Source organism: Schistocerca gregaria, chromosome 4 (genome assembly GCF_023897955.1).
Source record: "Schistocerca gregaria isolate iqSchGreg1 chromosome 4, iqSchGreg1.2, whole genome shotgun sequence".
Classification (NCBI taxonomy): domain Eukaryota; kingdom Metazoa; phylum Arthropoda; class Insecta; order Orthoptera; family Acrididae; genus Schistocerca; species Schistocerca gregaria.
The window spans coordinates 573,886,747-574,030,925 of record NC_064923.1 but is presented as its reverse complement, the minus strand read 5'-3'; the positions used below and the strand labels follow the sequence as shown (position 1 = coordinate 574,030,925).

The following is a 144,179-nucleotide window of genomic DNA, read 5'->3' as shown; positions in this document are numbered from 1 at the left end:
ATCACAGATAAGCTTCTAGTTGCAGAGTTTGGGTAGGCATTTAGGGCAGTTTTTGGTAAGTTGGTGTGTCTAACAGGTAAAAGTTGCTAGTATAGTGTGCTGAGCAGCTATAAAAGTTGCAGAGCTTGTATGAACGGGCCTGACCTTCCCTCTCCCCGTCATTTGCTCTGGGCTGTCTTCACGGCCGACTCTGACTTACAGTATCCTCCAGTCGTATTAATTGGCATCAGTTTACATTTCTGTTGCATAATACCGGATTCTTACTCTAAAGGAAGCACACCATTACTTCTAAAGTTCGTCTGAAAGCATCTCTTTCTTGAGAAACACTTAGTTTACGATGCTTTTTCCATTCTGCAACCTTCGCGTCCGGTTGGGCCGCATATACAGCTATACCCTTCAGAGACGTTCTTCATAAGTGCTTAATCCATTCCATTCATTCTTTCATCAGTTTCCTTAGATAATATTTACCACTTGTAATGGCGAAATTCTGGCGGTCAAAGTTGCTTTTGTACGCCTATTATCTCAGTGGTTACACATTAAGTTATTCATTGACCTCTGTCGAGATACATTTCGGTAACGTACTATCTTTTGGAGTAAATACAACTGATTGTGTAATCCTTTTCATATTTGCAGATCTGTGAAAAGATTAACGCTGGTGGGTGGACAGTCGTTTGGGACGAAGAGCAGAAGGTGCCATATGCCGTGAACGGAAATCAATGGATTGGCTACGACAACGAAGAATCCATCAGGCTGAAGGTAACAGGCGACACTGCAATTATCTAGCTCTTCCCTGTTCATTTTGGTGGATTCTTCCCTCACACCCTGTGAAAAACTCTTGGTATTTACCAATTTAAAACACGAACTATAAATATTCCAAGGCAGGTATGTAATTCACTGTAAAGTATTCGTCTTACAAGGCGTTCACGAGACAGTAACAGTTAACTGAAGATGGCGTACTAGCGTTAATACGAAGTTGCGTGATAAATATTTAGGGAATGCTAAGTTCAATATTGGACTTCCTCTAGAACTACCTCTGTTGGCGTATCTTGGCAGTATGGATTGCATACAGCGAGTCGTCTCAATGACAGATTCATACAGGAGTGCCGCAAGGATTCGTGATAGGCCCTGTCTTGTGCATTGCCTACGGTACTTGCCTCCTAACTTCGCCCTTCGTCACCAAGTGCTTTTACTCAGGTGACACTGCCCTAATAAGCAGCAGCCGTTCGCCAGCTGCATTTAACCCAGACTACAGGACGCTTTCAGGGATAGTTAATCGGGGGCTTACATGAAGACAACACGCACACCAGGTATGGAAGAAGACATCCCAAATCCTGTGTGCATTTTATCCACTTATTAATGAAAGGTCATCATTATACCTTGCATGAAGCGACAGTCTGGCGTGCAATGTAACTTGTCTGTTCGATCTGGGACACAAAAGCAAATTCTCACACTGAGAAATTATAAAGGCTTCGCAATGCGGCGCTGCGTCGCATACTCCACTTTCTGAGTTACTTCCCGTCCTGTTATCTGCTGAGGAGGAACCAGCCACTAGGCGATACCAAGAATACTCCGGGAAACTTTGTAGTCAAGTCAGGATATTACTCAGTTCTTTAATACGTCACCTCAGACATTGATAAAGAAACAAACCGCTACAAGCGACTAGTTGCTCAACTGGGTAACCAGTAGTACCAAGAGACAGAGGCCGTTATATGTTTAAAAATTCAGTGCCCAACACTACAAAAATTGAAAAACAAGTTGCCCTTAGTAACAGCCATTGAATAATAGCAAGAAATACGTAAAGAGTAATAAACGGCACCGAAGCACTAAAAACAGGATTCATTCTATTAACAGGAGACACATTGGGATCTAGCAAGACAAACACTATTGTAGATCTGCAGTCTGAGTTTTCACTGATAAAAATTTTCCTTCCTTCCCCTTCGTATTCCCTGCTATGAACTTAGAATAATGTTCTGATGTCAACCACTGCATAGCATATACCGATATACATCAGCAACGACTATATTTTTTGGTGTTTACTTTCAGTCTCAATACGTTCTCGACATGGGCCTGGCTGGTGGAATGATCTGGAGCCTGGAGACAGACGATTTCAAAGGCCTATGTGGTTCGAAGACCTACCCTCTTCTCAGCACCATCAACGAGGTCCTTCGTGGAATCACCTCCACCAACAGCGGTTCCTCAGTAAGTTTGGTCACTGCAGTTAACAGCAGCTTACGACGTATACACATGTTACCTTCTTCTGGTTCTCTATTTTCTTTTCCTCTGAACGATATCCCCCGCATACCGACAACTTCATATCCATTTAAAACAACCAGTTTGTCATAAGCTTCCAATGTATTTTTCACGCAGTTAAGATTTTATTTTCTTATGTGGGACGTTAGAACGTGTCTTTGATGTTTCACCTGTTAAATGCAGAACATCCCGGACATCTTCGCTGCTACGATGGCAAGCTCAGTCTCAGAAAATATGGAACGCGAAGATGTAAGGAAGCAAGGAGTGGTTCCAGCTTAGAGATGTAGGGTCCTATAGGCTTCCAAGAGCTATGTGCTCGCAGCCCCTGCCTGCTGAAACTCTAACCCTGTTTGAAGCCATGTTACACACCTACCTTCTTACCTCATTTTTTATGCACAACTTGTGTTTATGAGCCCGCCCTCATAGCCGTGCGCGTTAAAGCACCGATTCAGGGGCGGAGAGGTGCGATGGCCACAGATAGAGTCCGTCCGGATGATTAACCACGAAGGTCGATGTGCCGGCCAGTCTGAATGTGGTTTTTAGATGGTTTGCCACATCCCACCAAGTGAATAGCAGGTTGGTACCCTAATCGCGTCACAGTTAACACGATTCTCAAACGTTTAGAAGACTGTCTCTCACTTTCACATGCGTAACCCGATACGCAAAAGTTGAGGTATATATTTTTCACTCCAGGAGGGTAACACGGTGGCGACATGAAGGCCATCCGGCCACCACTTAAATTAATCATGCCAAATCCGTTAATAACAATGCCGACCCTGCGCCTATGCTGATCAAAGGCATTAGCAAAAGAAAAAAAGAAGAATCTGCAGGTTTACCCTGAGGTGAGGGAAGTCACGGGATACCACCTAATATCGTGTCGGACCTCCTGTTTCGCTGCGTAGTGCAGCAGCACGAAGTGTCAGGGAGTCAATAAGTCGTTGGAAGTCGCCTGTAGAAATATTGATCCATGTGCCTCTACATCCGTCCATAACTGCGAAAGTGTTGACGGTCCAGGATTTTGTGACCTCTCGATTACGTCTCATAAACGTTCTATCGCATTCATATCTGGCGATCTGGGTGGTCAAATCATTCTCTCGAACTGTCCAGAATGTTCTTCAGACCAGTCGTGAACAATTGTGGCCTGCAAACATGGGACATTGACATCCATAAAAATTCCGTCATTGTTTGAGATTACGTCCATGAATGGCTGCAAATGGTCACTCCAAGCAGCTGAACATAACAATTTACAGTCAATGCTCAGTCCATTCCATGTAAAATCAGCCCTCATCGTTATCACCAGCTTGCACAGTGCTTTATTGACAGCCTGGGTCCATGGATTCATGGGATCTGCCCCACACTCAAACTCTACCATCAGCTCTTACCAACTGAAATCGGGACTCGTATGGGCAGGTCAAATTTTTTCAGTTGTCTAGGGTCCAACCAATACGGACAAGAGCCCAGAAGAGGCGATGTCGTGCTGTTAGCAAAGGCACTCACGTCGGTGATCTGCTGTCATAGCTCCTTAACGCCAAATTTCGCCGCACTGTTCTAAGGGATACGTTCGTCGTAAGTCCCAACATTGATTTCTGCGATTACTTCACGCAGTGTTGTTTCTACGTTAGCACTGACAAATCTACACAAACGCCGCTGCTCTCTGTCGTTAAGAGGAGGCCGTCGACCATTGCGTTGTCCGTGGTGAGAGACAATGTCTAAAATTTGGTGTTCTCGGCACACTCTTGACTCTTTGGATCTCGGAAAACTCAGTTCTTTCACGATTTCCGAAATGGAATGTCTCATGCGTCTAGCTCCAACTACCATTCCGCCTTCATAGTATATAGATTCCCGTCGTGCGGCCATATTCATGCCGGAAAACTTTTCACGTGAATCACCTGAGTATAAACGATAGCTTCTCCCATGTACTGCTCTTTATACCTTGATGAGCGATGTTACCGCCATCTGTGTATGCTCATATTACTATCCCATGCCTTTTATCACCTAAGTACATGAATGTAATGTAGTGCGCGTTAAACTATAAATAATGATTACGTTGTGATTAATTAAAGTATAAAACAATACACTGGTAGCCAAGATCACAGGAATTTTTTTTATTCCATGATTACCGCTTTCAGCGAAACTAAGCCGCCATCATCGGATCTTAGGACACATACAGGTTACAACATCAAGGCAGACAATGGTGATATTAATAGTTGCCTACAACACGCAGGCTTTACAAATTTGTCACACGTAGCACATAGGTGTCCAAGAGAGATGACATTGTAAATGTTTAGTGTCTCCATTACACACAAGCGCAAGCAAGCTGTGCAAAACTTACAATCTTATGCTGCGTATGATACAAAATAGAACGCAAGTCTTTTTCACAATTCTCAAATGTCACAAAATTCTCTGAATGTCGTAAGGCTTAGGGTACATGGTAAGGGGAACTCCGATGAAACAAGCTTTATTACACAAGTAATCAAATACATCAATGTACGCAAAATATAACACTGTTACAAACTTACGTAGGAATATGTACTCCAGTCTTCAATCATTTTACCCAGACATGTACTTACCTATACCCTAAGCACATGGCCGGCCCAATTCCGAAGAAATTCAGCAACTGCATAGCTTATGAAGCCACCCATCAACTCTCTAGCTTTCAAGACAGCTGCAGAATGACCGCATAAAACAAGGCGCCTAATAGAACGGCGTGGAACTGCAGGGAGCGCTGAACAACTTCCCACAGTCTCTCTGATGTACTATGAGATTGAACCATCTGCCTTTATTGAAGCCTGTGACGTACTTTACAGAGTTCCAGCTCGTCCAGCTCCAGCAGCAGTTCCAGCTCGAGCTCCAGCAGCAGTTCCAGTTCCTCCAGCAGCAGCAACACGGCAGCCAGTGCCAGCAGTTCCTCCGGCGTGTGCAGCTCCGCGGGCTACGTTCGGGACCCCAGCGACTGCGGCGTCTTCTACCTGTGTACTGCCTCTGGCAGCGGCTACACCGCCAGCAAGTTCACCTGCCCAGGGGACCTCGTCTTCGACGAGTCTTCCTCGGCCTGCAACTACAAGAGCCTCGTCGCCTGCTGAACGCTCTCCCGTAGTCTGCCGATACCTCGCCTTTGCACTCAAGTACCTGCTTCTTCAAATTGTACTTCCGCTAGCCGCCATGGCGTGCGTTGACTAAATAAAGCTTTACTGTGCACCGCAAAAGCATCTTATTTGTCGACCAAGCATTCCCGTCCCAATTCAGATGCTAACATTTGAAGGAACTGACTGTACTCCTTACACATGTAGTTTTGAACTCTGCGAATCACTGTGATGTACACGGCAGAGGGTACTTCTCAACGTATCGCCTATTAGAGCTTCTCCTCGTTCCAACCACAGAAGATAGGTGTGAAGAATGACTGCTTGTGTACCTCTGTGTGAGATGTTTTCTGCCTAATGCGTTGAGCGCGATCTCTACGTGACAGAGACGTAGCCGGCTGAAGAATCTTCGTAGTTTTTACTCTGAAAGTTTTATAAGCAGGTTCACGAGAGATACGCGCCAGCTTTTTTCAACTGCTTGCAGTTAACGTGCACGGTGTACATATCAAATGCTTCTCTCCACCCCTTGATTTCCAAATGCAATTAAAGAAAATTACAGTAGTGGAAATCAGTATGAAGGCATGGTTCGTACGACAATAATAGAACAATGTCTGTAGCGTCCTATATCTAATTTGTTACGGAAGTAGTAGGTACTTATAAGACATACATACATCAAAAAAAGTTTTGCATCACCCCGGTTCCCAGAACTCCTGAAGATTGTGGATGTATCACAGACCCAGTCCCTTTGACTGTTCAGAGATGTCACTAAACCCGCCCAAAGATGTAAATAACCATGCATGGGCAGCGCCTATTAGACGGAGGGAATCCAACAGCCAATCAGTTCCAATCATTCCACCCGGAAGGAGGTACATGGCTCGTGTTGTCTGTAGTTCACCCATGCCTAGACGATCAATACCGCGGTTCGATCGCGTCTGCATTGTTACTTTGCGCCAGGAAGGGCTCTCGACAAGGGAAGTTCAAAATGTTCAAATGTCTCTGAGCACTATGGGACTCAACTGCTGTGGTCATTAGTCCCCTAGAACTTAGAACTACTTAAACCTAACTAACCTAAGGACATCACAAACATCCATGCCCGAGGCAGGATTCGAACCTGCGACCGTAGCAGTCGCACGGTTCCGGACTGCGCGCCTAGAACCGCGAGACCACCGCGGCCGGCGACAAGGGAAGTGTCCAGATGTCTAGGAGTGAAACAAAGCGATGTTGTTCGGACATGGAGGAGATACAAAGAGACAGGAACTGTCGATGACATGCCTCGCTCAGGCCACCCAAGGGCTACCACTGTAGTGGATGACCGCCACCTACGGATTATGGCTCGGAGAAACCCTGACAGCAACGCCACCCTGTTGAATAATGCTTTTAGTGCAGCCACAGGAAGTCATGTTATGACTCAAACTGTGCGCAGTAGGTTGCTTGATGCGAAACTTCACTCCCGACGTCCATGGCGAGGTCCATCTTTGCAACCACGACACTATGCAGCGCGGTACAGATGGGCCCAACAACAGACGGATTGGACCGCTCAGAATTGGCGCCACGTTCTATTCACCGTCGAATTTCGCATATGCCTTCAACCAGACAATCGTCCGAATCTTGTCTGGAGACAAACCGATCAGGCTGAACGCCTTAGACACACCGTCGAGCGAGTGCAGCAAAGTCGAGGTTCCCTGATGTTTTGGGGTGGCACTATCTGGGGCCGACGTACGCCGCTGGTGGTCATGGAAGGCGCCGTAACGGCTGTACGATACCTAAATGCCATCCTCCGACCGATAGTGCAGCCATATCGGTAACATATTGGCGATGCATTCGTCTTCATGGACGACAGTTCACGCCCCTATCGCGCACATCTTGTCAATGACTTCATTCAGGATAATGACATCGCTCTACTAGAGTGGCCAGCATGTTCTCCGGACATTAAGGCTATCGAACATGCCTGGGATAGATTGAAAAGGGCTTTTTATGGACGACGTGACCCACCAACCAATCAGAGGGATCTACGCCGAATCGCCGTTGAGAAGTGGGACAATCTGGACCAACCGTACCTTGATGAACTTGTGGATAATATGCCACGACGAATACAGGCATGTATCAATGCATAAGGACGTGCTACTGGTTATTAGAGGTACCGGCGTGTACAGAAATCTGGACCACCATCTCTGAAGGTCTCGCTGTATGGTGGTACAACACGCAATGTGTGGTTTTCATGAGCAATAAAAAGGGTGGAAATGATGTTTATGTTGATCTCTATTCCAATTATCTGTACATGTTCAAGAACTCTCGGAACCGAGGTGATGCAAAACTTTTTTTTATGTGTGTATATAGTCATGACGGAATTACATAGTTTCTTGCATAGTACGAGTAACAAAATAAAGCGTTTGCATGTTCTGGGAGTAAATTGGTATAAAGGCACTCACTGTCCTGTTATGTCATTGCACGTTAGTACTTTGATTAACTTCCGTTGTTTCCAATTAGGTAGAAATTCTCTTCGGGCTGGCCGCTGTGACCGAGCGATTCTAGGCTCTTCAGTCTGGAACCACTCTCCTGCTACGGTCGCCGGTTCGAATCCTGCCTCGGTCATGGATGTGTGTAATGTCCTTAGGTTAGTTAGGTTTAAGTAGTGCTATGTCTAGGGGACTGATGACCTCAATGGGACTTAACTCCCATTGTGCTTAGAGCCATTTGAACCATTCACTTCGACATAGATTTTGTAATAGTTTGTAGTTCTCGCAGTGAAATTGTAGCCCATTCTTCTAGTCTGCACTGCTCAGCTTACATACGGCCTCAAGTTGCCTTCTATTACGATGAACACGCCTTGTAACTATTCCCCCAAGGGTTCATATCCAGGCTACGTGTAGGCCAGTGCAACACTTCGATGTCTTTATCTTCAAGCCAATTTTTGGTTGTAAGAGAAACAGTATAGATGCATTATCTTGTTGAAACATTTGAGTTTTGTTCTCTTGGTCCTCATACATTCTAATCAATATTCTCTAGCATCTCAGTGTACATGTTTCAGTTCACTGTAGTGTTAATCTGAACAATGCGCGATTTACCTTTAGCGCAGAAGGTTGTTCAAACCATAACACTTCCACCACCAAAATTTCTGCTCATTCTTAGCTGCTGCTCTGTTCTCAATTCATGCAAATCATATCGAAATCCGTCCATCTAAATTAAACCTCTTCTCATCACTCTAGACCATTTCATACCAATCTGAAATCGATAACATACGTTTTTCAACCAACTCCATCCATCGTGTTTGTGTTCGGGTGTTACAGCAGGTTCATGCATTCGTTTCTTGAATGATTTTGTCATTTGATAAAATTTGTCGTAAACGTCTGGCACATATCTTTTACCCGCATTTGACTGCTGTTCGATTTTGTACTCATATTTCACTTTCCCAAGAAACGTTTCTCAAAGAAAACCATGAAAAATTTTTAATAATTTATACCACTGGGATTCATAGTCACATATACTGCCCTTCCGTTTGGAGACGCTATAACAGCCTGACACAGAAAAGTTAAGCACCCAGAAGTCAGGGTCGGATCTCAATTGAACTTTGGTAACATTGTACACGTACACACCATCTTCAATGCGTATCTAAACGATTAGAGTTGCGATTTCGTGTGACAGGCACCAAAGGAGGAGGAGGAGATTAGTGTTTAACGTCCCGTCGACAACGAAGTCATTAGAGACGGAGCGCAAGCTCGGGTGAGGGAAGGATGGGGAAGGAAATCGGCCGTGCCCTGTCAAAGGAACCATCCCGGCATTTGTCTGAAGCGATTTAGGGAAATCACGGAAAACCTAAATCAGGATGGCCGGAAACGGGATTGAACCGTCGTCCTCTAGTCCAGTGTGCTAACCACTGCGCCACCTCCCTCATTGACAGGCACCAGAGTGCGTTATTGTTATTCGTGTTTAGTGTGGTCACCAGGCTGGTAGGATATACAAGGGGCATTAACGGCGTCAGATGCTGAATGATCGCACGAAGATGACGCACAGTCAAGTGAGACAGCGTTATCAGCACCTGACAGAGCTTGGAAGAGGCTTCCTTGTGGGACTCCAGGTAGCCGGCTGGACGAATCGTGCAACGTCCACGATTGTGGGGCATTCGGACGTGACAGTGGCCCAACGTGGGATTGCATGGGAACAGGGATTCTTGTCATCAGGCTTCTGCTCGAACACATCTGATCACGACGATGGAGGACTGCCATATGTGAACCTGACACATCATAACAACTTCACATCTGTTCCTATCATCTGAGAACAAGTAACGGACTCCCTGTAACATTCTCCGTTGCCCCACGCTATTGGTCACAGGTTAGCAGCAGCGGGTTGTGGAATTACTGTCCCATGCGGGAGCTGCCCTTAAACAGCTGCCTTTGGTATGTTGTCATCACCAGGAAGCGTGGACTGCCCATGAACTGTGTCACATTCTGTTCAACGATGAATCGCGGTTCTGCACTGCTCCAGATGAGTGTTTTCAGAGAGTATGGCGGTGACCTGAAGAGAACGCCCATTTTTCTAATGGTTTGGAGTTACTCCTGTCGTCTTGATGAGGGGAGCCGTGAGGTATGACTTGAGGTCACGGCTGCTAATGATTCAGGGAACTCTGACGACACAATGGTACACGGAAATTCCGTGTCCTCATCCGTTGCCATTCCTGTGACAGTATTGTGGAACCATTTTTCACACGACACTGTTCCTTCACACATAGAACATACCTGTCTGAACTGACTATATAGTCCCTCTAAGACTCCCTCCCCCCCCCCCCCCCCCCCACACACACACACACGAGTTCGGTAACACCCTCAGTGCCATCGATCCAAGTTTGTTGAGCGCTTTAAAATGTATCTGTTTAATAACTGCCTGCGTAGGGGGGCAGATGTGGACCAACGCATTACTGACTTGTTCAATTCGTGAAGTTCGTTCTCTTGAATAAAACATCTAATTGCAATCACTTGTTCGTCTGGGCATTTACATCACATTTACTACATTTTCCGCCCATTCCGATAATTCCTTCATCGTGCGCCGTTGTTTTCATGATAGAGTGTATGTACACTAACGACTAAGCTTCTGTATTTCTGGACTTATCTGTTACCTGTCGTCTTAGTATACATAGACGCAAACTGAAAGTGTTTCGCCATGAAAAGCTCGACCGAACGCTACTACCATCAATACTGCAATATTACCAAGCTTTTGGGCTAAAATGATTGTAATATCATCCTTATGCGAACTTATTTTTAGTACAGAAAAAAATATATATCTTCAGGACCTCTTTCAAAACACCAGGAACTTTCGGTCATATGGTCTGACATCAGAAGAGAATTGAAAACCCTCGCTATATAAGAAAAAATTGAAGAATACATCCAAAAATGGCTCACTCATGCCTCCGAACAATCGATGAGTGGCTAAGAAAAGCTACTGATTCCCGACCGACAGGTGAAAGTTGTTTGGGAGAGACCAGGGAAATCGAGGACTCACAAGGGAACCTCCCCATCGCACCCCCCTGAGATTTAATAACAAGTTGGCACAGTGGATAGGCCTTGAAAAACTGAACACAGATCAATCGAGAAAACAGGAAGAAGTTGTGTGGAACTATGAAAAAAATAAGCAAAATTTACAAACTGAGTAGTCCATGTGCAAGATAGGCAACATCAAGGACCATGTGATTTCAGGAGCGCCGTGGTCCTGTTGTTAGTGCGAGCAACTGCGGAACGAGAGATCCTGCGTTCAAGTCTTCCCTCGAGTTATGATCTGTCTGTTCGTTCATTGACGTCTCTGTTCACTGAAATAAGTTTAGTGTCTGTGTTTTTCGACCGCACCAACAAAACGGTGCGATTAGTAGACGAAAGGATGTGCCTCTCCAATGGCAACCGAAAACATTTGATCGCAAGGTCATAGATCAACCGATTCCTCCACAGGAAAACGCGTCTGATATATTCTATACGACACCGGTGACGGCATGTGCGTCACATGACAGGCATATGTTGTCGACCCACCTAACTTGTACACTTGGCGAATGGGTAAAAAGATTCTTCTACCTTGCCCGATTTAGATTTTCTTGTGGATATAATAATCACTCCCAAAAAAGTGATGAAAACATAAGAGTTTGTCACATAAACTGCAACAAATGAATGTAACAGTTTCACAGTCGCGCAGTTTTCCCTGTGCTCTGTCAAACATATGTTTTTAACGTTTTCAAATTTTTCCGTGTGTAGAGCGTCAAATCCTGGATATGACCAAGCAAATCTGAACATTTCCTGGAATTTTGGAGAGCGAATTTGATTATGTGTGAGTTCCTGAACTTTGATAATTGTCTGAAATTAAAAAATTAAAATTTTCATTCAAGTGAAGAGTTGAACCAAGGACCTCCCGTACCGCAGCTGCTCGCGCTAACCACGTGACCACGGCGCTCCTGTGTTCACACTTTCCTTGATGCTGCTTATCTTTCACATGGAATACTCAGTTTGTATATTTTGCTTATTTTTTTCATAGTTCCACACAACTTCTTCCTGTTTTCTCAATTGATCTGTGTTCAGTTTTTCAAGGCCTATCCACTGTGCCAACTTATAACTAAATCTGAGGGGGGTGCGACGAGGAGGTTCTCTTGTGAGTCCTCGATTTCCCTGGTCTCTCCGAAACATCTTTCACCTGTCGGTCGGGAATCAGTAGGTTGAATCGCCAAAAACCAATAAGGTGTCTCCGTCAAATTCCGTACAGAATTTGCTCTGCTCTTCGCATAATTTGCTGGAGATACTTTGGGCACAGAAATGATCCTCCTGACTGGGAAAGAATACACTTCACATAATTTAAAAATGAGGAACTCCAACTAATTACCGGAAGTAACGTCACACGTAACTCACATTCACTTGCAGCAGAATTCATCGTCGTATTCGGAGTTCAAACATTATGCCACGCCTGGAACGAGAATAACCTTCGCCTTGAACTCAACTCGGGCGCCGAAGACGAGGATCACGGGAAACTCGACTCGCCCTCTACACACGCAATATCCTTAGCGCCCGGACAGAGGAAAATAACTGATTCGGTTTTTCTAGATGTTAGAAAAACTTCCGATTCAGTACAACATTGACGTCTTCGAAATCAAATACTCCTGTATGGGTTTTCATAGCAGAGTTGCGAATGGATCGTAAACTTCCTGACTTCATTTTATCATGGAGGGTGGATACGGTGTCATCTACAGAAGGGTAAGGTGTCATCTACAGGATTACATGACAGAAGAAAATCGCAACCCCAAGAACAAAGAGTGTGACATAAACCAATGTTGGTAGGCGTGTTTCTACATTTGGAAAAGATGTCTATTAAAATTTTGCACAAGCCACACAAGAGTGGCGCCACTATGAGGATGCAAATCAGGTTTGCTGTAGAGGCACGCTGTGCGTTAGTTACCTTTAAGATCGGACGTGGTGAGTTGATGTTAGTCAAGAATGCCTTTAAGGTGACAAAGACACCATTATCAACGCCTCACTGAGTTTGAACAAATTCTTGTAATAGGGCTACGAGAAACTGGATGTTCCTTCTGCGATACTGCAAAAAACTTGGCAGGAATGTAGTCACCGTACACGATTGCTGGGAGCAGTGGTCAAGAGACTGAACAGTTGCAAAAACAGATGGACAGGGGAGACCATCGTGTTTGGTCTATGGCTCTGGCGCATCGTACTGCATGTGCAGCAGCAATTTGAGCAGCAGTTGGCACCGCAGTGGCACAACGAACTGTTACAAATAGGTTACTTAAAGGACAGCTCCGAGCCATACGTCTTGTAGCGTGCATTCCATTGATCCGAAACCAACGACATTTGCGACTTCAGCCGTGGCAAGCGAGACCTCATTGAGTTTTCTGATGAAAGCTGGTTCTGCCTCAGTGCCAGAAATAGCCGTGTGTTGTTTAGAAGAGGCCAGCTAAGGGTCTGCGACCGACCTGTCTGCCTACTACACACACTGGACCTAAGCTTGGAATTAAGGACTGAGGTGCGATTTGGTATGACAGCAGGAGCACTTTCGTGGTTATCCCTCGCACCCTGACTGCAAATCTGTACGCAGTCTGGTGATCCGACCTGTTTTTCTGCCATTCATGAATATCTTTCCAGGGGGTGTTAACCAATGAGACGACGGTCGCCCAAATCCCGCTGTTGTAACCCAACATGCTCTAGAGATTGTCGACATGTTGCCTTAGCCTGCTCCGTCACCAGATCTGACTCCAGTCAAGTGCATATGGGACATCATCGGACGACAACTCCAGTATCATCCAGAAAGATCATTAACAGCCCCTGTATTGACCGATCAAGTTCAACAGGCAACTCCAACCCACATACTGACATCCGGCAAATGTAAGAAACAATGTATGGACGTTTGTGTTCTTCCAGTCAACATTCCAGCGGTTTCACTCGTTATTAACCTACCAGCATTTCATATTTGCAATGGCTAATCTCGCGCTTACATTGCAGACACTGGTCACTTCATACCTTGCTGTTGGTCGCTGCAGTCCGTCGTAAATTACGCAGACTTCCACAAGGCGTGCAATGTGCTTTTTGAGCGGGAACAGCAACTATATCGCTCACAAGCCGTCTCCGTCGAAATGTTGCATCCTGCAAGCCTCATTGTCCATTTGACTTGCTGACACACCATAAATCCGGTTCGTGTTTGTTGTAAGCTCACTTTTAACTGTCTATAAGCAACGATACCGTACCGTGGTAAAACCGTCACTTTCGCGCCGCGTAATCTCTGTTCTGCATCTGAACAGTTCCAGAACACATCTCTCTCTACTGCCAAATTCACTCGCCAACCTGCATTGTGCGCGTTCTCGGGGATTTCCCTCACATTTAAACATTAATTTACACTATCCCAAGTTCTCTATTTACAAATGGACATACCATAACATTACCATAGTCAAGTCAATGATGAAACTGCCATTTCGTGCTGAATTATTCAGCTATATCTGTCTATCCTTTTTTCGGTCTTTGGAAACTGAAAAGAACAACGGCTGGATAAGTCAAATAACAGTGAAAGTCGAGTAAATGTTTAATTTATTCTTTGTTTTGTGTCATAGATAAAAATAAACAGGTTTATTTATTTTATTTACTAGGAAGATGAACAGGAATTGGTAAATGAAGAGGAATCTCAAACAGAAGTTGTTTTGCCACCTTCTCTCAAATCACGAGAGTGTGCTTTAAAAACTGTATCAAGCAACGACCAATCTTCGATAAAAAGGAAGAACAACCAGTTTTAAAGCAACGATATGCCACATAAGTACTTACACTAGCTAAGAAAAATTGAAACCTACTAGTTCTGATGATGAATTTGATGCTTATGGGAAATAAATAGCGCATAAATTACGAGATCTTAAAAAAAGTCACCCAAATAGTTCAATGAGTTATCGACAACTCATTCATCCAGTTCAGCCTATTACTATTTCAAATATCAATATGATAGATTAGAGAATTCCGCGAGCTTGTCAGGCACTGTCTAAAATTATGCAGCCCCTAATATATCTATAAAATATTTTCACTTAAAAAAAGCTGTTAATATGGCCGGCCGCGGTGGTCTCGCGGTTCTAGGCGCGCAGTCCGGAACCGTGCGACTGCTACGGTCGCAGGTTCGAATCCTGCCTCGGGCATGGATGTGTGTGATGTTCTTAGGTTAGTTAGGTTTAAGTAGTTCTAAGTTCTAGGGGACTAATGACCACAGCAGTTGAGTCCCATAGTGCTCAGAGCCATTTGAACCATTTTTTGTTAATATGATAATATTTTTGCCTAATGTCGATTTATTTTAATTGAACACTTTTCTTTTAAAACACCAAACATTCGTACATTTTATTTGCATACCTGCACCTAATAGGTTTTCAAAACGGTGTATATAGCTTCACAGATTCCTGGTGTGACGTGGCTCAAAGCTTGTTTCGAAATAACAGTAGCGAATTCAAGGTCCTTGTAGCTCCTGGCAGTCGCTAAAAACATTAACGCTGCTGTGAGTCACTCGAGGGAACTGATAGCTGCCATCATGACACCATATTCTTTTCCAGTTTCTGTGATTACAAGCGTTAATTATTTACAGTACGTTTCTATGTTCATACGTCAGCAGCTGCGATAGTCTTTTTGTTCCTGCTATAGTTTTCTCAGAATATTCAGACGGGAGAATATCCCTCTCTTCAATAAGCAATTCTGGGACGATCGTGAATGACGTGCAAACTTTGCTTTAAGAGAACATAGTGCAATAGTCGTCACTAAGAACGTTTCTTCCCCCATGGTGATTTCGGAACGACTAAGAGAAAAGACTGAACAAAATAGTGAGCGGAAGTTAGATTAGTGTAGCTGCGTGATTTGTGGCAGTCTTGTCGTCAGTCTTGCATGTCGTTACGTGTAGACCAGGCTGAAGAATATTAGTAGAGCGCACATTCGGATGCGCAGAATGGAGTTCTGTCGGCAATATTCATTGTCCCAAGGTAACATGACTATGCTATGGCGAAGAGGTTTTCATGTAAGCGGCCTGCAATGTTGACTACCGTTACATCCCTAATAGAGACAGATCTCGCACAAAAGTTCCGTGAATTTTGTACAAGCGTCTCGGAGGCGTCTTAATGATTTGCATTCAATACCTGCAGTACACTTATTTCCTATTTTAGCTTGTTGACGACAATTTCCACAACTCAAAAGTCGCTGTTTTTGTTGTTATAGGAAAAGAAGATTTGGCCACTGGCCACCGGGATTTGTTTGGTTATACACTTCACTTGATCGTACTGTTGAGTCTCTTTCAATAACGGAGGCGGCGACGGCATTGCGAAGCATCTGCTTGAACGTCAAAGTGGAAGTCTTCCGAAAAACTTGGAGCAAATTCGTGATTTATCATATTTTGAAATATTTTTAGGAAAGAAATTCTTCCGTTTTCATGTTCTCGTGCCATCTGTTTACTATTTGTTCATCCTTAGGGATACAAAAATATTCGTAGCACATGTTCATTTTCCACGTCATAGGCACCTGTAATACAGTAACCTGTAGAGAACACTTTAAAATAAGCATAATGGTTTGTATCTCTTTACAACACAGAGGAAGTAAATGTCAAATATAAATCGTCTTTGCAGGTGAACATTGTTGGAACTGCGTGTGGTGTCAGACTTTCCCCGAGATCCGTATTAGGTTCTATACTCTTTTCATTGTATGTAAATGATTTGTCATCAGTTTTGTTCTTCTGCAAATATCAAATGGTCGCTGATGACCTCAGTTGTATACAGGTGCCAAACCAAGAAACCTGAAGACAGCTAACACGACCTATGCGCACTATCAAAATGGGTGCAGGATATAGTATTAAAGCTGAAACTATCCAAAACCCAAGCGGTACTGGTTGGTCATTTTACACTAGTTACCTTGAAATATCGGTTATCCTTACCATCTTTAATCCGAAATGGGACTAATATCAACTTCTCTTCTTCAGTAAAAAGCCTAGGAGAAGTAACAGATGAAAATCTAAATTGAGCTGAGAACGTAAATGCAATGTTCAAGAAGGCATCAGCATCTCTCCATGCCCTACAAAAATATAAAAAGCTATTCACTCTTGACTGAAAAAGAAACTTGTACAAACACTTCTACTTCGGTTAGCGATTACAGCGAAGTTATCTCAGAAAAGCTCTCGGAGCCTAGAACTGGTTATGAATGGCTCTGTTTGTTATCTGTGTGATATTCCACTCTTTGATCATATTTCACCCTCATATACACAGCTCGGCTGCATGCAGATGATTGCAGTTTCCCATACCCTCTGTCTTCTATACTGTCTTATCAGCGAACACTGTGCCTCATATCTCTCCTCGACCTTAACGCTCTTATCTGAACAGTGTGGCAGAAACACTCCCTCCCATCAGAGAAAAATCATTTCTGTCCCACTCCCTCATTCAGCCACTTCCTCAAAATCCTTCTACGCTGTAGGAACCCGACTTTGGAATAACCTCCCGCATTACAGAAGTGAATAACATTCCAGCGTCAGAAGACAGTCAATGACATGTCTGCTAAAGCAACAATAACGATTACCATTGTTCCTGTACGCACTTGTTACCCTTGTTCATCCTTCTTTCCAACTAGATCTTCCACTCTGCCCAGTACTGTTAGCTAGTGCAGTCTCCTTAAAATTCCTTTTCCCAGAACTCGCTACACCAGAATTCTTCTATCTTGTACAGCTATAAATTATTTTTATATCTGCTACTGTCATATTTCAATTAGTGCCACTATTATTATTATTATTATTATTATTATTATTATTATTATTAGCGAATGTCCCCATAGGAGAACGATAAGCAGGTGATTTATCAATATTTCTTTAGGTTCTTCTTGTTTTGCCAATATTTCTTCATTTCCTCCCCAAAGGCCTTCTTTCTTTCTTCAGTCCACTTTGGTCGGTATGGTTTTGGTGCCGTCTCTGAAGTAAACTTCCACTTGTCAATTTTTCTTCTGAATGTATCCCTGTCTGATGCGTCTGTTATGTCAATTTTTGCTTTTGTCAAATCCTTCTTAACTTCAGTTACCCAGGGTATTGTTGCTTTAAGTGATGTCACATAGTCCAATAGACGTTTAGTTAACCTGTTTCCAGGTAATCTGTGTAGGTGTCCATAAAATTTCATTCGTCTCTTTCTGATGTCACTTTCGATATTTGATAGTTTTTCAGTTGTTTCGATGGTCTGCAGTCTATATCCATCTTGTGTGTATCGTGGTCCCAGAATTTTCCTAATAATTTTTCTATTTTCTTAATATCTTGTAAATCTAGTTTTCTATTCAGTGAGAGCGTTTCACCTGCATATGTGACTGTAGGTTTGATAACTGTGTTGTAGTGTCTGATTTTAGTTCCTTTTGGCAGGCATTTTTTGTTATATATTATTATTGCTATTTCTAACGCGTGTCCGGGAAGGAAGGACGAATTTGAATTTTGCGCCATTTTGTCATATGACGGTTGACAGTCGTGTTTTTTTTTTTTCTCGTTTGTTACCTGCGATCCTTCCCATTAATAGCCTAATAGCTTTTGTGTGGTGAGTATTGTTGTTTGATGTTTATTTTCACCATGCATCGGATGACACCTGAGCAGCGTATCCTAGTGATATAGCGTTGTTATAAAAACAGTGAAAGTCCCACGGCAACCGTCCGTGAACTGCGTGTGACACTGAAGTAATTCTGCCCAAGCCGGTCGGAGTGGCCGAGCGGCTCTAGGCGCTACAGTCTGGAACCGAGCGACCGCTACGGTCGCAGGTTCGAATCCTAGCTCGGGTATGGATGTCTGTGATGTCCTTAGGTTAGTTAGGTTTAAGTAGTTGTAAGTTCTAGGAGACTGATGACCTCAGAAGTTAAGTCCCATAGCGCTCAGATCCAATTGAACCTTTTTTTTTTTTTTTTTTTAATGCTGCCCAAACCGAATCATCGGTGCGGAAGTTGAACGGGAAGTAGGAGACCACGAGTTCTGTTTCAGATGTTAAGAAAACAGGACGACCGTGTTCTGTTCGAACACAAGAAAACATTGCTGTCGTGCGTGAGAATGTGACCGTGCGCCGACGAGATCAACAATTGTATTTATCGCCGCGTTCACTGTATGAAATCCTTTCGAAATATCTGAAAATGCATGCTTACAAGATTCAACTTACTCAAGCCTGCAGATCATGGAGAGAGAGATCGATTTAATCAATGGGTCTTGGCACGACAAGCGGAGAACAAAAACTTCACAAAAAGGAATAATTTTCTCAGATGAGGCGCACTGCCACCTGAACGGATACGCCAATAATCAGAACTCCAGAATATTAGGTAACCAAAATCCGCGAGTGACTGTGGAAGATGAGATGCATCCAAACGCACGACCATTACCGAAACATGGTTTCTGGTTAATTCTTCCCTCTTATTGAAGAAAATGACGGTTTTTGGTTTCAACAAGATGGTGCGACATGTCACAATCCCGTTAATCCATTGCTCTGCTGAATGAAAAGTTTCCTTAAAAAATTATCTTTTTGCGTGGCAACCAGGAATGTCCTACAAGAGCATGCGATCTTACGTCTTGTGACTTTCTTGAGTGGGGATTTGTGAAATCAAAAGTGTACGTGAACAAACCACAAACAATATACGAGTTGAAAAATGAAATTAGAAGCGATATCAACGGCAACCCACTAGATGTTTGTGAACGCATCATCGGGATCTTCAGTGAACGCATCAAATGGCTCTGAGCACTATGGGTCTTAACAGCTGAGGTCATCAGTCCCCTTGAACTTAGAACTACTTAAGCCTAACTAACCTAAGGACATCACACACATCCATGTACGAGGCAGGCTTCGAACCTGCGACCGTAGCGGTCGCGCGGTTCCAGGCTGAAGCACCTAGAACCACTCGGCCAAACCAGCCGGCTCAGTGAACGTATCGCTCGTTGCCACGGGGCCTTGAGTGGTCATATGGAGGACATAATGTTTTATACGAGAGAAATTACATAATGTGTTCGTAAAAAAATTACATTTTCAATAAATTTTGTATGTCCTATAGCATTTTAATATTCGTCATATTCCCTCTATTATCACTGTTAATGGCAGCATCTGCAATAGTACAATTACTGCAAGCATTAGCGTTATTAGTTCATAATCAGCATTATTTACTGACATTGCCACTTCAGATGCTAAAATCATTTTAATACTATTTGTCCTATAAAAAAATTGTTACTTGTTAGGAAATCGTGATGAAAAAAGTTTACTGTATGTGTGACACCTTGATCCGACGTGAGAAAGGTCCTGATTGCCCTAATCAGACCGGGTTAAATAAACAAATATACATATAACGGATTGATAATAATGTGTCTGAAATCTTATGGGACTTAACTGCTAAGGTCATCAGTCCCTAAGCTTACACACTACTTGACCTAAATTATCCTAAGGACAAACACACACACCCATGCTTGAGGGAGTATTCGAACCTCCGCCAGGACCAGCCGCACAGTCCATGACTACAGCGCCTCAGACAGCTCGGCTGATCCCGCGCGGGTTAACGGATTGACTCTTAGCCCATTCCGTCACTATCGAACATATATAGCACTTCTCTCATAATACACCAACCGTCTAAAAAGTTCCAAGACATTTTGTTCTCAGTGTATAAGCGACGTCAGCACAGTAAATACTGTGGCAGCTTGAACTAACTATTAACTGTAAACAACAGTTTTGCGTTCGCCCTGCCAGTTGTGAGCAGGTATTGTTGATGCAGTGGGCGTGTCGCTGTTGTGTGTCGATGTTGTGTCACAAATCGCAATGGAACAACGAACTGACATAAACAAATGAAGTGTTCAAAACATTCTCCAGAATGTATTGAAGAACAAAAAGGTGTGCGTGAAGTTTGCCCCGCTCACCTTGACTCGCAAGCAAAAACAACGACGCGTGGACGCCTGTAGCGACTTGGTTGAAATAAAAAGCATGGATAGTTATTTTATAGGGAAAAAAGTCACAGGTGATGAGACTTGGTGTTATCAGTACGAACCTACCACAAAACGGCGAAGTGTAGAATTAATCTCTGATAGTTCGCCATGAGCGAAGAAACTGCGGATATGACGCGCGAGATGAACCACATCGCAAAGAACGATTTCTCTGACAGTTTCACGTGGGTGTATGAACGTTCTGAGCACTGTACTCAAGTATGTGTGTGTGTGTGGGGGGGGGGGGGGGTAGGGGGGAGTAGGGAGGGGGGTAGGGGGGGTGCGGAATTGCATTGTTCAGCCAGAACATTATGACAACTGAACCACAGTACTATTGACATATACACGTCCAGGCGATAGCAGCATCACCTGGCGAGGAAAGACTGCTAGTCAGACACACGCACGGTGTATGTAGTATCTGTCAGCGTGCTGTCCGTGTGTAGAATGGGGAAGACGCGCGGTCTTTCTGAGTTTGACAGAGGGAGGATTGTGATGGCCCCATTTCGGAAACTGCACGACTTGTCGGGTGTTCGAGGAGTGCTGTGGTGATTAACACGTGGCGAGTCCAATGTGAAACAACGTCCAGGCTTCGTGGTGTTGGACCGCAACCCCTCATTACAGTTTTCGGACGTCGCTGGCTTGGCAGACTGGTAAAATAGGACAGGCGACGAACCGTGGCGGAACTTGTCACCCTTTAATGCAGGGCAGAGTACAAGTGTGTCTGAAAACACAGTGGACCGAACACTCCTAACGATGGGCCTCCACAGCCGACGATCCATGCATGTGCCAATGTTTACACAATGACATCGGCAGCTGCGACTGAAATGGGCACGTGACCATCGGCGCTGGACATAGACATAATGGCACAGCGCTGCATGCATGGTCTTATGAATCCCGACACCTTCTTCGTAATGCCCAAGGGAGGGCGCGAATCCGTCGTCTTCCAGGGGAACAGCGCCCCGTCTCCTGTACTGCAGAACGTAGCCGGCCGCTGTGGAAAAGCGGTTCTAGGCGCTTCAGTCCCGAACCGCGCTGCAGCTACGGTCGCAGGCTCGAATCCTGCCTCGGGCATGAATGTGTGTGACGTCCTTAGGTTAGTTAGGTATAAGTCTAGGGGACTGGTGACCTCAGATGTTAAGTCCCATAGTGCTCCGAGTCATTTGAACGATTTTGCAGAACGGAAACAAGTTGGCGTGGCTCCATCATGCTCTGGGGAACATTTGCGTGGGTATCCATGGGCCCAATGAAGCTGGTGCCAAGGAGTATCGTACACTGGTTGCAGGCCACGTGCACCCTTTCATGACGATTATGTTTCCCGCCGTTAGTGGCATTTTCCAACACGATAATGCACCATGTCACAAGGCAGGAGTGTGATGGAGAGATTCGAGGAACACAGTGGCGAGTTCTAATTAATGTGCTGGACCTCCGACTCGCCAGATCTGATCGCGACTGAACACATGACTGAACGTGGCACTAGAGCTTATCGCCGTTCTGCCCGGAATTTACGGGAATTGGGTGACTTGTGTGCGAAGAAGTGGTGTCAATCCCTCCAGAGTCCTACCAAGGCGTAATTGCTTCCATTTCAAGAGGCGTCGCCACTGCTATCTGTGCCAAAGGTGGACATACCGCTATTAGGCCGGTAGTCATAATGTTATGGCTAATCAGTGTATGTAGAACACCTGAAGCATTAAAACCGCCATCTTAGCTTTTCACTAAACTTTATTTTAACGCAGTGACAAAAATTTTCGGGCTGGCGAGATATATGGCCATGCAGTCACAGACCTCCGCGGTATTTACCCTTGAAAATGAACTTTCCCTCAATTGACGTATTTCGATTTGCATCTGTGTCAGCAAAAACTACGCACCATTGCTGCTCTCAATAAATAACTGTGTACAAAAGGACAAATACTACTACCTTTGTGCAAAAAGTAAACAAACGGTGTTATTCAAAGTCTCGTGGCTATTACGGTTTGATATTCGCGACATGAGTAGTTCACTAAGCTCATTCCACAGATATCCCCCTCTCTGGGACCAATAGGATACAATGAGCGTATACAAAGAATGGCATTGCGAATGCTCACAGGCTTGTCTCTCTGGTGTGAGAGTGTAACGGACATTTTTAAAAAATATTGACAGGGGTACATTTCGCGAGAGCCCGCTTAGAAAACTTGGAGAACAATCATTCTTCAGCTTCCTACGTACCTGGTCCGTAGAGATCGTGCCGATAAGATTAGGGAAGTAACGGCTCGCACAGAGATGTACAGGCAATCATTCTACCCACACCTCACGGGCTGAACTTTACCAACGTCATTTGTTCTGACGTTTACGTTCGTGAAGTCACAACAACTGCTCCGTTCAACGTTACCGCCTACTGTCATGGTACACATGGTCTGAAGATGGTCACATTCTGACCAGAACCAGCCACTATTGTAAAAAGAAAAAAATAGTGGCGGTCAGGACTGTTTTAAATCCATTTTTAAGAATAGGATACTACTTTTCTGAAGCATACAATTTTACATTTCTGAACATTTAAAGCAAGTTTCCAATATTTGCACCACTTCAAAATCTTATCAAGATCTGTCTGAATATTTACGCAGCTTCTTTCTTCATTATACATAACTGCAGCAACTTCAAAAAGTCTCCGGTTACTATCGACATTGTCCACAAATCCTTAATCCAGTCATAAATTTCACTTAATACCGCCTATGACCGTACTTTTGATAATAAGCGAGGATGTGGTACAGAGTCAAATGCTTTTTAGAAATCACGGAATACTGTATCTACCTGACTGACTTGATTCAAAGCTTCCAGTATCTCATGCGAGAAAGGAGCGAGTTGAATTTTCGGAGTCCATGCTAGTTGCCATGGAGGAGGTCGTTCTGTTCGAGGTACCACATTACGTTTGAGCTCAGAATATGCTCTAAGATTCTCCAACAAATGAGTGTCAAGGATATTTGACGGCAGTTTTGTGGATCACTCCGACTACCCGTCCTAGTCTGTGACCTATGCTTTCTTCCGACTATTGAGCACTTGTTTATGTTCGAGGAATCAACGGCAGACCATAGTTGACAGAGGGGCTAACTCAGCTGCAAATTCATTGTAGAATCAGCCCTGGAGCTTTCTTCAGGTTCGATGATTTCAGCTGTTTCTCAACGCCACTGACACTAACACCTGTTTCATTCTTCTTTTCAAAATTATGAGTATTAAACTGGGGCAATTTATATGGGTTTCACTTTGTAACGGAATATTTGAAAAGATAGCTAAGGACTTCTGCTTTCGATTTGCTACCATCAGTTGCAGTTCCTGTCTCATCACGAGTGTTTGGACGCTACGGTTGGTGCCGCCAACAGTTTTTGCAAACGACCAGAAGTACACTGGGTTTTGTGAAAGATTGTTTGACACTATTCTGCTAGGATAATCTCGGAAGGCTTCACGCACTGCGCTCTTGATAGCGTAAAGCGTTTCATTTAGCATCCTTCTAGCTGTAGCTCTATGCTTTGTCTTAAACCTACGCTGACGCGACAAAAGCCACGATGCAGCGTTACGCACACATACAGATGGCGGTAGTATCACGTACATGAGATATACACTCCTGGAAATTGAAATAAGAACACCGTGAATTCATTGTCCCAGGAAGGTGAAACTTTATTAATACATTCCTGGGGTCAGATACATCACATGATCACACTGACAGAACCACAGGCACATAGACACAGGCAACAGAGCATGCACAATGTCGGCACTAGTACAGTGTATATCCACCTGTCGCAGCAACGCAGGCTGCTACTCTCCCATGGAGACGATCGTAGAGATGCTGGATGTAGTCCTGTGGAACGGCTTGCCATGCCATTTCCACCTGGCGCCTCAGTTGGACCAGCGTTCGTGCTGGACATGCAGACCGCGTGAGACGACGCTTCATCCAGTCCCAAACATGCTCAATGGGGGACAGATCCGGAGATCTTGCTGGCCAGGGTAGTTGACTTACACCTTCTAGAGCACGTTGGGTGGCACAGGATACATGCGGACGTGCATTGTCCTGTTGGAACAGCAAGTTCCCTTGCCGGTCTAGGAATGGTAGAACGATGGGTTCGATGACGGTTTGGATGTACCGTACACTATTCAGTGTCCCCTCGACGATCACCAGAGGTGTACGGCCAGTGTAGGAGATCGCTCCCCACACCATGATGCCGGGTGTTGGCCCTGTGTGCCTCGGTCGTATGCAGACCTGATTGTGGCGCTCACCTGCACGGCGCCAAACACGCATACGACCATCATTGGCACCAAGGCAGAAGCGACTCTCATCGCTGAAGACGACACGTCTCCATTCGTCCCTCCATTCACGCCTGTCGCGACACCACTGGAGGCGGGCTGCACGATGTTGGGGCGTGAGCGGAAGACGGCCTAACGGTGTACGGGACCGTAGCCCAGCTTCATGGAGACGGTTGCGAATGGTCCTCGCCGATACCCCAGGAGCAACAGTGTCCCTAATTTGCTGGGAGGTGGCGGTGCGGTCCCCTACGACGCTGCGTAGGATCCTACGGTCTTGGCGTGCATCCGTGCGTCGCTGCGGTACGGTCCCAGGTCGACGGGCACGTGCGCCTTCCGCCGACCACTGGCGACAACATCGATGTACTGTGGAAACCTCACGCCCCACGTGTTGAGCAATTCGGCGGTACGTCCACCCGGCCTCCTGCATGCCCACTATACGCCCTGGCTCAAAGTCCGTCAACTGCACATACGGTTCATGTCCACGCTGTCGCGACATACTACCAGTGTTAAAGACTGCGATGGAGCTCCGTATGCCACGGCAAACTGGCTGACACTGACGGCGGCGGTGCACAAATGCTGCGCAGCTAGCGCCATTCGACGGCCAACACCGCGTTTCGTGATGTGTCCGCTGTGCCGTGCGTGTGATCATTGCTTGTACAGCCCTCTCGCAGTGTCCGGAGCAAGTATGGTGGGTCTGACACACCGGTGTCAATGTGTTCTTTTTTCCATTTCCAGGAGTGTAAAAGGAGAGTGCATTGGCGGAGCTCTCATTTGCACTCAGGAGATAAATGTAAAAAGGTTTCCGGCCAGCTAATGGCCGCAAGACGGGAATTTACAGACTTTGAACGCGGAATGATAGTTGGAAACCTGGAATATTCCATTTCGGAAATCAAGACTCCGAGATAGGATGTAGAAAAATAAAAGGTTATTTATTTGTCACACGACCGGTTTCGGGCTTGCGCCCATCATCAAGTGTTTACACATTCAGGTACATGTATGTTTATACTGCTGGAGATCAATAAAGATGAAGCATCATTATTATAGTTACGCTGTGGTGACAATTTTGCCACGTAGTTACACACTTATTATCATTTTCACGTCCATATTTCAGTTTTATAAAGTTTAGCTTCCCCCCCCCTCCCCCCTCCCTCCCCCCCCCCCCCCCATGAACCATGGACCTTGCCGTTGGTGGGGAGGTTTGAGTGCCTCAGCGATACAGATAGCCGTACCGTAGGTGAAACCACAACGGAAGGGTATCTGTTGAGAGGCCAGACAAACGTGTAGTTCCTGAAGAGGGGCAGCAGCCTTTTCAGTAGTTGCAAGGGCAACAGTCTGGATGATTGACTGATCTGGCCTTGTAACAATACCCAAAACAGCCTTGCTGTGCTGGTACTGCGAACGGCTGAAGGCAAGAGGAAACTACAGCCGTAAATGTATGAGACAGGCGAAATACCCTCAGACTTCAAGAAGAATATAATATTTCCAATATCAAAGAAAGCAGGTGTTGACAGATGTGAAAATTACCGAACTATCAGTTTAATAAGTCACAGCTGCATAATACTAACGCGAATTCTTTACAGACGAATGGAAAAACTAGTAGAAGCCCTTCTCGGGGAAGATCAGTTTGGATTCCGTAGAAATGTTGGAACACGTGAGGCAATACTGACCCTACGACTTATCTTAGAAGCTAGATTAAGGAAGGGCAAACCTACGTTTCTAGCATTTGTAGACTTAGAGAAAGCTTTTGACAATGTTGACTGGAATACTCTCTTTCAAATTCTGAAGGTGGCAGGGGTAAAATACAGGGAGCGAAAGGCTATTTACAATTTGTACAGAACCCAGATGGCAGTTATAAGAGTTGAGGGGCATGAAAGGGCAGCAGTGGTTGGGAAGGGAGTGATGTTATTCAATCTGTATATTGAGCAAGCAGTGAAGGAAACAAAAGAAAAATTCGGAGTAGGTATTAAAATCCTTGGAGAAGAAATCAAAACTTTGAGGTTCGCCGATTACATTGTAATTCTGTCAGAGACAGCAAAGGACTTGGAAGAGCAGTTGAACGGAATGGATAGTGTCCTGAAAGGAGTATGTAAGATGAACATCAACAAAAGCAAAACGAGGATAATGGAATGTAGTCGAATTAAGTCGGGTGATGCTGAGGGAATTCGATTAGGAAGTGAGACACTTAAAGTAGTAAAGGAGTTTTGCTATTTGGGGAGCAAAATAACTGACGATGGTCTAAGTAGAGACTATATAAAATGTAGACTGGCAATGGCAAGGAAAGCGTTTCTGAAGAAGAGAAATTTGTTAACATCGAGTACAGATTTAAGTGTCAGGAAGTCATTTCTGAAAGTATTTGTATGGAGTGTAGCCATGTATGGAAGTGAATCATGGACGATAAATAGTTTGGACAAGAAGAGAATAGAAGCTTTCGAAATGTGGTGCTACAGAAGAATGCTGAAGATTAGATGGGTAGATCAAATAACTAATGAGGAAGTATTGAATCGGGTTGGGGAGAAGAGAAGTTTGTGGCACAATTAGACCAGAAGAAGGGATCGGTTGGTAGGACATGTTCTGAGGCATCAAGGGATCACCAATTTAGTATTGGACGGCAGCGTGGAGGGTAAAAATCGTAGAGGGAGACCAAGAGATAACTACACTAAGCAGATTCAGAAGGATGTAAGTTGCAGTAGGTACTGGGAGATGAAGAAGCTTGCACAGGATAGAGTAGTATGGAGAGCTGCATCAAACCAGTCTCAGGACTGTAGATCACAACAACAACACAACAAAAACAAAGTTTACCTGCATATTTCAGTACTACGATGTGCACTCGTGAAACACACTATGTTCACATGTATGTAAAGTAAGTGTGTAACTAATGATGCTTCATTTTTATTGATCTCCAGCAGTATAAACATGTACATGAATGTATAAACACCTGAGGATGGGCGCAAGCCCGAAACCGTTCGTGTGACAAATAAATAACCTTTTATTGTGGGTGGTAGCTGATATTTTTCTACAACCTATTAAGGAACAGTCACGGAGTTCGACAGCATCAACTATGGATAAAATTCATTTAATATTCTGAGAACCACAGTTTCAAGAATGCGCCGAGGATACCAAATTTCAGGCATTGCTTCTCACTATGGACAACGCCGTGGCCAACAGTCTTCACTTAGCGACCGAGAGCAGCGGCGTTTGATATCAGTGCTAACAGACAAGCAACACTGGGTATAATAGCCGCAGAAATCAATGCGGGAAGCACGACGAACATATTCGTTAGGACATTGCTCAGAAATCTGGTGTTAATCGGCTGTGGCAGCAGACGACCAACTTGAGTGCCTTTGTTAACAGCACGACATCACTTGCACCACCTCTCCTGGGCTCGTGACCGAGTTGGTTGGACCCTAGACGAATGGAAACCCGTGGCCCGGTCAGATGAGTCCGATTTCAGTTGGTAACAGCTGATGGTAGGGTTCGAGTGTGGCACAGACCCCACGAAGCCATGGACCCAGGTTGTCAACACGACACTGTGGAAGCTGGTGGTGGCTCCATAATGGTGTGGACTGTGTTTGCATGGAATGGACTGGGTCCTCTGATCCAACTGAACCGATCGTTGACGGGAAATGGTTATGTTTGGCAGCTTGCAGACCATTTGCAGCCATTCATGGACTTCATGTTTCCAAACATCAACGGGATTTTAATGGATAATAATAATGTCGTGTTACGAGCGCCTGGTGCAAGTCTTTCGATTTGACGCCACTTCGGCGACATGCGCGTCGATGGGGATGAAATGATGATGATTAGGGCAACACAACACCCAGTCACAGAGCGGAGAAAATCTCCGACCCAGCCGGGAATCGAACCGGGGCCCTTTGGATTGACATTCTGTTGCCCTGACCACTTTTTTTTTCAATCTCATTTTGTTTGCTTTTGTTCGTTGCATCTGCTCTGGGCGGACGTCGTAAGGCATCCGTGTTACAGAGGGCTGCTAACCCTCTGACCGAACACGCTGAGCTACCGTGCCGGATGACCACTCAGCTACCGGGGCGGACATTTTCATGGATGATAATGCGCCATGTCACCCGGGCACAATAGTTCGCGATTGGTTTGAAGAACATTCTGGACAGTTCGAGACCCAGATCGCGCGACACGAATCCCATAGAACGTTTATGGGACATAATCCAGAGGTCAACTGGTGCACAAAATTCTGCACCGGCAATAATTTCGCAATTATGTACGACTATAGAGGAAGCATGGCTCAATATTTCTGCAGGAGACTTACAAAGATTTGTTGAGTCCTTGGTACGTCGAGTTGTTGCACTACTGCACGATATTAGGAAGTATCCCATGAGTTTTGTCACCGTATAATGTCCGTGTATAATGCAACAGAAAAATATGCATTAGACAAAGAAAACCGGTAATTGGTCTTCGTGACAAGAACAGCAGCACGAATTGTTTGCCGGCCGCGGTAGCCGAGCGGTTCTAGGCGCTTCAGTCCGGAACCACGCGGCTGCTACGGTCGCAGGCTCGAATCCTGCCTCGAGCATGGATGTGTGTGATGTCCTTAGGTTTAAGTACTTCTAAGTCTAGGGGACTGATGACCTCCGATGTTAAGTCCCATAGTGTCTAGAGCCATTTGAACCATTTTTGTACGAATTGTTTCAGCCATTGTCGAGCGTCCGGAAGATGTTGAAAAAACTGAACAGACTGACGTTTGGAGCAGACTCCAATTTTCTTGTGACTGCATATTTACTAAGTTTCCAGCAGCATCTTTGAGGCATATGGAACTGTACTCCAACCGTTTACATATCGCTCGCGCAGGGATTGCAGAGACAACGTTAGATAATTACAGCACTCTCAGGCTTGCTGTGCTCACTCATAACAGGTACGACAGGAAGTATCCTCCGCCATACTCTTCACTGTATTCCGCAGAGTTCAGACGCAGGATCGATGAATGAAAGCTCACCGAAGGAACAAAGCAGATGGCAGCGCGTGAGTCAGGTACGGGAGACAGCATCATAGCGCATGCGCAACAGCCACAAGTTGACACAGGCGTACCACCCGAAGCGCTTGCTATCTTACGCGGAAGTCGTGACTGCTTGCTTGCACGCGTGACAGTCTCGCCGCGTCATCCGACATGCATTGTGCGGAAGGCAGTAAGTGTAGCTCCAGTTTGTACATTAAATGGCTAAACCAGTCGCTGAAGGCTACTTTTGTAAAGTACACAAATTACCAATTACGTCTAGTGCAAACCTACTGATCCTGATAATTATGGCACTTACTTCTAGATTACTTTGTTACTAACATGAATTGGCAGAAAAGCAGGTGCTTTTAAAACAGCCACTTTTCCTTTTACGCTATTGGACTACTCTTATATCTACATCTATACTCAGTAAGCCGCCTTGCGTTGTTTGGCAGAGAGTAGTTTGCCGCTGCCACTTCTCCGCTTTCCTGTTCCAGTCGCGAATAATTCGCGGGGAGAACGATTGCTGGTAAGCCTCCGTGTGGGACTCGAATCTTTCTAATTTTATCTGCATAGTCTTTTTGCCAGATATACGTAGGAGGAAGCAAAATATTTGTTGACACGTCTAGGTACGTACGCTGTCGGAACTTTTAACAATCTACCACATCATGATGCAAAAGGCCTCTCTTGCAGTGTCTGCCACTGGAGCTGGTTGATCATCTCTGTAACTCTACCGCGCTTACTAGATTAACCTTCTTTGGATCCTCTGTTTTCACTATTAGTCGTATCTGGTGCGGTTTGCATACTGACAAGCAATATTCAAGTATTGGTCGAACGAGTATTTTGTAAGTTACTTCCTTTGTTGATGAACTATATTTTCTGAGGATTCTTCCAATGACTGACAGTCTGGCAGTTGCCTTACTTGCTGTTAAGTGGTCGATCCATTTCAAATCGCTCCGTTTATTTATTTTTTTATTTACTCGTCAAGCTCCGTAGAACCAAATTGCGGAGCGAATCTCCAAGGTCATGGAACGTGTCAATACATGAAATTACAACATAAACGTAATAACAGATAAAAATAAATGTTCATGAACCTTAACAAAGTAACTCCATAAGTTTAAGTAAACGCTATCAGCAATAAAATGAAAATCAGCTTAAGTTGTCAAGGAACTCCTCGACAGAATAGAAGGAATGACCCATGGGGAAACTCGTCAGTTTCGATTTGAAAGCGCGTGGATTACTGCTAAGATTTTTGAATTCGAGTGGCAGCTTATTGAAAATCGATGCAGCAGTATACTGCACACCTTTTTGCACAAGAGTTAAGGAAGTCCGATCCAAATGCAGGTTTGATTTCTGCCGAGTATTAATCGAGTGTAAGCTGCTTATTCTTGGGTATAAACTAATACTGGTAACAAGAAACGACAATAAGGAATATACGTATTGAGAGGCCAATGTCAAAATACCCAGACTCGTGAACAGAGGTCGACAAGAGGTTCGTGAACTCACACCACTTATTGCCCGAACCGCCCGTTTCTGAGCCAAAAATATCCTTTCAGAATGGGAAGAGTTACCCCAATATATAATACCATACGACAATAGCGAATGAAAATAAGCAAAGAAGACTAATTTTCGTGTCGAACGATCACTCACTTCTGATACCGTTCGAATAGTAAAAATGGCAGTATTAAGTCTTTGAACAAGATCCTGAACGTGGGCACACTCTTAAATGTTTTGTGGAAGTAACTGCTTCCGGTGATTTGGCTGCAATTTTGTAATCATGCAGTGAAGGGTCTTTTTTTTCTATGTATACACAATACGTTACATTTGTTTATTTTGAGGGTCAATTGCGACTCCCTGCACCAAGCGTCGACTCTCTGCAGGTATTCCTTCGCTTCGCTACAATTCTCCAGCTTCGCGACTTCTGTGTATTTACAACAGCCATCGTCCGCGAAAAGCCTCCCGGAACTTTTGATGTTACGTAGAAGGTCATATATATGTGTTCTGAAAAGTAATAGTCCTATAGCACTCCTCTGGGGCATGCGCGATGTTTCTCTTACGCCAGAATACTTCTTTCTATTCAGAGTGACATGATGTTTTCTGTTTGCTAGCAATACTGCAGTCCAATCACACGATTAATCGGATATTCTTTACGGTCGTATTTTGTCCACCAGGCGACAGTGCGGAACTGCATCGGATGCCTTCCTGAAGTCAAGGAACAAGGCGTGTACTTTGGCAGCTGTATCTGCTGCTTCCTGGGACTCGGGGAACAACAGAGCGAGCTAGGTTTCACACGATCATTGCTTTCGGAACCCATGTTGGTTCCTACAGAGGAGATTGTCGGCCTCCAAAAACTCTTTAATACCCGATGGTAAAACATGTTCTAATATTCTACAACTAACCGACGTCAGAGAAATATTCCTTTAGTTTCGTGCTTCTGTTCGACGACCCATTTCGAAAACGGGAATCATACTGGCGTTCCGCCAGGTCCAGTGGCCTTCCCTCTGTTGAGCGATTTCAGTTGTTTTTCTATCCCATGGTCACGTATTTAGATATCAGCCATTTCATCGTTCGTGCGACGATTTAAAGGAAGCTTCAGTCTGGAACCGTGTGACCTCTGCGGTCGCAGGTTCGAATCCATCCTCGGGCATGGATGTGTGTGATGTCCTTAGGTTAGTTAGGTTTAAGTAGTTCTACGTTCTAGGGGACTGATGACCTCAGAAGGTAAGTCGCATAGTGCTCAGAGCCATTTGAACCATTTTTCAAGTCTTTTCTGGAAGCATCGTCTGGAGTGTAGCCATGTATGGAAGTGAAACATGGATGATAGTTTAAATAAAATGAGGAGAGACCCTTTTGAAATATGGTGTTACTGGAGAATGTTGAAGATTGCATGGGTACATCACGTAACTAATGAAGTACTGAAAAGAATTGGGGAGACAAGAAATTTGTTTCACAGCTTGATCAAAAGAAGGGATCGGTTGATAGGACACATTATGAGACATCAAGAGATCACCAAATTAGTACTGGAGGGAAGTAAGGGGGTAAAAATCGTAGAGGCTGACCAAGAGATGAATACAGTAAGCAGATTGAGAAGGGTGTACGTTGCAGTAGGTACTGGGAGATGAAGAAGCTTGCACAGGATAGAGCAGCATGGACAGCTGCATCAAACCAGTCTTAGGACCGAAGACAACAGTAACAACAATTCAGGAATGCCAGGAGCAATACCTACCAAACTTGGTACACATACGGCTTCCTGTGCTAAAACGTATTCTGTTGGGGAAGACGTGTCTAAGCCCTTAGGCGTGACGCCAGAGTGCGGCTTGGATGACATGTAAAAATAATCAAAATCAAATATATTACTGACGAATCCTCAGGTTTCGTTGTTTGCTAGGCTGATGGTAGCAGACCCGATGATATTTTGCCACTGGGAATGTGAGAAAGTTTAAGGGAGTATTTACATTTGAGTACGTTTGCTCTACATTCTTGCTGCTTAATTTCAGGTTCATGGTAAGAGGGATGTAGAATGCATTTCTAGCAGGAAAATTTAGACTGTGAATAACTACCTTATCTCCTATTGTCAAATGGTTCAAGTGGCTCTGAGCACTGTGGTACTTGACATCTGAGTTCATCAGTCCCCTAGAACTTAGAGCCACTTAAACCGAACTAAACTAAGGACATCACACACATCCACGTCCGAGGCAGGATTCGAACCTGTGACCGAAGCTGTCGCGTGGTTCCAGACTGAAGCGCCTAGAACCGCTCGACCACAACGGCTGGCTCTTATTGCCAGCAAGGTTTTATCGGTGCTGTAGCAAACATTACAACTCTGTTATGTTCTATAAGAAATGAGCGTTCCAGAAATGTCTAAGTTCAATTAGTGGGAAACATATCAGAATTCTTAGCTCTAAGTGATCGGTCTCAAAGTTTCGTAATTATAAAAGCTACTCCTCAATAATACTGCAGGTTGTGTGATGCACATTGTAAATACACTTTTACGGAAGCCAGGGCGATGTGGAAAACAAGTGCTGACGGCAGCTTGAACGATAAAATGGCATAAGATATGCTTGAATTCCTGTGGGCGACTTCCTCCCACGTACTGCTAACAAAGTACCCTTTGTCTTCGTAGTAGGTGAAACTTCAAGCTCAAACACCTGATTACAGATTGTGACAGGACGAGTCTTTATCATTCGAAAAATAGGTTTAACCAAGCCTTTTAAGGACTTAGAAGAATGGCTGAATGTGCATTTGGAATTGCAGTAGCACACTACGGAATATTTAGAAAAACAGTTTGAAACGAAAGTTGGACAACAGAGCTTATTGTAAAAGCTCTTTGTGTTTTATATAATACCGTTGTTGGCAAAGAGAATACACTGAACAATGCAGATTTTGTAGAGGCTATCGACACAAGAAATCTCTTTCACTGTCCCTTACTGAAGAAAATATTGTCTGATGAAATAAACGATATTAAAATGTAACTTATGTGTTTCACATTATAAAGGAACATCTTTTCTTTGTTAGTCCAAATCACAGCGGTTGTGATGTTGTGCATGTGTCGTACCAAAGGGCTGTGCGTTCAAAAACGACTAAAGTAACTGCCTTTTTCACATCGTAACTGAAACTGCTTCCACAAGCTTGCAACAAAAACACTGCTCGAGAAACCGCGCAACGAGGAGAACTCAAAAACGGCGCGACTACAGTGGCCTTGAAGCAGCCAATCACGGCTCACGTTTCAGGACGGGGCCCCCGATGGTCGCTGCTTGAAAAACAAACCAGTCTGAGTTTACATCGTCGACTGGCGTGAATCTTAGCGGTCAGCGATGGAGCAGGTTAAACGCGCCGGTAAGTTTGAGAGGGATTTTGTTTCATCATCGCCAGGCAATGCTGCGAAGTGCGTGCAGCGAGGCTGAAGCTCCGCAGTCGGCTGATACTCGTTGCCGTGTTTCTATTTATCTTCTCTGTTACCCCACAGTTCTGCTGTGGAGATGCATTAGATGGCTTAGCAGACCATTCCTGGCAGGTAGCAAGTGGCTACTTACAGTAGATTACACTCAGTAGAAGGTGGAGGACGTGGCTGTGCCCTATGAAGTTTGCAGCTCTGACTTTTCTCACTTTCCAGTTTTCGATATTTCTCCTTAAAAAAAAGTACCAGGTGGCTATAATTAATGTGCAGCTGCTCACAGAGATCTAGTGTAGGCTGCAATTATAGTATGAGAACGAAATTTGGTAGATATTCTAAAGGATTAATGCAGAATCGCTTTACACTGGGAAAAAAATTAGTTCCAATTTTGACCACCAGGTGCAAATATGACGCTTTGAATGCAAGAAAGACGTATAGAAATGCTCCCATACATAACGGATTAGGAACAAGATGGGGGTAGAAAAGTTCAAACAGGTGAGAAAGGCATAATGCTTATTTCATTATTAACACCACTTACATAGTTTGTTCCGGATGTTCACTGGAGACATTGACCAGATGCTGTACAGCCCCAGATTCCCACCTGGTGGCCAAAACTGGAATTAATTTTTTCCCAGCATAAATCGGTTGCACGTTAAGCATTACCACGTTTCACTGCTGTACATTAACTACAACACACTTTGCACTTTGGACCTCTGTGGGTATTATGCATATCCATTATGGATATTTTAGAACTGTGACTGTATATTGAATGTAAATAAGTTATACACAACTGCAGCCAGTCACTTTTTTTTTAATAATAATGCTTTATTACATGAACCGGTTTTCGAACCTTTTCCCCAGGTTCATCTTCAGATGGTTTCGGGAGGATCCGGGAAGTTACGTCATTACTGTAGTAGCACAATGCTGGGTGCTGCTTCTATGGAAGAAAGATGGGTCACACTTTAATGTATCATGCAAACTCGGTGGATAGATCCTGAGAAATCAGTACCCAGAAGAACCACCTCTGGCCGTAATAACGGCCTTGATACGCCTGGGCATTGAGTCAAACAGAGCTTGGATTGCGTGTGCAGGAACAGCTGCCCATGCAGCTTCAACATGATACCACAGTTCATCAAGAGTAGTGACTGGCGTATTGTGATGAGCTAGTTGCTAGGCCACCAATGACCAGACTTTTCAGTTGGTGAGAGATCTAAAGAATGTGCTGGCCAGGGCAGTAGTCGAACATTTTCTGTATCCAGAAAAGCCTGTACAGGAGCTGCAACATGTGGTCATGCATTATCCTGCTGAAATGTAGGGTTTCGCAGGGACCGAATGAATGGTAGAGCCACGGGTCGTAACACATCCGAAATGTAACGCCCACTGTTCAAAGTGCGGTCAATGCAAACAAGAGGTGACCGTGACGTGTAACCAGTGGCACCCCATACCATCACGCCAAGTGATACGCCAGTATGGCGATGACTAATACACGCTTCCAATGTGCGTTCACCGTGATGTCGCCAAACACAGATGCGACCATCATGATGCTGTAATCAGGACCTGGATTCATCCGAAAAAATGACGTTTTGCCATTCGTGCACCGAGGTTCGTCGTTGGGTACGCCATCGCAGGCGCTCCTGTCTGTGACGCAGCGTCAAGGGTAACCGCAGCCATGGTCTCCGAGCTGATAGAGCATGCTGCTGCAAACTTCGTCGAAGTGTTCGTGCAGATGGTTGTTGTCTTGCAAACGTCCCCATCTGTTGACTCAGGGATCGAGACGTGGCTGCACGATTTGTCACAGCCATGCGGATAAGATGCCTGTCATCTCGACTGCTGGTGATACGAGGCCGTTGGGATCGAGCACGGCGTTCCGTATTACCCTCCTGAACCCACTGATTCCATATTCTGCTAACAGTCATTGAATCTCAACTAACGCGAGCAGCAATGTCGCGATACGATAAACCGCAATCGCGATAGGCTACAATCTGACCTTTACCAAAGTCGGAAACGTGATAGTACGCATTTCTCCTCCTTACACGAGGCATCACAACAACGTTTCACCAGGCAACGCCGGTCAACTGCTGTTTGCGTATGAGAAATCGGTTGGAAACTTCCCTCATGTCAACACGTTTTAGGTGTCGCCACCGGCGCCAACCTTGTGTGAATGTTCTGAAAAGCTAATCATTCGCATATCACAGTATCTTCTTACTGTCGGTAAATTTCGCGTCTGTAGCACGTCATCTTCGAAGTGTAGCAATTTTAATGGCCGGTACTGTACATCTAACATCCTTCCAGCATACGAGAGAAAGTTGCAAATGTCCTGAAAAACACAAGATTAAAAATTGGGTTCACTCCACCTAAAAACTACGACAGAATGTAATACATAATACAAAGTGTGATCAAACGGTGCTTATTCAGAATGTAGCATGTCAAGACTGCCCAGTGTCCTTCCTGAGTCAAACAGGCCGAGATTTCCACAGTAGGTATACAGAGCGCATTAGAGCCTAGATACACAGTAATCACACAACATCAGCAATAGCCACACAAATACGAATTTGGCAAAGTAGAGCAAAACGTGTAAGTACGTCACAGACTAAATAAAGGTCATCAAACGAATGTGTCACAAGAACTGGTGATACATTCACACTACAAAAAGTATGGAGATAAAATAGAGAATGAAGAACTCGAAAGCAACAGAGTGAATTTCTTCAGATGTTTCGATATTTTCCTCAAACAAGCAAAATATATATCATTCAGAGAAAGAAACACCGTTGTAGATAATATACAAGTAAATAGTGGTTTTAGATTATGGATGGACAACGCCCTCTGCAGTATATTAGAGCGTATGTATTCTGTGGACTATCTATAGCGTATGCACTACTGGCCTTTGAAATTGCTACACCAAGAAGAAATGCAGATGATAAACGGGTATTCTTTCGACAAAAATATTATACTAAAACTGACATGTGATTACATTTTCACGCAATTTGGGTGCGTAAATCCTGAGAAATCGGTACCCAGAACAACCATCTCTGACCGTAATAACAGCCTTGATACGCCTGGGCATTGAGCCAAACAGAGCTTGGATGGCTTGTACAGGTACAGCTGCCCATGCAGCTTCAACCTGATACCACAGTTCACCAAGAGTAGTGATGGCGTATTGTGACGAGCTAGTTGCTCGGCCACCATTGACCAGACGTTTTCAATTGGTAAGAAATCTGGAGAATGTGCTGGCCAGATGCAGTAGTCGAACATTTTCTGTATCCAGAAAGGCCCGTACAGGACCAGCAACATGCGGTCGTGCATTATCCTGCTGAAATGTAGGGTTTCCCAGAGATCGAACGAAGGGTAGAGCCACGGGTCTTAACACGTCTGAAATGTAATGTCCACTGTTCAAAGTGCCGTCAGTGCGAACAAGAGGTGACCGAGACGAGTAACCGATGGCACCCCATACCATCACGCCGGGTGATACGCCAGTATGGCGATGAGGAATACACGCTTCCAATTTACGTTCATCTCGACTGCTAGTGATACGAGGCCGTTGGGATCCAGCACGGCGTTCCGTATTACTCTCCTGAACCCACCGATTCCATATTGTGCTAACAGTCATTGAATGTCGACCAACGCGAGCAGCAATGTCGCGAAACGATAAACCGCAATCGCGATGGGCTACAACCCGACCTTTATCAAAGTCGGAAACGTGATGGTACGCATTTCTCCTCCTTACATGAGGCATCACAACAACGTTTCACCAGGCAAACCCGGTCACCTGCTGTTTGTGTATGAGAAATCGGTCGGAAACTTTCCTCATGTCAGGATGTTGTAGGTGTCGCCACCGGCGCCAACCTTGTGTGAATGCTCTGAAAAGCTAATCATTTGCATATCACAGCATCTTCTTCCTGTCGGTTATATTTTGCGTCATCTTCGTGGTGTAGCAGTTTTAATAGCCAGTAGTGTATATATGATGACTTTTGAGCATTATTAAAGTAAATAAGTTGTTTGTTCTCTATCAAAATCTTTCATTTTCTAACTATGTCTATCAGTAGTTAGTGCCTTCAGTAGTTTGAATCTTTTATTTAGCTGGCAGTATTGTCGCTCGCTGTATTGCAATAGTTCGAGTAACGGAGATTTTTGTGAGGTAAGCTTATTGTTAATCAGGGCCATTGTTTTGTAGGGATTATTGGAAGTCAGATTGCGTTGCGGTAAAAAATATTGTGTGTCATTTAAGTGATGATCAGAATAAGTAAAGAGAAAACTGTTTGAGTACGTTGAGGTTCGCTCAACTGTTTGAAAATCAAAGAACGTAGAAGTTTACCACCACAATCATGCTTAATTTTTCATTGGGGACGTTACAACACATTATATTCTGCTGCCACTGAACACAGTCCTCGAGGTTGCTGCATTTTTTCTGGCAGTTTAGTCATAAGGAAATCGGATATCTGGCTGAGAGTCATCACAAGATTCCTAAGGTAATGCAGTTTATTCACAAACGGAGTGGCTTACAGAACACCAGTTTTGACTGATGCGTGAGTTACTAGGTTGGGGTAACTGAAGAGAAGAGGATATCAAAAGAAGAGAGGCGGGCTCCATAGCGGTTTCGTTTCGGAAGGATAAGAGCGTTACCGAGATGCTCGTCGAACGCTATAAGAGAGGCGTTTTGCAAATGGAAACATTAACCTAAAAATTTTGATGACCTTCTTTCCAAGGAGAGTCAGCCAACATATTACCACCTGCCACGTACATTTCGTGCAATAATCACAACGAGAAAGCCAGTGAAATTAGAGCTTCTATTGAAGAATTCGATATCCGTTCTCCCCACGCATCATTATCGAACAGAGCACGAAAGGGGGGAGAGGATAATGCTCTCAGAAGTATCCTCTGTCACACACCGCAAGATAGCTTGCCGAGTTCAAATGTAGACCTGTGTGAAACTTGTTGTTTGTTGTTCCTTTTACTATCCGCAGCTGTGAAGTGACACCGGTTTTTGTTCCAGAAAAGATCGTGTGCTACCACGGCAGCTGGTCGGCCTACAGGACCGGCAACGGCAAGTTTGAGATAGAGTACATACAGCCCCAACTGGCCACCCACCTCATCTACAGCTTCGTTGGAATGACGCCTGAAGGAGAGGTCAGGATTATTGATCCGTGGCTGGATCTTCCTGAAGGAAAAAGTAAGTAATCTTAAGAAGAGAACAACTGCTTTTCCAACACACATTTTAGTGACAAGGAGTAAACAGAGGCACACTGTCCAATCACATTAATGTGACCCTCTGTCAGAAGCCTGAATAACCACCTTTTGCAGCGCGGACCGCTGCACAGGTGCAGGAAGAGAGCCAGTAAGGTTCTGTAATGTATCAACAGGGACGTGGAGCCATGCCGATTTCAGTGCCGTGGCCAACTGAGCTAGATTTCTCGGCTAAAAACCCATGGCACGTACAGCCCAATCTGCGTGGTCTCACAGATTATCCATTGGGTTTGCTGACCAGTGGAGTATGGTTAACTCATCCCGATGCTCTTTGAACCACGCACCTCCAAAGGGAGCTGTGTGACGCATTCCATTGTCCCCTTGACAGACACCATCGTGCCGAGAAAAAACAAACTGCGTGCAAGGGAGAATATGGGCCCCAAGGATGGATGCATCCTTATACTGATTCATTGTGCCTTTCAGAATGACAATAGCACCCAGGGAATGTCACAATAACATTTCCCAGGCCACAATGCTCGTTTATGCGGCCTGGGCCGGTTTTCTTTCAGATGTTTCACGTTGTGCGCGCTGACGGCCATTTGTTCGATGGAGCCTAGAACAAGGCCACCTATCGCTACGGTTGGGATGATGATGAGGTCCCATACTCTGAGGAGGGTAGGGGACGATGCGGGAGACCCACACCGCCGTACTAGGAGAGGTCTTAGCGGAGGTGGTTTGCCACTGCTTTCCTCCGACCGTAATGGGGATGAATGATGATGATGAAGACGACACAACAACACCCAGTCATCTCGAGGCAGGCCTGACCCCGCCGGGAATCGAACCCGGGACCCCATGCGCGGGAAGCGAGAACACTACCGCAAGACCACGAGCTGCGGACCCGGTTTGGATATTGGCATGCAAATTCTAGCCATGAACACTAGTCAGATGGGTGCATTAACCAGCCACTTGCTGCGAAGCCCCCTATGCAGTAGCAGCCTTACCTCAACGGTCATTGAGGAGACACTTTTCGTAGCCCCTTGATTCATCTGGGCGATCGGTGGCCCAACAGTTGCGTCTCTGTTCGCCCATGCACATCTTCACAGCAGTCGTTCACCCAAGTCATGCATGCCTCACGGTGCACCACAATGGCCTTGGTGCCGGTTTTGGATAGCATCATTTTGCCAAGCATGGTGTACTTTAACCAAGGCAGCAAGCGAGCGGTTTACAAACTTAACCGCTTCAGAAATGCTTCCATCCTTGGTCCGAAAGCCAATGGTCGTTTCCTCCTGGCCGAGCCAGAGATTTTCTTCACTCGAAAACTGGGTGTTGGTTGTCCTTACGTTCGCATCGTCATAACTGAGACTGCCGAATGGGCACGGCCCGGTAGACAGTAAACTGAAAAAAAGATCATGCCCTTTTGGACGTCAGATAAATCACTCCGTTTCCGCATTATGACAACAAATTCACTGTTTTCCGCATCCCCTAACACCTTTTATATACCCTTCATTGCTAGTGTTGCCAGCTGCCGTCTTTCAGTGGTTATTGCACGTTGACTTCGAACACCATGTATATTACATAAATGCAAATTTGAATGTTCTGTAGTTGCGCAAAGGATATTGATGATGATGAAGTCCCATACTCCTTGACAGAGCGTAGGGGACGATGCAGGAAAACCGCTCCGCTTACTAGGCAAGGTCCTAGCGGAAGTGGTTTGCTATTGCCTTCCTCCGACCGTAATGGCGATGAATGATGATGGTGAAGACGACGTAACAACACCCAGGTATCTCGAGGCAGGTGAAAAGCGGGCCGGAGTGGCCTTGCGGTTCTAGGCGCTACAGTCTGGAGCCGAGCGACCGCTACGGTCGCAGGTTCAAATCCTGCCTCCGGCATGGATGTGTCTGATGTCCTTAGGTTAGTTAGGTTTAATTAGTTCTAAGTTCTAGGGGACTGATGACCTCAGAAGTTAGGTCGTATAGTGCTCAGAGCAGGTGAAAATTCCTGACCCCGCCGGGAATAGAACCCGGGACCCCGTGTTGGGGATGCGAGGACGCTACAGCGAGACCACGGGCTGCGGACCGAAGGATTTTCGCAGAGTTTTAATGATAATCTCGGAAAATAAAGTTGCGCAATTAAGTTGTTTGTTTGCTCCTCAGGTAAACACCTGCAGTGCTGGTTCGCATGGAAATCCCTGCGGTCCAGTACTGCAGAACGTACTAGGCGACCAAAACGAACGGCTCAGCCCATTGAAACAGGGGCTACTGGCTGTGCCGTTTCTTTTGGATCGGCTAGCGGCGCTCTACGGTACTGTGGCGCAGGGATTTCTATGCATACCAGCACTGCAGGTGTTTACCTGAGGAGCAAACAAGCAAGTTAATTACGTAACTTTTTTCCGAGGTTGTAATTACTCGTAAGAGTGGAACTGTCAAACTGCTGTCACACGTAATTAACATTTTATTTTCAATATATTTACGTCATTTACCATCTTATTAAAACAGAGACAGTTATAAGACAGTTCATTAACGACGTAATATGGACGCCACATCGGTCTAGGCGCACTTGACGATGGCGATAAATGCCGAAACAGTCTGTCGTGAATAAAGATTAGTTATTACAAGCAGCTATTTTGGTGCATCTGTTCTAATACTCATGTCGTTATCAGGCATCTGTGTACGTTTATGCTACTACCAAAACTGGTTTGAAGGTGAAGATACCGATGTCTTGCCCTGGCCTGCATGACATGAACCCCGTAGTAAACTTTTGGGTAATATTTGCAAGGTGTTATCGCAATGGAAGGCAATTTGAGGCCGTATGTAAGCTGAAAAGTGCGACACTAAAAGGGTGGGCGACAATTTAATCACAAGAACAAAAAACCGTAACAAAATCAATACCGCAGAAAATTTTTGAGATTGGACACAGTTCTAGCAATAAACAATAGGAGTTCACACACATACTAGGTGATCAAAAAGTCAGTATAAATTTGAAAACTGAATAAATCACAGAATAATGTAGATAGAGAGGTACAAATTGACACACATACTTGGAATGACACGGGGTTTTATTAGAACCAAAAAAATACAAAAGTTCAAAAAATGTCCGACAGATGGCGCTTCACCTGATCAGAATAGCAATAATTAGCATATCAAAGTAAGACAAAGCAAAGATGATGTTCTTTACAGGAAATGCTCAATATGTCCACCATCATTCCTCAACAATAGCTGTAGTCGAGGAATAATGTTGTGAACAGCACAGTAAAGCATGCCCGGAGTTATGGTGAGGCATTGGCGTCGCATGGTGTCTTTCAGCATCCCTAGAGATGTCGATCGATCACGATACACTTGCGACTTCAGGTAACCCCAAAGCCAATAATCGCACGGGATGAAGTCTGGGGACCTGGGAGGCCAAGCATGACTAAAGTGGCGGCTGAGCACACGATCATCACCAAACGACGCGCGCAAGAGATCTTTCACGCGTCTAGCAATATGGGGTGGAGCGCCTGATTCTAATAAAACCCCATGTCATTCCAAGCATGTGTGTCAATTTTTACTTCTCTATCTACATTATTCCGTGGTTTATTAAGTTTTCAAATTTATACTGACTTTTTGATCACCCGGTACATTTTGTAAGTAGCAGATAGCAATATTAACCAGAGCCTCAAAGTACATTTATTCACTTACGAGTAACAGAGGTATTCACAAGTGCAACACTATAAGGAAAAATTATCTGCGTTATTCTTTAATAGATCTGCCTTTGGCACGAGAGGGTGTGAAATGCGCACTTATAAGACTCTCTCACAATCTGCCCATTCAAAGAAAACGTCTGGCAGATAGCAAATTTAGTTTAAAGGTATTTCTTCTTAATGCGGAAGTGGAAGTCATTATAAAGGCAGGGTTGCTACTAAAGTAGCAATGCAACGTCTGCAGGGTTGGTACTAAAGTAGCAATGCAACGTCTGTAGCATACTGGATTGACTTTATCCTGAAAGCAGCAGATATGTATAAGAAATAAACAATTATGACGGAATTACATAGTTTATTTCATAGCACCATTAACAAAATAAGACGCTTGCATTTGCTGGGTGGATGTTGGTATAAGACATTAGTTAATGGAAATATGCAACATATGTTAACTTATTGAATTCTATAGCTTCAAAGTTGGCTATTATTGCAATAGCAGAAGTATCCATCTCTAAACATTTTAGCAGGTATACGATATGATTTTCAAAATTTAAGTTTCCATCAATATATGCACCTAAGAACTTACGATTTTCTATTCTGTTTATCATTTGTTGTTGGTATACCAGGTTAATAGGACGTGGGATACTTATGAGAGTACAAAACTGAGTACATAACATAAACTACCCATTTGTGCAAAACGATTCAGTAACTTCCACGAAAACATTATCTGGGGGAGACTGGTCTAAAATTGACATCTCGAGAATAAGGAAATAGCCATAGTTTAGAATATATGAATGTGATGTTTGGAAAGGTGAATTGGTAGCATTGATCCTGCTTTGACGGGGGGAAGCCTGTCGGCATTGTTCTTGGTGCTAGACATGAGGAAAAGGTTATCATCAAATTTTTCTTCTTTACTCATGTAGGGTGCCCAATATTATATTCTGTGAGATTTTATTTCATAGCTGTAGTGAATGACTTTACTTTTACAATACGATGTACAAGATATGATTCTTATCTTTCCCTTTTTCCACTAGACGGATTTAAGCGTTTCACTGCTCTAAAATCGGCCAGCACGAAAACTCTCATCGCCCTCGGAGGTTGGAATGAAAGCTCTGCTACGATCTCAGCCGTAAGTGGCACATGGTATGCTGTACAAATGAGTCGCTTCTTTTGTTTCCTTCTAACGACATTACCATGTCTGCTTGTACCCCGCACAGGTGGTGAACAGCCCGCCGCTGAGGGCTCGTTTCGTGCAGTGTGCAGTGCAGTTCTTGGGGACTTACGGCTTTGACGGCCTCGACCTGGACTGGGAGTATCCAGGGCACCGCGGGGGTTCCCCGGGAGACAAGGTGAGTCACTGCCTGCATCGACGAGTGCGCCGTTCTGTGCGGAAGGCGTGCAGAAGTCTGGTCTGACTAAAGATCTTACGTTGCTGCTTCCATAAATGACAAGGTATAATTTCAGTGCTGATTCACGTGTGCAAAATTTCAAAACAACCACATTTCTTTCTTCCGAAAATACTCGCAGTTGTAAACTCGTCATAGTAGAGGTATACAAATCGTCTGCCTGCCTTGTACATATGTGTTATACTCAGCCTTAAAATAGACATGTTTAGGTCATTAAAAGAACACAAATAAAATTAGTTAGAGGTATTGTATTGTACTGCATTGTGTGTCAACCGGGGACCTAGAAACGATGGAGAGGCTCCGTCCCCGCCGCAGCCGCAGTGGTCCACAACCCCACGACGACTACAGCAGTCCACTTCACCCCTCCGCCGCCATAGACCGAACCCAGGGCTATTCTGTGGTTCGGCACCCGGTGAACCCCCACCCCCCTCCCCCGCCACCAGGCAACGTCTCACACCAAACGAGTGTAACCCCTATGTTTGCGTGGTAGAGTAATGGTGGTGTACGCGTACGTGGAGTACTTGTTTACGCAGCAAAAAAATGGTTCAAATGCCTCTGAGCACTATGGGACTTAACATCTTTGGTCATCAGTACCCTAGAACTTAGAACTACTTAAACCTAACTAACCTAAGGACACCACACACATCCATGCCCGAATCAGGATTCGAACCTGCGACCGTAGCAGTCGCGCGGTTCCGGACTGAGCGCCTCAACCGCGAGCCCAACCCGGCCGGCTTTGCGCAGCAATCGCCGACCTAGTGTAGCTGAGGCGGAATAAGGGGAACACATATGTACAAGGCAGTTAGACGATTTCTATACCCGAAAAACTGGTAGAAGCCGATCTCGGGGAAGATCAGTTGATTCCGTAGAAATATTGGAACATGTGAGGCAATACTGACCCTAAGAGGTATCTTAGAAAAGATTAAGGAAACGCTAACCTAGGTTTCTAGCATTTGTAGACCTAGAGAAAGCTTTTGACAATGTTCACTGGAATACTCTCTTTCAAATTGTGAAGGTGGCAGGGGTAAAATACAGGGAGCGAAAGGCTATTTACAATTTGTACAGAAACCAGATGGCAGTTATAAGAGTCGAGGGATATGAAAAGGAAGCAGTGGTTGGGAAGGGAGTGGGACAGGGTTGTAGCCTCTCTTCGATGTTCTTCAATCTGTATATTTGAGCAAGCAGTGAAGGAAACAAAAGAAAAATTCGGAGTAGGTGTTAAAATCCTTGGAGAAGAAATCAAAACTTTGAGGTTCGCCGATGACATTGTAATTCTGTCAGAGACAGCAAAGGACCTGGAAGAGCAGCTGAACGGAATGGACAGTGTCTTGAAAGGAGGGTATCAGATGAACATTAACAAAGCAAAACGAGGATAATGGAGTGTAGTCGAATTAAGTCGGGTGATGCTGAAGGAATTAGGTTAGGAAATGAGACACTTAAAGTAATAAAGGAGTTTTGCTATTTGGGGAGCAAAATTCTAAACATTCCTGGTAGTGTCTGTTTGTTCTATATCATGTCTCCCTACCACTTTCGCGCAACGACGCTCTGAGCATGTTTTTTAGGGAATTGACTAGTTTGAACCTGGGACCTGTTGCTGGTAAGGAGACGCCAGACCAGACTAGCGATGATATAACCAAATACTTAATGGTCTCAGCGTCAGCTCCACTGCACTACCTGTAAAAGAATCTTAAGACTAACTAAATTTAGTGGAAGGGGTTTACCATTGGAAATTTTATTCTACTCACAAAACATTGTTTATAAATTGCACTATTGATAAAAGGAAATGTTTTAATACAGGATGGTAAAAACCAACTGCGTTCAACAAAAATGTGAACGAATATTCCCTGAATGGGTTTCCAAGTTCTACAATGGATCGAAGGATGACCTATGCCATATCGCATATATAATCTAGGTTTAAATTAAGTTTCACAAGAGAGAAAACTATCAAAATAGTCTACAGTGAGCCTCAATTATCTTTAATTACTTATCTAACTTGTCGTAAATTACAGTGGCTGATGTGGCTTCTCAATAACTATATAACAGAAAAATCATCGCGTTTCAGATTTTTACTTCAAGTGGCAAATGTGAACACCATGAGCTTTAATTGACGATCGACACTCGTATTACGCAAAAAGGCTGTGTTTTCATCTGACCAATGAGGGTCTCAATGTTAACCTTAAGCTCTACCTACAAAAATTCTGTCTATCCAATGAGAAACGTTATACTTTTCGTGGTGGAGCAATGTTTTTAAAGTTTGCAACGTAACAGACACGCGACAAAGTCTCACGCTAAAACCTGCAGCTGGTGTGGTCCTTTTAGCGTTATCGTAAGATCTATACTGTTCTTCTGGAGGGCTCTAGCTTTTAACATGGGCTGGGGGGGTGGTCCTTGACGTAACAGAGACGCGAAAAAGTCTCAGGCTAAAACGTGCGGGTGGTGTGCCCTAGTGGTTAACTGGCGACGTGGGTGTCCAGTCCGTCCCTTATCGTAGGGCCTTCTAGCTTAACAGGGTTCTGCTCTCGGCTTCTGTCCTCGTTTCTCCCCTCGGAACTGCGTCTGCCTCACGGTGGGAAGGTACGACATGCATTTAGGCATTCTTGTGTTAGTCTGTGGTATTCCATTTGCTCACTCGCTACTCGTATTACTTTGGTTAATTTAATGTCACGATTTATTCGGAGCTATGTGACATACTAGTGGATTTGCTTATCATGTCAGGGTTTTCATGAAAGGTGTTGGATTTGCCTGACACCTTACAGGGTTATTCCGTTTGATGTCCTCTATCGTGGTGCGATGTTCAGCTCTGAAATGTACTGTGCTACAGTCAGCGAATTGAAGAAACAACTTCTCCGTGTTAATCGCCACAAAAATGCAAACGAACTTTTCCCTCTCTACGACAGCGCAAGGCCTTTTACTAGTCTGCGTACCCGACGGGAGCTCACAAAACTTCATTGATTGTTCTTCCTCCTCCACCCTGCAGACCGGATCTCGCACCTTCTGACATTCATCTATTCGGCCCAATGAAGGACACACTCCACGGCAAGCATTACGTGAATGCTGGGGAGATTGGTGAGGCAGCAAGACACCGGCTCCGCCGTCGACCGATTCAATGGTACTGATCGGGAATACAGACTCTTCCACTAAGGCATCGTTAGGCTGTCACCTTGAACGGAGATTATGTTGAAAAATTGGGTTTTGTAGCCACAAGAGTGAGGAATAATATAGTGTATTGCAATCCTGAATACAACCAACCTGCTTTCAGAAAAAAAGGTGTGTTGCATTGCTCATTGAACGCTACTCGTTTTAGGAGAGTAGAACACGTCGACCGCTGCAGTCATTTCGTTTCAATGGAAATCCAAACTAGATTGTCCACGTTCTTTGGCAGTGCTGCTCACGGAGTGGTTCTTCCGAAGAGAGAGGTTTCACCACATTTCGGACAGAGTCTCTGACTTCCTCCCCTGAGTAGGGCGTATTAGGGGCGATCAATATTTTTCCATTAGAAGGCCGTAAGTCAAGAATCGGAGTGCCAATTAGACAAAATCTCCTTGAGCATCGAGGCAATCATTTCACCGACGCACCAGGTTGACCATATCCGTTTGATAATACACTGTGTCTTGCTGTGTGAAGTATTACGTAACTTCGCTGGCCGGTGTGGCGGAGCGGTTCTAGACGCTTCAGCCTAGAAACCGCGCCACCGCTACGGTCACAGGTTCGAATCATGCCTCGGGCCTGGATGTGTGTGATGTCCTTAGGTTAGTTAGGTTTACGTAGTTCTATGTTCTAGGAGACTGATGACCTCAGATGCTAAGTTCCATAGTGCTTAGAGCCATTTGGACCATTTGAACCAATTCCGTAATTTTAGATCAGCGTCCGACAGAAATCGTCAACCCTTCAAGGCCTTTTTTGAAGGGACCAAAGGCGTGGTAACCGTATGACGAGAGGTCAGGACTATACAACGGGTGCCCCAGTGCCTCCTTCTTACAGTAACTCCTGCGTTGCAACATGGGGACGTGCGTCATCATGAAGCAACAGCACCCTCGACGTACCATTCCACAACGGTGGTTTTCGACATACATGCTGCCCCACACACGTTGTTCTTCTAAACTTCCTAGCAGATTGAAACTGTGTGCCGGACCGATACTCGAACTCGGGACCTTCGCCTTTCGAGGGCAAGTGCTCTACCATCTGAGCTACCCAAGCACGACTCACGTCCCATCCTCACAGTTTTACTTTTGCCAGTACCTCGTCTCCTACCTCCAAACTTCACAGAAGCTCTCTTGCGATGCTGCAGAACTAGTACTCCTGGAAGACAGGATATTACGGAGACATGGCTTAGCCACAGCCTAGGGGATGTTTCCAGAATGAAATTTTCACTCTGCAGCGGAGTTTGCGCTGACATGAAACTTCCTGGCAAATGGCTCTGAGCACTATGGGACTTAACTGCTGTGGTCATCAGTCCCCTAGGACTTAGAACTACTTAAACCTAACTAACCTAAGGATATCACACATATCCATGCCCGAAGCACGATTAGAACCTGCGACCGTAGCGGTTGCGCGGTTCCAGACTGTAGCGCCTAGAACCGCTCGGCCACTCCGGCCGGCAAACTTCCTGGCAGATTAGCTCAGACGGTAGAGCACTTGCCTGCGAAAGGCAAAGGTCCCGAGTTCGAGTCTTGGTCCGGCACACAGTTTTAATCGACCAGGAAGTTTCATATCAGCGCACACTCCGCTGCAGAGTGAAAATCTCATTCTGGAAACATCCCCCAGGCTGTGGCTAAGCCATGTCTCCTCAATATCCTTTCTTTCAGGAGTGGTAGTTCTGCTAGGTTTGCAGGAGAGCTTCTGTTAAGTTTGGAAGGTAGGAGACGAGGCACTGGCAGAAGTAAAGTGTGAGCACGGGGCGTGAGTCGTGCTTGGGTAGCTCAGTTGCACAGTGCGGCTCTCGCAGCCGAACGGAGCAGACGTGCGGTGTATGCTCTCCGCTGACAGAGATGGCCCGCGCGCCTTGTTTACTTTCTTCGGGCGACACTAACGTGACGCCGTAGCGTTTCTTCGGGCGACACTAACGTGACGCCGTAGCGCTACAAGACCATGGCAAACCAATACAGAAGATCAACCTTGAAATTCACATTTCGGAACGACTTTACCCGACCAAAGGCGCTCGAAGTCGAACGTTTTTTTAAAAGAGGAAGCCAAGATCCCGGCTGCCGACATTGTCGGCATTCACTTTTCGATCGTCAGTAGCACGGTCTATGTAAAGCTCATAAACGAAACTACTTGCGACAAGGTGCTTCGAGAGATGAAACAAGAACTCCGCTTCTGCCACGCAGATGGCAATGTTGGCAACGTCGAGGTCGGCCATGCCGCAATGGGACTGCGGACTATACGCATCTTCGAACTTCCATTTGAACTCCCGGCGGCAGAAGTTGTAGCGGCGCTCCGCCCCTACGGCACGGTACACGAACACGTGGCTGAAAAATGGACCCAGTTTAAGACGTATCCAGTACTCAATGGAGTAAGACAAGTGCGCATAGATCTTCAACGACACGTGCCATCCTATATACAGATAGGAGGATGCCAGGCCATAGTTATTTATGAAGGCCAGCCGATGACGTGTTCCGGATGCGGCAAGGAAGGTCACATCCGTTTCGAGTGCCTCCAGCGTCGGATCACACAACTCCCACCGAAGGACGTTGCACCACCAGCGGCGAAGACTATTCTACCCGTTACTTACGCGGCGGCGCTCACGACGTTCTCCACACAACAGACACGGCCGACCGCTTCAGCGGTACAAGAATCACTTTCCACGGACAAAAACCTGGGTGATCCGCCGACCTGGCCAGTGGTGGAAAATAGTACTACGGCTCTGGAGATACCGAACGCGACAGACATTGACGCCAGCAAGATGGCAATTGATTCCCTTATTGTACCGACCGAAGCGTTTGTTCCGGCGGAGCGTGAGTCAGTGACGTCTTCTGACAATGAAGGCCATGTACGGAAACAGCGATCACCGAAACGCCGGAAGCGCCGTCGTCGGACCGTGTCGGAACACAGAGGTTCACATTCGGCCGGGGAAGAACAACTGACCACTCAAGAAGCCAGCCGCGAAGCTGAGGCTGTTTCCACTGACTCCAACCTTGCAGAACAGACAGAAAAACATGCAGCTTTCGACCGTAAGCCCATTGACAGAAACAGTGAGCAGCGGGAAGGTACCAGTGCAGGCAGCGAAGTCGCCCGGTCCCTTACTATCAAACATTCCGAGGCTATGGAACATGAACAGACATCCGCGGCCGCTTCGTGGGCCGAGGACGTCGAGACACAAGAACCCGATCCGCGGCCAGCTGAGGCGCCGCCGGATCATGCAGCATAAGCTGCACAAGGAGGACCGCGTTCGGCGGGGGGTAACATCACTTCCGATGTTCGCTTCTCTCCAACTTCAACATGGATAACCTCGCCCAAACAACGCGTTGCCAGGCTTACCGCCTGGCGACAATGAATATCAACATGATCCGTTCTCCTGTCAAAATCCAACTTTTGAAAGAAACCATACGAGCCATGGGAGTTGACTTTGCGTTCCTACAAGAAGTGAAAACGAGTGCACTCCCGCACTTTTACGGTTACGCCACACATGTGACGCCCGGTAGCCATGGAGACTACGGAGTGGCAATATTAGTGCGTGAAGGTATTGAAGTTACCGACGTCACGTTTCTTCCCTCCGCGCGAGGAATAGCACTTACAGCACTCAACACTCGATTTGTTAATGTTTACGCGCCGTCGGGTACCACAAGACGTCACGACCGCGCCAGATTCTACTCCACAGATGTCGCTCCCCTTTTCCTTGGACGATACGACCACACCGTCTTCGCCGGTGATTTTAATTGCGTACTTCACCCCAAGGACCAAATCCCACATACATGCCTTGTCCGGAACTGGGTGTGATTATCCAAGAACTTCACTTGTGCGACACGTGGGAAAAAGTCCACGGTAACCGCTCTGGCCACACTCATCTTACCAGTCATTCGTCCAGCCGACTCGACCGCATATATGTGTCACAAGATCTCACACAAGCTGCCGTGGACGCCGAACTATGGCCTCAAGCCTATTCCGATCACAGTGCCTATATCTGCACTATACACCTACGCCCCCAACAAGTCTGGCGCAGCAATGGCTTTTGGAGGCTCAACATAACTAATCTCCAGGACCTGGATTGCCGTCGGCAAGTTTGCAGCAACGTGGACTGACTGTGAAGACCGCCACCCTCGATACACCTCAACCCTGAAGTGGTGGCTCCTCTGTGCCAAACCAACCCGTAGGACACTTGTGCAAAATGGCAAGGACGTGTCTGTGTGGCATCGTTACTACGCGGCACTCAGGGATCTCAACGCCTTACCCCCTTCCCCGGAGAGACAACATGACCAAAGCAGAATCAAGGCTCACATACTATCATTGACGAAGCGCGGACTAGAAGGTGCAGTCGTCCGCTCGCGACGGCACGACCGAACGTTTGCGGAGGAACCCACTATGCACCACGTTGTGGCGGATAAGCGCCGACAACGCCAACATTTAATCACACAACTCAGGGCACACGACGGTCGCTTATGTACGACCCAAGCAACCATAGTAAAGGCGGTGGAGGATCATTTTCGTCATCTTTACAAGGAAAGAATTGTCGATGACGAGGCCACTACTGAAGTGTTACAGCAGGTAACACGTACTATCGACGACGCTACTGTGAATGCACTAACAGAGGAAATCTCACTCGAAGAAGTCAAAGACGCCATGGACAAAAGTGCGGCCAATAAGTCCCCTGGACCTGATGGATTGCCCATCGAATTCTACCGGACTTTCCGTGACATCATGATGCCTCACTGGGTTATAATGTTCCGCGAACTTATGTCTCCAGACTGTGTTGTGCCGCCAGCGTTTGTAGAAGGTCTTCTCATACCGGTACACAAGCCAGGTGGAGAGCTATCGATTAACGACTATCGCCCGCTTGCAATGCTGAACGCCGATTACAATATTTTCACCAGGATTATGGCGAGCCGTATTAAGACAACTTTGCCGATGATCCTCGCTCCAGAACAGACGTCGCAGGGGGGAGAAGCCAACATACACATGGCCAGTGGTGACTGCAGGAACTTAATAGCGATCGCTTCTGCGTGCCGTCTGAGAGCGGCGATCGTCTCCGTAGATTTCAACCGCGCCTTTGATAGAGTGCACCACAACTTCCTCCTACGAGTGATGGACTGTATGGGATTCCCCCCGGGCCTCATCGACACCCTACGGCGTCTTTGGACCGCAGCCAGCTCACACGTCCAGGTCAATGGAAGGACGGTAGGACCAGTACCAATAAAGAGGTCTCTACGACAGGGTTGTCCCCTAGGGGGCCTTAACCACCGCCAATCTGGCATCACGCTGCGGGACGTCACCTTTCGCTATAGGACATACGCTGACGACCTGCTACTGCTGGTTCATTCCACTGACGAAGTTCAAAGCGTACTAACCTGGATTGAGCGATACGGACAGGCCGCAGACAGTCTTCTGAACATCAACAAGTCGGCGGCGTTGGATATTGGGCGTGGTCTCGGACCGGAAGCCCTCGCTCCCCTCCCACCAGTTTCTGATCTGCGATATTTGGGAATCACGTTCAAGAAAGATGTACGTAAAACAGCTGCAACAAACTACCGACGGTTATTACAGATCATACGCGCAATGGTGCGACAGAACCTGCTCCGGGACTTGAATCAGCTACAACGTGTTGAATACCTGAACCTTTACATAGCATCAAAACTCAGCCACGTGGCACAGGTCCTCCCACTACCGCTGCAGATAGGTCGCCGGCTTCAGGCGTTTCCGCAGGTCATATCTTTAAAGTACGATACGACACTCTTACCCTCCCAGTGCACAAAGGAGGGCTGGGATTGGTCAACGTCAGGGCGAGAGCAGCTGCCCTTTACACGAGCAACATGAGGAAACGATGGAAAAGTCAATATGCCTCTCTCACGGGTCGTTTACTACAGGTTATGATACCAGTCTCTAACGTCCCGCCGGTGTCGGTTGCGCACGTCGCACCACAGCTCACCCATGTGTCGACCTTCACTCTTGATTACAGCTATGTCAGCTCGAACCTCTCCGCCACACGTCCACCAAAGTCGAAAGATTTTTATACCAACCTTCTGCGTGCTGTTCCCCATAACGTGGTGGAAAACAAGTACCCTACGGTTCACTGGCCAAGAGTGTGGAAAACGATACACCACAACTTTCTGTACTCCACGGTGCGTTCGAAGTGGTATCAGATCGCCAACAAAAAATACGCCACACGACAGCGACTTCGCACTATTGGACTGGCAGACTTCCCTTATCGCCCAGATTGTCACCTTTTGGATACCGATGAACATCGTTTTACTTGCGCACCATCGTCCGGAGTTTGGCGACTAACACAGAAGATATTGGCTTGTTACCTCCGGGTCACACCTGATATGATTGACCCTCAGACCCTACGCTGTCCCGATGGAACTTACTTTCCGGCCGCAAAATATCATGCGATTACATGGTTCAAAGGACTTACTGTCGCCTACATCTTTAGCGACGGAGAGAAAGAGCAGCTTGATTACTGGTGGTTCCTACAAAATGCTCACAATGCCCTCGAACGCACACCGAAATACCGTACGCTCTTCGCAAATTATTTACGCAGCGTTTTCGTTAACCCCCCCCCCCCACTCAGCTGGGGAGTGCGAAGCTACGGTTAATGTTCTGTGCCGCATCACACTAACGGCTGAACGTTCTGCCTTGTCAGCCATGAGCGAAGGAAGAGACAAGTTACTGCAAGGACGCTGTTTTCCTTGAGGCACTAGTGAAGCAGAATGCCTCCGTTGCAGATGCCCTTCAAAGGCGCTATTGGAGATATCAGATGACGTTGGCGATGCTCCAAATGGAACCAGTTACATTACTGAAGAACCTTTTAGTTGGAATTACTTCAGTGATTTATATTTTTATTTTTGGTTACTCTTTTATGCCACCTTTGTTGTTGTAAAACTTGTTTTTAACACTTAGTTACTAGAATTCTCATTTGTACACGTTCCCAAAATGTAATTATGTAAAAAAAAAGTGGCAAAGGATAGCCCTAACCTTGATTTCCCATATTTCCCCTGGTATATAGGCAGCTCTCTGGGGTGAGTTTACTCAGGAGCCAACGCCTGAAGTGGATCAAATTTTTTTGTTATAGGATGAAAAGTGGCGGTGGCACTTAGGTATTTTTAGTTCCATAAAAAAATAATTAAAAAAACAAAAAAAGAAAAAAGAAAAAAGTTGGTAGAGCAGCTGCCTGCGAAAGGCAAAGGTCCCGAGTTCGAGTCTTGGTCCGGCACACAGTTTTAATCTGCCAGGAAGTTTCATATCAGCGCACACTCCGCTGCAGAGTGAAAATCTCATTCTGGAAAGATTTCCCAAGCTGTGGCTAAGCCATGTCTCCGCAATACCCTTTCTTTCAAGAATGCTAGTTCTGCAAGTTTCACAGGAGAGCTTCTGTAAAGTTTGGAAGGTAGGAGACGAGGTACTGGCAAAAGTGAAGCTGTGAGGACGAGGCTTGAGTCGTGCTTGGGTAGCTCAGATGGTAGAGCACTTGCCCGCGAAAGGCAAAGGTCCCGAGTTCGAGTCTCGTCCGGCACACAGTTATAATCTGCCAGGAACTTTCACATCGGCGCACACTCCGCTGCAGAGTGAAAATCTCATTCTGGACGTTGTTTCTTCTCCGATGTATGTCTACCGGTGTTTTTCCTTCGGCAGACAAGTAAAGAATACCAACACGTTGGTCCTGTTTGGACGCATTTGGTAATAACGTCGCCATAGTTCACGTTTCCGCATTTACCATATGCACGTCGGAAAGGCTCGAACTCCACACTAATCCCTTGCCTACACGTCGGCGCTTATCGACGTCGCGCTACTTTGCATGTAACTGCAGCAACGGCCTCAGACGGAAACGTTTTGATCGGAACTTATATTGTAGGGAGTTTTAAACAGTAGCCCTCCATGTTCTCAGGGTACATCACTTTCACGAATTCCAGATACGGGGTGAGGAATCTTCTTCACTTTGTTTAGTCTATTTTCGGCTTGGCGAATAGTAACAAAATGCCCACAAACTGACAACCAGCCTATTTTAGTAATCGTATTAACCACCACGATCACGTGTCAAAACAGCCGGAACTGTGCAGTTTTTTGGTTCCAACAATTGTAAGTTGCTTCTCAATTGATTCTGCTTTCTTTCAAGCATTCGGTGATATTCTCTTTAGATTAGTCCTGTGTCAGCTAATTCTTTAATAGTAAGAATCTGTGACATACGAAAAACAATTGCAATTTAATAGTGATTCGCCATTGTAAATGTTTTAAGAGCAGCATGTATTGAATTAACTTCAGTGTGTTTTACAGTACACCTGATCAGTGTACATCTTGATTCCACTGTTATTACCAAATGCGTCTAAACAGGACCAATGTGCTGGTATTCTTTACACGGCTACCGAAGGAAAAACACCGGTAGACATTCTAACATTCTGCGTGGTGTCTGTTGGTTCTATATCGTGTCTCCCTACGACTTTCGCGCAACGACACTCTGAGCGTGTTTTTTAGGGAATTAATTAGTTTGAACCTGGGACCTGTTGCTGGTAAGAAGACGTCAGACCACACATGACATGTAGAATTCAGAAGAGTTCAGTGAGACTAGCGATGATATAACCAATAACTTAATGATTTCAGCGTCAGCTCCACTGCACTACCTGTAAAGAATCTTAATACTGACTAAATTTAGTGGAAGCGGTTCAGGGCTTTCCTATTTTTAGTTAGCTGGTAAAATAACGTCGAAAAAGCAGTTAAGTTTACCGTTGGAAATTTTATTCTACTCACAAAACATTGTTTATAAATTGCACTATTGATAAAAGGAAATGTTTTAATACAGGATGGTAAAAACCAACTGCCTTCAACAAAAATGTGAACGAATATTCCCTGAATGGGTTTCCAAGTTATACAATGGATCGAAGGATGACCTATGCCATATCACACCTATAATCTAGGTTTAAATTAAGTTTCACAAAAGAGAAAACTATCAAAATAGTCTACAGTGACCCTCAATTATCTTTAATTACTTATCTAACTTGTCGTAAATTACAGTGGCTGATGTGGCTTCTCAATAACTATACAACAGAAAAATCATCGCGTTTCAGATTTCGACTTCAAGTGGCAAATGTGAACACCATGAGCTTTAATTTACGATCGACACTAGTATTACGCAAAAAGGGGGTGTAACAGATGAGACTTCTGCAGTTCTGAGTGAAGCCTTATGCGCTCAAAAATGCGGCATCGCGTGCGTTCATTACCTTGTCGGTGTTTAGGCAGTGTCAGGGCGGCAGCGGCCGGCGCAGCAGCCATCCATCTCGCCGTCTCGGAGCTAACTCTTTCCTAACTTCTCCTTACTACAATTTACTAAAGTTGATTTTTAAAAAAAACTATCTGGCTGTGTTTTCATCTGACCAATGAGGGTCTCAATGTTAACCTTAAGCTCCGCCTACAAAAATTCTGTCTATACAATGAGAAACGTTATACTTTTCGTGGTGGGACAATGTTTTTAAATTTTGCAACGTAACAGAGACGCGAAAAAGTCTGACGCTAAAACCTGCAGCTGGTGTGGTCCTTTTAGCGTTATCGTAAGATCTATACTGTTCTTCAGGAGGGCTCTATCTTTTAACATGGGCTGGGGAGTGGTTTTAACGTAACAGAGACGCGAAAAAGTCTCACGCTAAAACTGGCGGGTGGTGTGGCCCTTTTTGTGTTATCGTAAGATCTATACTTTTTTTCTGGAGGACTCTAGCTTTTAACATGGGCTGGGGATGGTTCTGAAGTGAGGCAATGTTTTTAAAGTTTGCAACGTAGCAGAGACGCGAAAAAGTCTCACGCTAAGGCTCTAGCTTTTAACATGGGCTGGGGGGGGGGGGGGGGGGGGGTGCTCCTAACAGTTAGCTGGAGACGTGGTTGTCCGTCCCCTATCGTAGAGCCTTCTAACTTAACACGGTTCTTCTCTCGGCTTCTGTTCTCGTTTCTCCCCTTGGAACTGCGTCTGTCTTACGGTGGGAAGGTATGACATGCATTTAGGCATTCTTGTGTTAGTCTGTGGTATTCCATTTACTCACTCGTTACTCGTGTTACTTTGGTTAATTTAATGTCACGATTTATTCTGAGCTATGTGACATACTACTGGATTTGTTTATCATGTCAGGGTTTTCATGGAAGGTGTTGGATTTGCCTGACATCTTACAACATACATCGGAGAAAAAACAACGTCCAGAATGAGATTTTCACTCTGCAGCGGAGTGTGCGCCGATATAAAACTTCCTGGAAGATTAAAACTGTGTGCTGGACCGAGACTCGAACTCAGGATCTTTGCCTTCGCGGTGTTCGTTGTTGATCGTTGTGTTTGTTCGTTGCGGACGTCACATGACTTCCGGTGAATTTCGTTTGTTGATCCTTCCACTTCATATCCTCAGAGTACCAATACAAAATTGGCTATTTGAGTGAGAAAAATAATTTCTCAGCGTAACATTGAAATACATGTCTGCATGTACTCTTTGTGAATAATAATTTAAAAAAAGTACTCAATTTTCTATTTATTTCTAAGACCACAATGAGGTATACGTTGGTAAATATTCACACCACTGAATCAGGAGCAAAAATTATGTATGGCAGTTTCCAGTGGTATATAAACTTGCCAATGTCAGTTAAAGGGTTAATAGTGTTATTTCCTATCTCGGTGATGTAGTTTGTTGTTGTCAGAGGTGTCATCTATATGTTGCGTAATATGTCTTCATATAAAATGTGTAATAAGCAGAGGTATCACAGTACATTAAGGTGAATACAGTTTCAGTACAGCATTCTGCGGTCCATTAAGTGTAGAAGGCTCAACCAATGTCGAAAAAGGAAAAAAGGTGGCTGATAGACCAACTGAATTGATAATATACAGGTGTGAGCGACGGTATAAACAAGCCAACATTCTAAGATTTGCTCCGCTGGTATACGAGGCAGCGCGCTGTTGAATCAGCTCAAACAATGCGTCAATACAGTCGATGATAGAAGGTGTACCCACTGGTTCATAGCTCACACAATTTGAAAGTGAGAAACAGAAAAGGAATTTTCTAGGACTTCCCAAGTTGCGAGTATGTTGGAGAAGCCTCTAGATGCTTGTAGAAACTTTGCTGTTGGCGTCAAACTACAAAGGAAAGGTTTCATATGGATGCATAAGGAGGACCTACTTCGAATTCAGAAACAGTATCATAGTGACAGTTACAATATGGCGGTGTGAGAGTCCCAGCGTAGTGAACCATTCGTGAGTATGAAGTTAGGCAGATTCGGATCATGTTCGGACGCTGGTCCATTCCGTTCAGACCTGCAACGGCACTTACTAAGAACAGCTTAATTGTGGCCTTCGATACCACCCGATGGATTTGATCAATGACATAATCAAACAGGCAGACATACAAGACTGATATACAGTATGTGTAACATAAGCACTATAACAAGAAATGCAGTTATTCTCATGACATCAAATTCGTTGCCATCGTCAATTTACGACCAAACTGCCACCATCCAAACTAACAGAGACCTCGGGCTATTCTACAGTTCAGCTGGTCACCACAAAGTACATTCAACGAAACAATATAGACACAAAATATATATTGTCAGTGTTTCTTCTTTCTTCTTGCGCGTGACGTCACACTCCACAAGATGATTCCGGCGCGGGTCAAAGCCGACGTCCTCTATCAGTAGGTTCAGGTGAGCGCTGGGAACAGTCGTCCCGGACAGCAGCGGCAGGGAATGGAACTACACTGACTGGGCACTGACTGAATCTCAGAGACATAGTATGGTGCGCTACAGGGAGTTAGACTGGTAGAAGACACCAGCCAGTACTTTGGCTGCACTTTTTATCATGCCTAGGCGCCAGCCGGTGTGGCCGTGCGGTTCTAGGCGCTTCAGTCTGGAAACGCGTGACCGCTACGGTCGCAGGTTCGAATCCTGCCTCGGGCATGGATGTTTGTGACGTCCTTAGGTTAGTTAGGTTTAAGTAGTTCTAAGTTCTAGGGTACTGATGACCACAGATGTTAAGTCCCATTGTGCTCAGAGCCATCATGCCTAGGCATTCCTTCAGGAAGAGAAGTTCAGTCGTATGTGCTAATCCTGCCTTTCTCGGCAGCTCATAAATGTTTTGGTGTAGATCACTGTCCATTAACGCGGTAAAAGCAAACACTTCTTCCTCCCTCCTAGCCGACAACTTTTTGCCACATTCTGGCGTTCTTCGTGGAAAGCTTTTACTGACATTGCCACAGTTCTGCAAGGCAATTCAGATTCTCCACTAGCTGCTCAAATTTCTTGACGGTAATGTTGTGCTATACGTCTTCTGGCACACTCACCTTTTATGCAGCTCCGTTGTTCTTGTTTCGAAAAACATTATTCTGCTACACGAGGCTCTGCATTTCTCGTAACCGCGCAAGCGCGTGATGATGTGGGAAGGGTGAGTCAATTTGCGCTCAAGTGACGTAGGTGTATTTAAGTAACGTTTGATTCCTTTGCGTTGCGTCTCTACGCCAGTGTTGACACTAGTAAAATTTTAACCTGCGTAAATTTGGCTTGGCTAAGTTTGAGGATCAAACAACACATAGAGTCAGCCACCTAAGCCCTCATGTCCTCAGTCCCGTCAAGAAACTAAATATCATGACCAAAATATAGCGGTACAGCGCGAGAGCAACCAATGGCAGCGCGTCAGGGAAAATTGGGTGAATGGTTGTACAATGTCACACGAGGTGGAAAGAACATGTCGTCTGTCACGGCACAGACGTTCTTAACATTAAATTTTAAGTACATTCTTAGAATGTCTCTGACTTTTAGCTATAAAGGAACAGCGGAAGATGTTTTTAGTTTAGAATCGAAATCCTTTGATTGGAACAGCTGCGTTTGGAATACACCACTGGCCATTAAAATTGCTACACCACGAAGATGACGTGCTACACGCGAAATTTAACCGACAGGAAGAAGATGCTGTGATATGTAAATTATTAGCTTTTCAGAGCATTCACACAAGGTTGGCGCCGGTGGCGACATCTACACTCCTGGAAATTGAAATAAGAACACCGTGAATTCATTGTCCCAGGAAGGGGAAACTTTATTGACACATTCCTGGGGTGAGATACATCACATGATCACACTGACAGAACCACAGGCACATAGACACAGGCAACAGAGCATGCACAATGTCGGCACTAGTACAGTGTATATCCACCTTTCGCAGCAATGCAGGCTGCTATTCTCCCATGGAGACGATCGTAGAGATGCTGGATGTAGTCCTGTGGAACGGCTTGCCATGCCATTTCCACCTGGCGCCTCAGTTGGACCAGCGTTCGTGCTGGACGTGCAGACCGCGTGAGACGCCGCTTCATCCAGTCCCAAACATGCTCAATGGGGGACAGATCCGGAGATCTTGCTGGCCAGGGTAGTTGACTTACACCTTCTAGAGCACGTTGGGTGGCACGGGATACATGCGGACGTGCATTGTCCTGTTGGAACAGCAAGTTCCCTTGCCGGTCTAGGAATGGTAGAACGATGGGTTCGATGACGGTTTGGATGTACCGTGCACTATTCAGTGCCCCCTCGACGATCACCAGAGGTGTACGACCAGTGTAGGAGATCGCTCCCCACACCATGATGCCGGGTGTTGGCCCTGTGTGCCTCGGTCGTATGCAGTCCTGATTGTGGCGCTCACCTGCACGGCGCCAAACACGCATACGACCATCATTGGGACCAAGGCAGAAGCGACTCTCATCGCTGAAGACGACACGTCTCCATTCGTCCCTCATTCACACCTGTCGTGACACTATTGGAGGCGGGCTGCACGATGTTGGGGCGTGAGCGGAAGACGGCCTAACGGTGTGCGGGATCGTAGCCCAGCTTCATGGAGACGGTTGCGAATGGTCCTCGCCGATACCCCAGGAGCAACAGTGTCCCTAATTTGCTGGGAAGTGGCGGTGCGGTCCCCTACGGCACTGCGTAGGATCCTAGGGTCTTGGCGTGCATCCGTGCGTCGCTGCGGTCCGGTCCCAGGTCGACGGGCACGTGCACCTTCCGCCGACCACTGGCGACAACATCGATGTACTGTGGACACCTCACCCCCCACGTGTCGAGCAATTCGGCGGTACGTCCACCCGGCCTCCCGCATGACCACTATACGCCCTCGCTCAAAGTCCGTCAACTGCACATACGGTTCACGTCCACGCTGTCGCGGCATGCTACCAGTGTTAAAGACTGCGATGGAGCTCCGTATGCCACGGCAAACTGGCTGACACTGACGGCGGCGGTGCACAAATGCTGCGCAGCTAGCGCCATTCGACGGCCAACACCGCGGTTCCTGGTGCGTCCGCTGTGCCGTGCGTGTGATCATTGCTTGTACAGCCCTCTCGCAGTGTCCGGAGCAAGTATGGTGGGTCTGACACACCGGTGTCAATTTGTTCTTTTTTCCATTTCCAGGAGTGTATGTTGATAAACGAACAACATATTTTTATGCTTGCCGTATATTTCAGGATATACACAGTTATTTCGATTCTGTTTCTTCTCGAAGAAATCGATCGACAAACTGTTTAAAAAATACATGAAACTGTAAATAATGTCAGAAACCGACAAGGTACACTAGAGTTAGTGATGCGTTAGACAGGGCATGCTTCATACAGGGAATGTTCAACAATCGTACTAAGTCGAGAAAATTGCATAAGTTTAGGCGATCATTAGAGCTTCTACTATGGGAGGAGTGTGCATTACTTTCCGTGAACAAGAAGAGTGCATTTTGCTAAGAATCCATAGGCGCAACCGAAATAATGTGCAGCGCGAATCAGAAACATATCAGCGGACTGCAGCAAGCGAAACAAGACGGTGAAGAGCGACTCATGGGCTGAAAGGAGGTGAGGTAAAAATAAGTACGACATTTCCAAACTTTTTGCTATGCGGGTTATAGAAAAGGCCACACGTTTGCAAACTGTACTTTTCAGCTGAGATGCAGTGACAAGGTCATGCAGAGAGAAAGCGTAGCGCACCTCAGTGGTTTCATCATAGGAATTGAAGGCAATGCAAGGAAGAGTGCAAGTCCCAATTCAAGGCAGGCAAAAGAAGAATATCGGTAAACTGTTGTTGTGGTTGTCAGTCCGAACACTGGTTTGATGCACCTCTTCTTGCTAGTCAACCCTGTGCAAGTCTCTTTATCTCTGCGTAGTTTCTGCAGCCTGCATCCTTATCAACCTGCTTGCTGTAGTCAAATATTGTCGTCCTCTACAGGTTTTACACCCCCAACACCATTTTTGTCTGTTACCAAGATGACAGATCCTTGATGCCTCAGGATGTCTCCTATTAACCAATCCCTTCTTTTAGTCAAATTGTGTTACAATTTCTTTTTCTCTCCAGTTCGATTTACAACCCATTCTTTATCCAAGCCACCTGTCCAATCTCCAGCACTCTTCTGCAGACCACATTTCAAAGGTTTGTATTCCATTTTTTATGATCTATTTATAATCCACATCTTGCTTCCATAAAGACAGTAGGGAGGCTGAATATGTTCTGAGGTAGACAATTTGATTATGTTTACGTCAGTGTCGTCCTGGATTACCCCTCCTCACCTGGTACGTGGCTCTATGACAGCAAAGGAATTGTCACCATGAAAAAAAGAAGGCTTATTTCCCCTCTCCCCCTCCCCTGTGAGTCACAAAGGATACAATAAGACTTGATTTACAACACCTGCACCTGTCACCTGAGCTATAGGACAGACAAAGGTTCTGAGGTGGATCATTACCTTCTACCCCATCACCCCACAGAACCCAGCAAAGATTATAGTACAGCTGCACGTATCATGTAGGTCTAGGACAGACAAAGGAGTTGAGATGAATTATCAACACCCTCTCCTCTCCTAATACACGATGGCGATCAATGCGCGTGGATCCAAGATGGCGGTTCCAAGATTGCAGAACCCCCTCTGCCACCACAATCCAATATGGTGATCCAAGACGTTGGACACAATATGGCAGAACTGGCCCACTTGCCTGTGGTGGATATATTGGCATAAACAAAAGAATCTGACATGATTCACAACCCATCATAAATCAGAAAAGAATCTTTTATATGACCGATTTTGAACTAAAATTCACTGATTTCGATACAAAATTCAGTGTTACTGACACACACAACACTCATTTTAACACAAAATTCAATGATTCAGACTGAAAATTCAACGGATAAAATTTTGCAGCCTTACAGTAACTTCGATGAATTTGATACTCAGTTCAATTCTACACTATTGGTCATTAAAATTGCTACACCAAGAAGAAACGCAAATGATAAACGGGTATTCATTGGACAAATATATTATACTAGAACACACATGTGGTTACATTTTTACGCAATTTGGGTGCATAGATCCTGAGAAATCACCCAGAACAACCACCTCTGGCCGTAATAACGGCCTTCGTACGCCTGGGCATTGAGTCAAACAGAACTTGGATGGCGTGTACAGGTACAGCTGCCTATGCAGCTACAACACGATACCACAGTTGATCGTGAGAGATTTGGAGAATGTGCTGAACAGGGCAGCAGTCGAACATTTTCTGTATCCAGAAAGGCCCGTACAGGACCTGCACCATGCGATCGTGCACTATCCTACTAAAATGTAGGGTTTCGCAGGGATCGAATGAAGGGTAGAGCCACGGGTCGTAACACATCTGAAATGTAACGTCCACTGTTCAAAGTGCCGTCAATGCGAACAAGAGGTGACCGAACGTGTAACCAATGGCACCCCCTACCATCACGCTGGGTGATACGCCAGTATGGCGATGACGATTACACGCTTCCAATGTGCGTTCTCTGCGATGTTGCCAAACACGGATGCGATCGTCATGATGCTGTAAACAGAACCTGGATTCATCCGAAAAAATGACATTTCGCCATTCGTGCACCCAGATTCGTCGTTGAGTACACCGTCGCAGGCGCTCCTGCCTGTGATGCAGCGTCAATGGTAACCGCAGCCATGGTATCCGAGCTGATAGTCCATGCTGCTGCAAACGTCGTCGAACTGTTCGTGCAGATGGTTGTTGCCTTGCAAACGTTCCCATCTATTGTCTCAGGGATAGAGGCGTGGCTGCACGATCCGTTACAGCCATGCGGCTAAGATGCCTGTCATCTCGACTGCTAGTGACACGAGGCCGTTGGGATCCAGCACGACGTTCCGTATTACCCTCCTGAACCCACCGATTCCATATTTAGCTAACTGTCATTGGATCTCGACCAACGCGAGCAGCAATGTCGCGATACGATAAACCGCAATCGCGACAGGCTACGATCCGACCTTTATCAAAGTCGGAAACGTGATGGTACGCATTTCTCCTCCGTACCACGAGGCATGACAACAACGTTTCACCGGGCAACGCCGGTCAACTGCTGTTTGTGTATGAGAAATCGCTTGGAGACATTCCTCATGTCAGCACGTTGTAGGTGTCGCTAAAGGCGCCAAACTTGTGTGAATGCTCTGAAAAGCTAATAATTTACATATCACAGCATCCTCTTCCTGTCGGATAAATTTCGCGTCTCTGGCAAGTCATCTTCGTGGTGTAGCAATTTTAATGGCCATTGGTGTATATTTTCAAATGCCCATGCTTATTTCCTTGAAATTTCAAACATCAACCCGCTCTTGACAGCCAAAAGTGTCACAGACTCCTTACCACTGCAGGAAAGCGTCAGGAAGCTGCTCGACGACGGCCAACTGTTGGATGAAACTGCAAAAGGGTGTACCAGAAAAATCTGTCTCTTAGGCTCTTCATTATTAATAAAGGGTTCCCCACAAGCAACGGTCAATGTTCAGGAATATGACAGGAACGACCATTTGAAGGAAAACAGTCTAGTAAACATGGACTCTAAAACGCACACCATGTGAATTATGAGCACTTCATCTTCAGTACTGTGAAACAAATTTCTTCTATTGCAAGCTCTTTGTTTTCCATCTTTTGGGAGGAGGTAGTACAGAGCAAAACAAAAGAAAATTTTCTAGTAAACATGCGCTGTAAAATTAATACCTTAAGAGCAACGGCCGGCCAGAGTGGCGTGCGGTTCTAGGCGCTACAGTTTGGAGCCGAGCGACCGATACGGTCGCAGGCTCGAATCCTGCCTCGGGCATGGATGTGTATGATGTCCTTAGGTTAGTTAGTTTAAGTAGTTCTAAGTTCTAGGCGACTGATGACCCCAGAAGTTAAGTCGAATAGTGCTCAGAGCCAATTTTTTTATTTTTTATTTATTTTTTTATTTTATTTTTTTTATTTTTTTTAGAGCAGCTAGTACTTGAGTAGAAGAGATGTGTTCCACAGGAGTGAAGATGAACAAGAGCTCACAACTCATAATTATGCACCTTAGACCTCATGTTCACTGGACATTTTTTCTGATTTTCGTCCAGAATACCACCTAACAAAATATGGATATGGGAAGCAAATAGCTTACAGCAGAGGATATCTGTTTTACACTATCACAGATGAGTGAGTGCTCGTAGCTCTTGATGTATGCATTTTAGAGCTCATGTTTACTAGATATTTTTGCTTCGAATGACCGTTGCTGTCATGCCCTGAATATTGACCATTCCTCTTGGTACAACCTGTATATATCGTAAAAACAAATTTAGTTTGTGCTTTAAAATGTAAATACAGTCTACCTGTGCTACTGCTATTCCCACCCACACGGGTTAAATGTCATCTGGGCTCTCACCAATCAGTCGAGCAACCCCCAAACGCTATCAATATGAAGCTAATAGCATCAGCTATTAATTTATTTTTTCATATTATCCTCCTCACAATGACATCTCTCGCCTAAGGGAGTTAGGGGTCCCTTTGCTAACAGTGCTTTTTTCAGATAGTGAATCACGTGAACAAGATGTCTTGAAATTTCGCCAGGTATTTCGGAGTTACACGCGCAACCTCCTCCCCCTCCTTCCTTTGTACCAACGTCACTCGGATCTCACCGCAGCCGTTTTCTTTTTTTTTTTTTATTGCGTCGCAGATTTTTCGCCCTTTATTTACTTTTTGTTATTAAATTTTCTTGTTTGAATATTCTGTGCAGTAAATAACTAATCATGTTTTGTGAATTTGATGTATAAAAATAATAGTCCTTGGAAGCTAATATTTATCTGACTTCCTATAACATTATAAATAATCGTCCTGATCTCCCACAAAAACACAAATAATATAATAGCAAGTAGTTTTGTATTTTGAAATTAATATTTTTGGCTAATAATTATGGAGGCCTTTTACAGAAAAAAGAAATTAAAAAAATGAATAGTAGACTACCTATAGCATCAGTATTTTGCCCACATGCCACTGGCATTAAGAACAGCTTGGATCCTTCGAGGCATAGTACTGATAAGTATATGGAAAAATTCCTCGTCCATGGCGAATCTTGACCATGAAGAATGAATCGAATCCTATAGAGCATTCACATTTCCCGGATTGAAGGTCTAGTCAATTGCCCCGCAGAGTCTTCTTACAGGGTGTTTCAAAAATGACCGGTATATTTGAAACGGCAATACAAACTAAACGAGCAGCGATAGAAATACACCGTTTGTTGCAATATGCTTGGGACAACAGTACATTTTCAGGCAGATAAACTTTCGAAATTACAGTAGTTACAATTGTCAACAACAGATGGCACTGCGGTCTTGGAAACTCTATAGTACGATATTTTCCACATATCCACCATGCGTAGCAATAATATGGCGTAGTCTCTGAATGAAACTACCCGAAACCTTTGACAACGTGTCTGGCGGAATGGCTTCACATGCAGATGAGATGTACTGCTTCAGCTGTTCAATTGTTTCTGGATTCTGGCGGTACACCTGGTCTTCCAAGTGTCCCCACAGAAAGAAGTCACAGGGGTTCATGTCTGGCGAATAGGGTCTAAACATTCATGGTGGTGTCTGATTGTTCTATATCGTGTCTCCCTACCACTTTCGCGCAACGACGCTCTGAGCGTGTTTTTTAGGGAATTAACTAGTTTGAACCTGGGACCTGTTGATGGTAATGAGACGCCAGACCACACATGACATGTAGAATTCAGAAGAGTTCAGTGAGACTAGCGATGCTATAACCAAATACTAAATGATCTCAGCGTCAGCTCCACTGCACTCCCTGTAAAAGAAGCTTAATACTAACTAAATTTAGTGGAAAGTGTTCAAGGCTTTCCTATTTTTAGTTAGCTGGTAAAAGCAGTTAAGTTTACCATTGGAAATTTATTCTAATCACAAAACATCGTTTATAAATAGCACTATTGATAAAAGGAAATGTTTTAATACAGGATGGTAAAAACCAACAGCGTTCAACAAAAATGTGAACGAATATTCCCTAAATGGGTTTCCAAGTTCTACAATCGATCGAAGGATGACCTATGCCATATCACATCTATAATCTAGATTTAAATTAAGTTTCACAAAAGAGAAAACTATCAAAATGGTCTACAGTGACCCTCAATTATCTTCAATTACTTATCTAACTTGTCGTAAATTACAGTGGCTGATGTGGCTTCTCAATAACTATAAAATAGAAAAATCATCGCGTTTCAGATCTTTACTTCAAGTGGCAAATGTGAACACCATGAGTTTTAATTAGCGATCGTCACTAGTATTACGCAAAAAACGGGATGTAACAGATGAGACTTCTGCAGTTCTGAGTGAAGCCTTATGCGCTCAAAAATGCGGCATCGCGTGCGTTCATTACCTTGTCGGTGTTTAAGCAGCGTCAGGGCGGCAGCGGCCGGCGCAGCAGCCATCCAGCTCGCCGTCTCGGAACCAACTCTCTAACTTCTCCTTACTACAATTTACCGAAGTTAGTTAAAAAAAACTATCTGGCTATGTTTTCATCTGACCAATCAGGGTCTCAATGTTAACCTTAAGCTCCGACTACAAAAATTCTGTCTATCCAATGAGAAACGTTATACTTTTCGTGGTGGGGCAATGTTTTTAAAGTTTGCAACGTAACAGAGACGCGAAAAAGTCTCACGCTAAAACCTGCAGCTGGTGTGGTCCTTTTAGCGTTATCGTAAGATCTATACTGTTCTTCTGGAGGGCTCTAGCTTTTAACATGGGCTGGGGGGGGGGGGGGGGGGGGGTGTGGTCCTTGACGTAACAGAGACGCGAAAAAGTCTCAGGCTAAAACGTGCGGGTGGTGTGCCCTAGTGGTTAACTGGCGACGTGGGTGTCCAGTCCGTCCCTTATCGTAGGGCCTTCTAGCTTAACACGGTTCTGCTCTCGGCTTCTGTCCTCGTTTCTCCCCTCGGAACTGCGTCTGCCTCACGGTGGGAAGGTACGACATGCATTTAGGCATTCATGTGTTAGTCTGTGGTATTCCATTTGCTCACTCGTTACTCGTATTACTTTGGTTCATTTAATGTCACGATTTATTCGGAGCTATGTGACATACTACTGGATTTGCTTATCATGTCAGGGTTTTCATGTAAGGTGTTGGATTTGCCTGACACCTTACATATCACCACCCTTCGAACTTAATTTTTGCACGAAATTTAGGCAATGATTGAATCGTTGTCTAAGTCAGTGAAAAAATTTCTAATTTATCTAAATTTTGTTGCACACTGTTCAGGCACATTGTTCTGTTCTGTGCTAGTTTGTATTACTAATTTATATTTTTATGTTCTTCCACATTATAATTAAAAATGAGAAGAGCAGAATATTTTTATGCTATTATTAATTTTTAATTATTTTCTTTCTTTATTTAAGTGTGAAGTTTGTTTTTTTAAGAAGTTTGTTTTCGAAAGTGAGGAGTCTTTCACATCGATTTTCTCATATATATTGTTTTTATAAATGTAGTAATTAAGTAAAATCTGTTCCTAACACATTTTCTAAATATCATGTACAAGTAAAATGTTTTTGTTCCTAGACACTTATTTCAACATTGTTACACTAACAAGTAAGAATTATTTCCAAGAATTGCTTTGACAAAGAAATATACATGCACAAGTATTTAAATATTATCCTAACAAATGGTACAAATGTTAAAAAAATTGCTTTGACAAAGAAATATACATACACACGTATTGAGGTATTATCCTAATAAATGATACAAATGTTTAAAAAAAGGAAAACATCCAACAAGATAATTTTTTATTCTTTGTTTTTTATAAGGAGAAAATAAGTAAAATATAGTTATTCTTTTATTTTCATGAGGAGAAAATAAGTGGCGTATCTAGTTTCTTTATATACTGTCCATTTCAGAACTAATGACTTGTTTTTATCGACAGTCTATTTTTTACTTAAGTCCATAGTCAATGACTGTTATTTTGTAGTTTATTAGCTGTCTGGTGTGCTTAACTTATTTAGTTTTTCACACGTTTCTTTTGCACAATTCCTACATCCTGTAATTTGATTTCACACGTTCACACAATCCTATGAATGTTCAAGCATGAGGTTGGCGAATGTTTTTGCACGAAGGTGATGGACTTGAGCGGGATGGATCTAGGCAAGTATTTGATGTACAGCTTCGTTCGTCGTTCCTTGTTGGCTTTGCAAGTGTGTGTTGCTGTTGTGGAGGTCCCATAATGGAATGGAGCTGTGAGTGCAGAATCTCGTGGTTTACTGGCTTTGTATGCGTGAAAGTCATCGTTATGTGTCGCTGAATGCGGTCGTTTTTCGTTATAATACTTCGCAGACGACTAGTTTACAATAGGATAGGGATTTGGGAAGGTATGTCGTCTATTCTTCACCCATCTTCTTTCTTGGTCTCAATCTTGCGAATCTTCAACTTCTGTTCTTCCCGCTTTTTCTCTGCTTCTTACTTGCCTCTTGGTTCTTCTCTGGGCAGGATATGGAAATATTTATTGATAACTAGTCGCTTTGAAGTTCTCCTCCTAGTAACAATTTGATAAATTGTTTGGACGCGTCATTTTTACTTTGTGGAAGTTCTTCTTCAGTTTCGTGCATCAGCGTGCTGTTTAATAGCAGTAGTGTGACTTTTACGCTTATTTTTTGCCAGCGGTTGTTTGCCCAAGCGGTCTTCTCGTCCGGCCGTTTTTTGCTCGCTCCGTTCATTCGGGGCTCGGAGACCCTTCCGGCGTTCGCCGTCCTGCCGCGTCTCTGCAGGGGTCTGTCACTGTGCGGCTCGGTGTTCCGTCCCAACAGGATTCCTCCTAGCGGGCAAATTTATTGCCCACTTTCGCTACAAGGGCCTTCTGTTGGTTCGCTGTCCGTTCTCTTCTCTCGACGCTCCTGCTATGAAGGAATCGTGTCTTGCTAATTACGTCCTTTTCTTTCTTGATACATCTCGCGTTGCAACTTGTGGGTCGTTGCATCTCTTCCTTGCTGGAGTTTTTACAATGGTTCTTACAAAAAGTTTTACTTATAATCATCTAACATATATCTACTATCTACTTGTTTTGCGCCTACTTAAAAAGCTTTACAAATTTCGGCGCCCTTTCCATGTTACAATTCTAAGATATTTGGAGTCTTAACGTCTACTCAAGAATCCTCAAATTCGTTTTTTATTTTTGTGTAGTGTCGTGGTGTATAGCATTTTAGTATTTCATGCTGTTAGACTATCTACGCTTTATCCCTTCACCTTAATCAATGGTACTCTTGTGTTATTATTGAAACTACTGTCTTTTTCCCACCTTCCTTCTCTTCATTCTCCTTTCTCCTGACGATCTTATCTGCAACATAATCTTGAAATATTGTGCTGATTATTTACCAGTAATAAAATTAATCTTCAAACTTGTACTGAAAGTGCTTAATACTGCCAGTCTTAGGTAAAAATACCTCTGCTTTATCTCGTAAAATACCCTATATTTCTCTTTTACTGTGTTCTGAAATACCTTGAACTTCTTGCAATTTTTCGTCGATTTCTTTATGGACTTCTAACATGAGTTGAGGCGATTCCCCCTTTTGTGCATACCATTCTAATTCTTCATCCTCTTTATCTCGCATCATTCTTAAATGTTTGTTTATAACTGGTATTTCTTCTAATTTTAGCTTTTGCTCAAAGAGAAGTGTGACATTTCCGATTGTTACGCTACCTTTCCCCATATCTATTATCGCTCGTCTCTCATTTAAAAAATCTGCACCTATAATCAAATCTACAGTTAGTTTAGGTATAATCACGAAGTTGGCTTCGATCTTTTGACCTTGGCACGAAAGAGTTAACCTTGTTTGCCTCGTAACTTCCGCAGCATTGTTTCTAATAGGACCTCTTACTTTAATCTTACGTGTTTTCAGAACTGGCAATTCCTCTTTGGCATTACACTGCATGAATAAATGTTCTGAGATCGCAGTCAGTCCACTTCCGCTATCAATTACAATATTGACTGGGATATTCTTTACCATGGCCTTCACAATTGGTTGAATTTGAAAGGGTTGGTTCTGTTCTTCTTCCTCTTGCATCAACGAATCCTCCACTGAATCATACATGAGTCTTTTTAGGAATTTCCCTTGTGAATTCGAACTTTCTGTAGGATAAGCTTCGACTGCTACTTCTCTCTCCTTTATTTCCTCTTCTCTATTTCTTCCTTCATTTACGCTTTCTTCTACATCCTCTACTTTTTTCTCATCCTCATCTATCTTCTCCTTTTTCGTCGCTCCTTCCACATAATCGCATCTAAATGCTCTAATTATCGCTTCTTAACTTCCTTCATTATATACGTTGGGTTGTGTGCCCACTTGTAACTTATTTTCAACTTCTGTCGACTGCGCATTATCCTCATTGAATTCGCTTTCCCTGGTTTCCATCTCAAATAGCTCTGCAATACTCATTACTTCGTCCTTTCTTCTTACATTCGTTGTGCATGCCTCTGGTAATTCATCTTCCTCGTCAGTATTCTCCAAATTAATTTCGTCCCAACACGATATAGTTATTTTCTTGTCTTCGTTTTCATCTGGTCCCTGCGGATTTGTTTCTTCTTTCTTCTCTTCTCGTGATAAGATTTTTACTTCTCTGTTCAAGGTGCTGCAATTGTTCTGGGTCGGTGCGTCATTCTCTTTGGCATGGGCCCTTAGCTGTCAACTCGAACGTTTATTGGGGTTTGGTGGTTTTACCTCCACGTCTTCTATCTGTATTTGCTTTTCTTGTTCAGCTTGTTGATAGTGATTTCTTTCTTGATAATTTGTCGGTCTATTGGTTCTCCAGTACCCGTTCCGGTTGTCGTTATTCCCTCTGTAATAGTTGTTGCCGTTCCTGGGTGAATTATATTTATTGCCATATTCTCTTCTAAATCCATAACCGGTTCTTTGTTGAAATCTATTGTCGTTTCTTGGTGCGAAGTTATCACGTGGTTCGTAATTATTGTTTCTTCGTACTGTGTCTTGTGGATTCCACTGCTTTTTGCTTTCGTTTTCACGTGCGCTTTGTCTTTTTCTTGCGTCATCTTCCGAAAATATGAACTCTAGTTCCCTTAGAATACCTTTAAATGCTTCGACGTCATTGCCTCCGCGACCTACTAAAGATTGCTGGTATTTCAATGGTAGCTTCATCGCGCATAATTTAATCAACTCTCCGTCACTATATGGTACATCTAAGCATTGATTTTTGTTTGCCATTACTTCGAAAAATTTCACGGGACTCTTCTCTCCTGAATTTTCAAAATATGGGTTCTGTAATAATTCGTACTTCACTCTGTTCTGTGCTTCGCTGGACCAATATCGTGAGAGAAACTTCTCTCTGAAATCTTCGTACGATCGGCATGTCGCTGCAACATTTTACATGATTTCTGCGACTGTTCCTGACATGTGTGCACATATAAAGTCTAATTTGTGTGCTAACGTCCAATGTTCTGGTAATCCTACTCGGAATTGATCAATAAAAGTTCGTGGATGTAATGAGTTTCCTTCTCGAAAGTGTTGAAATTTTCTGACTGTGAGGAAATGATCGTTGTCGTACTTCGTCATAGTTCCATATGAAATTCGCGATTCTTCGCCACTTTTATTTCTGATCATTTCTCTCGTCGTTCTTTCCGGTTGTGGTAAATCCATTGGATATTGTCCACTGTAACTTTCGCGTACCCACGGTGCAGGCTGTCTGATTTCACGTATGTTACTTTCCGCCTGTGATTGGAATCGCAAATGCGTAATATCTTCGTTAATTTCTTGTTTCTCCGGTGCTGTTGCAGATACGGATGTGGTTGCAGACTCTGTGCTTCTTCGATCCTGTTCACTACGCTCTTCAATGGTTTGCAACAACTCTGTTCGCAATTTCTGAAATTGTCGCTTCGTTTGCGCTTCTATTTTGACTATGCGGTTATCATATCTTTTCAGCGCTGTTTTTGTGATACGTTTGTGTAACACACTTTTTTCAACAATTTCACGCGCTGCTTGTCTAGTAATTTCGTTTATCTGTTTCTTTAGTTTCTTGACTTCTCCCTGGGTGTTGTTACGTAATGTTTTGATCTCGTCCTCAGTGTCATTACGCAATGTTTGTACGTCCGCTTGTACCTTGTCAATGTCTGTTCTCAATTGATTGTGTCCTATTATTAAGTTTCCTATCACTTCTCGAGATTCTTTTGCTTCGTCTTCAATATGACTTAGGTGTAACTGAATTTTTTTGTTTTGTTCTTTAATCTCACGCATTTGTCTCGTGGTTTCCGCATTCTGAATTTGAATTTGGTTCGCAATTTCTTTATTCTGCCTTGTCATGGTTTCCGTAATTTGTTGTAATAATTCTGCCAGATTGGTGGGACCTATTGCCTTTTCTTCCGACGTCCTACGCTCTGTGTTTTCGCCCAAGTGTTGGTTCGCAACCGATTGCATTGAACTGTGCTGTGACACGTTTCTGCTCGCATTCCTCGTACTCTGTGGTGAGGGAGCTCTGATTACTTGTACTATGGGTTCTACGTATTCAAGACGCAAGTTAGAATCCTCATCGCCTGTCTCTCTACTTTCCTGCTCCTCTGTCGTATGATGACCTAGGTTTTCTGTGCCTTGGAGTACATTATCCTCGTTATGGTGCGTTATCTGTCCTATTTCTCGCCATACTGCATCGTCTCTTGTACTGCCTATTCTCTGTCCATTTTCATACTGGGTCTCTACTTCAATTCGGTCAAGGTCTCGATCTGCCATTGCTAATCTTTCCGAATACCTTATTTTCTGTTTTAAAAGCAATTCACGCGCCCTACTTCGCGTCAAAATGCGCTCATACGATCTCACACGTTTCTAACCTTTTTGTTCACACGACTTGACGCTACCAAGACTGACAATCCATTCACTTACTTGTTGGGACAGAACCAACTTGTCAACGATGTAACCGCCACCTGTGCGCTTGCATTGGAGAGAAAACTTAATTCTAACAATTTTCAAAATTCATAACTTAATTATGCTATTGTCTCTGCTACAATTCTCAATTTTTCTTGAACACTTTTACTATCTATCTATCGCCGCAGCTACTGTTTACGACTATGTATAACTTTAAGAAAAAAAATTTTTTTCAACGAAAATTTTTTAGCAGGATATTTTTCTGACCTAGTTAGGCATGTGGTCGACCTTCAATCATGGTATTTTACCATCCTGGCAGGGTCGCCATTTTCTAAACATTCATGGCGGTGTCTGTTTGTTCTATATCGTGTCTCCCTACCACTTTCGCGCAACGACGCTCTGAGCGTTGTTTTTTAGGGAATTAACTAGTTTGAACCTGGGACCTGTTGATGGTAATGAGACGCCAGACCACACATGACATGTAGAATTCAGAAGAGTTCAGTGAGACTAGCGATGATATAACCAAATACTAAATGATCTCAGCGTCAGCTCCACTGCACTCCCTGTAAAAGAAGCTTAATACTAACTAAATTTAGTGGAAAGTGTTCAAGGCTTTCCTATTTTTAGTTAGCTGGTAAAATAACGTCGAAAAAGCAGTTAAGTTTACCATTGGAAATTTATTCTAATCACAAAACATCGTTTATAAATAGCACTATTGATAAAAGGAAATGTTTTAATACAGAATGGTAAAAACCAACAGCGTTCAACAAAAATGTGAACGAATATTCCCTAAATGGGTTTCCAAGTTCTACAATCGATCGAAGGATGACCTATGCCATATCACATCTATAATCTAGATTTAAATTAAGTTTCACAAAAGAGAAAACTATCAAAATGGTCTACAGTGACCCTCAATTATCTTCAATTACTTATCTAACTTGTCGTAAATTACAGTGGCTGATGTGGCTTCTCAATAACTATAAAATAGAAAAATCATCGCGTTTCAGATCTTTACTTCAAGTGGCAAATGTGAACACCATGAGTTTTAATTAGCGATCGTCACTAGTATTACGCAAAAAACGGGATGTAACAGATGAGACTTCTGCAGTTCTGAGTGAAGCCTTATGCGCTCAAAAATGCGGCATCGCGTGCGTTCATTACCTTGTCGGTGTTTAAGCAGCGTCAGGGCGGCAGCGGCCGGCGCAGCAGCCATCCAGCTCGCCGTCTCGGAACCAACTCTCTAACTTCTCCTTACTACAATTTACCGAAGTTAGTTAAAAAAAACTATCTGGCTATGTTTTCATCTGACCAATCAGGGTCTCAATGTTAACCTTAAGCTCCGCCTACAAAAATTCTGTCTATCCAATGGGAAACGTTATACTTTTCGTGGTGGGGCAATGTTTTTAAAGTTTGCAACGTAACAGAGACGCTAAAAAGTCTCACGCTAAAACCTGCAGCTAGTGTGGTCCTTTTAGCGTTATCGTGAGATCTATACTGCTCTTCTGGAGGGCTCTATCTTTTAACATGGGCTGGGGAGTGATCCTAATGTAACAGACACGCGAAAAAGTCTCACGCTAAAACTTGCGGGTGGTAGTGGCCCTTTTTGTGTTATCGTAAGATCTATACTGTTTTTCTGGAGGGCTCTAGCTTTTAACATGGGCTGGGGGTTGTCCTTGACATACCTGAGACGCGAAAAAACCCCACGCTAAAACGTGTGGGTTGTATAGTTGTACAGGTAGGCTCGGGGCGTGGGTGCCCAGCCCCTCCCCACGGTTCTGCTCTCGGCTTCTGTCCTCGTTTCTCCCCTCGGAACTGCGTCTGCCTCACGGTGGGAAGGTACGACATGCATTTAGGCATTCATGTGTTAGTCTGTGGTATTCCATTTGCTCACTCGTTACTCGTTTTACTTTGGTTCATTTAATGTCACGATTTATTCGGAGCTATGTGACATACTACTGGATTTGCTTATCATGTCAGGGTTTTCATGTAAGGTGTTGGATTTGCCTGACACCTTACAAGGAAGGCCAATCCACGCCGCCTCCTCTATGTTTCGGATAGCCCAAAGCAATCACACGATCATCGAAATATTCATTCAGGAAATTAAAGACGTCGGCCGTCCGATGTGGCCACGAGGTGTTCGCAGTATCGTCTAAGGCAGTTTGTACCGCTACAAATTCACGAAGAATGTCCAGATAGCGTGATGCAGTAACCGTTTCGGATCTGAAAAATGGGCCAATGATTGCTTTGGAAGAAATGGTGGCCCAGACCAGTACTTTTTGAGGATGCAGAGACGATGGGACTGCAACATGGGGCTTTTCAGTTCCCCATATGCGCCAGTTCTGTTTATTGACGAAGCCGTCCAAATGCTGCCGACATGCATATCGCCGTCATCAATCCTGTGCACTATATCGTTAGCAAATGTCTCTCGTGCAGCAATGGTAGCGGCGCTGAGGGGTTGCCGCGTTTTAATTTTGTATGGATAGAGGTGTAAACTCTGGCGCATGAGACGATACGTGGACGTTGGCGTCATTTGGACTGCAGCTGCAACGCGGCGAACGGAAACCCGAGGCCGCTGTTGGATCACCTGCTGCACTAGCTGCGCGTTGCCCTCTGTGGTTGACGTACGCGGTCGCCCTACCTTTCGAGCACGTTCATCCGTCACGTTCCCAGTCCGTTGAAATGTTTCAAACAGATCCTTTATTGTATTGCTTTTCGGTCCTTTGGTTACATTAAACCTCCGTTGAAAACTTCGTCTTGTTGCAACAACACTATGTTCTAGGCGGTGGAATTCCAACACCAGAAAAATCCTCTGTTCTAAGGAATAAACCATGTTGTCCACAGCACACTTGCACGTTGTGAACAGCACACGCTTACAGCAGAAAGACGACGTACAGAATGGCGCACCCACAGACTGCGTTGTCTTCTATATCTTTCACATCACTTGTAGCGCCATCTGTTGTTGAAAATTGTAACTACTGTAATTTCGAAAGTTTGTCCGCCTGAAAATGTACTGTTGTCCCAAGCGTATTGCAACAAACGGTGTATTTCTATCACTGCTCGTTTAGTTTTTATTGCCGTTTCAAATATACCGGTCATTTTTGAAACACCCTGTACGTTGAGCTTATACGTACTTTATAGGATTGAGATCAGGTGACTTTTGAGGCCATGGAAGGCAGTGAATAATATTCTCCCTCCTTTGAAATCAGTTCTGAATCCAAATGCTAGTGTGTGATGGATGATTATCATGTTGATAATGAGACGTGCTTCGGGGTACCAAAATCGAGCTCCAGGGATGGCTACATTCTCAAGGGAATGTTCATAGCATTCTGAATTGAACTTGCCTTGGATACGTTCTGAAGTTCCTGCACCTGCACACATGTAAGACATCCAACCCCAACATTTCATACTTACGCGTCCGCTTCTAGCGCATGTGACCACGAAGCGCGCGTCATACCATTGCCTTTCTGTGCGGTAAACAACAGCAGGACCTTTGCTTGTGGACTCAATTGCGCACTGCTCGGAGAAAATGACTTTCCTCCAATCGACATCTTCCCAGGAACTCGCAACTGATAGTTTATCCACGGCTTGTTCGTCAGACAACGGTTCTTTGATAAGAGCACGACGGGACCTGATTCCATGGTCCTTTAATCTTTTGAGAGCAGTTCTCGAAGAGCCCGGGAAATGTGAAGCTCTCCTTAGTTCCCGGATCATTTACAAAGGACCATTCTGGGCCCGCCTGGCCAATTCGTCATCTTGTCTCCATGTGGAGGCTCGTGGTCTTCCAGGTATTAGACGCCTCACTATCTCACAATTCTCTCTAAATCGTCTAATCCATCTCCTTCCTGTGGAAGCATCAGCACCATAACGATGTCCGGTCTCAAATGTACTAACAGCGTTTTCAAAGAGAGCAATGGTTCGGTCCGAACATTCATATCAGTCATTCTGAAGCAGATCTATGACGTATGCCAATCAGCTGATACGATTCTCTTAGGTGAAAAATTATAGAGACAGCAGGTAACGGACGAAGTAATTAAGAATAAATACATCCATTTTCAATATTTTTACTATGTCTGTTTATAGGTTAGACTATTATAAATGCAATCTTTTGAAAGAATGTGGAACCTAAAAAAGCTTACAACTGCAAAATTTGTAGCAAATTAAAGTCTAAAATATTACCAGCACATGTCTAAATGAAAAAATGACAATTGACTCCACTTAGATTCGAACTCTCGTCCTTTACGTTCATAAACCGTCGGCCTATCCAGTGAGCTACTTTTTTTTTTTTTTTTCCGTAGCAGTCGCGCTGTTCCGGACTTTTTTTTTTTTTAAATTTCTAATAAGACGCTACCCCTTTTTTTTATCTGGACAGGAAAGGAAAAACTACAAAAAAAAATGTCTATTTGCCACCGCCACTTGTATTCTAACAAAAAAATAAAATTAAATGCACCTCTTCAGGCGTTGGCACCTATCTACACCTATTCCAAAACAACTAACCTATTACTGCAAAGGTGTAGGAAAGGAAGAAAGTAGGGGGGAAGAAACATAGAGAGTAGCGATAAAAAAATGAAATTTGTTGTGAACAGGAACTTTTTTTTTTAGTTTATTGTATTGCATTTTTGTTTTCTTTATTTTTCTTTGTTTTTTTTGTATGTATGTTTTTAGTTATTCATTTTTTTTGTATTATGGCAGTCGTTGCACCAGAATTCTAGGAGTCGCTTGCGCCGTCTGATTGGCGGAACATCCAAACGTGTCTTCTCGAAATTTTAGTGGGGATTCCGTGTGTAGTACGTTCAGAACATCATATCGGCAAAAAAGCATCAGCATCTCATGGCTTGGACGTTCCAGCTGGAAGGCGGGTCATGAAAGGCGCTCCGTAGAAAATTGGAAAAGAACTGCTTGTATCTGGGGTTGCGAACAAGTGCACAATGTCGATCGTTAAGGTACGTCCAATAACCTAGTTCTGATTTCTCATCGGGCCCAAAAAGGTAGCGGACTGTATGACCGCGTATCCAATTCACGGCATTAGTTTTTGTTGTGGGGTAATGAATCACATCCGGGAATAGAAGCGTCAGGAAAATAATCTGAGCAGGCGGCTGTCGGGTGAGGAAAGCCAGGATACGCTGCGCGAGCCTCCAGACGTCAGCAGACGGACCACATGAGAACCGATGAGCGTCCGTGTCCTCTACACCACAGTGAACACAGAGTGGTGTGTCAGCAAGGCGGATGCGGTGCAAACGAGACTGGTTGACCTGTTTGCCATTGACGGTGATATACCAGGTGGACTGAACGCTGGTGTCGAGGTAACCAGCATGCACTGCTTTCCACACACGGCGCCATATGATCTGGGGAAACTTGTGTTCAATGGGGTTGGGGGTTTGACACATTTGTAAGGTGTCGTATACAGTCTTTGTCTGGAGTATACGGAGAAGGGGTAAGGAGTGCAGAATGTAACTGATTTCAAAGAAGAAGTACCGAAAGTGATAAAAGGGGGGTGGGATGTCGGATAACATGACCGGGGCTGACATGGAGACTGGTGCGTATTCACGCAAAAGCAGTCCGGTCAGGCTCGTCGGGCAGCGACGCCAGACTTTCAGTTGGGAGCTAACAAAAAGTGCGGTAACTCTGTCTGGCACATGGAATAAGCCCACTCCACCACGCTCCCGCGGGAGGGCAAGGGAGGAATATTGAACTTTAAATAACATCCCGGCACAGACAAAGGATCCCATCGCCATCAACATACGACGTGCGAGGGTAATCGGAACCGGGAACACTTGTGCCACATGGGGGATGCGTGAGGCGTGATAAACATTCACGTATTGCGCGCGCTGTATAATGTCGAGGGATCGAAGCCGGTGGTCCACAAGGCCAGCCCTGATCGTTTGTAGGAGACGTCGACCGTTGGTTGCCGCTGAGCGACGGAGGTCATTCATAAAATCAATGCCCAAACAGCGGACGCTGGTGGCCACACTTAGAGGAGCGACAGATCTTTCTGGTAGACCCTCACCAATGAGCAGAACCTTCGATTTGGAAATGTTAAGAGAACTGCCCGATGCCTCCCCATAAGTCGTTACCCAAGTCAGAGCAGCGCGAACATCGTCTTCATTGCGGAGGTAGAGGACTAGATCGTCAGCATAGGCTGTACAACAGAAGCGGTGCCCATGCAATGTCAGGCCCACCAGGCGTTGGCGAAGCCCCTGTAGGAGGGGCTCTAATGCCAAAGCATACAGTATCGTGGAAAGTGGGCATCCCTGTCGGACAGAGCGCTCGATCGCTAGAGGCGCGGTGAGGCGACCATTACAGAGTATTCTTGAAGTTGCGCCGCTCAAGAGCCGCATTACCACGGTGATTGTACGAACCGGAAAACCCATGTGTTGGAGGACCGATTTCAGAAAAGTATGGTCGACACGGTCGAAAGCTTGACGGAAGTCAAGCGATGCCAATGCGCCAGGTAAATGTCGCGAGCGCGCGAGCGCAATCATGTCCCTATAACGGCAAAGGGCCGTATGGATGTTGTTGTCACCGCCCAACGAAGTCTGATCAAGGGAGGTGACGGATCTTGCTGCCTTCTTGAGGCGTGAGGCCAACAAACGGGTGAAAATTTTCATGTCACTGTTGAGTAGAGTGATGGGCCGGTAATCACAGATCCGTGATCGCCCATGTGGCTTAGGGACCAGGATGATGACCCCATCAAGGAAGGTGGCTGGGATCATCGTTGTGGGTGACATCAATTCACGACAGATGGACGTCCAAGCAGGTAACAAAAGGTAGCTAAAATACTTGTAAAAGTCGAGGGGGAGGCCGTCAGGTCCAGGGGACTTGTTGGCAGCCCCCACCTTGATTGCATCTAGGACTTCATCAGAGGTCACTTGTTCCTGAAGTTCTTGAGCCACATCCTCTGGCATGGTATTGACAGTCATTGCTGCCACCTCCTCAATTAAGGTCGGGGGATGAGGGACGGCAGCGAACAGTTGACGGAAATGAGAATAGAAAGCGTGACCAATGTCGCATTGCGTAGTGTGTCGTCGTCCTTCCGCATCTGTGAGATCGTGGATGAGGGTTCGACGACGACGTCGGCGTTCCCTGAGAAGGTGGTACATCGATGGCGTTTCATGAGGCCTATGGTCACGGGTGCAGGATCTGACAAGAGTCCCTTCTAAGCGCCGTCGCGTGAGGGAAGTGATCTGCGCTTTAGCACGATGCACCATCATCTGACGATCAGGAGAGAAGGCCATCGAAGTGCAGTCACGAAGGACTGCATAATAAAAGTCCATGGTGCTCGCTTGCCAGGCTTTGAAGTCTTTGCCATATCCTATCAGCGCCCTGCGCAGAGCTGGTTTCGCGCATGATACCCACCACGATAAGGTGGATGCGTAGGCGGGGCGACGACGATGACAGAGGGCCCACGCATCCTCAACGATTCGTCGGCAGTCAGGGACAGTCAGGTGGGAAACGTTGAATTTCCACAAGCCGCGGCTGTGCCACACTTGTTGGCGGGCGAGGACGACATCGCAGATGTAGGCGTCATGGTCAGAGAAAGCCAGAGGCCATACTTCGGCATGTCGAGTGTCGGCAGCAAGGGAACGTGTGAGGTATATACGATCGAGACGACTAGATGAATGCGCCGTATAATATGTGAAACCTGCACGGGTGCCATGCACCTTTGTCCATGTGTCAACAAGCTGGAGTCTGTCGATGATGACGGAGAGGGCCGCACAAGGTGAATGATGCGGTAATTGATCTTCAGGCCTTTGCGTGGAGTTGAAATCGCCACCGAGGACCATATCATCTAGGGGACCCTCAAACAGCGGCGTTACCTCGTCAGCAAAGAAAGTGTGTCGATCACGACGTCGACTGGAGCCGGACGGCGCATATACATTGAGGATACGGACGCCGAACAGCGTGAGAGCCATACCCCTAGCATTAGCAAGGTACACTACATCTTCAGCAGGGAGTCCAGAACGGAGGAGGATGGCAACTCCACTACCGTTGTCAGAAGCATGGGAGATGTGTGCCACGTAGCCAGTGGGGGCATGGAAATCGGCGACAAACACTTCTTGGAGGAGGGCAATGTCGACATCAGCAGCATAAATGGTCTCACGGAACATTGCCAGTTTATGGGGGGCCCGAATGGTGGCCAGATTCATCGTCGCTATGCGGTAATGTTGGGGGCGTGCTCCCACCATTGGCACAGATGTTCCGGCAGAGATGTCTGGCTGGCGTGTAATATCTGACGTAGTCACCGTTGTCGTAATCACTGGCTGGAAGGTGGGTCAGGCACCTCCATGGGGCACTGCCTGATGGGAGGACCACCATCTCGAACTGCTCCTTCGTCGATATCATCAGCCCAGGAGACTGGAACAGACGGTGAGCGACTGTCACACTCCTCGAGGGCGAGTTGTAGCGACGCTGCTGTAGTGGGGTCCAGGGAGGCACCCTCCTTGGAATCCGTCATATTCGTGTGAGATCGTTCTTCAGATGGGACATCAGGAGCAGCCTCTCCTGTCGTCAGAACGCTCGAAGGGAGATCACTGTCGTGTATCAGCTCCACTGCCTGTGATGCGACATGAAGAAGTGTGTCGTCAGATGGCGTTTGACTCCTCTTCTTCCGTTTTCTGGGCGACCGTTGCTTTCGGAGGTGCTGTTCTGAATCAGAATGTGGATGTTCGATGTCCGAGGTCGCGCCAGTCTGAAGAAAGGCAGAGGTGGGCACCGCATTCGCGTCGATGTCCATCGAGCTCTGGAGAGTTGGTGGTGTCGTAGCCGTCAGAGGAGATGGTGCCGGTGAGGCCATGGCAGCACCGTCATTTCCAGTGGGGAGTGCCGGGTGGAGAAGAGGTGCTTCCTGAAGTGACGCATCGGGGCTGCGTACGGCTGTGGCGTAGCTATCTGGTAAAGAAGCGGCCGTCACTTTGGGAGCTGAGTCACTGGTCGGGACCTGGAGCAAACGTCGGCGGAGACATTCTGACCGAACATGGCCCTCCTGTCCGCAACCGGCACACGTCCGCGGCTGGCCATCATACATAACGATGGCTCGCACGCCACCTATCAGCAGATAGGATGGTACATGTTTGGAGAGTTCGATTTTGATTTGGCGGACACCATTCAACACGTTGTATGTCGTGAATGTCTGCCATTTCTCCGCGATGTGCCCCACAACATTCCCATAGGGTCGGAAAGCTTCGACGACCACATCTTGCGGCACTTCGAAAGGGAGCTCAAAAACCCGGATTGTTCGAAGTCCGAAACCAGCGTGATCGACCGTCACCTCTCCAATATGCCCGTCAGAATGTTTGAACTTGAGTCCGCGTGCGTGTTGTCGAACTACGTTAGCACACGCTTCCTCCGTCGTCATCTTAATATAGACGATGCTGCTAGTGATAGAGAAATGAATACCTATCACTTCCTGAGGGTCCAGACGTAGCTCTTCGCGAATGAATTGCTCAATTTCAAAAGCGCGTGGTCTAGCATGTTCGGCTTGGAATGTTACTTTAACTGTCGCTCGGCGGTAACAGTGCGCCATGAGGTGCAATAGAAATGGACGCTACACAACACGAAATACCGCGACGCGGAAGTAAACAAACTACGGTGCGCTGTCCGGCGCGCGGAGCCGGTCCGCACGCGACCACGGCCGAAAGCCGACTGTTCCAGGTATTAGACGCCTCACTATCTCACAATTCTCTCTAAATCGTCTAATCCATCTCCTTCCTGTGGAAGCATCAGCACCATAACGATGTCCGGTCTCAAATGTACTAACAGCGTTTTCAAAGAGAGCAATGGTTCGGTCCGAACATTCATATCAGTCATTCTGAAGCAGATCTATGACGTATGCCAATCAGCTGATACGATTCTCTTAGGTGAAAAATTATAGAGACAGCAGGTAACGGACGAAGTAATTAAGAATAAATACATCCATTTTCAATATTTTTACTATGTCTGTTTATAGGTTAGACTATTATAAATGCAATCTTTTGAAAGAATGTGGAACCTAAAAAAGCTTACAACTGCAAAATTTGTAGCAAATTAAAGTCTAAAATATTACCAGCACATGTCTAAATGAAAAAATGACAATTGACTCCACTTAGATTCGAACTCTCGTCCTTTACGTTCATAAACCGTCGGCCTATCCAGTGAGCTACTGAAACAGATGTAAAACTCTCCTGGTTGTAGTAATTCTACCGATTTGAAGTTCTCATATTTTTACAGTTTCTACTTGCTCGAATAATTATTTTCAAAAGAGATGACGCGCTGAGCTAAATTGCAATGAATATCGACATGTATTGTAAACTAACTACTACACACATCAAAAAAAGTTTTGCATCACCCTGGTTGACAGAACTGCTGCAGACGTTGACTGTGGATATTGTATCACAGATATAGTCCCTTTGACTGTACAGAGATGTCACTAAACCCGCCCAAAGATGTAAGCAACCATGCATGAGTAGCGCTTATTAGACGGAGGTGGTCCGACAGCCGCTCAGTTCCAGTCATTCCACCAGGAAGGAGGTACACAGCTGGTGTTGTCTGTAGTTCAACCTTGCCTAGGCGGTCAGTACCGCGGTTCGATCTCGTCCGCACAGTTACTTTGTGCCAGGAAGAGCTCTCAAAACGGGAAGTGTCCAGGCGTTTCGGAGTGAAACAAAGCGAAGTTGTTCGGACATGGAGGAGATACAGAGAGACAGGAACTGTCGATGAGATGCCTCGCTCAGGCCGCCCAAGGGCTACTACAGCAGTGGATGACCGCTACCTTCGGATTATGGCTCGGAGGAGCCCTGAAAACAAAGCTACCATGTTGAATAATGCTATTCGTGCAGCCACAGGACGTCGTGTTACGACTCAAACTGTGCGCAATAGGCTGCCTGTTACGCAACTTCACTCCCGACGTCCATGGCGAGGTCCAGCGTTGCAACCACGACACCATGCAGCGCGGTACAGATGGGCCCAACAACATGCGGAATGGATTGCTCAGGATTGGCATCACGTTCTCTTCATCGATGAGTGTCGCATATGCCTTCAACCAAACAATCGTCACAGACGTGTTTGGAGCCAACCTGGTCAAGCTGAACGCCTTACACACACTGTCCAGCGAGTGCAAAAAGGTGGAGGTGCCCTGCTGGTTTGGGGTTGCATTATGCGAGGCCGACGTACGCCGCTGGTGGTCATGGAAGGAGCCGTAACGGCTGTACGATACGTGACTGCCATCCTCCGACAGATGCAACCATATCGGCGTCATATGGGCGAGGCATTCGTCTTCATGAACAACAATTGCCCCCCCCCTCCAATTGTGCACAACGACATCGCTCTACTAGAGTGGCCAGAATTCCTTTAGACATGAACTCTATCGAAAAGTCCTGGAATAGATTGAAAAGGGCTGTTTATGGAGGACGTGACCCACCAACCACTTTGAGGGATCTACCCCGAATTGCCGTTGAGGAGTGGGACAATTTGTACCAACAGTGCCTTGATGAACTTGTAGATTGTATGCCACAACGAATAAAGGCATGCGTCAGTGCAAGAGGACGTGCTACTGTGTATTAGAGGTACCGGTGTGTACAGCAATCTGGACCACCACCTCTGAAGATCTCGCTGTATGGTGGTGGTGGTTTCCATGAGAATAAAAAGGGCGCAAATGATGTTTACGTTGATCTCTATTCCAGTTTTTTGTACAGATCCTGGAACTTTTTTTGATGTGTGTATATTGCTTTTATTTGGCGATGTAAACATCAAGCTGAAGCTCCACCGACGGTTAGAGTGGTGAACACTGGCTTTTCCGAACTGGGGCATGCGCAGAGCTCTGTTCTTGGACTCTATTAAGTATTCTGCTGGACAATCTTTTTGCCTCTGATTGTACGTCGCCCGCCACACGTGCAGATGTTGAGTCACCTATTGGGGGCACTGCTACTCATCGATCCGCTATGCTATTCTGTTTTCCTTCTTGCATTACCCCATGTGATACGATAATGCTCGCAAGTAGCAACAAGATAGAAATTATTTCATACGTCAGATCTTTCTGACAATTAACCTTGCCCGCATCTCGTAGTCGTGCGGTAGCGTTCTCGCTCCCCACGCCCGGGTTCCCGGGTTCGAGTCCCGGCGGGGTCAGGGATTTTCTCTGCCTCGTGATGGCTAGGTGTTGTGTGATGTCCTTAGGTTAGTTAGGTTTAAGTAGTTCTAAGTTCCAGGGGACTGATGACCATAGATGTTAAGTCCCATAGTGCTCAGAGCCATTTTTGAACAGTTTACCTTGATTTCAGAACACAGCATGTCTGTGTTACCTTCTATCAATAATTGTTTTGCCTCCACCGTTTATTCACGCGTAGGGTCCTTGTTTCACACATTCGACGATCCATAGCAGCAAATGGTACGTGAGAAGGTAAAAACACGCTGTGGGAAACGTTCTGAGTAAATATGTCTTGCTGCAAGTGCAGTGGAATTAGCAGCACCATAAGAGAGATGCATGTCTGTAAGCTCGTTAAATGTAAACCGATTCATCGTAGGCTTGTATTACCACTACCCCAAGTACTACTTTATAACATCGGATAATGAGAAACAGAGTAGTTCCACAAAATTTCGGGCGAACTGCCGGATGTTTACAACTTCCTGCCACGATATTTCGGGGCAGAGTCTTCTGGCCATCTTCAGGTGATACTGGCGAAAACTTCCAGAGCTCTGGTATTTAAGGCCCCTCCGGCACATGCGTGGTGGATTCATTTGGCGTTGCGCGTGCGCTACTTGAGCGCGTTCGATTCTGCTGCGCAGCGCGCCCTCCGCGGTCAAAACTCGCCGCATCGATATTGATTCGATTGTCAACCCGCGGTTCCATCACAGGACTACGCCGGCTACGGAGGACACGAAGTTTTTCGACGATTGGATTCCATGCCGAATTCAGTTGGTAACCGCTGTCACGATTAATAAGAGACTCCTTGTCAGACAACTGTATTTCCACGGATTCATTAATAATAGAACTAAAGTTAGACGTGTGGGCCACAATTTTTGTCTCAATAGAGTAATTCGGCAGAGCGATATGCAGCGGTGCCCCCTATCGACATGGGCAGGATCGACAGGCCCAACCACTGCACGTGCGGTGAGGTACGTCATGTGGTGACGTCACATTTCTAACATTTGTCATCCACTTTAGGGGTATTTCCCGACATTTGCCGCTCCATATGTGCTGTATTTTGCCTCAGCATCATCTAAGTCGCTTCGGGGTATTTTACACGTTAATAAGAATCGTCGTACATTACTTAGCCTGTAACGTTCCGATGGAGACCCTGTGCCCCTTATACCAAAATATTCGGAAGGTATCCCTGACAACCTCTGAAAGTTTGTCAGTGGAGTTGTGGTTCACCCTGAATATATACAGTATACATCCAGGGCGATTCCGTGGTGACATTATAGACTTTCAGAGGTAATGGAGGAGGGTAAATATACCAATTTGACGTAAGTGACACAGTTCGCCCCCCCCCCCCCCCCCCATGAACCATGGACCTTGCCGTTGGTTGGGAGGCTTGAGTGCCTCAACGATACAGATAGCCGTACCGTAGGTGCAACCACAACGGAGGGGTATCTGTTGAGAGGCCAGACAAACGTGTGGTTTCTGAAGAGGGTCAGCAGCCTTTTCAGTAGTTGCAGGGGCAACAGTCTGGATGATTCACTGATCTGGTCTTGTAACACTAACCAAAACGGCCTTGATGTTGTGGTACTGCGAATGGCTGAAAGCAAGGGCAAACTACAGCTGTAATTTTTCCCGAGGGCATGCAGCTTTACTGTATGGTTAAATGATGATGGCGTCCTCTTGGGTAAAACATTGCGGAGGTAAAATAGTCCCCCATTCGGATCTCCGGGTGGAGACTACTCAAGAGGACGTCGTTATCAGCAGAAAGATAACTGGCGTTCTATGGATCGGAGCGTGGAATGTCAGATCCCTTAATAGGGCAGGTAGGTTAGAAAATTTAAAAAGGGAAATGAATAGGTTAAAGTTAGATATAGCGGGAATTAGTGAAGTTCGGTGGCAGGAGGAACAAGACTTCTGGTCAGGTGAATACAGGGTTATAAACACAAAATCAAATAGGGGTAATGCAGAAGTGGGTTTAATAATGAATAAAAAATAGGAGTGCGGCTAAGCTACTACAAACAGCAAAATGAACGTATTATAGTGGCCAAGATAGACACGAAGCCCATGCCTACTACAGTAGTACAAGTTTATATGCCAACTAGCTCTGCAGATGACTAAGAAATTGAAGAAATGTATGATGAGATAAAAGAAATTATTCAGGTAGTGAAGGGTGACGAAAATGTAATAGTCATGGGTGACTCGAATTCGACAGTAGACAAAGGGAGAGAAGGAAACGTAGTAGGTGAATATGGTTTGGGGGAAGGAAAGAAAGCGGAAGCCGACTGGTAGAATTTTGCACAGAGCACAACTTAATCATAGCTAACACTTGGTTCAAGAATCATAAAAGAAGGTTGTATACTTGGAAGAATCCTGGAGATACTAAAAGGTATCAGATAGATTATATAATGGTAAGACAGAGATTTAGGAACCAAGTTTTATATTGTAGGACATTTCCAGAGGCAGATGTGGACTCTGACCACAATCTATTGGTTATGAGCTGCAGATTAAAACTGAAGAAATTGCAAAAAGGTGGGAATTTAAGGAGATGGGACCTGGATAAACTGACTAAGCCATAGGTTGTACGGAGTTTCAGGGACAGTATAAGGGAACAATCGACAGGAATGGGGGAACGAAATACAGTAGAAGAAGAATGGGTAGCTCTGAGTAATGAAGTAGTGAAGGCAGCAGATGATCGAGTAGGTAAAAAGAAGAGGGCTAGTAAAAATCCTTGGGTAACAGAAGAAATATTGAATTTAATTGACGAAAGGAGAAAATATAAAAATGCAGTAAATGAAGCAGGCAAAAAGGAATACAAACGTCTCAAAAATATGATCGACAGGAAGAGCAAAATGGCTAAGCAGGGATGGCTAGGGGACAAATGTAAGGATGAAGAGGCTTATCTCACTAGGGGTAAGATAGATACAGCCTACAGGAAAATTTAAGAGACCTTTGGAGAAAAGAGAGCCACTTGTATCACTATCAAGAGCTCAGATGGAAACCCAGTTCTAAGCAAAGAGGGGAAAGTAGAAAGGTGGAAGGAGTATATAGAGGGTATATACAAGGGCGATGTACTTGAGGACAACATTATGGAAATGGAAGAGGATGTAGATGAAGATGAAATGGGAGATACGATATTGCGTGAAGAGTTTGACAGAGCACTTAAAGACCTGAGTCGAAACAAGGCCCTGGGAGTAGACAACATTCCATTAGAACTACTGACGACCTTGGGAGAGCCAGTCCTGACAAAACTCTACCATCTGGTGAGCAAGATGTACGAGACAGGCGAAATACCCTCAGACTTCAAGAAGAATATAATAATTCCAATCCAAAAGAAAGCAGGTGTTGGCAGATATGAACATTACCGAACTATCAGTTTAATAAGTCACAGCTGCAAAATACTAACGCGAATTATTTACAGACGAATGGAAAACCTGGTAGAAGCCGACCTCGGGGAAGATCAGTTTGGAACACGTGAGGCAATACTGACCTTACGACTTATCTTAGAAGAAAGATTAAGGAAAGGCAAACCTACGTTTCTATCATTTGTAGACTTAGAGAAAGCTTTTGACAATGTTGACTGGAATACTATCTTTCAAATTCTGAAGGTGGCAGGGGTAAAATACAGGGAGCGAAAGGCTATTTACAATTTGTACAGAAACCAGATTGCAGTTATAAGAGTCGAGGGGCATGAAAGAGAAGTAGTAGTTGGGAAAGGAGTGAGACAATGTTGTAGCCTCTCCCCGATGTTATTCAATCTGTATATTGAGCAAGCAGTGAAGGAAACAAAAGAAAAGTTCGGAGTAGGTATTAAAATCCAGGGAGAAGAAATAAAAACTTTGAGGTTCGCTGATGACATTGTAATTCTGTCAGAGACAGCGAAGGACTTGGAAGAGCAGTTGAACGGAATGGACAGTGTCTTGAAAGGAGGGTATAAGGTGAACATCAACAAAAGCAAAACGAGGATAATGGAATGTAGTCGAATTAAGTCGAGTAATGCTGAGGGAATTAGATTAGGAAATGAGACACTTAAAGCAGTTAAGGAGTTTTGCTATTTGGGGAGCAAAATAACTGATGATGGCCGAAGTAGAGAGGATATAAAATGTAGAATGGCAATGTCAAGGAAAGCGTTTCTGAAGAAGAGAAACTTGTTAACATCGAGTATAAATTTAAGTGTCAGGAAGTCGTTTCTGAAAGTATTTGTATGGAGTGTAGCCATGTATGGAATTGAAACGTGGACAATAAATAGTTTGGACAAGAAGAGAATAGAAGCTTTCGATATGTGGTGCTGCAGAAGATTGTTGAAGATTAGATGGGTAGATCACGTAACTAATGAGGAGGTATTGAATAGGATTGGGGAGAAGTTTGTGGCACAACTTGACTAGAAGAAGGGATCGGTTGGTAGGACATGTCCTGAGGCATTAAGGGATCACAAATTTAGCATTGGAGGGCAGCGTGGAGGGTAAAAATCGTAGAGAGAGACCAAGAGATGAATACACTAAGCAGACTCAGAAGGATGTAGGTTGCAGTAGGTACTGGGAGATGAAGGAGCTTGCACGGGATAGATTAGCATGGAGAGCTGCATCAAACCAGTCTCAGGACTGAAGACCACAACAACAACAACGACACACTTCCAGAAGACGTAGTCTAAAGTTATACGCGAAAATCATTATGAAACCTATGACAGCGGAATACATGATCCATTATTGTTGTTGCTAAGATTGCAGGATAGGCAACTTTAGAGGTGGTACTATTGACCAAACAGCAAAAAACTGTCAAGTAACATGGGTTCTAAAATGCATGCGCTACGATTTATGAGAACTTGCTCATCTTCGCTACTGTGAAACACATGTGTTCTACTGACCAAATGTCCATAGCTTCCGATGTATGCATTTTTCGGCCGATGTTTACTAGACAGTTTTTTCTTGTTTATGTGCACACATGCGCCCCTGAAAGTTGCCTGTCGTGAAGTCGCAGCAACAATAGTACAGGTACATTAAACGTCCCCTTGAAAAATTTATGAATTACAGTGCTGATAAACCTGTTACATCATTTGATTTTCTAACAGCTGAGCAGAACTGAACGTACTCAGACATTTCTCTCTTTACTTATTCTCATCAACACTAAATTGACCCACAATATTTTTAGCGCAACAGAATCTGACTTCCGATAATCCCTACAAAAGAATGGCCCTAACTAACAATAACCTATACCTTTCATGGATCACTTACCTCACAGAAACCTTCGTTACTCGAACTACTGCAATACAGCGAGCGCCAATACTGCCAGCTAAATAAAAGATTCTAACTACCGAAGGCACTAACTACTGATAGGCATAGTTAGCAAATTCAAGATTTTGATAGAGAACAAACAATGTATTTACTTTAATAGTGTTCAAAAGTCACAACATTTATATCAGTTCATGACATCCAGTCTTACAAATTTACTCTTTCTGATGGACACACGTCCAGATCGTCCGCTCTCAGAACTGCGTCATCTCTCTCCACATCCACCACTGCTGGCGGCTCACCTCCAGCTGCGGAACGCTACGCGCTGTTCACATCCAACTGCCCAACAATACAATAGCAAATATTCCAACAATGCAAACCAGCCACAGACTTCACACAGCACAATCAGTGATTTTTATATAGAGCGCTACGTGGCCTTACCAACATGAAAACCTAAACAGCCTATTTACAACATGATTCCACTGTCAGAGATATTAAGACGATTTTCGCTTATAACTTTCGACTCGATCGTTTCCAGACCACGATCCCTTACTTCAGATTTGATACATTTACCCTTTTCTTTCATCCTTGAGAGTTTGTAACATCGTGACGGAATCACCTTGTTTATAGGTGATTCAAAAGGTGACGCACAAACACAAGTAGCCGATGGCGGAATCGAAATACAACCTCTTCGGAATGGGAACTTGTGGTCTTAGAAGCAATCCTGAATCTGTGTAAGCTTAGGAATGTGAGGAACAACAACGACAGTCGATGCATACGCTACTTAAGTGCACCAAAAATGTTCAGTGTTTATTCAGCAATGTTGTTCATTACAGAAGGTATTCAAAATAACGACCACCGCGTTCAGTACAGGCGAAATATCTTATTAGAAACCTCTAGGGCAATTTTCCAAGTCCACTAGGAGTCGCACGAACCTCTTCAGACGCTGCAAGTATTCTGGAAAGAATTGTTCCTTCGTTGGAAACTGGTGTCACATACACGAGGGTTCTGATACAGGAAAAAAAAAAGAAAACCCTCGTTACATAAGGAGAGCTCGGTGGGCATATGCATGTGGTCTTCCCCTTCTGGTCCAACGCCTGGGCCTGCCGGTGTGGCCGAGCGGTTCTAGGCGCTTCAGTCTGGAACCGCGCGACCGCTACGGTCGCAGGTTCGAATCCTGCCTCGGGCATGGATGTGCGTGATGTCCTTAGGTTAGTTAGGCTTAAGTAGTTCTAAGTTCTAGGGGACTGATGACTTCAGGTGTTAAGTCCCATAGTGCTCAGAGCCAACGCCTGGAATGTGTGATACTGAGAACGTCACCTACTTGCATAGAAAAGCAGGATGCCCGAGCTCTGTCCAGTTGTATCCACATATGTCGACGAATGTTACGTCAGATACTCTCCAACAGTTGCTCGACTTCGGCGAGTGTGCATTGACTGTCCTTGTTCTTCCTGACATTCCAAAACTTTCACTGCCTGAGGACTACTTCCAAGACCACAAGGTCCCGTTCCAGAGTTGTTGTATTTCGAGTACTCTTTCAGCTCCTTCAGTGTGTGTGCAATCCTTTGAATCAGCCTGTCACTGGAAACAGCTACTTACTGTATTCACAAAACATGCTAGATGTCACATACTGAATCAGCCTGTCACTGGAAACTGCTGCTCTTGTTTACTGCATTCACAAAGCATGCTGCATGTCACATTTGGAAGCTCACTGCATTACTTACGCGTTAATCGCTGGAAACTGAAAATTTATTTGCAAAATGACACTGCTTTTCAGTTCACATATCCATTTCAGTTCAATTTTGAGAAAAAAAGATCGTCCATTTTTTTCTTTTTTTCCAGTCAGTTTTTTCAAGACGATGGTTCTCATTTTTTGGGGAGTCAAACCAATGCTATAGTCAAACGAATTTCATCTGAATACTCTAAAAACAGGGCAATGCATTTCAGTGTACGTGATAATGGGATCCCAATAACGCGGGCTTCGCTCTTTTCTCTACCGTGTACACATTGTTCACTGCATCTGCTCAAATCCCAGCCCATATGCATCGCTATTTACTCACTCGCGGATATTTTCGTCACCCACCTCTTCGTGACTGTAAATAAGTATTTTGAAGAAAATATTCGTTCTGATTAGAACAGAATGCTTCAGACTTTGTTTTTTATTTTTTCAAAAATCGTGGAAGTATGAACAGATTATACGCAGGTCGGGTAATCCACACCGCAAGCTTACAGATATAGGAGAGCTGACGCATTGGAATATTCTGTTTCAGGCGGCGTTTATTGAACTGCTAAAGGAGCTGAGAAGAGAGTTTGATAAACACGGTTACCTGCTGACGGCTGCAGTGGGTGTTGGTCGTTACCTAGTTGGGACTGCTTACGATGTACCCCAATTATGTAGGTGAGTTGAAACGACGAGTCACGTAAGTGTACCCAACTTTCCATTCTCAGCGTGGAGACAATAGCGAAACATGTTCATCACTCGACCTTCGACAGGTACCTGGACTTCATCAGCTTGATGGCATACGACCTTCACGGATCGTGGGACAACAAGACTGGTCAGAACTCCCCGCTGTACGCCAGCTCAGCTGACAAGACGGAGGCTGAGAGGCAGCTGAACGTGGTGAGTGTCTGCTGCCTCCCTCCCCCGCCGCCCTCAACGCCCTGCCCTCCCACTCCATTCCATAACTGGAGACTCCCACAGCAAAGCAGGGAGGACCATCGCCGCTCAATCCTCACTTGTGTGGCCCCCAGGACTCCAGCGTGCGCTACTGGATCCAGAATGGCGCAGACCCCTCAAAACTTGTTCTGGGCATGGGCACCTACGGGAGGACGTTCACTCTGGCCAGCACCGGCCACACCGGCGTCGGGGCTCCGACGACTGGACCCGGCACTGCTGGGCCCTACACCAACGAGGCTGGCATGATGGGCTACAACGAGGTACTGCAACACTTACGTAATACTGACTTGCTGTCCTCCGGTGGCTTTTCCACTGTTGTTGTTTTCTTAATCCATCACCTCAAATGTTTAATGCAGTTATCCATTCCAGCTGTCCTTGGCGTTTCTACAAAACTGTTCCTGTATCGTCAGCAATCGCTCCACCGCACTTGAACTACAATTTTCAGCAGTGGCGCACGTCATATCTTTCCAGTCATTCTACCTGTTCATGTCCCTGCTAGATGTTTCATCTCAACGACTCGTTGCAGAATTTCTTCTTTCCACACTCGATCAATCAATTTGACCTTCAATCTGTCTCCTGTAGTACCTCATTTCAAAGGCTTCCAATCGCTTCATTCCTGTCTTCCTCGCTGTCCTTGTTTCGCATACAGAAATGTCCGCAAAACATAGCTTTTCAGTAATCCTTTTTCTGATCTCAGCAGCTGTTTCTTTTCACAGGAAACCCTTTTCCCTTGTGTAATCCTTGCTGCTAAGTCGTTATCGCATCTTCCTTTATCTAATCAGCATTCGAGAAAGCAAAATTCTTTCGTTTCTTCAAGAGTCTCTCGTCCAAGTTTAACGTTTATGGAACCAGCATGTCCGCCAGTTGTCTGCCTCCGTAGCTGAGTGCTGTGCAGAGAACACGGGTTAGATTCCCGATAATGTCAACGATTTCTCCCCAGTGCAAAGACTGGAACAGGGTCCATATAACCTCGTGATGCCAACAGAGGACCTACTAGAATGAGACGTGGCGTTTCTAAGGTCTGCAAAGCCGACAACGGCCGGAAGAGCGGTATACTAACCACACACCCCCTCTTACCCCCACCCCCATCCCGCAGCCCCTCCCTCGCCCCCCTTTCCCCGCGCTCCTACATACACACAACGCGTCCATATGACGCCATCGGCCGAGGATTACAATTTGGTCGGTCTGTCCAAAATGCCCCCGTCTGAGGCTGCAACAGCGGTACTGTACAGGGTTGTCAGAAACAGTCTGAAAAGCTTGTAAGGCTCGAATTCAAAGAAATAGTTTAGACACTAGTTGTAAGATTTATACCAAATAAATTAACAAACGACGGAACTGATCCACCATGGTACACAAAACGGGTCAGAAGACTGTTGCCAAATTTAAACGAATGCAAAATCTCCGAGAGCGTCTGTCTTTTGCAGAAGCTCGAAATTTAGCGCGAATTTCAATGCGAGATGCTTATAATAGATTACACAACGAAACCTTGTCTCGAAACCTGGTAGAGAAGGTTCGAGAGCGGACTTGGGCTACGCCACAGGCGACAAAAGGCCGAGAGTGATTATTGATTATCAACAAAAGCAGTTACCTTAAAGATATAGCTCTCAGCGGAAATCTGTTTGCTTATTTATATAGGGTCCCATAGGACAAATGAGGTGAATCAGAACTCCATCGACATACTTTCTAAGGTGATAGTATGGATCAAAAAAAGAAATAATTGTCTAGTAAACATGGGCTCTAAAATGCTTACCTTAAGAGCTATGAGCAGTTCATCTTCGATACTGTGAAACAAATCTCTTCTGCTGCACACTCCTTGCTTTCCATATTTAGAGAGGTGGTGCTATAGAGCAAAACAAATAAAAAAAGTCTAGTAATCTAGAGCTCTAAAATGCATACCTTAAGAAGGTTGGACACTTGTACAGTAGAAGACACGTGTTTCACAGCAGCGAAAACGAAGAAGTGTTCATAGCTCGTAAGGTACAGGAATGGACTTTAAACCCAAGTTTGCCGGACATTTTATCGTGTTTTGCTCCTTACTGCCATTTCTCAAAATATGGAAAACTAGAGCTTGTAGTACTAGGTAGTTATAATTAAACTTTCCCTGTTTAACACGTTATAACACGGAAACTAATTAACGTACGAGTAGCATTAATATCCAGAGTACGGGGTGCACGACTTCGATGGGTCACAGCGCCACCGTCCAGTTCCAACTATGGCCACCAGGTGCCGTGATCAGTCGTCGTGACTCATAGTCTCACACCCCTGACCATCGCATTGCACTTGTTGAGCGTATCAACAGCAGCTTGGACGAAAAGAGCAGAGCATTATTGCTGAAGCTCTATTATCAAAACAACGGTAATGCTGCAGCTGCTGAAAGCATTACGGAAGGGCCCTGTTTCTCCACCTGCTGTGCGGAGCATGATGAACAAGTTCGAAACTACTGCACGAACTCGGCGACTCTCCAGGAAAAGGCCGACAGCTGGTTGCTCCATAGGTGGTTGAAGAAATCGTTGTTGCTATGGCAGACAACGCTGCGTGCAATTCCCGATCGTCAGACACTGCACGTACTGTGTCACGGCTGTTGAATATTCCGTGGTCCACTGTAAGGAAGGCTGTTCGAACCATTCTCAAATGGTATCCGTACACGATCCATATCGTACAGCAGCTTGTACCACAGGACGCACAACGATGTGTTGACTTCGCTCTCCAATTTCTCACAGGGACTGAAGTTAACAAGGGCTGGTCCTGGAGCATCCTATGGACAGACGAAGCTCATTTTTCTCCGAAGGGTGATGTGAACACACAGAATTGCCAAGTGCGGGGATCTTCACTTCCAGTCACTGAGCATAAAGTTCCTCTGCATGATGAACGTGTCACCGTATGGTGTGGCTTCGTGGCCACGTTCATCTCTCTTCCAGTCTTATTTGAACAGTTTGGCGCTGAGAGACCAAAGACGTGCAGTGTGAGTGGCCAGCGTTACTGCGATATGCTTCGCCAGCATGTCATATCCGTCCGACAGGAGAGAGACGCACTGAACTCAACAGTTTTCATGCAAGATGAGTCCCCACCACACATCGATCGTGAAGTTCACCTGCTTCTCCGAAACACATTCGGAAACGATCGAATTATCAGCCGATCGTTTCGAAATGCTTGGCCCGCACGCTCACTTGCTCTCACTCCCTGTGATTTCTGGTTGTGGGAACAGGGTTTACCAGAGGAACATTCACACATGTGCTGATCTGAAGCGCAGCATATCAAGAAAGGTAGCCAGCATACCTACGGACAAGCTTCGTTCTGCTGTGCAGAATGCAGTCCTGCGCATTCAGCCTCTTCTGGACCCTGATGGGCGCCATATTGAGCCTCTTTTGTAGCAGTAATGGAACCGATGTGTAATGGTATGGTGTACCGTTGCAGCACATTAAAAGTGTTTCAATGAATTGATTCTGCATTCAGGGTTGCCACAAGTTCTTCCAAGTGAAATTCCCTGATTTTCCCTGATTTATAGACAATTTTAGCATTTCTCTCCGACAAATTTTGAGATCTCAAGGGCAAATAAAGACATAAGTTGACAAAAAAATGTGAGGACTTTCGTATTTCTCCGCCGTGTCAGCAAAAATCTTAAGAACTAAATCAACGCCATCTTTTGTAATGAACTGTTTTCAGGTGGAGAAAGCAAGCCAAATGGTACATGTGTTTCATTAAGACCACTGTTGCTATTTCATTTCAATGAAACGAAAGACATCTAGTGACAAAAATACGCATTTCCTTGGAGTCGGAAGACAAGTTTAAAATACCTTCACTGATTTGACAAATAACCTCAGAAAAAAGTAGACCTCTTGAAAGAAGTGTGTAAGACAGGGAAGAGTTGTGTAAATCAACACTATAGGTGACCGCCAATAAAATGGTTACTGCCCACTGTGTTGTATCTATTATTTTACAGGTATTGTGTGATTTTTCTTTCGAGAAATTTTTCAGTACATAGCGTACAAACCGCCAATGACTGCACACTTTTCTTCTTCTTATCGACCACACTTTCTAATATAGAAACTAATTTCGAAGTACCAAAATGTACTACAATAAATAAAAAGTCTATAAAACGCCGCGCTGTACGATGTACTTGCTGTGAGACAGTCGCAATTCCTGAAATCCATCGCCGCCTTGTCGAGGACCACCTCGGTCCTGGGTCCATGAAAATCCGCCGCATTATGCCACACACGAACAGACCCGGCATGCAGGCAAATCGATTAGACTAGATCCGACGGGCAGGGCCTGCACCTTAGTGGGAAACGACGAGCTTCAGATCGGCAGGCCCAATACGTTAGAGATACCCGCAGAAATGGACTGCGATTTTGGCCCGTTGCGGAAATCCACTTGTGCGGCAAGTTATTCACGTGTCACAGACAACATGTTGATGAAATGAGACCTCAGTGATCAATCCATTAAACAGATAACTTTCGCAAGTACTCTGAGAATGAATACTAATGAGGATAAGTAGCAACTCACCGTAAAGATGATCGCTGAGCCGCCGACAGGCACGCAGGAAATACAATCACACTCTCAGAACTAAATTTTCAGCCCTAGGCTATGTCAGAAAACAAGAGCACACACACATTCGCACAATCACTCAGACACAACTCACGATCACATGACCGCCGTCTGCGGCCGTTGCGTCAACAATCTCTGAGAATCAGATTCGAACAAACCATTCCTCACGCCTCCCTGGCTATTCTGTTAGGCCAGCGGCAAGAAGTTGTGGCAACTCTGCCTGCAAGCTGTGGTGAGTGGTAGCAAGGAGAGAAGCAGTAAGAATGAGGGAGTAGGGAAGCGGCGCACTTCTCAGCTGCGCCCAGCCAGCGACGATGCATGGCATTTCAGTGAACGAACCATTTCATCTACTGAGATAAAAACCCGATTTTTCCAGTGTTTTTTTTTCCCTGGTATTTCCCTGCCACGTCTCAAATTCCCTGATTTCCAGAACTTTTGGCAACCCTGGCACTATTTCTCTTCCACATGGTCTTGACATTAATGCTACGAAGTTTGGTTCTCGTACGGTAATTAGTTTCCGGGTTATAACGTATTAAATAGGGGAAGTTTAATTAAAACCACCCGTTAAAAGAGATTTGTTCCACAATATAGAAGACGAAGAAGTGCTCTTAGCTCTTAAGGAATGCATTTTAGAGCCCATGTTTTTCTAGACATTTTGTTCTTGTTTTCATCCATACTAACACATGTGAAAGTTTATCGTTGGAGTTCTGGTTCACCCTATTGTCATGTCGGAGATAACTTTTGTATCGCCGTGTAAATTTACCCTGCCACAACAATAAACATACATCTTAGAAAAAAGTAGGCACACGAGGATAAGTGACGCTAAGACCGTGTAACAATAACTCCAGCGCTGACAACGCCATTTGACCAGACTGTACGGCTCCAGTTAGCTGCTGTACAATTTCTGCGTTTTTTTTAATTCGAAGACGTGCATCTTTATGTATCACTGTAAGCAGTGATGTCTTGCAGGGTGCTAAGCTCCAAATGTCCGTTGCCTACTGCAATTCGATTACCAGTTTCAACGCTCGGAGACTGATTGACGTGGATCTGCATTCATCGACAGCAGCAATTCCTGTCGGATTTGAAACCGATCGTCATTTAGAAACCTTCACACTCACCCCAGCTGCCTGGTGGTTTGGATTTTTCTACCACCGTTGTTCTTATATCGTGTGCTGCAGCATTCCTCGTAGACTTGTTGGACACTCCACGTTCATACACCAACAAACCATACAAATTCGTTCCGTTTGAGACGTCCCCTTTGGAACACTATAAATTACTGTGGTGATAAACCTCTTACGTTGTTTGATTTTCAAACAACTGAGCAAAACTTAACTTACTCAGAGATTTCTGTCTTTACTTACTCTTATCAACAGTAAACTGACACACAATGTTTTTTAGCGCAACACAATCTGACTTTCAATAATCCCTACAAAAGATTCGTCCTGACTAACAATAACCTAAACTTTTCATGAATCACTTACCTCACAAAAATCATCGTTACTCGAACTACTGCAATACAGCGAGCGCCAACACTGCCAGCTGAATTATAGATTCTAACTACTGAAGGCACTAACTACTCATAGGCATAGATAGCAAATGAAAGATTTTGATAGAGAACAAACAATGTATTTACCTTAATAGTGTTCAAAAGTCATAATATAGATATCAGTTCATGACATCCAGTCATACAAATTTCCTTTTTCTGCCGGACACACGTCCAGATCGTCCGCTCTCAAAATTCTACCATCTCTCTCCCTACATCCACCACTGCTGGCGGCTCACCTCCAACTGCGCAACGCCACGCACTGTTCACATCCAACTGCCCAACGCTACAATAGTGAAAATTCCAACAACGTAAACCAGCCACGGACTTCACACAGCACAGCCAATGATTTTCATACAGATCGCCACGTGGCGTTACCAACATAAAAACCTCAACAGCATACTTACACATTGTGGTCATGGATATGTCCAAACACGATAGCTCCTTTTTGCCATGTCTCCTTGTCAACCCTATTTGCTGCGCTGATTCCATACAAGCGACTGGCATGCAGATACCAGTTCACTGTGATGACGTACGTCAGTGGAGGGAGGGTCACGTGACCGCCTGGAACCAGTTCTGCAACGTGTACAGCGCTCCAAATCGACTAGTAAATTCTTTTAATGGGCTGACCAATATTTTGTCTGGTGAGCTTATGTCGACAGTAATACGTCACTCGTAACGAAACAACTGATCTTCAGCCGTCGGTACACGGGTTGAGTTAGTTAACGTTGACGTGGCACTCTAACCGAGCGAGGTGGCGCAGTGGTTAGACACTGGACTCGCATTCGGGAGGACGACGGTTCAATCCCGCGTCCGGCCATCCTGATTTAGGTTTTCCGTGATTTCCCTAAAATCACTCCAGGCATATGCCGGTATGGTTCCTCTCAAAGGGCACGGCCGACTTCCTTCCCTAATCCGATGAGACCGATGTCCCCGCTGTCTGGTCTCCTTCCTCAACCAACCAACCAACCAACAAACCGTGGCACTCCACGAGTTCTGTGACGTCACTCCCTGTTATTTCTAGATGAGGAGCGATTTCGTGGCGGGAAACACAAAATAATACAAAGGGCTGAGCGGAGACGTTTTTGCGTGAAGTCAGGGCACCTGTTTGTCCGCCTCCCAGTTGAGTGGTTAGGTGCGGCAGAATGCCATGCGAGGGACCCTGGCTCGATTCCCGGCTGGGTGGGAGATTTTGTCCGCTCGGGCACCGAGTGTCTGTGATGTCTTCATCATCATATCATACACATCGAGACGCAAGTCTCCGAAGTGGCGTCATCTCAACAGACTTGCACCAGGCGACCGGTTTACCCGACGGGAGGTCCTCGCCACACGATATTTTTATTACACTGCTGGCCATTAAAATTGCTACACCATGAAGATGACGTGCTACAGACGCGATATTTAATTCACATGAAGAAGATGCTATGATATGCAAATGATTAGCTTTTCAGACCATTTACACAAGGTTGGCGTCGGTGGCGAGACCTACAACGTGCTGACATGAGGAAAGTTTCCAACCGATTTCTCATACACAAACAGCACTTGATCGGCGATGCCTGGTGAAACGTTGTTGTGATGCCTCGTGTAAGGAGGAGGAATGCGTACCATCACGCTTCCGACTTTGATAAAGGTCGGATTGTAGCCCGTCGCGATTGCAGTTTACGGTATCGCGGCATTGTTGCTCGCGTTGGTCGAGATACAATGACTGTTAGCAGAATATGGAATCGGCGGGTTCCGGTGGGTAATACGGAACGCCGTGCTGGATCCCAACGGCCTCGTATGATTAGCAGTCGAGATGACAGGCATCTTATCCGCATGGGTGCAACGGATCGTGCAGCCACGTCTCGATCCCTGAATCAACAGATGGGGACGTTTGAAAGACAACAACCATCTGCACGAACAGTTCGACGACGTTTGCAGCAGCACGCACTATCAGCTCGGAGGCCATGGCTGCGGTTACCCTTGACACTGCATCACAGACAAGAGCGCCTGCGATGGTGTACTCAACGACGAACCTGGGTGCACGAATGGCAAAATGTCATTTTTTCGGATGAATCCAGGTTCTCTTTACAGCATTATGATGGTCGCATCCGTGTTTGGCGAAATCGCGGTGAACGCACATTAGAAGTGTGTATTCGTCATCGCCATACTGGCGTATCACCTGGAGTGATGGTATGGGGTGTCTTTGGTTACACGTCTCGGTCACGTCTTGTTCGCATTGACGACACTTTGAACAGTGGACGTTACATTTCAGATGTGTTACGACCCGTGGCTCTACCCTTCATTCGATGCCTGGGAACCCTACATTTCGGCAGGATAATGCACGACCGCGTGTTGCAAGTCCTGTACGGGCCTTTCTGGACACAGAAAATGTTCGACTGGAGCCCTGGCCAGCATATTCTCCAGATCTCTCACCAATTGAAAACGTCTGGTCAACGGTGGCCGAGCAACTGGCTCATCACAATACGCCAGTCACTACTCTTGATGAACTGTGGTATCATGCTGAAGCTGCATGGGCAGCTGTACCTGTACACGCCATCCAAGCTCTGTTTGATTCAATGCCCAGGCGTATCAAGGCCGTTATTACGGCCAGAGGTGGTTGTTCTGGGTACTGATTTCTCAGGATATATGCACCCAAATTGCGTGAAAATGTAATCACATGTCAGTTCTAGTATAATATATTTGTCCAATGAACACCCGTATGACATCTTCATTTCTCCTTGGCGTAGCAAATTTAATGGCCAGTAGCGTATTAAAGGACCCTTGTTGGGAACCGTTGAAGCCTAACAACGCTAATAAAACATTATTAGGGTTGAGGTATCTATTCACAGTGATTACAAGAAGTTGTTCTCCTATGCCTTCCTTGGCTGTTGCTCATTCAGCTGCGTGCTGGATTGTAGCTGACGTCCGTCGAGTGAGCTCAGGAGGTGGCGTCAGCGACCCGACCCTGTCGGCGCGGCAGCTACTGGCCAGCGCGAAGTGGTTGTCGCACCGGCCTTTGAACGTGCTCGATCCCATTCCGAATTCCACGATCATCCTTGGTGACCTATCTGTGATGTCGTGTGGTCGGTTGATCTCCTCCCTACCTCTGGTAGGTTTCAGCACCCCAAGGCGTGTCAGTGTTGCTGGCCTCCACGTTGATGTTAGGTACTGGCAGCACTCTGCGATGTGGCGTTCTCAGACGACAGTCAGTTTCTCTATTAGTAGATAGTAGGTGGCGAGCTGCATGAGATTCGTCTGGTGAAGCCCATAATTTCAAGTAGATCTTCGGCTAGTTCGTAGACTGTGCTGGAACATCTAGGACACAGATTCACTACACTATTGTGATCATGGAGTCGAGTGCTATTACTGTGAATACCTTCAATTTCAGTGATCAATTCATGACAAGAGTTGGAGTATTTAATGGGAGCTAGCGCGAGGCTGAAGCCTTCCCGTATCCTCTATATCTCTCTCGTTACGCAACCTTCCCTTCTACAATAACCTATGAAACCTTCCCTTTGGCCGGCCCGTGTGGTTGAGCGGTTCAAGGCGCTTCAGTCTGGAACCGTGAGGCCGCTATGGTCGCAGGTTCGAATCCTTCCTCGGACATGGATATATGTGACGTCCTTAGGTTAGTTAGGTTTAAGTAGTTCTAAGTTCTAGGGGACTGATGACCTCAGATGTTAAGTCCCATAGTGCTCAGAGCGATTTGAACCTTCCCTTAGGATTTCTATCTGTTGCTTAATGATAACAAATGAAATCTTCCCGCTGAAATTAATTCTCAATAATAATAAGTGCAATCTTTGCATACAAATTTAAATGCTGCTTATCAAAAGTGGTTTACCGATTATTTCGACGAAACATAGAATGCGTCTCGTCGTGGCCCTCGGTCGTTATCTGCAATAACCCAAAACTGTTCCTTACCTTTTTTACTGTTACTGGATCGCCATCTGACTGCTACATCGAACTGCGACATGAATATACTTACTCTGTTTTACTATACTCTATTAACTGCTGGTGGGCTGTCATAATAAGTGGCTGTATTTATTACCAAAGCTGACGTTATTCTTTAATAGCAAAGCTGACGTTATTCTTTAATTAATTTGACTGAAGTTACATAATTCATAGTTAAACTTTTTCTTGACAACAATAAAATTTTGCAAAGTTTTACGTTGACGGTTTTTGGGATGGATTATACACAGTAATACAATATTGGTGGCAAAAATTAATTATATTCTGAAAACGATTCTTCAAATATTTTCTGTTGGTAATGATTTGATTTTACAAAAGTTCAAATGGGACTTACTTTTTACAATAATCTTACAACTAGCATTGCGCAAACATACCTTCAGTAGTCTTGAGTTTCTCATAAAAATAATTCAATAATATTTGTTCCTCTTATGATAATAGTTAGCTGATGCCTCTGTACATCCGTTTATAATCTCTTGTAAATCATAGCTGGTGGCTGGCAGACACACTACTCCTCTCAACCTCTCGCTTCAGACCTGTTACTGACTCGCTTCACATCTCGCTTACTACTGACTTCCTACGAACGCCAAAGTGCGGTCTCTCCCGCCAACAATACTTTCTCGTGCAGACTATCCTTGCTACCATTACAAAATGTATCAATGCGCGGTCTTTCCCGCTCTTTTCTTAAAATGTATCCATACGCGGTCTCTCCCGTCCTTTTTAAAATTATATCAATGTGTGGTCTCTCCCGCCAACAATACTTCGCTGCAGACATTCCCTGCTACCACAATTATTTCCAAAATGACATATTAATTATTCCTACTTAATCCTATTAACAAAATATAAATGTCTTTCATAAATTGTAGTTTGACAATAGACAATAGAAATACACACGCCTTACAAGGCTATGACGCAAATCTCGGTTCGTAATGACCGATTCTCTTGCTTAATCTGCTGAATTCACTTAACAGGCTGTTAACTGCTCTGCCGGTCACTGGCTGCAAGCTCTTATCAAATAAAAGAGCTTCTTGCAACATTCCTAACCAGCTAACCATATATTCTTATCTGCTTTCTTTGGTTTTCCATCCTCTTTCCTGTTGAATGCTTATTCCTTATTCAGCATGTAGTGTCGTCAACCTGATCCCCTGATAATGGCACGCTTCCTACTTCCGCGTCTGTCTTTTCTGTCTTTGGTATGACTTGAATTTCCCTGAGGGAATGTGAGTGAGTTTTAATAATTTTTTTTTTCTAATTTCTACTCCTTACTATTCTGTGACGTAACAATAAATTCGGCGATATTCTGGCAACGTGCCATCTAAAGTAGAACCAATAGGAAGCAATGGCGCTCCCTACGTCACAATCAGAAAGGAAGACGCCATACTGTATTTGTCATGTTCAATAGAAGCCCACATTCGATGGGTTTCACGTTCCATATTCACCCTACGAATACACACAATTTCCAAGCACCAGCACACTGCATGTCTGAAGAACGAATCGTTATTGGTACGATTTGTTGTAATAAAATGATGCGAAACGTCGTATCAGTGGTGAAAGAATTTTCATATTTAGTTATTTCCGCCTCATGACACGCGTGGTATAGTGCGCCGTTTTAATTCAATGACCCAATGACGATAACGTTTCGTCCTTGTTAGGATTTGTTATAATTATATGTCAATGACATTTCGGCGATTAAAGCCTTTAGAAGTTGTGAGCTAAAATACAGGACCTATAGAAGCCGAATTTCAGCTAAAAAAATTAAAATGTATGGTAAGGTCTTATGGGACCAAACTCCTGAGGCCACCAGTCCCTAAGCTTACACACTGCTTAATCTAACTTAAACTAACTTACGCTAAGGTCAACACACAGACCATGCCCAAGGGAGGATTCGAATCTCCGACGGTGGTAGCGGCACTAACCGCGACGAGACGCCGCAGACAGCGCGGCTGCCCTGCGCGGCATATGGCTTTTGGTTTCCACCTTAAGTTAAAGAGTTAAAATCGCAGCTCAGTGCAGTTAAGACTGCGTCAACTGCAATAATATTTGGCAGTTTTGCCAGTTAAATCGGGCACTTCGATAGCAAAACCAAAGTGAATTGCAAATAATATTTGGGAAATTCGCCAGTTGAATCAGGTAACTGCTTAACAAAACCAAAGTCAAGACCCCGACTGTGCAGTACTGTAAATGTTCATCAGTGATGCTGTCACACTGTCCGCTAAAGTTCGTTATCAAACAAATCAGCACTTGCGCCACGTTTAAGTTCTCCAGTTGTAAAAGCATACGTCACTCGCAATTTACAAATAAATAAACTTATATAACTTCAAACACAAACTTAAATCATTCCAGCTTGACAGCTTCTACTTCATAGCCCATCGAAAAATAATTCTGAGCCGACCGTAGTGGCCGAGCGGTTCTGGGCGCTACAGTCTGGAACCGCGCCACCGCTGCCGTCGGAGGTTCGAATCCTGCATGGATGTGTGTGATGTCCCTAGGTTAGTTAGGTTTAAGTAGTTCTAAGTTCTAGGGGACTGATGACCTCAGAAGTTAAGTCCCATAGCGCTCAGAGCCATTTGAAACTGCACCAATAATCCTGAACTGTGTGTGTGTGTGTGTGTGTGTGTGTGTGTGTGTGTGTGTGTGTGTGTGAGAGAGAGAGAGAGAGAGAGAGAGAGAGAGAGAGAGAGAGAGGGAACAAAAAATTTAAAGGCACTGTAGTTTATGATTAATGTAAGAAATAATTATGTAAATGGTCAGCATACTGCCATGTTTTTCACTGAGAAAGTATGTATCACCTGTAAACTAACCGTCACATTCCGCGTCATAATGAGAGACTGCAATTTTGATCTACGGTATACGTGAATACCTGTCTATATAAGGGAAAAGAAGTTGCATCATGGTTGGTGTTCCACGTGATACTGTTTTCCTCTCTTATCATTAGGACGGTTCCACCTGTGAAATGTGATGCGCATACAAGTGCCCCATCCATACATCTACTGATATGCTAGGGCATAACACCTCGACATTTTATTTTTAATTATATATCACTAAACATTTCGTATGCCTCTTTACCTCTTCACTGGACGTGGCAGATGGTGAATAAATTAACAGTGAACAACTAGAGAAATGGTAAAAAGGAAAAGAAACAGTATTTCTCCCAATGTCTACTGTAAAATTTACAATTAATAAATTGATTTTCTTGTCGAACAATGTATTGTACTTGGAAGCCCTACTCTTTGCTAAATCTGTTACAAGCAATCGATGAGGAAGCTTCTTCCTTCTCATTCTGTCGATTCTGCCATTGTACTCCTAATTAAAAGAACCCAAATCTTGACCTGACATCAGGACGCAGATAGGGACGGTCACGACGCCAAAATTTTTTAGCACAGCTACAGTAAATACTCAAATATTATTCATGTTTTCAGATCCTGGAAAAACTGAAATCTGGAGGCTGGAAAGTCACATGGGATGAAGAGCAGAAGGTGCCGTATGCAGTTCACGAAAACCAGTGGGTTGGTTATGACAACGAAGAGTCCATCCGGCTGAAGGTAACAGTCAACAGTGTAACTCTCCATCTCTTCCTTATTTATCGCGTCGAATTCTTTTCTCACAGCCTGAAAGAATCGTTCGGTATTTATAAATTTGAAACACAAACTACGAACGTTCTACACTATATCTGATCCTCGTTAACCAATTTACCGCCTACGAGGGCATAAGTGAGACAGTAACATTTGAAGACCGTCATTATTCACCTTATAAAGATGTTGCAATGATATGGTCTTAATTATAGAGGCAAGTATCGATTAAAAAAATCATCTTCAGTCGTCATAAGTTTTCTTTGCAGGAAAAGCTTTCAAATTTTCTCGACTGCAGATGATCTTTTGAAGCAAACCAGTTTCAATAATTATATGCAGCATTTGCTTAGAAGCTGGGGAACACTGCTTACAAAAAATGTGTTGGAGTGAAAGAATTCGCTGAAGTTAGCCTTGCAAGCCAAAAAATATTTAACATGATGAATGAACAGTGTAGAAAGTCTAGAGTTTGAGTTTCTGCTGATGGAAGTCTTCCTAACTATTCCTTGTTCTTTGTTGTGATCCTATAAGAATATCAAAACGTTAACTGCCTTGATTAAAAAGTTATAGGTACGCTACAACTATGATTTTTTTGTATTTGTTTCCAGTCACAGTACGTTCTTGACATGGGCCTGGCTGGTGGAATGATCTGGAGCCTGGAAACAGACGATTTCAAAGGCCTGAATAGTTCTACAACCTACCCTCTGCTCAGGAAGATCAACCAAGTCCTTCGGGATTAGATACATTTTAAATAACGATGGTCCGGATTCTTACTCAATTTTTGAGACAGGTGTATGTGGCCGACACTTCATTACATGTAAAAGTCACTTTCAAACAATGCCATTACCAGGTGTACTGGTACCTGTTGAACCAATATTGGTCGACTAGTATGTTAATGCTTACTAATTGTTGCTCAACATTTTATATTGCATCATGCGTTGATAATAGAGTACCCTCCCAAATATATACTGCCTGAGCTGAACCGATGGTCATTGGCCAGCAGCCTCATTTCCTGCCTAATTTAGAAAACATTGGAACATTAAAGGAGTGAAAGTGGATTGTGTTTAAAAGTATCTACGTCTTCAGAATAGAAGGTGCTTCTGGCGCCGGCAATCGTCGTAAAAACACGTAGGATTTTTCCTCCATTTTGATCAATATCCGTTTCCATAGACGTACTGACACAATTCGTCTTCCATTGATGTTCTACCTCAACGCGTGACTCGAACTGTGGGCACCTAAGAAACTCTGAAACACACGCGATGCATAGAGCATGGTTTGACACAGATATCACCACTACACTCATCAGTTTCCATTTATTAAAAGACAACAAAAAGTTACTTAATTTCATCAGATGAAATATTACTCAGTTTATCTAATGTTCTCAATCTGGCCAAAGATGATCTCAAGGGGAGCTCAGAACATAGCCATAAAGTAATTAGAGCCAAAATGTTTTACGGATATACAAGGCAGTATTTTATTGGTATTTATTATGTCGTGGACCACTGAATAACATTTACAGCGAACTGAATTTTTTTGGCCATTCAGACTATGTTCGACTGAATGGTTGTTTGTAGCATTATCACTGCACTTGTATTAGTGAAGCTCTCGATTGCAACGTGTCATCACTGAAATCACTGTTACTAATGCAACAGTCGTTGCAGCCAATTCTCACCACAATTAAAGTTCAGTAGAGCCACAGTTTTACTTAACAAAATGCAAACCTGTGCTCTGTTATTGGAGGGTGGAGCGAACTATAACGAAATTCATAATTCAAGGAAGGGTGTCACTTAATTCAGGACACAATTCATAGTCCACCACAGAGCAAAATTCCGCCCAAATGCACGTGAGCTGTTTCAGAAAATAAGGATGCTGCTGTAACACGCCACCACACAGCATTTTTACTGTAATATTTGTACTTAAGATCTATAGTTAATCAAAAACCATATCAATGTGAACGATGAAACGCCGATTTCAATGACGCAAACACTAAACGTGTTGATAATAGAAAAACTGATGAATAAAATGTGCATCGACAGCAGCATAATGTTATAACAAAGAAAAAGACGTTAAAATTAATAATGAATAAACATGTGATATATTAATCACAGAGGTATTTTCCCCTCTCTTTCATTTAGTGAGCTTTGAATCATGGTGTCTTGCATCTTGTATCTGTAATTGAATCTAATAACGTTACCAGAGTTCCAGTATCTTTTTACTATACTAACATGTGTATTTATGAAAGTAATGTTATTATCCAGTAGCTAAAGCTATCCTAGATATCTTATGGATTCATTTCTCAATTGTATTCTGGCTGTGAGTTAATTAATAAAGCCCATTAATAGAAAGATGTGACATTTTATTTCTTTTTGTAGGAGTCTGACCCAAGCGTTCTTACATCAACTGCATAAAACAACTTGTATGACTTAAACATTAAAGTTATAGGGCCGGAACGTTTGCCATCTAGGTAAGAAAAGGCCCATAGCATGAAGAAGTGCAGATGATTATGCTGTAAGTAGACTGTTTAGGTTTTTATATTGGTAACGCCACGTATCGCTCTGTATGAAAATCACTGACTGTGCTGTGTGCAAGTCTGTGGCCGGTTTGCATTGTTGGAGTTTGCTATTGTAGTGTTGGGCAGTTAGTTGTTAACAGTGCATAGCGTTGCGCAATTGGAGGTGAGCCGTCAGCAGTGGTGGATGTGGGGAGAGAGATGGCGGAGTTTTGAGAGTGGATGATCTGGACGTGTGTCCATCAGAGACAGTAAATTTGTAAGACTGGATGTCATGAACTGATATAAATATTACGACTTTTGAACACTGTTAAAGTAAATACATTGTTTGTTCTCTATCAAAATCTTGAATTTGCTAACTATGCCTATCAGTAGTTAGTGCCTTCGGTAGTTAGAATCTTTTATTTAGCTGGCAGTATTGGCGCTCGCTGTATTGCAGTAGTTCGAGTAACGAAGATTTTCGTGAGGTAGGTGATTCATGAAAGGTATAAGTTATTGTTAGTCAGTGCTATTCTTTTGTAGAGATTATTGAAAGTCAGATTGCGTTGCGCTAAAAATATTGTGTGTCAGTTTAGTGTTGATCAGAATAAGTAAAGAGAGAAATGTCTGAGTACGTTCAGTTCCGCTCAGCTGTTTGAAGATCAAATAACGTAAGGGGTTTACCAGCACAGTAATTCATAAATTTTTCTAAGGGGACATTTCATATGTCGACCCTTAGCCGAGGATACCTCACTGGAATCATCTGATTTTTCCTTGTAGTTTGTGTAATTAGTGTAGCTATTGTTAATTGCTAGCCCTTAATTATACAGAGAATTTCCTTTGTAGTTGTAGTATTTCATTGTTGTACAGTAAAACAGTTGTGGCATGCATGTAGATTTGCACCAAGTATTTCACAGCTGCACCAGCAATTAACAAGATATTATTTTCAGTGTTATGTTAATGTTTTTTTTATTTTGCTCTTCAAATTGTCCTTTTGTGTGTTATCGTGTGAAATATTGCGACAGTAATGGCGTGTGAGAAACGTATTACTAGGCTCCAAAGTAAACTGAGAAATGACATTGAAGACGCAAGCAGTGTGTTAGCGCCACCTAGTAATGAATTAACTAATGTTCAAAGTAGTAATTTGGTAATTGTGCATATGGAAATGGAGCTGGCGGCAAATAATGGTGTAGACAGTGAAACAATTAATGAACAGGGAAGCATTATCGATCGATCGGTCGGCAATAGCTCGTCTCAGTAATCCGAAATGACAGGACACATTCTTGCAAATCTGTAGATTCAGGTTTTGCGTCCTCACCGTTTTCTCAAATAAGTCAAGACCCATTTTCTACTTTTCAAAATGCGATTATTTCCGGTTTAAATGCACTGCCGAATAGCACTGAGGAACATGTTTCAGACACCAGTGCTTTGTTATTACAGTTAATGCAACATTTTGGTTTACTTGAAAATACATACTGGATTTAAACCACTTTCTGAGAGATACCAGATGACACAGTGGTTAGTTTGTGTGACAGCTTGGCGATTATATCACGACGCTACTAATGAGTGACAATTTACATTGTTGCTTTTGCGGTGTATCTGTTTTATATCTGCACAGTTTTTCTGCATTATTCTGGAAAGTAAAACATGTTTTAGTAGTAACTGTTGTGGTATAGCTACAATGAGACAGCCTTTTCCGTAGCACAGCACTACATTACAGTACAGTACTTTCTTCATCACGGCAATAAGCGTAATAACTATGATATCTATACCCAAAACATTTCATTTTTGTTTATGATGAGGTATGTACATTGACTTCTACAGAACTTTGCTTACGGACGACGATAATTACGACACTTGCTACTTTTTTACCCTTAAGTAATGACAGAGTTTATCTTAGAACAAGACGCACCGTTTAGCGCTACAGTACACATATTTGAGTGCTTAATTTTTTAATTTAAAACATTTATTTTTAAAGATTTTTGAAATACAAAGATACAAAGGTTTTCCGTAATACATTACATTCTATTGCAGTAATCTGTAACACCTGAGGGTATAATTACTTTAATCCTCAGGGGGTACACGCCTACTTTGTGTACCATGTGTGTAGCAAGCACAAGGGGCCCTAGCTAATATGGTATTTGCTTATACAACTTTACACATCGGTACCATATTTCTCTAATACATAAATTACACAGCTGCCTGATCATTTAACTGAGATACAAACTTTTTTTCTTACTACGTCAGTGACACATGTTTACGCAATTACACAGTTGGATAACTTCATACTTATGAAATTATATTTCGTCTGTACTTTGTGAACTGTTCATATTTTTTCGGAACCATTGTGATACTATGATAGCTTTCAATGATGTATTTGGTAGGGGATCACGATTTTCAAAGTACGTTTGAGGTAGATGACACTATTGAAATGAGCAGAGAATTTTTTTTAGGTTTTGAAATTATTGCAGAAAGCTACGACGTTTTTGAGATTTGACTGAGGTGTTATGATGTTATTATTACGACGACGATGTGTATTATGCTATTGAGGCATGTTTATGATCAATGAGATGGCGCTATATGAGGAATTTGATTATGCTACGTATTTATTATATGAAATATTGAAGAAGTGTCGACGAAAATGTATATGTGTAATAAGGAGTAGTGGTTAGGGACTCTGATTTATGAAAAGGGTGTTGGAAACCAAGAATCGTACTTTAAGAGTTATGAAATGTGTGTACTTACATTTTGGACACTTTTATATATGACATTCTGTTTCTACACACTTCTAATGTAAATTTCTAACCTTTGATTTTTTTTCATTTTATATGAGACTGTTACTGTAGTGGAAACTGCTGCCATAAATATTTCAGTAAAGAAGGTAGATGAGCTTCATGTAATGTGCTGTAGAGGCCCATCTGAGCGACAGTTACCTGGAAAAAAAGCCATTAGTGTGTGCCTCTTAGAGGCACAGGTGGAGAAAAAAGGAGGCCTTATCCTCGCTATTGACATTTCTTTGTAGAAAGGATCGCAAATACGACACACTCAAACTTGAAAACATATGATTACACTGTGGAGTTCTTAATTTATGATATTTACTAAAATGCCTAATGAAATGATGAGAAACATTTTACATCTATTGTCTTTCTAGTTGAGAGATTTTTACTGCCTTTGGAGACGCCATTTACCTAGTGAATGACGTTCATGCCTTGCTTTATGTATTTATTTGCTCATTTTGTTTACTATCTAGTTTCTAGCTGCACTGCAGCATTGGTTAAAATAAAATTTAATAGATGTACTAATATAAATATTTTCTGTCTACAGATCCATTAAACAATAATTTTATGATGTACTTTCTCAAAAAAAGGGAACACAAATAGACATTTCCCTTCACAGGAATCGCATAAATAATTTTTTAACGATTTGGTAACTTGTCTTCTAGGGTAAGTTATCGTGATGCTTCACTCTAGTGTTAAGATGTGACATAGGTATTAGACATGGCCATCTTTACTGTGATATTTTTTCTGCTTGAGCTTTGTCATGTTTAGGTATAAGTTATAGCATTTGCTGCTGCTGTTTGCCAGGCATAGTGCTACAAAATTTCGTTTTGTATTACTCTGTGAAGCCAGTTTTACTACTGATTTATTTTTCTTGTTGCTGCACATTGATTCATATTAGTTGTAATGTTGCATTTGCTTTGCTAATTTGGATATACTGCTGCTTGCTTTGTCATTGCTGTTTGTGTTAATTTGTTGTGTGTTGCTGCATTGCCTCGTCCCTTAGTGTATATATATATATATATATATATATATATATATATATATATATATATATAAGAGAATGAGTTGTCATGAATTGGAAATAATCCATTGACAAGGTATAAAAAAGTGAAATAAGAGGAAAGATCTGTGGAATGAAGTTTTGGGTAGGACTGCAGTACCAAATGTTACACTGAAAACGAACCCTGTCCTTTCCTTTTGTGTTATTCCGCTATGTGTTTATGTACCCTTGTGTATTTGTGGTCTTCCTGTCTTTATGTGTTTAACTGATACGAGTTATGTTGTACAATTTTTCTAATAATATGTTATTTTCTTTGTATATATGTTTAGACATTATTAATTCTGTTCTGTTTTAATGCTCATGTGTGAAATTAATGTTTTGAAAACTATTCTCACTATTTTATATATTTACTTATGACATAATTCCTGTAACACTGATGTATATGCCTATTTCTATTCTTTTGTAAAGCCTGTGTTACTATAAATATTATTTGTACTGTTATGTTCTTTAATGATGTATTTTTTACCTCTGTAATTGTATTCTTATGTTGTAAATTTATAATTGTATAGACACCAGTTCTTCAAATTAAGTTACATTTCACTGCACACCTTTCTGTTAGTCATAGTATATGCACAATAGATGAGAAGTTGGGACTGTTTGTGTTTGCACGTGTGTTGATAATTCAGCAAGGGACTGGTTAATAGCATTGCTGATTCTAAGGACAATTCCAGAAACTTTGTGAGTGCACAAGTGGTGGTTTATGGACTTGCTATATTGTCTGCAAACAATTTGTAAAATTTTTTGTGGGGAGCATGGGGGCTATATAAGTAGGCTGTTTAGGTTTTTATATTGGTAACGCTACGTAGCGATCTGTATGAAAATCACTGACTGTGCTGTGTGCAAGTCTGTGGCCGGTTTGCATTGTTGGAGTTTGCTATTGTAGTGTTGGGCAGTTGGCTGTTAACAGCGCATAGCGTTGCGCAATTGGAGGTGAGCTGTCAGCAGTGGTGGATGTGGGGAGAGAGATGGCGGAGTTTTGAGAGTGGATGATCTGGACGTGTGTCCATCAGAGACAGTAAATTTGTAAGACTGGATGTCATGAACTGATATAAATGTTGTGACTTTTGAACACTATTAAAGTAAATACATTGTTCTCTATCAAAATCTTGAATTTGCTAACTATGCCTATCAGTAGTTAGTGCCTTCGGTAGTTAGAATCTTTTATTTAGCTGGCAGTACTGGCGCTCGCTGTATTGCAGTAGTTCGAGTAACGAAGACTCGTGAGGTAGGTGATTCATGAAAGGTATAGGTTATTGTTAGTCAGGGCCATTCTTTTCTAGAGATTATTGAAAGTCAGATTGCGTTGCGCTAAAATATTGTGTGTCTGTTTAGTGTTGATCAGAATAAGTAAAGAGAGAAATGTCTGAGCACCTTCAGTTCTGCTCAGCTGTTTGAAGAACAAATAACGTAAGGGATTTACCAGCACAGTAATTCATAAATTTTTCTAAGGGGATATTTCAATGCAAACAGAGGTGCATGTAATACTCAGTACAATTTGACTAGCTCATAATTAAGTTTTAGACAGTGGTAAATTGGCAAGGACTCTTAAGTTGGTTATTGGACAAAATGCTTCGTTATTATCAAAGACATTATTATGTACAACTTATCAAAAATATACATGAATATACACTATCGGTACAAATAAAACCGCTACTGCGTCAGTCACGCAGAAACTGTTTTATTTGCATTGATCAAAAGTTGCAGCCCTCATAATGACGTCCCTTATGGACGAAATATATACTGCCGGTACTTAAAAGAAAACTGTTGTCACTTTTGCGAAACCCCTGTAACTATCTCCCATTGCGAAATATAAGTTTGAAATTTGGCTCGAAGGTGCATACAACTTTCCTCTGTAATGATGCAAAAGCATAGCACCCGATGACGTAACACTCTGACTGGGAGAAGCTTCAAACAGCATAGTGTCGAAACATACAGGAAAAAAACTACAGCTCATAAGAACAATTGATGTGTAAGATGGGTTAATGATGCCACATTAGCACCAGGTTGTACCACAGTTCTTTCCAAGACGATCGTGGACGTGTCATAAGATTGGAAGGTCATTATACTTCTTCTTACCCTCATTTCGTTCCTTCTTTTGATGTCTCTGCTATACAGGTCAGAACCGCGACATCCAGGGCTGGAAACACGCGGTTTTCTTATGGGCTGCCGAGGAAAACATTTAAGGTAAAATGCCGCTCAGAATCCACACGAAAAGCACTAAGGAGATAGCGTAAAAGGCGTCAACGAAAACACCCCTTCCCTTGGGGCATTCATTCCTACGCGTTTCGCTGTCCAAAACGACAGCTCGCAGAGTGCTGAGCAACAATACGATGTTCTTGACAACGTTAGACACTGCTGACACGTCCCAGAAGATTCAACCCAGCTCCAAGGACATCGTGAAATTGCAACCCCATTGAATAAGATCTAACCCCTTTGGAGTGTAGTGAGACCGCAAGGTTTACTCTGGTGTACCAGGTGGAACCACTACGGACCCTTCTAAAGCACTAGACGAAATTCGAACGTGATCCGAAGAGGTGAAGCGTGTTTATGGTTTTTCAATGCCCCTGTTTCGTGCCCTCCTGTTGCGCGATCATGGAGGAATGCAACATTGACATGTGCTTGAATAAAAGGACAAAGGGGTGCTTCAAGAACCCTCCAGTTTAGCAATGCTTTCGGTGCATCCACGCACATTTGTTGAGCACGTCAGAAATGTACCTGTACAGAGACTTCGACACCCATTCAGCTCAGTGGTACACCGCGTATGCTGTAGCGCCTGAGGGGAGGGCAACCCCTCCGACGCTCCTTAGGGGTAAGATAACTTGAAAACGAAGGGGTTTCCTAATCATTGTAAGAACGGTTTTTCTTGTTTTGTTGTTAGGAACCTGCCTCTAGAGCTTGTAAAAGTATTTTGGAAACACCCTGTATATTTTTCCCTGAAGCATGCTGCAGTCAGTACACAAAACAACGCGAATTCTATATCATTTATGCTAGGTCATACAGAAGTGTAATTATGAGTCATAGCAAGGTAAAATTATGATCGTCGGTCCAATTTGGGCAATTTTTTCATTGAATAATGAAACTTTAGTAATTAAACCCGGAATTTCAAAGACTAATTAAGTGTCTACATAAAATATTTCGTGATACAGCTGTTGAAGCAACTATTATGTGTTAATATTGATTATGCACTTTATTGAGAGACACCAACTAGCCATAAAATCACATTAACGGTTAAAAAATAATTCTACAAGGCTTTGAGTAAAGCAACCTCTAAAGTAACCGAGGAAATTAATTTGCAGCCCAAATATATTTGCAAATACAAGTAAGTGGATATACACTTTCTACATTTCGCAAACAATGAAATGCTAAACCCAACTTTTTCATTTACCACAACTTTTTGTTGAATATAACCGTCAGATTTTATTTCTTTTGGATTGATGGTTAACTTCTCTTGAACACTGTACAGCTCAGTTATTGCGCCACTTATGTAGTGTCAATCGATAAAAATTCCTGATTGTCTTTGTCGAGAAAATGTGACAGTTTTTCGTTTTGTTAGTAAGGTGCTCAGGTAAATTTTAGGATTTGGATAAGGAATTTATCACAGGTAATGTGAATTGGCTAAATAACAGTCAGTAGGCATACGTAAATTACTCTGTATTGACATAAGAACATATAATAAATACTGACCCAAGTGAATTACAATATTTAAGAAAACAGTACAATGCCGGGATGCGACTATGTGAAGCGTTGTCTAGGTATCATAGAGTGTTATGTGGTTTCAGCATCATCGTTTACATGGCTCGCCTTCTAATTAACAGGTGGCATGTATCACTATTTCAACATTCAACATTTTTACAATCGGTGCTAATGACCATACGAGAAAATAATTCCATGCAGCTGTATAGCTCTTAACCTCGTATCCAAGTCAGGATATGCTCACTATCTTTAGCTGTCTTTAGTTGGCAGGCTCTCCATGTGCCTTCCACCTTACGCATGTGAGTTCATTTGCGTCATTAACACAGACTTCCCCCGGCTTCTCTTAACCTATAGTTAAAAGTCTATCGGTGCTGTAAACCTTACAATATTCTTACACATCGCATTTGAAAGATATTTGCTGTTATCAGTAATACGAGTAGAATTTAATTTACTCTGAGCTCTGTAGCTCAGCGGAACATCCTTTCTGAAATGTGCAACATATCCTGTGACTACTGCGGGACAAATTCACTCTCATTTACCATAAATCAAGCTCAGTAATATTCAAATTTAATTTGGGCAAAGGAAATGCAAGATTTTTTGTTTAAATTTAGGGCAACTACTTTGTACATCCATTACGTCTGAACGGATCAGGATGGGACATAGCTTGCAAAGCAGAAGACCTAGTGTTTGTTTAAGAGTTCACAGATAAAATTAATTTTCAATTTCAACGTAAACCACAATTTACATGAGGCAATCAGCACTTTACATAAGCCAATAATCTGCATTCATAATAAGATTAACCATAAATATCAAATTATGGGGAATGTGCTGTGGCTTATTTCAGACAGAAGTTGGATTCATTGCTTTGTAATGTGAGAGCAAAGAAGTAAACATTCGGATTAATAAGTAAAAGAACTGAAAACAGAATCAAGCACTAGATTAGTCATACAAAAATACAGTTAGCAAGAGAGAAGCTACCACACCACCATACTGCAGACTGGCTACCATTCTTCGCGTCATAAGATAGATAATTTGCTGGTTTAGTACTAACCGATAGATGTATTGGCATTCTTTGCAGCTAAACATTCATGGTTATCGATGTTTGAAATTTGTTCATGATACTGTGCCCCTTCTTAGCGGTAATATTTGGATTTTCTAGCAAAGTGTTAAATGAATTTCAAAGTTTTCAGACACGTGCATCCCATAAATTAGATAGATCCACGAAACTTCTTGTTATCACGAGAGCATCGTTTGTTTTACATTTACAGTCACACCTGTGGTGTTTTTCATTGGAAGCATCGTGTTTGCTCGGTGCCTGATAAACAGAATATCTGTGAAATAACTGTTTGTGGATGCAAACACTACATAACAGTGGGAGCAACATGGGATTACAGTGAGGACCGAGATTTTGGGATCATACATTGCAAGCTTCAAGAAAAATGGAAAACCCTAAATGAAAAGGAAAGCACTGTAGTTTCCCAAAGCGGCATGTTCCGAGAAAAATTAATCAGAGCTTTTGAACAGGGGAATGCTTAGAAAACACTTGTTCGTCCCATTTTTGAATATTTATGAAGCATTTGGGTTCCATACCAAACAGGACTAGCCTCAAAACTGAAAATCTAGTATACTCCGTGCCCCAGTGTTACTAGACATTTTTCACGTTAGTAAGTCATTGCCACAGGTGAAAGAAGCGCGGAAATGGGATTGAAACCCAGCGTTGTAGAAAAGTAGTCGAGTATTTTCTGACTTTTACTTTTTTCAGTTTTTGAATGGTATGCAATTGTATGCAGTTACATTACATCATGATACAAATGCCACCATACTACATAGCTGACACAAAAAATATAATAACAACAAACATTTCTTTACATCATATATGTTACGTCTGTATTGCAAGGTACACAATAGTTAGATAGATTATCACCTTGAAGCTGACACACGAAGTACATATATTACAACACAAACGTCGTTAAACCGCTAAGCTAGGACAGGTCAGGTGAAGAAATGTTTGGAACAGTTTCTTGTAGTTCGGCTATTTATTTGCAAGATAAGGGCTCTTCTGAATTATGATGGACGTATTCCTGCATTGCCGCCTTCCTGTTAGTGAGGAAAAAATATACGTAATGTCCTGTAGGTAATAGTGTAGTATTGTTCTTTCATTCAGGGTGAGCACTCCAAGCTGACCGGATTCAAACGTATTGCTTCCTCAGACGTCCTGTTCATAATGGAGAGTCTCCATTTCCATACGTATATTTTCTCTCAAGACGTTACTCTGTGAGCTATGGTATCAGTCAATATTCACAGCATGGCATTGATTTTTTTTTTATTTTGAATGATTTCTGTGCTATTGGTACTGTTTCATTTACCACTTCTTACCAACTGAACGTATGTGGGAATGAAGGATGGCCGGCCGGAGTGACCGAGCGGTTCTAGACGCTACAGTCTGGAACCGCGCGACCGCTACGGTCGCAGGTTCGAATCCTGCCTCGGGCATGGATGTGTGTAATGTCCTTAGGTTAGTTAGGTTTAAGTAGTTCTATGTTCTAGGGGACTGAAGATCTCAGAAGTTAAGTCCCACAGTGCTCAGAGCCATTTGAACAAATTAAGGATGCGGTTGTCAGTATTTTTCCACACTTATTTCCATTTTATGGCTTAATATTTGAGCTCAATCGCGATCTTTGTATGCCTATGGGCTAGCAATTTATATATAATAGGCGATCAAAAAGTTCCCATTCGTAGGCCGTACTATCCATAATCGGTATGCCAATCAGGTAAAATCGCCGCAAGCATTGAGACAATTATGCCACCTACGCACCAGGGTATAAAGATACTTGTGTGATAAAATACCGTGATCCGCTGTGTGAAGAAGTCCGTTATTGCCTGCTGCACCTCTCGTCCGACGGGAATCGCTGACACTTCAAAGACTTTTTTAAAGGATCAAAGTTGTGATAATCTCATGAGGAGAGATCAGGACTATAGGGCGGGTGCTCGAATGTCCCCCACTTGAGTTGGAATAACTTCTACGTTACATTTGCGATATGGGGCTGTGGGTTATCATGACGCACCAGAATTCCAGAATGATACAGGCGTGCTGCCCCATACACATTCTTCATTCTTCGATGAATATCTACCGGTGTTTGTACTTCAGCAGTCAAGAAAAGAAGAACAGTACGCTGGTCCTGTTTGGACGAATTGAACAACAACTTCAACATAATAAAACTATCTCGGGTTTCAAGCCGCGTCAAGTGCTTTACGGCCCACGAGCTTTCGGCAGAGATCTCCTCTGCCATTGTCAAGTTGACTGAGAGTCATCCACAACACGATCGATATAGATGGAAAGACGAATTTATGGAGAAAGTCGATCCCTAGTACAGATTCAGTGATATCGGTGATGCAGAAAGCCCAAGGGCAGCGTCGCCCGTTCTTAAATTGTATGGCATGGTTTGTAATGCCATGCACACAGATGCTAGCATCGTTAGATGTACAGAGCTGCAACTCAAGATTTTGGAACACGGTTTGAACATTTAGCAGAGTACCTTGCATATGTTTGAACCAGTATCAACAAGAAAGTACTGTACCTGTTTGTAGATTGAACCTAGATAAACAAACGGTCTTAACAGGTGTCAACTTCGTGGAAGAGAGAGAGGTGACTTGTTGTTGTGGTGTGAACTAGCGCACCTTCTGCAGCTTGCCTCTGTCATTTGGGTAAGAGCAGGGCTACTGACATTGCGTGCAGTTGTCACCAAATTGCACATGACATCAACAACGTTGGAGTTGCAAGATGACGGGATCAGCAAACGCAATGCTGTCTGTTGGTGGTGTGGTGCCATATGAATTCTGCTGCTAGTGCTTTGGGGGCGGGGGGCTTGTACTTGTACGGGGTACATGCCGACTCGCTGGGTGGTGTCGCAGTGTCACTCTCATTGTCGTAGCGGCCCCTTATCAGTTAGAGGGCCTGCACAACCGACAAGCAAGATGGGCTGCCAACTTTTCTTCAAGATTGCAGAGCGAAACCTCGCCAGTGAATCTAAACATCAACGGCTTTTCTGAATAAACACGGAACTACTTCGCCAGACAACAAGTGATAGTGTTCCACCAATCGCAACCGATGTAAACTCTTGTAGCACTCCGCCGACTCTGTCTCACAAGCACACCCGGACAGTCAGACCGGCAGGGTTTACCTACCACTAGAACAGCTCCAGCCAGTAATTACGCCGACTCTAGCACAGTATACACTCGCCGTACTATTCAGTAGCACGTTGTATCTTGTATTTGGTAGAGTAGATTTTGGTCATTATTTTCTTTCATTGTCCTGTATTTTTATCTGGTTTTTGCCGCCGCAAGAATTGTGGGCTTTTTTTGTTGTTCTTGCGTTTAAAAAATTTGTACATACCAAGAAGGCGTTTTCTTTAATTATTATAAATTGTGTTCAAACTTGACCGTTACTTCTTTCCTGCCGACCGCAGTACACTGCACACATAGATGCATTGCCTGTCCTGTATAAAAATCTGTCTATCAAGGCGAGTTTCTTGTCCAACGGTTCTGCCGCGTATGCAAGGTGTAGCTGAGGCAGGAGATCGACAATACACAGCATCCAGAGTATCAGGCCAGTATAAAAGTGGGGGCCCACCAGAGAGAGTGCTTGGCACCACAACGTCAAAGGAGACCACCTAGTTAACTACTCAGTATAGATCACTTGGCGCACTTGTTGCTTTGGAGTGTGAGCAATTCGTTGTAGCAATGCTGTCTACACAGCGGTGTTCTTGTATGTTCGTTAACTCCGTGTGTTTGGTCAGGTGGCTGATCAGCATGACTCATTTCGAAGAGCTACAATGAATGACTAATGAACCCAATTTCATGTTCAGTGTTTGCGTTGTTAATGCACTAGGCAACTCGAAACGAAATTCGAATTTATCGTTGCATTGAATGAATTCAGGGTCATTCAACATTACGTTTGCTGTGCTAACTCTCCTGGAAGCTCCTCAACCTCCATGGCACTCTTCTGTACTTCTCCTTTCTTATCTGAAATGTCATTTTCAGTTTTGGCTTTTTCTACTCTCTGCATGAGGTTTTTCAGAATTGTAGCATGACTAGTTACTTGCTCCATAATGTGATCCACTCCTCACGTGGAACAGCATCTAACCTATTTGAAATTTCTGCCTTATCTCTCGCATGATTCCTGAGCAAGGCACTTGAATCTTCTTGTAATGATTTATTCAGATCTTCTACAACTCCTCTCAACTCAACATGATTTTTTTTCTTAACATCAGTAACTCTTCCATCATATTCAAATTGCAGCTGTCCGCAAATTTTATTACTGAGCTCATTAAACCTACTCAAAATATCCCCCTACTAAAGAACTTGTTTTCCAAATTTTGCAATAGTCTCTTGACTTCTTTAATGCTAGCCCTAGCCTCATCTCACGCCTATCTCTGCTGTTCGTTTAATTCTTTTACACTAGCATCTAAATGCACTCTTGTGCTGGTCTCCAATCATTAAACTAATTCTTCAGTTTGTTACTTTGCGTTAGTCTCTAACTTCTCCCCTATAGATACCAGTAATACCGTTTCTAATTAAGAATGTCTTTGGCAGTTGGAACAACATTCTGAAGTTCAACTTGAGCATTGCACATAGTAGAAGGTAAAGAGTTACCTAAGAGAACTTCACAGCTGCCAGTGGATTCAAGTGGCGTCATCACTTCAGAGCCTCCACTCACACTGACACAACTTGTTTCGTGAATTACAACGCAGCACTACTACCGTCAAAACTTTCCACTTGACTATCCTTCTAGTATCATTAAACATAGTATTTTCATCATTTTGAACTGCAGAAGAAAGCAGAGTACTACTAGAGGCTGGCTGTGCCACAGGACAAAGTTCTTGGCTCCTATCAGTGCCCCTAGCCGGCCTATTACTGTTAGTTCAAATTGCTCTGAGCACTGTGGGACTTAACATCTGTGGTCATCAGTCCCCTAGAACTTAGAACTACTTAAACCTAACTAACCTAAGGACATCACACACATCCATGCCCGAGGCAGGATTCGAACCTGCGACCGTAGCGGTCTCGCGGTTCCAGACTGAAGCGCCTAGAACCGCTCGGCCACACCGGCCGGCCTTTCTCTTAGTCTCTCTTTGGTTTCCACCAATTCTTTCCATTTTGTAATAGAAGATGAAAATATCAAAGCAATGAGCAAGCTTCCCAATGAATACCTCACTACACCACATACAGATGTAACAATTATGACTTAAGCGATAGACAATAAAGCAAAAATGACCTAGTCTCCCGCCAGAATGTCCGTAGCTCTCCAGAAAAGCAGAAATATGCAACAACAGTATCAAATATTATTCCTCAAGTCCCAACAGTATTCGTAAGGTCACAGAATGAAGTCAGACAAGCCTTCAGAATAAAAGTTTCCCCTAGTACCACATAAAATAGAAAAATAATTCACAAAAGCATTTATTGTGTATTGGTTATAAGCAGTAAGTAGTTAGTACTAGTAGAGAAAGAGACCCAAACGTTCAACACACAAGACTCAAGAGCGCTTCATTTCTCACCAGGAAATGTTTTTCGAAGTTCAGTATACTCCTTCGAGGATTAATAAATCTAGCAGAATCACTAAAATAGTTAATTCCAATGTATGTAGCACCCACAAGATATGCAAAATGAATACACATTCCACTGAAGAAGATTCTCACTCGTGACCACCTGAGTGGGTGGGGAGCGGTTAACCACTTTCCATACACCGTCCAAACCAACAATATCTCCTCCCTCCCTCTGACAAGTGTGGAACTAACAATCAAAACTTGTTCCACCATTCCACTATCACAATACAGCCTGCCCAGCTGCAACAGGCCACATGAACTTTGAATGTATACTTTATTAAAAAGACTCAAACTACCAGTTGATAACAGATATATTGCACAACCACATGAATAGTCAATAGCACAACTACAGTTCCCGGTATCAATCAGCGAAATTCTCAAACGTAAGTCCCAGACAATGAAAGGCAATAAAATCACTGCAGTGTCTCACAATCTGAAGAAAAAAATCAGTTGCAGACAGACTCAGTGTACAGTATACGTAGATGCCTATCCAACAATATGAACAGCAAATTCAGTCATAAAATTTCATGCTGAGAGGAAAACGTTACAACCCTGTGACAAATTAAATTATTATTCACTTTACAAAAGTAAAATGTATCACATAACATCAATACAAGAATAAGTTACTGCACAAGTGTTAAAGTAAGACACACTATATCCAAGTTCTTCAAGCATTCTAATACTACCTGTAAGTGTGAATGCGCCTCTTCTTATAGAAAAGATGCGTGCAATGTAGATGGGACTGCCTTTCGTATTACCTAATGCCAAACAGCAAAAGAATGAATTGCTGACATGTAATGTCGCGAAAACTGCAAAGTTACAAAGTTCTCTGTAACTCACGACTATCTTAATTTGGCTGGAAATCGTCTAGAAAACTAGTAAATATCTCATCTGCCGAATGCAGTTTATAGTGGCATGGGTTATGCTGAAGGCAGATCATTTATAGTAAATTGTGCTCATACCTGCTTCTGCCCAGAATAAAGGCTAATCCAGCGCATCTACCACTGCCTGTAATATTTGGTAAACTTAAGAATGACTTGAGTAGGAAATAATGCATTACAGATCTTAAGTTAATTTCAGTTCCTGAACCATAGATACAAAGGTGCAAAACTAAACAAAATTGTTGAAAAAAATACAACGTATTCAAAAAGCCATAAAAGAAATCAATATATAGGATGTTTGAAAAAGAATGACCTGTTTTTGGACGATAATAATTACTAAACGCGAGACGTGCCGGCAAGGAAATGTGTGTGGTTTGAATGGACGTGGCCTAGCGTTTCGAAAAACCACCATTAGACGTAAGTCAATGTGTCTTCTCAGTTTACAGTCAGTCAGAAGTAATATGGCGTCCGACCAATGTGCTTTTTGATCTGAGTTTTGGCATTGTTCCACCTGCACCCAAAAACAGTTGGATCAGGATGCTCGTGCAAAGATAAGAAACCCCAGATCAACCTCGGACTTGTGATGCCATGGTGGAAACAATAAAAAAAAATTTCTTTGGCAATAACATTCGATAATCGGCAACACAAACCTAAACATTGCAGTACCATTTCTCGTGAAAAAGTGTACGGTCCCTTCTTTTTTGAGGAAAACACCGTGGTTGTGATGAGTTATCTCCAAATGCTGCAGGGGACTGGTTTTTCCACGACCTCAGGAGCACTCCGATGGGTCCATTTTCCAACACGGTGGAGCTCGACCACACTGGCACAACAATACGTGTCAGTTTCTCAACGGCACTCTGCCTCAATGCTGGATAGGGCACACGGGACTCCGAGACACTGCCTTGCAGTCTTCGGCTTCAAATAGTTCAAATGGCTCTGAGCACTTCTGAAGTCATCAGTCCCCTAGAACTTAGAACTACTTAAACCTAACTAACCTAAGGACATAACACACATCCATGCCCGAGCCAGGATTCGAACCTGAGACCGTAGCGGTCACGCGGTTCCAGACTGTAGCGCCTACAACCGCTCGGCCACCCTGGCCGGCTTCTTTGGCTTCAGGATCGCCATACATGACCCCGTGCGATTTTGTCTTGTGGGGATATGTGAAGCAAAGTGTTTTCATCTCACGTTTGCGTTGTGACACAGGAGAAGTGAAGAACAGAATAACAGCCGTCATAACATCTGCAAAAGCAGATACATTGTGTAAAGGAATGAGGGTAAGCTACGACAAACAGCACAGTGAACGCATTATTCTGGCCAAGATAGGCACGAAGCCCACGCCTACTACAGTAGTACAACTTTATATGCCAATTAGCTTTGCAGATGAGGAAGAAATTGATGAAATGTATGAAGAGATGAAAGAAATTATTCAGTTAGTGAAGGGATACGAAAATTTAATAGTCATGGGTGACTGGAATTCGAGAGTAGGAAAAGGAAGAGAAGGAAACATAGTAGGTGAATATGGATTGGGGCTAAGAAATAAAAGAGGAAGCCGTCTGGTAGAATTTTGCGCAGAGCATAACATAATCATAGCTGACACTTGGTTCAAGAATCATGATAGAAGGTTGTATACATGGAAGAACCCTGGAGATACTAAAAGGTATCAGATAGATTATATAATGGTAAGACAGAGATTTAGGAACCAGGTTTTAAAATGTAAGACATTTCCAGGGGCAGATGTGGACTCTGACCATAATCTATCGGTCATGAAATGTAGATTAAAACGAGAAACTGCAAAAAGGTGGGAATTTAAGGAGATGGGACATGGATAAACTGAAAGAACCAGAGGTTGTACAGAGTTTCAGGGAGAGCATAAGGGAACAATAGACACGAATGGGGGAAAGAAATACAGTAGAAGAAGAATGGGTAGCTTTGAGGGATGAAATAGTGAAGATAGCATGTAACCTCCCCCTCACTTGTCGACCTTAATGACAGTGAAAAATTAAACTGCGTGTACCTAATGGACATTTGGGAAACGCAATCGTCACCGAAGTTAATCTGTCAGTAAAGAGGGAGGAAAGGGTTACATCTAAATGAAAGGAAAAATGCAAATGAAATTGGTGGAAACTAATTTTGAAAAGGGCTAAAGTTAATAAAGAAAGTGAATGTGCGGCCGTTACATTAACAATTAACTAGCGGTAATTAGATATTTGAGATTTGGGGGGAAATTACGGTCGCCAGTCCTATGGACAAATACTATAGTAACTGATAAAGTAAGGTTATCACACATACAATTAGCACTAGAAGCGCGGCAACTGAAGGGTGACACGCGTAGTGTGAAAACTGAAAGTTTGTCAGAAGTAATAAATTTTGCTACACTCTGACTTAATTTAGCAAAAGAATTTTTATAAAACCGGAAAACTGAAAGTTAATTTAGTGACTAAAATTAATAGTGAGCTTTGTTTCTGAAGCACTACGAAATTCAGTAAAATAATGTTAGTCCTGGGCTACCTCAACAATCATTTCAAAAGCTACTTGAATTTAACTTTGAACTTGAATTAAATCATTCTGAACAATTAACAATAGTAAAATTTAGTACGTACCAAGCTGAGCTGTAGTCACAGGTAAGCTAAAATATGGTAACAAAACTCGCACTCATAATTTGTGCTTGCGTAATCTAAATATTGTAGCTAGCTATGAATACTTTAACTAAACTTTGAAATTAAAGCAGTGAAATGGAATAATATTACTTTAATGCTGGCGTTTGAATTTCAACGACACTCGGGTATATTCCGGAAAAGGAAAGGACCCTGCTTGGTAATGCAATTGGGACAATGAGCAACAAATGTTTATGCTAAGTTGCTGTAATTATAGTTACAAAAATGGAACAGTTTGAAAATTTGAGGTCTGCCAACAGTTCTAAAGCTTTAAGTGCTTCCAGTCTTCCTTGTTGGTTGATTGAAGGTTTGAAGCCGTCGATCGACGAGGTGGCGACAGTCACTCATTGTCGGCCGTCGCTGTTGCAGAAGCCGGATGTTGGCGCGCTTTCTTCTCGACACGGTCACCAGGCGAAACGGGCTCTTGATGTGCGCCAGCTAATGCTTCCCGTCCGCCACACCGTGTCAGAAACTATCATAGCAAGTCGAGCGCAATTACATGCTGACCAACCCCGAACTAACGGCAACTCGCGGGAGCGTCACACAACACACCTGCTTCACCGCCCTACTCCCACCAGACTCCCTCTCTGCACGCGCTCCGCGCGGCCGAATTCACCCTGCCAAAGACACTAAACACTTTGGTTCTCCACACGACCTATCGATGTATTCGTTCGATAGCATAGTTTTCCCTAGGCAAGACCCAGCGTGTAAATACAATTAATATTTACAAAACAAAACAATTATACATCGCAGAGGATCAAATAGGTAAAAAGACGAGGGCTAGTACAAATCCTTGGGTAACAAAAGAAATATTTAATTTAATTGATGAAAGGAGAAAATATAAAAATGCAGAAAATGAAGCAGGCAACAAGGAATACAAACGTCTCAAAAATGAGATCGACAGGAAGTGCAAAATGGCTAAGCAGGGATGGCTAGAGGACAAATGTAAGGATGTAGAGGCTTATCTCACTAAGGGTAAGATAGATACTGTCTACAGGAAAATTAAAGAGACCTTTGGAGAAAGAAGAACCATTTGCATGAATATCAAGAGCTTTGATGGAAACCCAGTTCTAAGCAAAGAAGGGAAAGCAGAAAGGTGGAAGGAGTATATAGAGGGTCTATACAAGAGCGATGTATTTGAGGACGTAGATGAAGATGAAATGAAAGATATGATACTGCATGAAGAGTTTGACAGAGCACTGAAATACCTGAGTCGAAACAAGGCCCCCGGAGTAGACAACATTCCATTAGAACTACTGGCAGCCTTGGGAGAGCCAGTCCTGACAAAACTCTACCATCTGGTGAGCAAGATGTATGAGACAGGCGAACTACCCTCAGACTGCAAGAAGAATATAATAATTCCAATCCCAAAGAAAGCAGGTATTGACAGATGTGAAAATTACCGAACTACAGTTTAATAAGTCACGGCTGCAAAATACTATCGCGAATTCTTTACAGACGAATGGAAAAACTGACAGAAGCCGACCTCGGGGAACGTCAGTTTGGATTCCGCAGAAATACTGGAACACGTGAGGCAATACTGACCCTACGACTTATCTTAGAAGAAAGATTATGGAAAGGCAAACCTACGTTTCTAGCATTTGTAGACTTAGAGAAAGCTTTTGACAATGTGGACTGCAATACTCTCTTTCAAATTCTAAAGGTGGCAGGGGTAAAATACAGGGAGCGAAAGGCTATTTACAATTTGTACAGAAAGCAGATGACAGTTATAAGAGTCGAGGGGTATGAAAGGGAAGCAGTGGTTGGGAAGGGATTGAGACAGGGTTTTAGCCTCTCCCCGATGTTTTTCAATCTGTATATTGAGCAAGCAGTGAAGTAAACAAAAGAAAAATTCTGAGTAGGTATTAAAATCCATGGAGAAGAAATAAAAACTTTGAGGTTCACCGATGACATTGTAATTCTGTCAGAGACAGTAAAGGACCTGGAAGAGCAGTTGAATGGAATGGATAGTGTCTTGAAAGGAGGATATAAGATGAACATCAACAAAAGCAAAACGAGAATAACGGAATATAGTAGAATTAAATCGGGTGATGCTGCGGGAATTAGATTAGGAAATGAGACACTTAAAGTAGTAAAGGAGTTTTGCTATTTGGGGAGCAAAATAACTGATAATGGTCGTAGTAGAGAAGATATAAAATGTAGACTGGCAATGGCAAGGAAAGCGTTTCTGAAGAAGCGAAATTTGTTAACATTGAGTATAGATTTAAATGTCAGGAAGTCGTTTCTGAAAGTATTTGTATGGAGTGTAGCCATGTATGGAAGTGAAACGTGGACGATAAATAGTTTAGACAAGAAGAGAACAGAAGCTTTATAAATGTGGTACTACAGAAGAATGCTGAAGATTGGATGGGTAGATTAGATAACTAATGAGGAGGTATTGATTAGAATTGGTGAGAAGAGAAGCTTGTGGCATAACTTGACAAGAAGAAGGGATCGGTTGGTAGGACATGTTCTGAGACGTCAAGGGATCACCAATTTAATATTGGAGGACAGCGTGGAGGGTAAAAATCGTAGAGGGAGACCAAGAGATGAATACACTAAACAGATTCAGAAGGATGTAGGTTGCAGTACGTATTGGGAGATGAAGAAGCTTGCACATGATAGAGTAGCTTGGAGAGCTGCATGAAACCAGTTTCAGGACTGAAGACCAGAAAACCAACATGACGAATTTAGCTATCGTCTCGATGTTGTTCGTATACTGCCGGTGGACTCACAGAACATTTGAAATATAGCAAAAATTTTAAGATTTTGTGAGCGTTTTGAAATTCATCTCATGTTTGGAGTAAGTTTTTATCAATATATATGGAATTTTGAAATTAGGCCACTGACTTGAAGCGCCCTGGACTTTCAAACTCCCGTAATACTATCGAATGTATGGGAAAATTACGTGAGATTCAATGTGTATCCATGGATGGCTTAATGAAAGACTAATATTGATCTTTGCTAATTTGCACGAAGCCTCTATTGGAACAAAGACAACGGACCTAATTCCACACAAAAATAATAAATTCTAAATGATTTGCATGTAGCCAAATTTACCTATAAACACGTAATGTGCATGTAAAATAACTCATTCCACATATTACGAAAAATTGGCTAATGATCCATGGAATACGTAACTGACAAACATAAATACACAAATGCACCTGAAAAACCTTATAAAATGTAATCATGCAAATGCAGTGCAAGCATGTAACATTCTCATCAGAATTCCTGAAAACGGCAGTTGAGTAATGCCCATCTCAAATCATTCACAAGGCAGTATGTCCGAACTTTTACTAAATTATCAGCATAAGCATTTATGTACACAGTATGTCTTGCACCGAATGCAGTGAGGAAGGAAGAAAAGAGCAAGTGTACTTTGTCTAAATACATGAGGACCAAGCGAACTCCTAACTAATTGCCTAGCAGCCTGATTGGACAGCAGGGCTCTCTGTTGAAAGCATTGCTTTCAGATATGCTGCATAACCAAAGATGTGACTGCACTAGCAGATGAAAGCATCGACAACGTAATCTTTGCATTATACAGGTGACTCACCGCTCGTGGCGTGGTAGATTGTACGGAAGTCGCTACTGACAGATGACTTTCAGCATGAGTTTTTATACTTTGTACATGGTGCTCTTTGGAATAGGGCCAAGTCATTTCTTTGCTAAGAAATTAAATGAATGGCCAACGATCTCATTATTTATGTACGGCTGACCCCAATTTTCCTGGAAAAAGCGGCGATTTATGTACTTCGAGCTATTACTGAAAGACGTCGGAATAGTGATTGATGAGTGATTGATGATATTACCTCAAACGTAGCCGTTTTTGATCGTAAAGTTTCAAGTAATTTCACTAGAAGTTTCACCACTCCACTGTGGATGGTCTGACTGGATGACGTTGGCTGAAATACTTTGCTATAACACGGTTGTCCTTCTTTCCTGTATAACATCCCAGCTCCTCCACCAAATTATAACATTTCAGCTCCTCAACACCAAATTAAAACGTTGCATTAGGAAGTGTCTGCTTCGTGCAAAAGGTCTTGAGTTCATATTGACGACAACAAGTAATTCTTCATTACAGACGTTTATTTACAAACAGAACTGACAGACTTCACAGACTCAACAACTGACTCTCCGAGCTAACCGCACTGCATATCCGAACTGGCAACTGACAACTCCTAGGTGTATTAATATCTTTCCAAACAATGAGAGTCTTTGACAATGTTTTGTTTACAATACGATAGCAATTCACGACTTAAAACTAAATTAGACATTACAGAATTTTTGTACATATTAAAGTAAGTAAAAGGATCAGTACATATAAATTCTTACAAGCATAATTTCCAAATAGATTTTATAACATTTTTCTACCAGCTTCTGGATAACCTTCACCAGATTTGTACCGATGTTTCCAGAAATATCTTGACATTTGATTCTGGATATTTCTTGAGTGATTTAGAACAACTATTTATATGTAAAATGATTTAAATCGTGTTTCAAAACGTAAATAAATCTTTTTAGCAATATTTCTTGATACAAATCGTCTTTCGAAATTAGGTTATGAAACATTTTTCACAAGTTTTCGTATTTTTGCGATCATAATACAGACTTTCTCCATAGAAAGTTCCAGAAGTGTGCATTAAACGTTCATTTACAGACTTTCTCTTTAGCTGGTGAGTTTTTAAAAGTATCTTGTCCATATTATACGAAATAATTTAGCTCAAAACTGATAATTTATACAATTAATCAGAGCTACAGCAAACAGTGAGTCTTTCTTTTACAAAATGAAATATAATTACAAAATTGAATGAAAATAGGTTACTAACACTAATATATATTTACATTAATTCTATTTTTGTTCTTTCTGTGCAAAATGTCCTAATATTGACACAGTACAATGTTTAAACATCACCAAAGTTTCCCTTTACATTTTGCATATCTGTATTGACATCCCCTAAAAGTCTACAGTATCGAATACTTCAATATTTCCCAATATGTCCTGTAATGTTACACCTGGTAACAGAAAAATCTCAGTACGTTCGGCTTGTACTAACGCCATCAGATTTCACGTCACTATTAAGGATGAAATGCTATCTATAATTCACTAATGAACAAAGCTACCCTCAAATTACAAGCGGCATGCGATTCTCTATGCATGTCACCTTACCCCTTTCCATTTGAAAATTGCGAGTTGTTTCTAAGATGCCGGCTTCTGAAATGGCCGCCATGGTGGTAACATAGGCCTTATATATTCCCCGCCCATCTCATATTAAGTGCTTCAAATTTCTGTTTATCCAACTGTTTTGTCTTAGTAAGGCGGTTTCACACCCAAGGGCCACTCTACATTTGGTTCTTACTAACTTTTGTTAAATCTGACGATTTCGGCTCGTTAATAACGACGCGTTGGTTTCAGTCTGCTACAAAGCCCGGAATGCAGTAACAAATGTGGGCCGATAACAGGTAAGCTCCTAATTTATTCACTAAGTGACAATGAGACACTGTACAGAATATCACTCGAAATTCAAGGAACATGGCATTCACCTGGCCGACGTTATCTGTGTCACTCTGGATCTCATCGATGAACAGAACAAGCTGAGTTTGACAAGACCCTTGTTTATGGAATCCATTCTGATTCCTATAGTTCTTCTCCGAAAACGAACGTGAGCGTATAACAATAAGGGGACCGTAGCCTAACCACGAAGTACCCTCCCCCAACCGCAGTACACTAACACCATCTCCCCTATACATCATTGTTGGCACGACACATGATGGAATGTGACACTCTACAGGCATTCTGCAAATGCAAACCATTCCGTAGGATTGCCACTGGGTGTAGCGTGCCATCATCACTCCAGATTACGTTATGGCGCGTACTTCAATGCGAGATGCTTTTAATAATTTCCACAACGAAATTCTGTCTCGAAATCTGGCAAAAGACCCAAAGAGATTCTGGTCATACATAAAGCACACCAGTGCCAAGACGTAATAAGCAGAGTTATTAAACACGGTTTTCCGAAACTCCTTCACCATAGGAACGAAGTAAATATTCCTGAATTCCAATCAAGAAGAACTACCAAAATGAGAAACATAGAAGTAGATATCCTCGGAGTAACGAAGCACCTTAAATCACTTAATAAAGGCAAAGTCTCCGGTCCAGATAGTACGCCAGTCAGGTTCCTCTCAGAGTATGCTGATGAAATAGCTCCATATTTAGCAATTATATACAACCACTCGCTCACAGAAAGATCCATATCTAAAGACTGCAAAATTGCTCAAGACACACCAATACCCAAAAAGGGAAGTAGGAGTAATCCGCTGAATTACGGGCCTATATCACTAACGTCGATTTGCAGTAGGGTTTGGAACATATACTGTATTCGAACATTACGAATTACCTCGAAGAAAACGATTTATTGAGACATAGTCAGCACAGTTTCAGAAAATATCGTTCTTGTGAAACACAACTAGCTCTTCATACTCATGAAGAAATAAGTGCTATCGACAGGGAGATGTCAAACTGATTCCCTATTTTTAGATTTCCAGAAGGCTTTCGACACCATTTCTCACAAGCGTCTTCTAACCAAACTGCTGCCTACGGAATATCGCCTCAGTTGTGCGACTGGATTCGTCATTTCCTGTCAGAAAGGTCACAGTTCATAGTAATAGACGGAAAGTCATCGAGTAAAACAGAAGTAATATCCGGTGTTCCCCAAGGAAGTGTTATAGGCCCTCTATTGTTCCTGATCTATATTAACGACATAGGAGACAATCTGAGTAGCCGTCTTAGACTGTTGGCAGATGAAGCTGTCATTTATCGTTTTGTAAAGTCATCAGATGATCAAAATGACTTGCAAAATGATTTAGATAAGATATCTGTAGAGTGCGAAAAATGGCAATTGACCCTGAATAGCCGGCCGGGGTGGAACCGCGCCCGCTGCGGTCGCAGGTTCGAATCCTGCCTCGGGCATGGATGAGTGTGCTGTCCTTAGGTTAGTTATGTTTAAGTAGTTCTAAGTTCTAGGAGACTGATGGCCTCAGAAGTTAAGTCCTATACTGCTCAGAGCCATTTGAACCATTTGACCCTGAATAAGGAAAAGTGTAAAGTCTGATTACGCGATAAGTCACACAAATCTGAAGGCTGTAAATTCAACTAAATACTTAGGGATTACAATTAAAATAACCTAAATTGGAACGATCACATAGATAATATTGTGGGTAGAGTAAACCAAAGGCTACGATTCATTGGCAGAACTCTTAGAAGGTGCAACAGGTCTACTAAAGAGACTGCTTACACCACGCTTGTCCGTCCTATTCTGGAGTATTACTGTGCGGTGTGGGATGAGCATCAGGTGGGACTGACGGATGACATCGAAAAAGTACAAAGAAGAGCAGCTCGTTTTGTATTATCGCGAAAGAGGGGAGATAGTGTCACAGACATGATACGTGAATTGGAGTGGCAATCATTTATACAAAGGCGTTTATCGTTGCGACGGGATCTTTTAATGAAATTTCAATTACCAGTTTTCTCCCCCGATTGCGAAAACATTCTGTTGGCACCCACCTACACAGGGAGAAATGATCATCGCGATAAAATAAGAGAAATCAGGGCTCGCACAGAAAAATTTAAGTGCTCGTTTTTCCCGCGCGCCCTTCGAGAGTGGAACGGTAGAGAGACAGCATTAAGTTGGTTCATTGAACCCTCTGCCACGCGCTTTATTGTGAATAGCAGAGTAGTCACGTAGATGTAGATGTAGGTTTGTTTGGTCTCGGTTTAACTGTGGTTGTTCCATCGCGTCGCCACTTCACAGTCATATGTCCAACTGTGTGGACGTGGGTTCCTTTTAGGAGGGTTGAAATGCCCGTAATGTGTTTGTTACTCAGTGACATTCTGCTTCTCTAACAACTCAGCACTCCCCGCCTCCTTTTATACTGGCAGGTTAAAGCTCTGAATAAAGGAAAGTGCGGCCATCCTTTTGCCGTCCCTTTGCCGCCGTCCGTAGTTCACGATTGGCTGAAACCGCGTCACTTGACGTTAGCAGCCATTGTGGTGTCCAAGTGTTACGTGTGAAGCGTGGGAAGTGTTGCGTACCTTCGACGTTTTAAGCAGGATAATGTCTCAGTGCTGTGCTTTTGGCTGTTCATTTCGAGACGAAAAGGGAGAAAAAGTGTACAGAATTCCTTCCGAATGGAGAGATGCAACAAGAAGGAGAATATTGGTCACAATAGGAAAGGTTGCAGGAACTCGACTTAAACATGCAGTTAATTTTATTCATTTCTGGCCTTTTGTCTTTGTCTCCTTTTTAAATTTCTGCTACTTACTTTCCAATCCATTCCAATAACAAAAAAAGAAAGTCAGAAGAGCTAATACGATGGTTTAATGGAAATTTAATTACAAAATAGAAATCTTAGAGATAAAACTGCCACTTTTAGCACATAAAACGAAAAACAGTGAGTGGTACCATACATAGTTATCATGACTGGTATAAAATTTAACCTGATCGAGTGTACAGTATGGTTTAAACTTATATTTACGATAGTAACAATAATAAATCGTACTTTGTTGCACACAATATAATAAACAAACAAAATTTTTTTGCACTTTTGTTTTATCTAACATTTTCTTCGTTGTTGATTGTTGTGTTCAGTCGTTCCGGACGCCACATGACATCCGTTCAAGTTCGTTTGTTGATCCTTCCACTCAAGTTTTTTTATTATAGAGGCGAACCAGCTTTCTGACTGAGCACACTGTGCTATCGTGCCGGCATTCATTTTGTTCGCTTTCGTTCGTTGGATCTGCTTGGGGCGGACGTCGTAAGACACACGTTTAAGTTCGTTGTTGGTCGATTAACACAGTTTTATTATTACAGAGGGCAGCTAATCCTCTGACCGAACACGCTGAGCTACCGAGCCGGCGCACTAGGCAAGCACGGAACCTACGACCTTTCAATTTAGTAACCATGAAGTTACCCGGAGACTATTAGTACTGTTGCTACCGAGCTCCTAGTCTAAGTTGTATTACTGTGAATACAGTTGTTACTGTTTCCTACAGCCTACTTTTGATCGAAGGCCTAGTTTTATTCGAACACATTTCTAAAATATTGCATTCTCTTGTACTTTCGTAATCATTCTCCTAATGTCATAGAACAACTTGCAGATAAAATTTTATGAGATAGCTCTGACAAAAACGTAAAGCATGCATAATCATATAGGCACGTTTATCAGTTCTATTTACTAAGGTACCGCGCATGTATTTTGAATCTAATGCTTTATTTCGTAGTACCTAGTAGCAAGAACAAGAAGGAAGTCGATATAGTGCTTTAAATTAGCGATGGATTTTTCCTTGCACTTGTGAGCTAATATTGGTTCCCTTTTGTCCTGATGACTATTAGGTAGGACCAATTTAAGGCTAATTAAGAAAACAGGTGTTCAAATTCTATACCGCAACAGGACCTGCGAAAACTGCTTTCGCTATTAATAAAGGCTAGCAAGGAAAAAACTGTTTCATGCTCGCCACAACAAATGCTTTTAGACTCATTTAGCTTACATTCATTGAGATTGTTTGTTGATAAATATCCATTGTGTTCCGTCTCAAGCCACTGATCAGTTTTAGCACTGCAATAGAAGGTCGACTGCACTTATTTAATATACACAGCTGAACATGCTGTGAAGCCCAAAATGACGGCCACTGGCAAGTTAGCCGTACTTTCCCTATACAGGGTTTTATGGCAGGTGATATCTGGTGGTGAATTCCGCGTTACATAGGGGTGCCCGGATACTTTTGATCAGACACTGTATGTGCATCTACCTGACGACACTTGAAAAGAGAAAGACAAGCACTCTTTTCCTATAGCAAGATACCCTTCGTTCCTCCAGTTACCAACGATAGGCTGCTATTAGAAGGGAGGCAGGTTAGCTTTCATGATCTCTGCCGAATTTCACAGATATCTCATAAGATCCAGGCGCTTTGAGCAATATTAGTTGAGTTTCCGTGACGCGATCACTTATCTCAATATCTGCGTTTCGAGGTTAATGTAATGATGGAAAGGAGGAATCGTATCGTGGTCTTCCACAACAAAACAATCTCAGAACGCTGACTTCTGTATTTCAGCCGCCTGTTTGTCAGCTTCCGTTTCGGTACCAGTACTGCCGCTGAGTGACTGCGTTTATAATTTCAATCCCTTTATTGACTTCTTAGGATTTTTCGTCGGATACGTTGTCTACATTTTACTTTCGAATTTAATGAACACCTCTCGGAATGCTCTAGTTACACTTACTTTAGTTCGTTCATCTTTTTGTGTAAGCTGGTTGGTTACGATCTGAGACTCTGGTTTTCTATCAGCACTGTCGCCGGTATTCATAACGTTTCAAGTGTAGCGCTCCAGTCCGCGGTTCTCTCTGTCTTTGCTTCTTGCCTCATTGCCAAGTCAGGTCACTGCTCCAGAATTCCGCCTTCGGATTGCTGGCGGAACTGACAGAGATTACGGAGGCTTTCCTCGTGGTTTTATTACAGCATTCGGTCTGGCCCGTGTTGCCACGTCACCCTTTTGGCCTTTAACCTGTGATAAAGCAGCTCGGAGAGCAATGGCACGAAAATGTAGTGGACGTGTTGTATGATATATCTGCCACTTAGGCGGTTCTGAGTTGCAGTTGTTTCTCCACCGCTGCGTCCATACATTTTCAGCTAATACAGAACTCTATGAAAGTGGAAAACTAATTTAGATATTGATACAACTACAGCTAGCAGGCAGTTTTGTTTTGTTCTTCTTTATTTACAATGTACAACTAATAACAAGTGGATACGTAGTCACCTTCAAGAGCACAGAACAGACTTTTTTACATAACTATATCCATCCGATGGGCATGCGTTAAGAACTATTCCATTGCGTGATAACAGAGAGTTCAACATTCTAGTTTGTGAATTTTAACGAAACGACAGTTGCGGAAAGCAAATGCACTGCGACGCCTCGCTGAATATTGAAAAATCTGTTCACAGATACAATAACAATATTTAATCATCCTTTGTCGTTTTCTACAGTTATAAAGACAAATATATATAATATAAGGTCAATCGAAGAAACGTGTGCGTTGATCTTCTTGACAGGATTTCCAGTGACCACGAATGGTTCAGTTGTGTGATCACAGGTGATGAATCCTCGATTTTGGAGTGCAGTCCTGAGAAGACTGGCACCCTGATACATCTCCCCGACCAGAAAATGTTAAAATGGGCAAATCAAAGATCAAAACAATGTTGATTTGGTTTTCTCACAGCAGGGGTATCGTGCATAAAGAATTTCTTCCTCCAGGAGAAACTGTCAACCAATTACTTTACAAAGATGCCCTTGAAAGGCCCAGAAAAATGATCAATCGAGTGAGGCTGGACATTGTAAACAAGTGGTTGCCGCATCATGACGCAGCCCTGTGTCACACGGCCACTTCCATCACGGAATTTTTGTCTCATACCTGTTGTTCCACAGCCGCGTAGTTACCTGATCTGAGTCCTCGCGAGTTTTTTCTTTTCCCGAAATTGGAAAATGTCTTAAAAGGACGCCATTTTTTGGACTCTGGAGAACATTAAAAGGAAAGTGCCCGATATGTTAAAAGACCTTACAAGTTGAAGCCTTTCACCGTTTCTACCAGGACTGGGAACAACGTCTCCGACGGTGTGTACCTGTCGAAGGAAACTAATTTTAAGGGGACAATATAGTTAAGTGAAAAAATAAAATATTTGGTAGATAAAAAATCAGCGTCTTTACTTTTCTCACACACCTCGTACCCTGGTACTTTAGGAAACGAGACACCAAAAGTAGCAATGAGTAGTGGAATAACTAGCTAGGAGGTACTGAATCGAATTACGGAAACAATAAATGTGTGGCACAATTTGACTATAATAAGGGATCGGTTGATAAGACACATTCTGTAGCATCAAGTAACAGTCGCTTTGGTGATGGAGGGAAGTGAGGAAGGCGAAAATTGTAGAGGAAGACCAACGCATGAATAGAACGAGGAGGTTCAAATGGATGTACGCTGCAGCAGGTATTCAGAGAAGAAGGGGCATCCTGAGAACAGACAAGTATGGAGAGCTGCATAAGAACAGACGTCCGACTTACGACAACAACAACAACACGGGTGTTTAAAAACGAATCACAAGAGTATATCTTCTGCAAGAGCATTGATAGCAACTCAGGGCAAATCTTAACTTGCTCGTCGGCACTAGAATTGAAACTTGGATGCAGAGTAAGTTGCCGATAATGTGGCTGCCAGTTGAAGCATCTAGTTGGCTGACAGGCTCGTTCATTACCTACTCAGCACTGAGTCGAGATGGCGACAATACAGCAGCAAAAGACTTTTCATGTTCTCAGTTCCACTAGATGTATCCAGTTACAACTGTGCGGCATGAAGTTCGTCGGAGGTACGGCTTTGCATCTCGTGCAGCGTAAGGGACGTACACACCTCGCATTGCCTCCAAGGCCGCCCCATCTGATCTATGGGATTTTCTTTTCGTGTCGTCCTTTTCAGTGACTCTCTCTATTTGCCTCTCCTTCCCACAAATTTGGAAGAACTCCTACGCTATACAGCAACACCAGTGAGATGCAGTAACTCTATAGATACACGTCCTACTCAAAAAGTACCTGGACAACCTATGTAATGCGGAATCGACCACTAAAATTATAAGAAGCGAACCCGCTAGTATAAAAGAAACTGGGAGTACTTGCTGCCACAACCATAGGTGGAAGCATAAGCGGCGAAAGACACTGCTAGGTAGGACATAACCACGTATGGCGAGCTAACATACACTCGCAAGCGACGACTCCGGAAAGCCACTGCAACTCAGCAACATTGACTGGATATTCCAGCTGCTGTCGAAGCCGACCAACAGGGTACAGCAGGGAAGCCGGGAAGCTCGCACGCTAACGCACATGACAAACCGCCAACACTATGCTACACTTTGAATCCGATACATAACCTGTCGGACACCAAACGATGATGAACCCCACTGTTATAGGTATGCTAATGCTGACCGAGAAGCCAACACCGGCACCCAGCTACAGCCGCTGAGTAACGCCGCTGCACAGCGTCAGAGGTATGGACGTGCGTGATACCCATTACTAACAAAGCCTACCCTTGCATGACCTGTCGCAGGCAGCAAGAAAACCGCTGCTGCTCTTGCAACCCGACCCAACTATCGCGGAGATTTTTTTTCCCTTGGCTCTTGCCTTGGCACTTTCTTCCCTCTGCCCTTTAAACCGCTACCCTTCGTTCAATTTTCCACCCAATATACACTCCTGGAAATTGAAATGAGAACACCGTGAATTCATTTTCCCAGGAAGGGGAAACTTTATTGACACATTCCTGGGGTCAGATACATCACATGATCACACTGACAGAACCACAGGCACATAGACACAGGCAACAGAGCATGCACAATGTCGGCACTAGTACAGTGTATATCCACCTTTCGCAGCAATGCAGGCTGCTATTCTCCCATGGAGACGATCGTAGAGATGCTGGATGTAGTCCTGTGGAACGGCTTGCCATGCCATTTCCACCTGGCGCCTCAGTTGGACCAGCGTTCGTGCTGGACTTGCAGACCGCGTGAGACGACGCTTCATCCAGTCCCAAACATGTTCAATGGGGGGACAGATCCGGAGATCTTGCTGGCCAGGGTAGTTGACTTACACCTTCTAGAGCACGTTGGGTGGCACGGGATACATGCGGACGTGCATTGTCCTGTTGGAACAGCAAGTTCCCTTGCCGGTCTAGGAATGGTAGAACGATGGGTTCGATGACGGTTTGGATGTACCGTGCACTATTCAGTGTCCCCTCGACGATCACCAGAGGTGTACGGCCAGTGTAGGAGATCGCTCCCCACACCATGATGCCGGGTGTTGGCCCTGTGTGCCTCGGTCGTATGCAGTCCTGATTGTGGCGCTCACCTGCACGGCGCCAAACACGCATACGACCATCATTGGCACCAAGGCTGAAGCGACTCTCATCGCTGAAGACGACACGTCTCCATTCATCCCTCCATTCACGCCTGTCGCGACACCACTGGAGGCGGGCTGCACGATATTGGGGCGTGAGCGGAAGACGGCCTAACGGTGTACGGGACCGTAGCCCAGCTTCATGGAGACGGTTGTGAATGGTCCTCGCCGATACCCCAGGAGCAACAGTGTCCCTAATTTGCTGGGAAGTGGCGGTGCGGTCCCCTACGGCACTGCGTAGGATCCTACGGTCTTGGCGTGCATCCGTGCGTCGCTGCGGTCCGGTCCCAGGTCGACGGGCACGTGCACCTTCCGCCGACCACTGGCGACAACATCGATGTACTGTGGAGACCTCACGCCCCACGTGTTGAGCAATTCGGCGGTACGTCCACCCGGCCTCCCGCATGCCCACTATACGCCCTCGCTCAAAGTCCGTCAACTGCACATACTGTTCATGTCCACGCTGTCGCGGCATGCTACCAGTGTTAAAGACTGCGATGGAGCTCCGTATGCCACGGCAAACTGGCTGACACTGACGGCGGCGGTGCACAAATGCTGCGCAGCTAGCGCCATTCGACGGCCAACACCGCGGTTCCTGGTGTGTCCGCTGTGCCGTGCGTGTGATCATTGCCTGTACAGCCCTCTCGCAGTGTCCGGAGCAAGTATGGTGGGTCTGACACACCGGTGTCAATGTGTTCTTTTTTCCATTTCCAGGAGTGTATTTCCAGATGAGCGCGTATTATTGGGTAATCATAACCAGACGTACGCAAACATCGCAGTGCCCTCATACTGCGAAATCTCACTTAGTGGAAACTAACCAATATGCAGATATGGCGGTAGAAAATGGTTCAAATGGCTCTGAGTACTATGGGACTTAACATCTGAGGTCATCAGTCCCCTATAACTTAGAACTAATTAAACCTAACTAACCTTGGGATATCACACACATCCATGCCCGAGGCAGGATTCGAACCTGCGACCGGAGCGATCGC

The 144,179-nt window shown here is 43.8% G+C and overlaps 2 protein-coding genes across 3 annotated transcripts in view; both read left to right on the top strand.

The window, feature by feature from the left end:
- LOC126266981 (chitinase-3-like protein 1) overlaps positions 1–5,456 on the top strand; it is a 20,961-nt gene extending 15,505 nt beyond the window's left edge. The window contains exons 9-11 of the mRNA XM_049971717.1: positions 634–756; positions 2,044–2,199; positions 5,058–5,456. Of these exons, the coding sequence (XP_049827674.1) occupies positions 634–756; positions 2,044–2,199; positions 5,058–5,333 (555 nt within the window). The 3' untranslated portion in view covers positions 5,334–5,456. The remainder of the gene's footprint in view (positions 1–633; positions 757–2,043; positions 2,200–5,057) is intronic.
- A 24,642-nt stretch (positions 5,457–30,098) lies between these two features.
- On the top strand, positions 30,099–111,383 carry LOC126266982 (acidic mammalian chitinase-like). Of its 2 annotated transcripts, none has more exons than XM_049971719.1 (9): positions 30,099–30,187; positions 39,879–40,055; positions 44,777–44,871; positions 44,960–45,091; positions 95,030–95,157; positions 95,253–95,379; positions 95,511–95,696; positions 108,892–109,014; positions 109,647–111,383. In XM_049971719.1, exons 1-9 carry the CDS (start codon positions 30,169–30,171, stop codon positions 109,776–109,778), a joined length of 1,119 nt encoding a protein of 372 aa, XP_049827676.1. In that variant the 5' UTR covers positions 30,099–30,168; the 3' UTR covers positions 109,779–111,383. The 2 variants fall into 2 exon arrangements, with proteins under 2 accessions (XP_049827676.1, XP_049827675.1); XM_049971718.1 differs by lacking the exon at positions 30,099–30,187 and adding an exon at positions 34,765–34,830.
- The last annotated feature ends 32,796 nt before the right edge of the window (positions 111,384–144,179 follow it).

Excerpts from the sequence above, each read along its gene's own strand:
- LOC126266982 (XM_049971718.1), top strand. The coding sequence starts at position 34,809 with ATGGAGCAGGTTAAACGCGCCG. Across the intron at positions 40,056-44,776 it reads GGATCTTCCTGAAGGAAAAA|ACGGATTTAAGCGTTTCACT; the intron begins GTAAGTAATCTT and ends TTTTTCCACTAG. Across the intron at positions 109,015-109,646 it reads AAGAGTCCATCCGGCTGAAG|TCACAGTACGTTCTTGACAT; the intron begins GTAACAGTCAAC and ends ATTTGTTTCCAG.